This window comes from Crocodylus siamensis, chromosome 9 (genome assembly GCF_052110815.1).
Source record: "Crocodylus siamensis isolate JL-2025a chromosome 9, ASM5211081v1, whole genome shotgun sequence".
Lineage (NCBI taxonomy): Eukaryota > Metazoa > Chordata > Crocodylia > Crocodylidae > Crocodylus > Crocodylus siamensis.
In genome coordinates, this window is record NC_143403.1 from 20,383,564 (window position 1) to 20,527,742 (window position 144,179).

The following is a 144,179-nucleotide window of genomic DNA, read 5'->3' on the forward strand; positions in this document are numbered from 1 at the left end:
AAACCAGCTTTGTTAGCCAGAATCTTGAATGAAAAATATTAATTTTAACTCTATATGCCAGTTTACATTAATTATATCATATAATGTATATAGCTAAGACAAAAAAGAACATTTGGAAAAAACCAGTCACTACTTACTCTAAAAGAAAGAACAAACAAATAAATATACACTTACATTCATGGATGTGTACACATACCAACTTTCTAACAGCTAAGTTGACTTGACTTTTTAAGTTGACTTATCTGTCAGAGTGTACACTCTGATGTGGAGCAGAGTTGACTTAAGTGTGACACAAGACAAAACACTTTTAAGGTGTATTACCTGGTGTCACATTAGTTAAGTCGACTTAGCTCTCAAGATGGCTGTCACCAGGTCAAGGAGCTGTACATGTGTACTCTCTGACATGACTTAAGTCAACTTAGAATCATAAATCATAGAAAATTAGGGTTGGAAGGGACCTCAGGAGGTCATCTAGTTCAACCCCCTGCTCAAATCAGAACCATTCCCAATTAGATCGTGCCAGCCAAAGCTTTGTCTTGCCAGGCTTTGAAAACCTCCAAGGATGGAGATTCCACCACCTCTCTTGGTAACCTGTTCCAGTGTTTTACTACCCTCCTAGTGAGAAAATTCTTCCTAATATCTAACCTAAACCTCCCTTGCTGCAACTTGAGACCATGGCTCCTTGTTCTGTCTTCTGCCACCACTGAGAACAGTCCAGCTCCACCCCCTTTCAAACCCCCTTCAGGTAGTTGAATGCTGCTATTAAGTCTAAAGAAGTCTTTTGTGATATCCACAACCTACTTTGCTGCAACTGCAAGTCATTGGTCTGTGTCCCATTTTCTGCAGTGGCAGGGCATTGTGTGTGTCTGCCACTTCAAGGGCCTGGAGCTGGCAGCTGCCAGGTGCCTAATGGGGGCAGCCATTTTAGATTCAGGGCTGTCCATATAAACATGACAGTTCTGCTGCTGGAGGCCAGGCAACAGCATTGCCTGGCTGCAGGGCTGCTGATATCATCTGGAGGTAAGGGAGGAGCTGTAGGGGATGGTAAGGAGGCTCCTGATCCTGGGTATGACCTAAAACTGCACCCTACCAGGAGTGGGTGGCCTGGTGGGGCTCTCAGTGGCATGGATGCCCCCAGGAAATACTAGGCCAGTTACCACCCTGGTGAAAGGCGAGTCGGGACACCTTAACCCCTAGCCCCCAGAACTGGGTGGGTTACCCCTCGTTTTGGAGGGCCCAGAGAGTGGACCCTCAGAGAGAGGAAAGGGACATAGACAACACCTATCTAAACTTCCCTTGACTCGCCGTTGCTGGGGCCAGGGCCGGAAGGATTGAAGGGCTGGGGGCCCACCATGAGGAACGCCCAAGAGCTGGGGTCCTGATTGGTGTGGAGGTGGGCTGGGGCTAGAGAGCTGACTGTCCCAGTGGGGGGGACCACACCTGGAAGGGGAAGCAGGTCAGGGAGCTATGCTGCCCAATATGAAGGCAGATGAGACCGCCTGATGAGAGGATTACAGGTTGGGGTTCAATCAGGAGGATTCTGGGGCCCAGGGTAGGGACCGGTGATAGTGAGAACATAGTGATACCATCTGCGAGGCTTGGGCTGCGGTATAGGGGAGGAAAGGAGCTGCAGATAGTGCCCTTGGCATCGGGGCAGAAAATGGGCAGTGTCCTGCTTGATTAACATCTATTAACTAATTAATATCAAGGCATGGTGAGTGAGAATGCGGGCAGTTGGCCCAGGAACAGGTGGGCAGGCCACGGTTGGATCGGCCCCGAGCAGGCCCCCTGTTACATGCAGCAATGGAAGAAAGGTGTTTTTCCTCTTCCTTGTGGCAGCCCTTCAGATATTTGGAGCCTGTTATCATGTACCTTCTTAAGCACCTTTTCCACAAGCTGAGCATGCCTGTTCTTTCAATATTTCCTCATATGGCTCACCTTCAAAGCCTTTTATCATTTTTGTCACCAGTCTGTGGACCCTCTCTAACTTCTGCATGTCCTTTCTAAAAGTTGGAGCCCCAGTGGCTCTGCTGCAGTGCCCATACCACAGCCAGGCAGAGGTGTGGGCCCCTTCTGGGTCTGGCAGGTGCACAGCCATAGGAGCTTCCATGGACCTGGCCCAGCCTGATGGCACACAGGGCATGTGGAGGCATGACCCAGCCCAGCTGAGGGCATGTGGCTTCTGCATGCGGTATCAGAAACCCTGGGTGATAGCAGGAGCTGGTCCAGGTCTGCCCGAAGGCATGCAAGCAGGGCTGGGCCAGCACCACGTGCAGCTGCCAGTTTGAAGCAGTGTTGTGCCACTAGGGGTCTCTGCCAGAAGTGGCCATGAGTGCCCCGATGGCTGCTACTGCTGTTGCTGCTGCTGGGGCGGGGGGCAAGCCAGAGACCCACCCCTTTCATGCAGTCCCACCCCTCACAGTCCCTCCCACTCACACATCTTCCTCTTCCTCTCTTCAAGAGAGCAGCAGCTGTTCCCTTCCTTTCCCATCCCTCTTTCAGAATAAAAACCCGGCCAGGCTACAGTAAAAGGCAGGGTAGCAAAAGCAATATTTAAGCTTGGGGGTCTGTGGTGAGGCACTGTTTGTGCCTGCCACTTTAAGGACTCAGTCAAGCAGCCAGCAGGTGCTTGATTGTGGTGGCCATTTTAGATCTCTGGCTGCCCCTATAAACAGAGCAGTTTGCTCCTGGCAGGCCAGACAGTAATACTGCCTGGCTACAAGGCTGCTTGGAACATCTGGAGGTAAGGGAGGAGCTGTAGGGGATGGTTTGGAGACTCTTGGTCCTGGGCATGACCTAAAGTTGCACCCTGCTGGGAGTGGGTGACCTGGTGGGGCTCTCAGTGACATGGGAGCCCCCAGGAAATGCCAGGCCAGTTACCACCCTGGCAGGAAGGCAGGCATCTTAATAAACCCAGTTTCCACAACTGGGTGGGATACACCTAGTAGGGCCAGATGGCGGACCCAGGAGAGAGTGGGGCTATAGGCTCAGAGGCCTGACGTAGAGTACCCTTGACTGGTCAGTGCTGGGGCCAGGACCAGAACGGTCAAAAGGGCCAGCGGTCCACCACGGGGGATGCCCAGAGCTGAGGGCCTGGGGTTCCAACTGGCCTTGGAGGTGAGGCCAGGGCTTGTGTGGCCAAAGGTTCCTGGGGAACCGTGCTCGAGAGGAGAAATGGTGCAGGGAGTTAGGTAGCCCAGAATGAAGGTGGAGTAGGCTGCCTGAGTGGAGGGATCTAGTAGGGGTCTGGACTGGAGGATTCTGGGGCCCAGAGTGGGACCGGTGATGTTAACAACTAGTGGATGCCATCTGCAAGTCTTGGGGTGTGGTGTAGGGGAGGAATGGAGCCGCAGTTAGCGCCCCCCTGGCATCGGGGCAAGAAATGGGCAGCCTCCCACCTAATTAACAACTTCATTAATTAACAACAAGGCATGGCAGGAAAGAAGGCAGGTGGTTGGCCCAGAGACAGGTGGGTGGGCTATTGGTAAATTGGCCCTGAAAAGGCCACCTGTTACAGGGTCCCTATTCATTGCTTCCTTAGAGTCCATACCCTTTACTATCTCTCTAAAGGCCCCTTCCTGCCTCCTCCCCTGCTCCCCCCAAAATTCTCTCTGTCAATGCATATTCACCCTTCTAGTTTTTCCTTGTGTTCCTATTTTTTTCTCTCTCTCCAACCTTTAATCTTCTCCTTTATTCTTTCCTCCCTCACTTTCTGCTGACATCCTTCTATTTCTTCTTTTCTGCCAGATTCATTCTCTCTAAGTCTTTTGTCGTCTTACTTTTACTCCCAAACAACAGACTTCTTTTATTATAAACAGTCCCTCTGTAAGGAAGAGTGCTTCTCCATGTAATTCTCTCACTGGGCACATATGCCCAGTCATTGTAACAAGATCAGGAATTGCCATATAGATAGCGTACAGAGGAAAGTTATTTTTCATGTAGCTATATTGTTTCCCTGCTTGGCATCTGGGCTTTCTTATCTGCTATTAGGCCAGGTTTTGAAAAGCTTTAGCTGCCTCAATACAGAGTCATACTGGGGTGATTCCAGAGTTGGCTGGAGTGTTGGCGCAATGACACCCAAAGCATTAAGGACAAAAGCTATGAAATAAAGTGCCCAGTACTGCAATACTGGGTGTGTCACTGCACTCATTTCATCCTCTTGGAAGAGTTTTTGGGTTAGCAACAGCTGGTAATAAACTCTTTCTGCCTTTCTCAGAATATGCAGGGGTATAACTCTTGTTGAAATAAATGGGCATTAGGTCCTTATCTACCTTTTAAAGACAAGGACCTATGCCCCCCAATAATAAGTGTTTTACACAAGTGAGACAAGGGAGTTGGTATTTGGATTAAAGAGAGAGCAGTGGAGAAACACTCTTCATCACTACACCTAGTGCTGAGATTTTTCTAGGAGTCATTATACCTTCTATGTTGTTTCCTTGAAACTGCTTCCCAATTAACTACATTATACAGGATCCAATGAGCAAAAGCTTCCAGCCTGAGGTGTTTCTTACCCATTGATTTCAAGACCAGATGTGGACTGCCTGGTGATAGCAGGTCTCCATCATTCTCAGACCTTACAAGTATCTTGGGGAAAAGTGTGGAAGTGATGAGGGGATGGCTGATTAGCTGGCTTTAAAAAACACAGGAGGTGCATTTGGGTTCTTCTTCTTTTTTTTTTTTATAATACAGGTGCTGGCTATGCAGGTCTAAAAGCCTGCAGGTGTTCCACGTGTCAGAATGGTGGCAAAATGCATTTTTTTTAATGGATCAAATACTGAGCAATTTGGGAAGATTTGTTAATTAAATAAGCAGATACATGTTTCTCATTTTTTTTCTCTGTAATGAGGCTCCTCTTTCAAAGGCATCATTATCTGGCGAGACCTTTATCAGCTCCTGTTCGAAAAAATACAATTAGACTGTCAGAAATGAACAATTCGTTTTAATATAGCAAGTCAGCTTGATCTCTGTTTGGCTAAGAAATCTGAAAACACCTACAGAAGACATGTTCTGGGAGGTACATTTTACTGTGCAGTAAGTGCATGTATCTACATGTGCATATACTTAGTGCACAGTAAATGATGCTACTCGTGAGTAAATTTGCTACCTGCAAGTGCAAGTAGCAAATTTACTTGAAACTAGTTACTTTGCAGTAATGCACATGTAGACACCAACTGGGAGCATACTTGCTCACAGTTAGCTCTGCCACTAGGGGGCCAGTCTGAGACTAGCTCCAGGTCTCCAGGTCTGGGAGCCTCTTCTGCCCAAGGGCTGGGCTGCCTCCATGGCATCCCCAGCCTCAGGCCTTTAAAAGCCTGTAAGCATTTTGAGCCCTGGGGCACGTGTGCAGAAAGTCTTAGACTACTCCAGATCCTTGTGTCCCCCCTGGGCAAGCACCAGCCTGCCTGGACCCTGGTGCCACTGACTGGTACTGCAGTGCCACACAGCTGCTAGACCCATGCCATCCACGACTGCAGGGTGTTGCAGGCTCCTGCCAGGCCTGCCATCACAGGCCCAACCCCAGCCACAAGGCACAGGCAGCCATGTGACTGGTGACTGCCAGCAGCACCAGCACTTCCCTTTGGAGGGGACCCCTGGCCAGGCACCTGCACACCATGCCCTACCATCCAAGGACACTGCCAGGAGCCACACATCATTGTCACTAGACAGGACCAAGTGTACACCAGCCCCAGCCATGTGGTGTGCCCTGTACTGGGGAAAGGGCCCTCCCTGCCCCTGCCCTTACCGCAGCCCCTGCCCCATCCCCCTTTCCACCCTGCCTGGCTGAACTCCCCTGGCCCTGGGTTCCCTGCTCCTCTCCCCCCAACAGCACACAGGGAGGCAGGAGACAGTGCAAAAATTTATTGAGCAGCCCATGCCCCCGCAGCTAGATGGGCACAGGCCTCTCACACACCAAGGAATGCACTGATGCGGGTGGCAATGCCGTCCTTTGATGCAGAGCACAGAGACACAGTGGTGGAGGTTGTGTAGCAGCCCTGGCTTGCCCCCTATGCCATCAAAGCTCAAGGTCTCATGCCTGTTATGCAGAGGTACCCAGGGCACCATGGCAATCAGCAGCAGCAGAGCACAGTGAGTCAGGCACCCCTTGATTTGCACAAAAAAAACTTTTCATGCAGCACCCACGGCACACACAACAGGGGTATGCTTAGGGTGCAGCTGGCCCTGGGGGGTACCTTCCCTTTGCAAGAAGAGTGAGGGAGCTTCTTGTCTCAGCTGTCCAGGAGCCCTGTGCCCCCTAAGCCTGGGTGCCATGAGCTTGGTGGCAGCACAGGTGCAGCCAGAAACTTGGCTTGTCCCAGCCTGGGAATGGGGCAGGGGAGGCATATTACCTCTGACCAGCATCCAGTGGCTCACCTGACCCTGGGGAGTGAGCTGGCATGGAGGGCTTTGTTGGCAATTGTCTAGGCCCAGGTCTGCCCAGCTGACTTGCATGGTCCCTGGGCACCTGTACATGCCCGACTGCCAATCTGAGGCCGGGTAGTGCATGGCCTCTGGTAAAGAGCATCTTATCTCAGAAATGTTGCGAGCTCGGACAAACAGCTTCTTTCTCATGGTTCTGTAGGTCCTGCAGCTGTATGCGGGGGAGAGGCTGCAGTTGGAAGCTAGGATGTGGGCTCAGGGTTGCCACAGCCCACAGCTTGGGCCCTGCAGATGCGCCAGCTCTGCTGCAAGAGGAGCCAGGACTACACTGTCCTCCTGGACTGGCAGGTTATGGTGTAGAGAACTGTCTGGTGGATGATTGAGCCTGGTGGACACAGGATGTTACCTGCGAGGAGGTGCGGGACCAGCACGAGGAGGCACAGGGCCAGTCAAATGGGAGTTCTGGGCACAGCTCATGGCCCTGGAGCAGGAGCAGGTAGAGACCCTGCAGGGGCAGACTGCAGTCCTGGGCAGGGCAGTACAGACCATGGATGATGACTGCCAGAGAGGGACCGTGAGGTGGGGGCACCCGCTGGACACCATCCTGGCTCTGGTGGTTGCCTTTATGTTGCCTGCTGCCTGGCCACCTACCCTAGCCCCACCTGCCCCCTGGCAGTCACCCACCACCCAGCAGCAGGCCCCCACATTGGCCTGGGTGGAGGTCCACCACCACCTCCACTCTCCAGAAGCCCCTGCCCTATACCCTTCACTTGGGCCCAGGCCTACCACTCACCCCAGCTCCTTGTGGGCATGGAGCTACCTGCAGTGGAGAAAGGACTGCATGCCAACCCTGCTGGTCTTGGACATTGGCTGCTGGTGGGGGAGCTGCCCCCACCAGGGGATCACTGGCTGCTGTTGCCCCTGGGTGAGCTCTCCATCTGCCGGGCTCACTCTGGCGTGCACACCCACAGGAGAATGACCAGATGCTGGAGTGTTGGCGACCTGTCCCTGGGCTCTGCTCCCTAGGTGCCTCCACCTCATGGCCCCCCACCCCAGGACAGCACACAAACCACATTGTAAATAGTTTGTACAAGGAAGAGGGTGTTTTATTATTGGTGGGTGGAGTGAGTAGTGATGGGGATCTGTTGTTGAGGGGGAAGCAGGGAGGTGGGTTATGTTTGATGTGAGTGGAATAAAAACTTGTTCTTCTGCGATGTGTCTGCAGTGACCGTCGAGCTGGGAGTGAAGGTGTCCGTGTGTGGCGGTCCAGGTGGGTTAGAGTGGGGAGTACTAGAGGAGGTGGTTGGCCAGAATCTCCCATACCTGGTACCTTGGCCCCTGCTGGTGGGTATGTAGCTCTCCTGGGGCATCAGTGGTCCTGCTGCTGTCACTGCTGCTGCAGGTGGTGCTCGCACTGCCAGGTGTCCTCCACCTGATGTGCTTCCTCCACTCAAGCCTTGTGAAATAGCTCCCCCAAGGTCTCACAGAGGCCTGCAGGCTGCAATGATGAACTGGGGAGGTTGTCCTTGACAAACTTGAGGCAGGTGGTGAGGGTGCATCAGCATCCCTTGAGGTGGCTGAAGGCACACTCCACCTGGGTACAGGTCTGGCCCAGGCACCAGTTAAAGCGGACCTGGTGGAGGTCCAGGAAGGACTGCATGAGCCAGGGCAGGAGCAGGTAGGTGGGGTCCCTCATGAGGAAGGGTAGGACCACCACAGTGCCCAATTGAAGGTCCAGCGCCCCCAGCATGAAGTGGCTTCTCTACACCAGAGTTGGCAGGGCAGAGCTGCAAAACATGGGCATCATGGGCACTGCCCACCTAGCTTGCACTCACATTGTGAAGGTATCATGTTGGTTGATTACAGCATGGAGCACAATGGAGTGAAAGCCCCTCTGGCTGTAGTAGGGCTGGTCGCGATGGGATGGCCAAGTGATGAAGATGTGAGTCCTGTCCAAGGTCCCAGTGCACTGGAGGCATCCCAGAGCAAAGAACCCTACCGCCACTGCCAGGGGTCATCCACCCAGAGCACCGCGTGCCCCCAGTTGTTCTGGAGGGTGCCGCACACTCTAGGACAGACTCTCCAGCATTGGCCTTGCCCACCCTAAAGAGATGGGCCACATAGTGGAGGTTCATGGGCACAGTCAGCTTGAGCAGGATGAGGGCCACCCAGGTGTCTGTGGAGAGAGAGCAGCTGCATGGTGGCATCCTGTTGCTCCAGGTGTGGCCAGAGCTGCTTCGGGAGGTCCTGGAAAGTGGCCGTTGTCATCTGAAATGCCTCCAGCCACTGCTTATCGTTCCAGGTGTGCTGGACAATGTACAGCTACCAGTCCTGCCTGGCGTGGCAGACCCAGAGGTGGTGGGGCTGGAGGCCCAGGAGGGTGAGGGTGACCCTGGTAGTGGGATCCAGCAGTCCATCATTGGCATCCCTGCCAGGGTCCAGCCAGCTGGACGGGATCCAGACAGCAGCTGCACAGCGGTGGCAGCCTTGGGATAGCACAGTGCAGCCAGGCCAGCAGTCACTGTGTGGGGGGGGAGCCAGGAGGGCCCAGACGTCTGTAGTCCAGCCAGTTGTTTGTGTGGGAGGACAGCAGGGCTAGCATGGTGGCCAGCAGGAGCCCGGGGCATTGATCATTGCTGCCAGGCCAGGGACTGGAGCGGCCACGGCATGGGGAGGCAGAGGCGATGAGGAGAGAGCTGCCATATGCTGCCCCTGCATCTGTGTGCTGCTCCTGGCCAGGGAAGTGGCTTGCCAGGGAGCAGAGAGCATGGCTGCCTTTTCAATATGGCTGCCAGCTGCCGCCAGTTGCAGCCAGAGCCTCAAGCTCCCCTTGGTGGCAGCAGGGGCCCATTGCACGTCTGCAGAAAGTGGCACCTGTTCGCTGCTAAGAGCAGCAAATCTACTGCCATGTCCCTACATGTGTAGATGCCTGCCCGTTTACTTGTGTGTAGTTTACTTGCAAGTAAATTGATCTTGGATCAAATGCATGTGTTGATGTGTCCACAAGTTGCAACACTCAGACCCAGAGGGAGACCTCAAAGGGAGGCAGGATCTCAGACTTATGCCTTACAGAGTAAATGCTGAGACCCAGGAAAAGCATACAAGGTGACTACCATTTTAAATTAGTAAAAATCTCAAGGTTAAAAGCCTCAAGCTTTGTAGCCTAACAATCTCCTCTTTACATAAAAACATGGATCAGGTTGACCTTGCTGGTACTGTATCCATTCTCACTCCACTATAATAGACCTTGCCTTTCTAATGGTTTATCCAATCAATTTAGCTGATCATGTGAGACAGCACTGACTCTGGTTAAATAGCCTGGTAAATCCCTTTTGCTATTAATAAACAAACCTGATTTAGTCATGCTTCATATCAAGGGTATATTTATAGAGTATTAAGGGTTAATCCATGATTAATAGATGTTTTTTGCAGTTTAAAAAAAAATGGATGAGTCCAACAAGTTAATAGGCTGCTGTAAAACCTCTGAGATGTGCATAAGGCTAGTCATAGCTGCATAACACTTTAACATTTATTAGTTATCTAATCAAATTAAAAAAACCCTATAGAGTTTAACCTTTTTCAAAAGGATTCTTAATGGCACAAAGTGTGATATAAAACTTCAAGAGGTGTCCAGGTAGATGCCACTCCCTGAAATGGAGGTGAGTTAATTGTCCATGCATGGGAGGATTCTTTCTGCACTGAGGCTTTTATGAGGAAACTGTGTATGTAGGAGAAGAGACTCAGAGGCTCTGAAAATCTTGATGCCTGAACAGAGATAGACTTAATTCCCGTTGCGGTCCAAGTCTGCAGATGCTCCAGCACTTTATCAGACGTGCATAGCTACTGACATGTAACTGATTAAAGGCAGATACCATCCGTGTCTTAATGAACTAAAAATTGTTGATTGAGGTCAATTGTAGCTTCTCACTTTTTAAGTTAAAAAAATCCCCCCAAAACACAAAGCTGTTTGGGGATCAATGCCATTGTAAATACATTTACCCCCCCCCCCAATATCCTTGCTTGTTAAAAACAGTATTTCTTCCACCTCCTCAGCAAAGAGCTGATAAAATATCAAGGGATTCAGGTGTCTAAGAAGATCAAAAGTAATAAGTGCAGATGCAGCTCTGGAGTAAGTTAGCTTGTCAGGTTGTTAATTAAATGAACCTTAGTCTGAGGAAATGCTGGAAGCTGATAGATGTAGATGAAGATGGCAGTTCAGTTGTTTCAGCAATATATGTTAATTTTTTCATGAGGTTAATATATAAATGTTGTAATGAAACAGAGAGAGGAACCCTTTTAGCCTGCCCAGGATTCCTCAGGAAGCAGTGACTTCTAAGCTCTTTATACTTAGTAAAATAAAATATTTTTAGCTTCTGTAACTGTGCATGTATATCTGTGTGCACGTGTGTCTTAAAATAGTTCATTTGAAAGGATCTTGCAGAGTTAACCAATTGCTACCTTATGATTCATTTTGAAGCATGTTTGCAAGCAGCTGCTAAGGCACCCTGTTGATTTTTTCCCAGGTAAACGCTGGTCAACAGGTAGCTTTAGCCTGATTCTCTACTGTTGCCCCAGATTAATAGGAGAGTTTCAGTAGCTTTAAATTAGAAACACTGCAGTGGTGGATCACACCTACAATAATGAGAAAGAAAGCAGTAATATGGGACAGCTGGAAGATTAAAGATCTTTTAGTGAATGTCTTTATTCCAACCAGCTGTTTGTAAACTGTAACAACTGACATTTAAGTGCTAATTATAGGAATATAATTTTTTGTGTTAAACAGTCTCTCATGGGGTCTGGTTGGTGCTTATATTTTGATACCCTGACTGGTTTAGTGATTTGCTATCAGTTTAGACACTGAGTTATCCCACTTTTAGTTTGCAGTTATTACATCCTGGACAAGAATTTATTATGGGCACATTTGGCTGTCGAATTGGAGCCATCATTTTTTTAAATGTATGTCTAGACTTCTGAATTCATGGCTATTCACCTTAATAGGGAGCTTGATTTTCAACAATGCAAAACACACAGCTGTGTGCACTGAATTCAAAGGATGGACAATCAGCTCGTTTGGAACTTAGACCCCTCAGACTAAATGTGGATTAAGGAACCTGAATGTATACTTCAAATAAAAAACATTGACTGATATACTATACCAGAGCAGGCTTTTTCTTAGAGTGCCACTGAACTGTAAAAACATCAGTGTTCTGGCATAATAAAAAATCAGCTGCTGCTTTATTTTTTCTACCTTTGAGATGAAGTACTCACTTGTCCTTCAACTTGATTACAGCCCATTTTCAAGCACTTCTTTTTGAATTTCTGACCTAGATTTGCTACAGCCATAGCAAAGAGTGGTTATTTTTTAGTGCCTGGAGCAGTCAGTCCAAGAATAAAATTTATTTAATAAAACAATTAGTTCCAGCTGAATTCACATTGTGGAATTACAGGTCCATTTGAAGCAAAATAGAAGTGGTGGCAGGTTAAGGTCAAGAAAGAAGATAATGATGCTCATTTCAAAGTGCATCCAACAAAATGTCTTAAAATGTAGTATTTCTGTAAGACAAAGAAACTAGACCTCTTAGTTCCAAAATGATACCTTTTATTAGACCAACTGGAAAATGGCAAGAAAATTGACAATTTTCTTGCCATTTTCCAGTTGGTCTAATAAAAGGTATCATTTTGGAACCAAGAGGTCTAGTTTTTTGTATGTCTTTTTGTCTCAGACCAACACGGCTACCAAGTATACCCCTGAATATTTCTGTAAGGGCACTTTCCTTTCCTTAGTATTGTCTCTCCACGCACAGAAGAATAAAGCCAAAACAATGGATACTAGTCTATAGCATGAAAACTAAACTGGAGGCTTGTTTGGGCATAATATATGTGTACATTCAAAGTAGACGCTAATGGTTGTCCTAAAAGGTAAATTGGTTTCAGAATGATGAAAGCTAGTCTTTCAGTGGACAGGAGATGATTTATTTTTCTGTCTCCCATTTATAGCAATTTGCAGCATAAATCCCTATTGCGCTGTTGGACAAAGAGACGCTCAAGCTTTTGCTGTACTGCTCCCATCTAGGCTGCCCCTCACCCCATGATCTGCTCTGCAGGATCAGATCCTCAGTCTATAGAAAAATTTTTAGCTTGTAGCTACTCTATAAGATGTAAGACTTAGGCTAACCAGTGTTGCTATCTTTCTCTGATAAATACACCTAAAATACTTTGTTATTCTAAAACTGCATGAAGAGAGACTGTTCTTTCCTTCCCTTTCCAACAACCACAGTGGTTGTATTAGCTGCATTTGTTCCAAATCCAAATGACGTTCACCGTAACGGAGGTGGAGACATGGTAGGAATAACTCTTGAGAACATTTTGCAAGTCTTGCATGTATAGTTTCTGTGGGTTTGGGAGCAAGGGTGGCAGGAGGCATGGAGAAACAGCAGTTGATTGTAAAAATAAAACAATTCCCCTATTGGATGATTGCAGGAGACGAGGGGAGTAGGCAGGAGAAAGTTCCAGTGTTAGGAGGGGTCTCTCTGTCTCTGACTGGTAGGGATGCTCATGCTACCATGGTACTGGCCTCCCTACTGGGTAAAGGCCTGCTCTAAGGTCTGATATATGTTTAAGGAAACACTCCCACTAAGTTCAATAAATTTGGGATCATGCCCTTAATGCATCATCCCGGCACTCTTAAATCTAACTGGGCTGAAAAGCAAGAGGACTTGACCCTGGGTTTCATTTACGGCTTTCAAGTGCTTGCATAACTAGAATGATATAAAGTTTCTAAGGGTGCCTTATCTTTCGTGTGAAGGGACACGAATTCCCATTTTCCCTGGAACTAATGAGCTGTCCCATTGTTTTGTGTAGCAATGTTATGAAATGCTTGGTACTGCTGACAAGGGTTAATCCCATCCCATAGATCAGAGTTCCCAATCTGCTCAGGTGCTAGGGTGTTACATAAGCACAGCTGTATTGGAATGTTTTTCAGAAACATATTAAACAGTGCCATGGGTTAAACCCAAAAACAGTATCTCAGTGCTTCCTGGAACACACTCAACCTTGTCCTAAAAATATTCCCTACACACTACACTGCCTGTCAAATTCTACTCCAGTTATATCAATGCAAAACTGGAGTAACTTCACCGATAGCAAGGGAGTTGCTTCAGATTTGCAGTGGTCTAACAAAGATCAGAATCTGACCCTCTATTTTCCAACAAGACCCTAACCAGGAGCAAAAGTTTTGACATAATATTATATGTCCCGACTTTCATACACTATTGCCATGTGGGGAGGGCAATTGGGGTCTGGTCCCAGGTCTGGTTGGTGCCAGCATGTGAGTTTAAGACTGAGCTTCCCACATTGCAACATGATTTACTAAACCACAGCAATATTGGGCCAACCTGATAAATCATTGTAATTGTTTCACTAAATAGACTATGGCAATAGATCAATAGAAATGATGGCATTTACTCTCACCATACTGTGCATTAATTATGGGAAAGATATTATATTAACTGATTTAGGAGCTAATAATAACAATTTAATGGAATCTTTCCAATATTGCCATTTGCTTTGCTACAAAAGACAGGTTTCAGCTGTGTGATGCCTGTCTTTTTCAATTCTCATTCAAATTTCCATGCCAATTTTTGATCTTAAAAGAAAATGACAACTAAAGCAGATACTTGTTAGTTGAAAACTTTCAGCATTCCACATATTAAATTAGAAAAAGAAAAAAGCTTCAAACTAACAATGACCTTAAATCAATTCAAGGCTATGTCATCAAGATCTTACAGCAAACTAGCTAATATAGGTTGAATGGAGTCATCTTCATATAGATATTTTCATTTTAATCATTACATACATATTAGTTAGTATGAGACCAAGTAAAAAAAATTGAAAAGTACACTCCTTATTTGTGATTGCAATATTGGAGATTTAAATGAACATTTGTGGCAAGAGGGAAATTGTCTAATGGCTTGATTTGCATATGTAAAGTCCATTTTCATGAGTAGATTTTGGGATTTATGCTGGCAAATTTCAAGGGTTTCTAAAACCCATTGCAAATATGGGCCTTTTGTCTCAAATCAGGTAATGAGGGGGACAAACTGGGAGGAATCAGTGCATGTTAAAAAAGATGGAGAAATAAAGCCTTGCATTGCTTAGGGTGATGTAAATCTCAGGTGGTATCACTGAATACTTGGGAGATGTAGGAGTCTTGAGAAGGTAATGACCTCACTTGGACCAGAGAAAAATTTGACTCAAAGAAGCCTAACTTTTTTTGCCGTTGCATTGTAGTCACCCATATTATCTCAACATATTTTGCCCTGAGCAAAATCATATATTTAATCGGACATTTGGCTGACTGGTGTGGGTTGCACAATTGTAACTGTGGGCAGAATTTTACTGGCAATAGTAAACCAGTCTAAGTTGTATTCTCCTTTCAAAATGGGAAATCCTACTGATAAGCAGTTGTCACACAAGCAATCTTCATTCTGTGTTTTTCAGGAAAAGTTAAATGTCTCTTTAAGCCTGCAAGCTCTGTAGCATTTGATAGCATTTGAATTACGCACTTCATTGCACCCCAATTAGGTGAGATGCACAGTGAAAATGGTTATCAGTGGGATTCAGTCATGAAAACACCTATTTTTATATTTAGCACCTAGGAAGAATATATTAATATTTGTCACAAGTTTTATAATTGAAAGGAATTTGTTTCACAGTAGTTTTGGATGTTGGGGCTCCTCAAACCTGCCAGTCCTGTTTGTTCCGCTGTTGCCTTGATCTGCTCTTAGATTCTCTGGAAATGACTGCATTGCTCGTATTAAAATGAATGGCTTCAACATAATCATATAACTGACTGAACAAATTCCAAATGCAGAATTACAAATATGGAGATAATTGATACCTTCTAGTTTTATAAAAACAGCAGGTAGCAAATTTTGCACCGTAGCCAGGTAAACAGTGTCTTGCAGATGCCCTGCCTCCATTTCCATCATTTAATTGCACTTTCAGTATAGACAACAAATCAGACTGATGTTTTTCTCAAACTCTGTAAATGCCAGCAGCAACAGATGAACACTGAATCAAGTAAAATGTGCGGTGTGAAACACATGGCGTTTTCATGGCAATGCACATGATCAGTGCTTTTTCTGGCACTGCTCTGCTAGAAAAAACTGGAGCGGTGAGGTTTAAATTACCCTTGGGTAATGATCCTAAACTTAGTTGATTTTTTCATGTACTTTTATGACCATGTTGACAAATATTTTCTGTAACTAGAAAAACTATAGCTATTTTCTTTAGAGATGTTTTACTGTAGCCCATGTTTATTATAAGACAACGCATAATACAACACTGTTTTTGGCTGCATGACATCACTGATAAAATGCAAGTCCCCATGCTTGTCATTGGTAATCACTTGGAATTTTACACAATTACTTGATATCATTTGGCACGATAGAATAGGATGAGATTTTAAGCTTGCTGCTCACTCATTATGTATGTTAAAATTACTATTCATTCAGACCTAATATGTTAGAAAGCACAGAGCACCCACAATTTCTGAAACAAAACAAACCTCATATTTTACCCCCAGTCCCTCTTTCTTGAGAATTATGACAGGACAAAACTAATGGGACTGAAAACTAGCACGGACTTAGTTTATTGCATTATTGTGTACCTGTGTTTTCTTTTCCTGGCTTGTGTTTCTCCTGCCTGTTAGGCTGTTTTGTTATTAATGTTGATAGAAACCACGTAAGAGATTCAGCTCAATGGGAAGTTTTGCCACTGCCTTCAGTGGGACGAGGATCTGGTTCACTGTAACCAGAGCTGTAGTTAACACCTTTAGTTAACACATTTAATCAGCTTAAGACTTTCATTTCACTGCACTTTAAAAGCTGAAATATATCAAAGTTCATTATTAATGGATTAATTTATTATCTGCCGCATTATTTGTAATACTTGTGATAATGACTTACCACATTTTTCTCTATTACGTTGAATAGGCATAAATGAATTATAAAATGCAAGCATTTAGTAAAGATCAAAGAGTAATTTGTATTTCCTTAATCAAAATACAAGTTTTCAGTACCTTATTTGATTTTGTCTTTAACTTGTCCACATATTTTTGGAGTGCAGCATTTCCATCAGGGTGATCGATATCACTGACAGGCATAGCTCGAGATGGATCATCACTCAATACAGTTATTCCTATGCCTGACTCAGATTTAGACCTGCACACTATGTCACCATCCTTGTCCAATGATTTATCAGCATTCCCTGGTGACCACAACTCTCTGACACCTACATTGGCTCAGATCCTTTGACAAAACATTTCCAGCTTCCCAGACCTTGGAGCAATATATGTTTGTGGGCCATAAACATAAGAATCATTTGGAAAGTTTCCATTTAATGTTCATAATGGACAAAGCCCTAATTCTTATCTGAGATACACGATTACTTGGAATGTAGCAGGAAAATGGTAGTTTAAACTGAGGCACTTACAGAGTTCTTCAAGATAGCAGGGAGGACAGCTTTTCTTTGAGCTCCCCAGACACCGTCCTACTGTCCTGCATCACTGTAGTCACTGATCGTTTTGACCAGATTTCCTGGCTGAGTTCATAAATCTACCTGTGTGTATATAATTATGGAAGATTCGACTGTCTTCTTTCTACCCTGTCACCAGGAGATCTTTCGGTGCATTTACATGCCCTTCTAAAGGTCAGCCTAAGCCCCTTGCAGTGCGGTGAGCAATAACTAATAGGATTTACCCAGTGAGTTGGAGGTCTGCAACAGCTAGCTTTTCACATTGGTTTTGATGCAGCAGGACCATAGAAATCAGTGAAAGCCAAAAAACAAAACAAAACAAACCCTCCCAGCCAAACTAGTCATTCGTTTTATTAATTCCTTGGGGGCCACTGGGGACCCTGTGTATTTTCTGATGCTATGCAGTCTGTCATAGTGGAAGTGATGCAACTCCCAACAATTTCTACCCGAAGGGTGGGCACCCATAGGGAGGCTACCTGACAGCCTGACTAATGTACCACGCAGCTGGACAAGATTCCTTTAATAGACAGCATTCACTTTTTCTTTTTTTGATATATTTGATATATTTCATTCTTTTTTTCACAACCTTTCACCACATTCTTCTCTCTCAGGCCAAGCTGATTACCCATGGGCTTGGTTTGGACATTCAGACCAGCCCTGGAAAATGGGTGGTACCTTATGGAAGCCAGCCTAGGACGTGTTCTCTCCCAGGACACACCTCCGACTCACAGCGCTTCTCCTGTGCTTCCTTCTTGTTTGGAGGTACAGCAATTTGCTCTGGGCCTGTGTCAGGTAGAGGCATCACTGCAGTGCAGACTCCCCCAGGATGCCTCCTTTTGCATTGCTTGTATTAAAAAGAATGGCTTCAACATAATCATATAACTGACTGAACAAATTCCAAATGCAGAATTACAAATATGGAGATAATTGATACCTTCTAGTTTTATAAAAACAGCAGGTAGCAAATTTTGCACCATAGCCAGGTAAACAGTGTCTTGCAGATGCCCTGCCTCCATGAATGCCTCCAAAGCCGTTCATTTTCATATGAGCAATGCAGTCATGTGCCCACCCTTTGTTACATTACTGGTGCCATGTACAAATTACAAAGCCCCTTGGGCTGACAAATGTGTAACAAGGCAGGCTAATAGTCTAGCCCCCTGCTCAAAGCAGGATGCTCCCTGCCAAGCCTCCCTGCCAAGTGTCTAACCTGCCTGGATGGAGAGTCCAGAGTTTCTCTAGGTAGCCTGTTCCAAAGCCTAACCACCCTCCGAGTGAGAAAGTTTTTCTTAATCTCCAAACTAAATTCAGTATTTCTAGAAAGACATAGATGAGTACATAGAAATAAGGACAACCCTTGATCCAGGGTTTGCCAAAGTAACCATGGACACACAATTTATTTACACACCCATTTATTGTACTGCATGTGTGTCCCCTGAAAACCCAGAAGTGAAAATTAATGAATTTGATTCAGAACCCTTAGGAAATTTAATAGGGAGGAAAAAAACTTATCACAGTTATTTTATGTAAAGCTATCTTACAGAATTTCATAGAAAATGACAGCTCCATAGTGGTTTGTTCCAGAAAGGATTATATTCTGTATTCCTTTCCTCTCACCTCCTGCCCAGCCCAGTGCAGCCCATAATATTCCACACATTGATACCTGCATCAGATTCATTAATATGCAGTTAAACTAATGGATTTTTGAGAAAAATATCTGGCTATACAACATAAAATATTAATTTTAAAAAGCCATGTAAGGAAGGGTGTGATTATCTACCAAATATTATAAATTGTTATTTGTGTACAGACATTTGGAGAAGTTAGATCAAGTTAAAAGTGGCCACCTAATCTAAATTAAGTCAGGATGGGGGGGCAACTAGGCTCCAGGGTGGAGGCAGGCAGGATCTGTGCGGGGGAGGGGGGGCAAGTGGTGTCCACAGGGAGGGATCAGGGGAATCAGGGTGGCTAGCAGGGACTGCAGGAGCATTTCATGGGATCAGAGGGATTTATGAGGTTTCTTCCTCACCTCCCAGGACCAGGTGCTATTTTTAGCCCCCCAACCTCCAGATAACCTTCCCCCTGCCATGAACCAACCTCTTCCCCTGCCATCCTGCCCATCTTCCCCCTGCCTTGATTTACTTGCTTGGTTCCTGGCACCGGTGAACACTAGTAAAAGTGGCACCAGGAGCAGCTTGCAGGCTGGGTGTTTTGGAGGGCTCAGAGGTGGAGTGAGGGGAAGGAAACCTGTAGCCCTGGGGTTTGGGCCGGAAGCTGGACTTTTCTAGCTATGGAGCTAGGCTGGGAACTACACAAAAGTTTGTGATAGTTAGATTGGTCAGAAAATGGCCGACAGAGTCTAAATTGAGTGTACCTTGGAGGTGGGATTGATTTAGATTGGGTCGGCCATTTTTAGATCAATCTAACTGTCCTGAATGTCTGTACAGTTTGCACCTACCTAGTGCAAGGTTCGCACCTGGGCAAACTAAGTTAGATTGGGTGGCCACTTTTAACCTGCTCTAACCTCCCTGTGACCTCCTGGAATGTCTGTACGCAGCCTTACAACGATTTCTATACACCTCCATTCTTTCATTTCTATTCCATTTTAGAGGCTTTCTAAAGCAGGAGTGGGAAAACGATTTAAGAACAATAAAGAGATAAATCTAGAGTCTTATTTAAACAAAGACATCTGTTAACTGAATCTGCTGCATATGTCTTTTCAATACTAATATCAATACATTGCTTAAAACACTAATGAAATGCTGTCATTTAAGGGCTGGACGTCAATGGAGTTGATGTAAGATTTCCACCATTTAAAAATCATTGGATGTATCTTTTTTATAGCACAATCTTTTCAATATAATATTTTCAATTCCTTTTAATCCACCTGGATAGAAGTGTTCATTTTTTTCAGTCCTAGTTATGTTCAAATTGGTCTCATTAATCTCAAGTGTTCATCTGGAAAACCCCTCGGACTGCACAGCCTACGCTCAGGCACTATCCATGCCACTGTTTCTGCTGGAGGGCCAGCCCAGAGCCTGAACTCTTTAAAGATACATTTTTCATGTCAAGTTGATGTTTGTTGTTCCTGGGACTTCCTGGAATTTATATATTTGCACAGCTTGGATTTCTTTAGAAATGTGGAAAAGTACAAATTGAAAAGGATGCTATACTGAGTATATGGGAAACTTGAGAATTCTGTGGTGATATCAGACTTCTTTTGGGCCCTGTGAATATTTGTAATGTAACACAGCACATTAAAGGAGGAAGTAAAAATTGGCCTATAGGAGAACTTAATTGCCCAATTTATATATATTCATTTGTCAGTGTAATGGAGGAAGCTAAGCATTTGTAAAATAAAACCAACTTGCAGTTTGCCTTTTCAACTTAAAAGAAGTATTGAAAATACTCTTACATGCAAACACTGATTCTGCAACAGGCAGTTTTTAATTACTTCAAATGACTTAGTGAATTTGTTATATGCCTGTGACTGCCCTCCAGTATATAGCAGGGGTGTTCAAATGTGGGCCAAATGAAGCCTGTGGAGCCATCTCATCTGGTGGCAGGGCTCCCGGCAGGTCAGGAAACCTTGCAGCAAGGGAACAATGGCCATTCAATAAGGCCACCCTCCCCCCAAGCAAATTCCTAAACTCCAAGCTCTGCACAGCTGGCTGTAGTTGGGCCACCTCCCTCCCCACATCTGGATTGGGGCTGGGTTGGGGCTAAGCCATGCCTCATTCCCCATTCCTCCACAGGGCCAGACTGGGGCTGGACCACATCCCTTTCTGCACTCCTTCCCCTGTGGGTTTGGGGCACACCCCTTTCCCCCCACAGGGCCAAGCCATACACTCCTTTTCCATGCAGTGGCTGGGTTGGGGCCAGGCTGCCTGCCACGCTCCTCTCTGCAGCTGGATGATGCTTCCTGCCCCCATCCTGGTGCCAGATCTGGACCTCTGGCCAGCAAATGGCACGCTGCCCAACTGGCTCACAGGGAAAAAGGTTGAGCAACACTGGTATATAGCATGGAAAAATTAAATAAATTGATTTTACTAAATAAATGCAAAGTGACAACTGCGGAGTAGCATCTCATGTAGATGCACCTGACTTATCCTGTTCACCTGGATAGTTCTACTCACCTTACCAGGACAACTCACATGTATAAACGTGGCCTTACCTTGTTGATGATGATTCACCTCCTGAGCAAAAGTTTAGAGATGCATATTACGAAACTACTGGGGTGGGGTGGGGGAGGAAACAACCTTCTGTCTTCTCCCTGCTATAACTGAATCTTACCATCTAAATGCTCTCGATATTGATCTGAATAAATTTGTGTACATTTAGTCATTTAGTAGAGTTGTGCTCTGCCAGGATTTGTAATACTAACCACATAACATTGCTGAAATGTTTTTTTCCTGATATACAGAGGGTCTCTGAGGCAGTTGGTGTCCGGGGATAATAAATCAACTGAAATAGGCCAAACCTTGCAGTCCTCATTCAGGCAAAGCTGTATCTGTAGCAGCAGCTCCTACACTGCTTTGCACTGAGAAGTTTCTGCTGAAAACTGACATTTCACTTCTTGCAGATTACTATTCTCCAAGAGCAGTCCTCCAATCAGTCTTTGCTAAAAGCATTAATTAAGAATTTAACATTTTTGATCCCATCAATTTTCTGTTCTTTCTGATTAAATAGAAGTGCTGAGGGACTGTGAATAAGAACTGCCCGAAGTTTGGGGATAATGAATAAATGAACTTGGCCAGCCTCTGGCTACATATGAAATTCATTGTGTTGTAAAAGATGCAGTAGGGGCAGCATTTGCATTAACCAATCTGTTCTTGACACATGAATTCACAGCACTTCTTGCTTATTGATTGATTTAAAATGAAATCAGGTGCTAAAATTTTTCCTATGTAAGAATAAATTAAATAAGAAAAATAAAGCTATTTGCAGCATCCTTTTGCACTCTTCCATCTGCTGTCCAGCTTTCCTTACACTGAATGGAAAGCCGGTCCTATTGAAGGCAATGGCAGTTTCATCATTGACTGTAGTTGGGGCAGGATTTCACTTGCCATCTTTTTTATGAGTTTTATCTGGATAAGGAATACATTATCACAACCAGGAAAATATTAAAGAGAAGTGAAGCAAATCACACAGAAAATCAATCACTTTGTACTAACTGTTTGTGGTCTGTATTTGTTAGATTTTTTAAAAGCACATAGGTGTTGCAGAAGCTACATCATCCTGTGCATTTTCATACATGTAAGGCCAGAATCTGATTTCCATTACAATCATGCAAATCCAGGATCAACTTAATTAATTGCAGGGGATGTATACAATTGTAACTGCAATCGGGCTTGGCTGATGGAAGCATTACAATGAAAGTTCCATTGATTTTTCAGTGAAACCTGTTGTTGCACTATCATTATATCACTGATGACTATCAGCCTTTGTCTATAATAATCACTACTTATTCTTCTCAGCTGACTGAAACAGCTCAGGGGTTATTATGCATGCTGTCCTTCAGGATTAGGAGCAAAATACAAAAAACTTGTGCTTTGATTTGATGCATCATGGCAAATATTCAACTCAGTATTGGGGTCTGAAGGACCTTCTGACTTGTTGAGATAGGCAACTGGAGGAAACACAAAGCCCTTCAAAAGCTGTAGTACACAGTACTTATTCCTAATAGACTCCAATAGTGTACATCATAAGGATTACCGAATTTATCAGAGCAATATTTGCCACTAGCGTCAGTCCATGAAAAGTAAAGCAGAAATGTATTTGCCCTTTGTTAATATAATCAGAAGAAGTAAAGCAGTTGCCCTTTACCGAGGATGTAGCGCTCTCAAAGGAAAGAGATGTTTTAGCAAAAATAGCCAACTCATTCAGAAGCAGGATAGCTGTAAATCCTCCTCCTAATGTGCCCACATTTCATATTAGTCAGGATTTTCACTGTCAGATTCTATCTGTATATTTCTTATTCCTTTGAGTTTTGTTAAGACTAAACTCCATAATGTTAGCAGCAGCTGCCTATCTGCTTTTTAGACAACTAGTTTTCTTGCACTGCTCTCAAGTACTGGGCCAAATACAGGTGGCCTCTTCTCAGTACATATGTAGACTACTTCACTGCAAGTTTTCAAGAACAGGTTAGATAAACATTAGTTCAGGATGATTTAGGAGTAGCATTTCTGCAGAAAGTTGGACCAGCTGATGCTCTTCACCCTTGTGACTGAATGATTTAAGAAGACAGTTGGGTCAAATGGGCTGTAGCAGAGTCCATAACTGGGATCGTTCTCTCTGCCGGCCCTTCAAAGACAGAACCAAAATGAGCACCAGGCCTGGGGCATTTCAGCAGCCGCCGCCTCATTGCAATGAACTACACATAGGTAGTTCCTTGTCAGGCCCTGGGGCAGAATACAAGCACTTGTCAGAGACGCAGTGGAACGCAGTCATTTCCCGCAAATTTTTCACCAGATCCTCTGGTTACTAAGTAATGGTCTGTTTTCAGTCTGAGCTCAGAGATTTGGATTTCATACAGCACTGTATTAATTCCCATCTTGGTAGCAATAAATGTTCTTTTTTCCACCTGTAATGTGAGTAGTCTGAATCACTTACTTTTTTCCAGCTCACTGTACCTTTTAATTGCTGTCAAGCTCCCATGGAGGTAGGGCAGTTTATAATATAAAGGCAAGGACAAATTCTGTGAGATGTAGTCTACTCCCAGTCTCTTGTCAATCGTGTTATGTGCTCAGATATTATGCCGATGGGTGTAACACAGAACCTAAACAAGCAAAAAAATCAAGTTACCTACCTTACCTTACCTGGCATGTTACCTACTCAGCCTGGTGCTGTAGTGTGCCCGGGTACAAGGCAGAATAATAGTACAGTTAGTCCTAGGTGAACAATTCAGTTCCAATGCTTTAAGCACTTGCTTTTGTTCCTGATCCTTTCTGCTGCTTCCTCCTGAGGGCTGATTTCTGCTGTCATCAGGGAGAAGGTGAGTCACTAAGAAACTGCCCCTGAAAAATGCAGCTTGCCCAAAGCTCATCTAGGAAAACCAGTTATTTCTCACTTACATGGCCAGCCATTTCTCAGCTGCTTACAGAGATCTAGCTTAACCTCAGACACTACTCAGTACTGTCATATGGGAGAATTTCTTTGGACGGACAGTTTTCAGGTCATGAATTAAGCTTGTGTATTAATTCAGTATATATCAGGTGTTGTCTTCTCTTTTCCCCCTTCCCCACCACCCCAGGTTAGAAGCTCCTATACTCCTCTGCTGTCTGCAAACAGATGATCCCCTCTGTGTTTTAGGACAGGGATGAAATACAAAAGCTTTCCAGACTCTAGAATCATAAACAGCTGGTTTTCCCCCCCATGCTCTTGCCAACTGCTTTTGGTGGGAATGATTAGAGACTCCCCTCAGATCCACTGAATGCCTACTGAATAAGGCAGGCTCAGTGTGACTGTCACTGCAAGTTATCACAGTGTGGTGGTGCGTCTGAAATAAAATATAATAAATAGTAGGTGTTCCAAGTCCAACATCTAAGTGAGAAGCCACCATTCTTCCTCCCTCAGAAGAGGATACAGTAGGAGGATGCTTGCATGTTTACTGCCTTCACTGTGCTGTGTTTGTTGACAGCGAGAAGCTGGCTGTTTCCACAGTGGCTAATTTAGCACCATAAGCAGTCATTTATTTTTCTTTTTAAAAATAAAACAGCTATGAAAGCACGCAATGAAGCCATAACAAGCCATCAGGAGCACACCAAAGCACTTTGCTGGATTGAACCAAGTAAGGGCATGCTTACTTATGAACTATTTGAAAATCTGCACCTTGGTACAGCATACGTGCAGTAAAAAGACTTTGACTGGACTCTTGCATTAAAAGATGAACCACCCAAAATTAAAGCATTAAACATTAAAAATGAAGCAAACGATACATTTACCTTTTTTCTTTAATGTGTTTTAAAGCAATGAAGTTATGCAACAAATCATAGGGTGATTTTAATGTTTTTTTATGCCAAATCAACTGTTTTAGCTTTGACAAGTATAAACAGCAGTAGCCAGTCAGGACAAGAGAAGTTTGGAGGCTTCTAGGGGTATACCAGTATAGACTTGATGCTGGAAGATTTGCATCTATAGTGGCATAGGATAGTAAAGACTCAAGTTTTCCCTATAACGATAAAAGCTGTTAAGTTGGACGTGACAGAGACCTTCATTTCTGGAATCAAACATCTTAAGCTCCATCCCTAAAGCTGTATGTCCTTGTTTGTGTGAGGACCTTGGTGTCTATGTAGGCTGCTCTAGACATTTAAATGACTCACTGTTTTCTGCACTTGAGGAACTAATCTGAAAACACTCAGCTCCTACCCAAGTCATTGAACCTACCAGTAGTTTTGCTAGCTTCCACCTGGATCTTTCTTTCCTGTGAGTCAATTTGTAGATACTACCATCTTCTTTATGTGAAAGATATATGTCACGCTGAGTTTTTCAGCAACTTTCACTGTAGCTTTCTCTGGCACTTCAAACATTTGTTGGAAAGGCATCTTTTGAAATATTAACTTGATTTCTCTCTTGCAGGCAGCAGACAGTCCAATAATCAAACTCTCGCTAAAAAATGAGATCTTGATAGAATGTAATCGTCACCTTTCTTGGTCACACAAGTAACTCAGAACCATAAACCACACACTGAAAAATGATTTATTAATTGTTTCAGTTCTTCCCCTTCAACAAGTGCACTCTTCAACAAACAGTAGCACAAGAATTCCTAGAGTGGCACAAATATGAACTTAAGATCTGATCTCGCACTATTACACTCAACATAAGCTTTGTCACAAATTTTAATGGTCATAGGATTGTGCCTTTGGTCACTGAAAAGAAAATATGAGAAATTCAGTTTAATTATCACCATATTCATAAAATCTTCACATAAATAATAAATAATATCAACAAACAATGTTGTATTCTGTGCCAGAATATACAGTTTCTGTGTGGATTGGAAACCCTACCACCTCTCTAAAGTTTTTTCTGTTAGCATCTTAATAAGCTCTATACATCGACTGACAGCTCAGCTTTCCTTGAGACAATATTCTGCAATGGCAATGGCTAACTTTTGAATCTGCAGTGCTGTACTGAATGATCTATTTAAAAATGTATCCTTCAGGACAAATTAACTTTATCTTGAAAAACCAAGATTACATTTACAGCTGGATTTATTATTGTTCAAGGTGAATTAATTCTAAAACAGCACAATGCATCAAGAAACTGAACCCATTGCACTGGAATCCAGCAGGCTGTGCACTGGTTTTCTTTGCACTGGAGAATGTATCTTATTTTTTAAAATTAAGAATCAAATAAAACATCCAAACAGTCCATTTATCTCTACAGGGTGGTCACACTAGGACTTTAGAATAAATTAATAATTGTTCAGATATACAAAGATTAACTTGCATTTTTTCCTAATATCGACCATGACTGATAACCTGTTAAATATATCTTTTAAAATTGTTCAGAATTTCAGAGATTAAAATGAAAAATATATAACATTGTACTTTTAAAGTAAAAACAATGAAATAAAGAACCTGATTTGCACGCTTGTGGGTATTTTTGTCCTCACCTATCTCTACTGATCTCAATCGTTCCACTGGTGAAAATCTTCTGTGTAGTTTCTCTTCACAATTATGTATTTGCCTACTTACCTGCCATGTACTTACTTACCTGCAGAGCAATGACTAATTTATGTTTCAAACCAAATTCCCTGGACTAGGAAGACTGAAAATTCAAAGTAAGTTCTCACCTAAAAATCAAGACTGATTTTGCCTCCTAGTATTTTACATTGACACTGCCCCACCAACACACAAAGACCTAAAAGCACTTTTTAGTAAATGAAACATTTCAATTACAGTTTTGGTTACTTTTTCAGAAAGAGGTGACATTTTTATTCATAGTGAATCATTTCTATAAAGGAAATCTCTTGTGAAAAAAATGACTTTGAAGACAGAATTTTCATTCACAATATCACCCCGGCCTATTCAATATTGTAAACAGAACTAAGGACCAGACTCAATGACTGTTACAATCAGCAGACTGATTATATATTATTGTATATTATTATGCAGCATAGTTTATTAAGTTGTTATTGCAATTTTTTAGTGCAATTACCTGCTTCTATTCCCCTGTTGTAAAAGCTAGGACAACCTACCTGGAAAATTCCATATTATTTAATAATTCTTTTCACCATATTTCATGTACAATTATCCTCCATAGTGAAGCTATCCGCACAGTAAAAAAATCCCTCTCCTTGTGACCAGGTATTAACACATCCTTGGTGCTTTGATCTTTTCTGATAATGGGCAGATATATACAGAGATTCAGAGATGTAGTTGCATGAATACATACTGTACCTGCCCTCTATCCTGCTTGTTGCAAATGGGCAGAAAATCAAAACAAGCTAAATTCTTGCTCTCCGAGTAGTCAGACAGAAGGGAAACAGCTAGGAAAATGGCTAGACCAATTCATAAATATGTAAAAAGGTTCAACATTCACATAGCTGTAGAAATATTATTTCAAAATCTTTTTATTCAACTGTTATTCAGCAATATACAATACAGTTTATAAACAAATGTCTTACCTTGTTCCAATCTTTATTTAAAAATAAATATTATTGACAGTGAATATTAATTATGGTAGGATGTGCCTTTTTAATTAAAATGTCTCAAAAAGAAATAATTTACTTTAATTAAAAAACAGAAAAAAGGAAATCCAAAAATCTAAACACAAGAATCTACTAAAAATATCTCCCTTCTTTAGAAGGATTTTGACCCAACATCTTTACATAGTGTCATAAAGATAACTGCTCAACAGTTCGTGCAAAATGAATAGTCAGAGGGAAGGTTTAGAAAAGAAAATAATATTACATTAAAATAGAGAACTCATAGGTGCCATGCGCAGAGCAGGGCTTCACACAAGATAATCTGGAAACTAGATGCATTATTTTAGGTGGTTTACTTTGCTCAATGTCCCCAAAAATATGCTTTTACCCCCCGTGTAGAGTTTGCCATGCTTCTTTTTCAGTCTCTTTCTGTCCATCTTTAAAACTGTAGTTTTTATCAAGGATCTGTTTTCTTTTTAAATAGGTTCCTTTTTGTTTGGCTGAGGAATATTGGATAAAGTAGTCCATCAGTGGTTTACTAATAAGTGTATAAGCTTATGCAGTATTAACAGGAACATGTATAGGAGTGGGTCTGTAGCATAAATAGGTCCTGTACCTAGAAATAAGAGAGAGAAAAAGAGAGAAGGTTTATCTTTTATTGTAAACCACCACCTCTATTCCAGTTATACATATTAGTTTTTAACACAGATGAGAGATAAGGAAGGATTTATTTTTTTCATTTCAGAACTAGCAGTCAGAAACAATGGTAGTAGTAAGGCAGCATCTTCAAGCTATCCAGCTTAATGTGCTTTTTCCCTCAAAAGCCAAACTCTACTTAGGTCATTTCGTTATGCATTACTAATGGTAAAACTTAGCTTCTGGTAGATCAGCAACTGAGAAGGCTATAAATGCATCTTAATCTGGTATACAGTTTCCTGACAGATGACAGGTATCAGCCACCCATTACTTTAAAGGAAAATGACAAATGCTGTAGCTGGGCTCCGCAACATCACTTGATTAACAGGATATACACCCATTTTGTTTGGAATCAGGACAGCAAGACCTTGACGTTATTTTTTTTTTTTTTACCTTCCATAGAAAACAAGCAATATTCAAAGTAGGAGGAAGATATACACCCCCCCCAACTACACTACACTAGGAGTAATAAAAAATGGGAATCAGACATGAAAGAATTCCATTGAAGTCTTTTTTGTCCAAGCTCTGCCAAGGGCAAGATTATTTTATTGAGTATGGTCTCAAAGGTTTTATCCAAGTCAGTTTTAAGTGTCATAAGTGATAATACTGGTCAGTTTTTCTTGGGAAATTTCTACGTGTCTGTTAGACCTCATAATTAATTGTTTCCTTGGTTTCAGAAACTTCTCTTAACAGTCACTTTAAAATGTCATGCTTCTATTATCTTGTATTACCTAAATCATTCTTTTCCTCTATCTTGTTTAGACCCTTGGGGCATGTTCCCACAAGTGCACATGTGCAGTTTGCAGCACCACAAACTGCATGTGGCACACATACAGACATTAGGCATGCTGCTAATTTGCAGTGTGGTGGGTTGTTTTTTTACACTGGGAGACCTGGAGTAAAAAATAACCGCTGCAAAAAAATCACCGCCAGAACGGGAGTCTGGCCAGCCAGAGCCAGGCTCTGACCCTGACTGCAGCCACTGCTGCCCTAGGAGTCCCTCAGGATCCCAAATATGTGCTGCTGCTATTTGTCCTGCAAGAAACACATGTCTCTGGCATAGGCGCTGACTCCATGGGTGCTCCAGCACCCACCAAAAAATATTGGTGGGTGCTCAGCACGCACAGAGCTGCTTGCAGACATTAAAAAAAAACAAACCACACACTTTACCAGAAGAAGCAGCGCATGACTTTAGCCTGGATCAGCAGTATCTGTATAGCATTTCAGCAGGACTTTTTGGCACTTTTATTTAAGTTGATTCAATCAGCTATTAAAGTGCCCAAAAAAGCCTACTAATGTGCCCAATCTATAAAGATGCTTTTGAGCAGCATTCAGGCTTCCCAAGTTTCTCTACAAACTAAATATTAGATACAGGAAACTTGTTATTTGCGGGCTCAGCCTTTGTGGTTTCAAATATTCATGAATGCCAAACCTGTATCTTAAATACACTTAAAGGAGCTCTTTGGGAGCTCCACGCTTGCCACCGGGCTCCGGTCACTGCCGGAGCAGCCCTGCCCCCGCCCAGCCGCCAGGGGCACTGAGTTCATGAATGCAGAGCCCTATTCCCCGAGGATACAAGAAAGTATCCCCCACGAATGGCGAGGGTTACCTGTACAATATCATGTACAAAACTTTAACTAGATGAAGGCCCATTTTAAAACTATGATTTGTTTTGCAAATAATTTTCTGCATATGCAATTCCTTCCCATAAACTGTGACAGTAAAATAAACTACTTTTATTTCTTGAAACATGATAAAAATACCTTGTAAGATTCTAGTCATTAGCAACCTCCATTACACAGTAGTTATTCGGTAACTTAGGTTGTGGTCTCATACCCCAGTCCATTATGAAAGTGTGGTGTCAACATGCTTTATGTTTGGAGGAAGCTCCAAGAACCATGTGGAAGACTACATGTGTTGCCATGTCCTTTCAGTTCTGCTTTAAAAAGGCATCTTCTTCCACAAGAAATCTGCTTTTTATGTATTTAGAATCATACTAAACAATATTTTATTGGTGCTTTTTACTTCCAGAAGTTTTGTAAGACCAATACAACTAAGACTCTATAACCTGTATTAGGACCCATCATCTATTGATTGGTATTTAGCATATGAAAAGAACTTGAGCCTCAGCTATCAGATGAAGTTTGCAGGTCCAGTAGAAGAAACATCCTTTCACTTGAAAACTGAGCTCACTAGTTGTTGTCAAGAAACAAAACCCACAGGAGCTATCCACTTCTACTGGCACAGGCCTTTTCAGAAAGGGTATCTTCAAAAGAGAGTGGTAGGCACCCTGTTTGGGAAGCATTTGTCTTGGTTTGTTATGCAGAACTGAATGAAGCGCGAGTCTCTGAAAGTGTGTCCTGTGACTCAGGCAAAGGGAATGCTTGAATGTTTGGTACACAAGGCACCAGTCTTCCTTATATTCACCCTTGCAATTACTTCATGATCCACATTTGCTGTGCCAGCAAAAATGCATTATATAGCTCAATACCAAAACAGTTATTCAGTCTCAAAATTGCAGTCTTGTAATTAAGAATTAACTTCCTCACTATCTAATTTCCAGACTCCAATGAGCATATGAGAAACCACCTTGCACAAATGTTGTCTGCCTTCACCAGTTATTGGCTTCTTAATTAAAGTCCTTCAGAGCACTTTTGCGTAAGGGAGTAGCTACTAAGCACTACCTAAGCAGTAAAAGGAACTTGGGTGCTATTTCTTTTTACAGAAAATCATTCACACATGCAATTAACTACAGTAACAAGAGAAGCAATTAATCAGATTGTTTGTAAAAGACATTTAAACGTGTCTAGAAGGAGGGAAGAAAAAGCATGGCTTAGACATTTTGACTGAGGATCCAGGAGTACTTTCTGGTTCATTTGCAGTCCTAAAACATTATGTTGTTGCAAGGGAGGCAGAAAGTACAGATGAGCAAAACAAAAGGTAAGAGGGAAAATTCAGTTTTACACACCTTTCTGCAGTGGTGTACACTTAGTTCTATTTAGGAAACATCAGCTTGACATGGGCAAGGGCCTTTGGCATTTAAGATGTACTGTAATTCAGAAACAAGAGTTCTTGTCCCTCCTTACTGCCACAATTAGCACATATAGCAGCCTGAAGGGAGCGTAGGCAGATGTCATCTAGACTTTACAGCAGCTTGCCAGGGAAGAGGATCAGCCAGTTCCACACCTGCACAGCACTGAAGTGAGAGTTTGACTCTCTATTTAGCACATACAAATCTAAATTTGGGGGAAGCTGCAGGATCACTCCCAGTGATCTTTAGCTAAACAGGACTCCTGTTTGTAGGACTGCTGTCGTTAAATTCAGAGAAGAGAAAAGGATGCTTCTATAAACAGGAAAATTGCCCATGGAAATAGCATCTAGGAGTTGATCCTGTAGAAACTCTTTTAACTGCAGTGTTCTTACAACAGGTCTCTTGAAGTGGTGCCAGCAGTACCCAGATAGGATTACTTTCATTGCTATGGTAATGATGATTATATGCCACTACATTCAGCAACTTCAGATCAGCCTGCTTCAGAAGATCATCTTTGGCCAAATTTAAATTCTAAGTAATCCTAATCTGATTTCAAGCTTTGTTAAAGTCCTGAATTAAAACAATAATTAGCACATTTTTCTGTGAAAACCCTGTAATCTCCATTTTCAGTTACTCCCCACCTCTAAATTCTGCAGCAGGATTCAAGACCACAAGGACTGCTTATTCTACAATGGAATTGAAGGTAGTGTAAAAGTGATGCTGTAGCTGTGATGGTCCTTTTTTTCCCCATTAGGATGATACCTTTTATTGGACCAACTATATGTAGCTGGGATCAAGTTAGACAAGCTTTTGAATGCAAGCTATTTTTCCTCAGTTCTCTGATCACAGGGAGCCAGGCACAGCATAGTGAAAAACACCAGAAGGGAGAGGGGTGAGAGACACTCTCAGGAGCAGCAGACACAAAATTAGCAGAAGAAAGGCAGCTAACTACTGGGAGATCAAGGCCTATCAAAAGAGAGGAGGGTCATTCTTACTTTTCCCCTGTGGAAAAATTCAAGAGTAGGAGTAAAATATAATGTATCATAAAACCAATGTCAATATTTAGTCCTTGGTTTTTAGTGTCCCGTCAGGTTATGAATTGTTGTAGCATTTTAAGTAAAATAAGCCATTTGGTTTCTTGTTTGCTTGTTTCTTCCTAAAGGCATTAGAGGCAAGGATTTCTTTTTTTGGTGCTACCTTTTACTGGACCAACAATGTAGTTGGGAGAGACAAGCTTTCAGACACAGAGGGAGTATTTACATGTTCATTTTACTGCTGAGTAGACTAATTAGCTCTGCAGTAAAGCGTCACCTTCTACACATGCACTAGTATTAGAGCACAGTAAACTCATTAACTCCACCATAAGATAGTACTGCTGGGGACAGTACTATCTTACAGCAGGATCTTTTATTGCACTGAAACACACGTGTAGATGGTGACCGGGTAGGGGCAAGATTCCTGCCTGTCACCTAGCGACATGGCTGTGCCAGATCAGCGCACTTGTGCCCCAGCCAGTCACTCTGCTGCTCTCTGCCACCACCAGGAGCCTGGGGCTGACCATTCCCTTCCTCCCTGGGGCTTGCTCCACTCCAGTTCACACTGGTGCTGCCCTGGGCATATGTGCAGACTGCACCTGGGAACAGTTTACTCCAGCTTGATCTGCTCCCAAGTTCATTGTGTCACCTTAATTTCACATGTAGATGCACCCAGAGTGACCTTCTTTATATCACTTACTGAAGGCAGTAATTCCTCTTTAAATACTTAGGACGACTTTCTTCTTTTGCATTAGGTCAATGACATGGTATTATTATAAAACTCTTCTGAGAGAAGAATCTGGTGCACAAGGATTTTGACATTATAGTTCAGTGGAAAAAGAGTTAGGCTATAACAACAAATCTGGAATGACTTGCTGAATAAATCAGGTGAAATCACACCTAACTTCAAGGGAGGAAAGAACTGCAGAAGGTAAGACCCCTATTTGAGGGTAGCAAATTACTAGTCTGAGGATCCTGCCTCTCTGAAGTTACTCCTGAAATACAGTTACTTGCAGTAGAATTTTATAGATTTTTCATAGATTTCATAGACATCAGGGCTGGAAGGGACCTCGGGAGATCATCGAGTCCAGCCCCCTGCCCAAAGGGCAGGAAGTCAGCTGGGGTCATAGGATCCCAGCAAGATAAGCATCCAATTTACTCTTGAAGGTGTTCAATGTAGGTGCCTGAACCACCTCCGCTGGCAGACTGTTCCAGACCTTGGGGGCTCGGACAGTAAAGAAATTCTTCCTTATGTCCAGCCTGAAACGGTCTTGCAGGAGTTTGTGACTGTTCGACCTCGTCATCCCTTGGGGCACTCTGGTGAACAAATGTTCCCCCAGATCCTGGTGGTCACCCCTGATAAACTTATAGGTGGCCATCAGATCACCCCTAAGCCTGCGCTTTTCCAGGCTAAAGAGTCCCATGGCTCTCAACCTGTCATTGTAAGATCTGTTTTCCTGAACTCTGATCATGCACGTGGCTCTCCTCTGGACTCTCTCAAGCTTCTCCACATCCTTTTTGAATTGTGGAGCCCAAAACTGGACGCAGTACTCCAGCTGCGGCCTCACCAAGGCCGAGTACAAGGGGAGAATGACGTCCCGGGATTTGCTCGAGAAGCATCTATGGATGCAAGCCAGCGTTTTGGTTGCTTTATTAGCCGCAGCATCGCATTGCAGGCTCATGTTCATCTTGTGGTCAATGATGACCCCCAAGTCTCTTTCTTCTGTAGTGCTAACCAACGTAGCACTGCCAAGCCTATAAGGGTGCTGCAGGTTTTTCCTCCCAAGGTGGAGAACCTTGCATTTTTCGGTGTTAAACACCATGAGGTTCTCGTCTGCCCATTTGCTGAGCTTGTCCAGGTCAGCCTGGATCACCTGCCTATCTTCTGGCGTGGATGCTTTGCCCCAAAGTTTGGTGTCATCGGCGAACTTGGCCACTCCACTCCTGACTTCAATGTCCACATCGTTAATGAAGATGTTGAACAGTATGGGTCCCAGGACAGAGCCTTGAGGGACCCCACTGGTCACAGGGCACCACGATGAGTGACTGCCATCAATCACAACCCTCTGGGTCCAACCACGGAGCCAATTTCCCAGCCAGTGGATTGTGGTGGAGCCAAGGCCACAACTGGGCAGTTTGGCCAAGAGGTGATCATGGGATACCAGATCAAAAGCTTTTTGAAGTCAAGATATATGACATCAACCTCTTCTGCCTTGTCCAGATGATAAGTCACCTGGTCATAGAAGGAAATGAGATTGGTCAAACAAGACCTACCCGCAACAAACCCGTGCTGGCTGTCCCTTAGGATGTTAGCCTGGGCCAGTCCCTCAAGGATGGCCTCCTTAATAAACTTTTCTAGGATCTTCCCCAGGATAGAAGTCAGGCTAATGGGCCTGTAGTTAGCCGGATCCACTCTCCTCCCTTTCTTGAAGATCGGCACCACATTGGCCTTCTTCCAGTCTTCAGGCAGTACACCAGAGCGCCAGGAGTTTTCAAAGATCTGCGCCAGGGGCTGGGGTATGACGCTCGCCAGCTCCTTGAGTACCCTGGGGTGCAGATTGTCAGGGCCAGCTGACTTGAAGGTATCCAGCTTCTCAAGGTGTTCCTTCACAAGGTCAGCATTTATGGAGGGTAGGGGATCCCCCTCACCCAGATTTCCCTGTCCCATAGCAAGCATGGGCATCCCATAGGACTGATGAAAGACTGACGCAAAGTACTTATTTAATAGGTTGGCTTTTCCTGGGCATCAGTTGTCAGTTGCCCCATCTGGTTTTGCAGGGGTCCAACATTGCCCTTGTTTTTCCTCTGGCTCCCCACATATCTGAAAAAGGACTTTTTGTTGTCCTTGATGCCTGAAGCTAGTTGGAGTTCAGTTGCAGCCTTGGCTTTCCTGGTTTGCTCCCTGCAGGACCGGACCAGCGCGGAGTAATCCTCCTTGGAGGTGAATCCCATCCTCCATCCTTTGTAGGCTTTCCTTTTAAGCCACAGGAGGTCTGCTAGGTCTCTGGAGAGCCAGGGGGGCTGCTGTGACTTCTTGCTGCCTTTCCTCCATGTTGGAATAGATTTAGCTTGTGCATTGAGGATCGCTTCCTTGAGGAGCAACCACTCTTCTTGAACTCCCATCTCCCTGGGGTCATGGTCCCTGAGGGCCTGACCGACAAGCCTCTTGAGCTTGTCAAAGTCGGCTTTTCTGAAGTCAAGGACTTCTGTGTTGCTGATTGACTTGCCAGCTTTACGGTGGATGGTGAAGGTGATCAGCTCGTGGTCGCTGTCACCCAGCTTCCCATCGATCACTAGGTCGCCGATTAGGTTGTCCCCCATAGCCAGTACCAGGTCGAGCAGCGCTTTGCCTCTCATTGGCCCATAGACTTCTTGAGTCAGGTAGAGGTCATCCACGCACGAGAGAAAGCTTTGCGACCACTCGGATTTTGCTGAGTGATCTTCCCATGAGATGTCCGGGTAATTGAAGTCACCCATGACAACCAAGGTCCTGGAGCAAGCGGCCTCAGTCAGTTCCCGGGCGAACTCCTGGTCAAGCTCAGGACTTTGAGTGGGAGGTCTGTAGTAGACTCCCACCGTTGTGTCCCCTGTGCCGTATTCCCCACGAATTTTTACCCAGAGGGTCTCTAGCTGTCCATGCCGGTCGCCAACATCAGCTTGCAGGGACATGTAGCTTTCCTTCACATAGAGAGCTACACCCCGCCCCTTTTGTCAACACGATTCCTCCTGTACAGGGTATAGCCCTCTATACCCGTGGTCCAGTCATGGGTGGAGTCCCACCAGGTCTCTGTTATCCCAAGGGCATCGTATTTCTTTGCACTGAGCAGGAGGACGAGCTTGTCCTGCTTGTTGCCCAGGCTCCTGGCATTAGTGTACAGGCAGGCAAGTGTCCCCTTGGGGGCTCTCGCCTCGCCCACAGATTGTGCCAGGGCTGAGGCAGGGGTGGGCTCCCTTAAGTGCCTTGGTCTGCTGGCTTTGCAAGTGTCGCTCAGCGGGCCAGCAGTGGCAGTAGTCCCCCCATCCCCCAGCGGGCTTAGTTTAAAGCCCGGTGGAGCAGGTCAGCCAGCCTGGCTGAGAAGAGCCTCCTCCCCAGGGGAGAGAGGTGGAGGCCATCTCTTCCCAGCAGCTCGCTGCCTCTCTCGCCAAAGAGCGGGCTGTGGTCATGGAAGCCAAAGCCTTCCCGATGACACCAGCGCCGCAGTCTTTGGTTCACCGCGTGGATCCTCCTCTCCCTCCTCAGCCCATAGCCCGAGACTGGGAGGGTCGACGAAAACACCACCTGAGCTCCCAGACCCCTAAGCCCTGCTCCCAACTCCCTGTAGTGCCTCATGACCTGGCTCGGGGTGCTCTGAGCCGTGTCATTGGTGCCCACGTGAATAAGGAGCATGGGGTAGTGGTCTGTGGGCCGGAGAAGCTGCAGGATCCTCTCCGCAATGTCTCGGATGCGGGCCCCCAGGAAGCAGCAGACTTCCCGGGCTAAGGGGTCAGGGCGGCAGATTGCCCCCTCAGTGCCCCGCAGGATGGAGTCTCCCACAACAAACACCTTTCGCTTTGTCTTGGGGAGAGCGGGGGCAGTAGCTGTGGTTGAGCCTGGGTTGCCTGCGGGAGCCGGCAACTGAGCAGTCTCTGCTGGGGCTGCAAGAGGTGCGAACCTGTTGCTAAGCCCCGACGAGGGAGGGGCCTTGGTGCGGTGGGCCTTAGGGCCCTTGACCACCTTGGTCTATGCCCCTGACTGGGCAGAGCAGGAGGTCCCAGAGTCCTCCTTAGTCGCGGAGGGAGACGGCGCTCTCCCCTGCGGCTCCCGGGGGAGAAGGGCCTGGCAGTAGGAGTCTATCTCCTGCTCGGAGTCCCTGATGGCACGCAGTCTGTGGACTGTGGCCTGGAGCTCCTCCAGCTGGCGTGCCAGAGACCCCAGGAGGGAGCAGACCCCGCAAGGGGAGGTGGCCATGCTCCCAGGCCCCAGAGCCTGAAGAAGGGACAGGCAGCCCCCGCAGCCAAGAGCCAGGGGCTCTGTCTGCGTGGAGCCCGGGACCATGGGCTCCGTCTGGGTGGCCGTCTCTGAGGTGCCCGATGGGGGGGCCGCACAGCCCGAGGGGACCCGAGGGGTGCGGCGCATGCCCATCCGTGTCATGGATGTTACATTATATTTGTTGATGTAAATTTTTTGTTATTTTGTTATTGCTATTATGGCAGCACATGCAACTAAATATAATCAGAAAACAACAAAATTGTGACTAAAGTATTATACATGATTTAAAGGGAAAGCATACTACAGCTAATACATGTAAGAAAATGGCAGCACCCATTCTTACAAGACCTTTGAGCCCTACTTTTTTTTCATTCTATGGCCATACTGTTTGCGCAGCACTCTACCATCTTGGGGCGTTTACATCATGAAATGCAACATTTTCACTGTAATTTTCTGTTGAATGCATTGTTTTACACAAGTTATTCAAAGCTTTTGACCTGTAACAGTTTATCCAATTAAAAACCAAACCAAACCACTTTTAACCAAAAACTGTGTGATAGATGAGAAACAGGGCAATTCTTTTAGTTGCCAATATTGGATCTACTACCAAGAAATTCATTCTCTCTGTTTCTCAAACTTCATCCTGGAAAAAAATGTTTGAGGGGAATCGTAGAAGTTCTTTGATTCTTCTTTGTGATGCAGGGTAATATAGGAGTCTCTCAAGGCTTTTGCCATAAAACACAAAGCGGCCAACATTCTCCTATCCAGCCACAAGAGTCAGGCTCGAAGCTGATAGTAATAAAGTGTTATTCTCTAGTGGCTCATCTCAAATGAGTCTGTTTCCCCTTGCACAAGCATCCAGTCACAAAACCCACTACTGGCCTCTATTGGCACTCTTCTTTTTAAAAATCAAGAACTGAAAGTCCCAATGAGACCATTTTCTTATCCCAAAAGCTTCAGGCTTTGACAGAAGCACGCTGCTGGGGAGTTTGCGTCTGTCACGCTTGGACTTTAGACAAGCATCGACTTTTGTTTTTCAGATCTGCCAGTCCCAGACCTTCACAATCACTACACTTACAGAGGAAACTAATATGCTTAAAGAGACACTATCAAGAAACTCAAGGTCACATGATCTTCCCTACCATCTTCCACTCTATTATGCACCCACTTGTTCAGTGGCAATCAAATGAGACACACCCTGCCCCAAAAGTTTATTATATTAGTAAAGAGAAAAAGACTTTTAGAAGCAATGAAGTCTGGAACTTGGCTAGAATCTGGAAAGGCTATTGTACTATGAATTAATTTCTAATAAGTCATCCATAACAATTTAAATCTATTATCCTTAAAATATTGGTAGGAAGATTTTTTTTCCTGATATTTTCTTGAAATGTCAAAAACCCAAAAATAGACACCAGCATCAGTAACAAACGAATCAGTAACAAACTAATCAGTTTCAAGCAGAATAAAAGCAAAATAAAATGAACAGCATCAAGAGGGAAGAGTAAACCAGTTGTGAACAATTATCTCTGTGTTTATATTTTAAGATATTATTAGTAAAGAGATGCTTTAAATATTGATTGGCTTGATTTTGTTCTCTCATTCTAATTTAAATTTGGGTTAACTACCAAAGTGAATGGAATTACTACAGCTTCAGACCAGGGTAAGGGAGAGAAAAATGAGGCCCATGAATTTTAACTTGGCAGTATCCTGTTACATAAATAATTACAGTACAGTGTATACTTATTTAATTAAGGGAATGATGGGTTACACTTCATTGGAATTACTTTGCAGTTTGGGATGTCATTCTGCAAGCTGAACACATTTTAATTCTATCCTTAAAGACATACATCAGTATAGCTCTGCTTTATTTTCATTGAATTCTCTGAAATGCTGAATGCTGCAGCTGCTATCCTAGCTTTACTACTAGTCACCAAGCACTTCATCTGCAGAGTGGGGCAGTGGGATTTATTCATACTCTTTAATGTTAATGGGACCTTTCAGCTAAATCCTGATATATATATATATTTGTAGTGATGCTGTGCTAGACAATTAGTTCCTGTGCCTGGTGCTGTGGCAGTTGATGCCTTGACTATCTGAACTCCATTTGTTTCCCGTAAAACAGTGACCTTCATGGTCTGACCTGTGTGGATGTAATCCCTGCATACCCCAGCACTGCCTTTGTGTAGAGCAGAATCAGTAACCCCATTCAGGTGATAGAAATATGTTGTTGGGCACCTTTCTAAGTCACTGAATGGGATGAATCCACATGGAACCATCTGAGATGAAACATGAAGTAACAATGCTGAATTTTCCACCCACTGAGTGCTTCCACTTACGATTAATGGAACTTTTTAATTCTCTTCTATGACTACTCTGTTCACTTAACACTGGATTTATGTTCATACACTGCTAACATTGTCTACTGCTCTCTTCTCTTCTAATGCCATGTTTTGCAAGGTTCCTTGCAGACCAGTATTTATAGCTAGGTAATAAAAAAATTGCCATTTCTTATTATGTGGCTATCTGATGGAGGCTTGCCTTTACTTCATCCCATATATCTGTCACTCAAACTCCTCAAGAAAACATAAGTTAGTTTTATTTGACAATGAACCCTTATTTTTCAAACCCTCCATCATCATCTTGAAGCTCTTCAGTCATGTCCAGTTCACCCCACATTCTGCTCAAACTCTCTTACTATCCCAGCATATCCTTATTGTACTCATCAGAAATCGTTTAAGTCCTTTCTCCCTTTAGTTAAAGTGGATGTGCAAAAATAGCCTTAAAAAGTATCACAAAGTTATTCTTAACCCAACTGGGCAAACTCAAAAGGTTTCAGATAAGGTTGAAGCAGCACATGAATTATTTAGTATGTACATGGAAAAAAAAATTCAAGATTCACCCGTCACTAGTGCTAATAAGGTCTGGTAATGGGCTGAAGAGAAATGTGAGAAGTAGCACTGATTAAAGGAGATGAAAAGGGTTTTGCAGAGATTGTGTATAGAACTATGCAAGGCATATTTCCAACACTGTTGGAAAAAATGTTTCTGTGAAAATTTAGACCTTGGCAGACAGTAGCTGCCTTTTATTTTGGGGGGTTTTTTATATCACCTCTAAAAGCCTCCTTTAGCAAATGGAACCTGATGGTGTCTTAGGTACATCTGCACCGGACAATGCAACATTGTGAGGAATAGCCAAGCAAGTTCTCAACCACCAAGTTCAGTTACTGAATAGTTAGTGCTGTGCTTCACCTAGGGTGACATATCTTGCTTCTCATAAAAAGATGAGCTAGATACTACAGTAAGAAGTGCAATTAAACCCTATGCTGTGAACTCCACTCAGTCACATATCAGTTATGTGCATAATTCACTTAACTGCATAACATGATTCTGGTGCCAATTTTTTGCCTACTACTTAAATTAAAACACTAGTTAACTCCTTACCTTTTAAGCACATACACTTCTTAACTGAACAGGAATTCTTGGCCCCACTGCCTACTTTGTAATGTAATTGTACACTGTCTAACTCAGTGGCTCTCAACCTTGTTAGACTCAGATCACCCCACAGAAAATGCCAGCTCTTGAATTTCATTCATTTTCTTGACTACAGGAAAAATATTAGAGCAATTCTCCTGGAAAAACCCAAAATACCACAACAGGTCAGGAAATGTTTACGGTCATCGATTCCTTCCTGAAATCTCTGGGCTTATCCTGTGAATCCTGCTAACACACTGCATGACCCCCTGCATCATCCTTGACAGGACCTCAGGGCACTCCAGGATGCTGTGGTACCCTGATTGAAAATCGCTGGTCTAACTGCATCTTTGGTGAAACAGACTGGGAACCAAAATTCCCCAGGTTTCTAAAGCAGCCCTGAAATGGCTAGGTCCATCAATTTTAAGGCTGTTATTAAAGATATAAGACATCATGAGACAAAATTAGGAGCCTTAATGAGGTGCAAAAAGCTACAGGTAGGCTATTCCTGTAGCTAATGAGCAATACACATTCACGATGACTGCGGCAAGTGCATTTTTTGGTTAAGTGCACATGGCCTTCTCCACTCTTGAGGCTGTGCACTCAGACAAAGTGTGCGGCAGCTAGACTAGAGGGAGGAGAATGCCCATGCGAGGAAGCAATGGGGAAGTGAGGGAGTAGGTACATATAGCCTTAGTAAGCTGCTCCTTCACAGTGCTAACATTTTCTGAACAATTCCAATTCTTTGCTGGCAGTCGATTTGTTTGAGTACCCTTGGGATAATACAGGCACAGGAACTGCTAAAAGAAACATAGTATAATGCATGTTTCTCGAGGCACTTTTAATGATCAAAAGTGGATTTCTGATCACATTAGAGGTCATTACAACTGAAATTCCATTAATGCCAAATAAAATAGTCACAAAATATTAGGACTGACAATCCTTTGCTAAAATACACCTGGAATATAGGTCAGTCAGTCGCTCAATTACTCTTTATGGAAGCTTTTACATTTTCCCTTGGCTGGTGCGGTATTTGGATCATCTGAGAAAAAGATTACAGGATCAGATGAATCATTGGTCCGATCCAGTGTGACACCTCCTACATAGCACACTGGTTTCCATTTTTACCTTTTGTAACAAACTCATCGACAAACAGAAAGAACAGACAAGTTAAACTCCTGGGCCATGTCCAGATGAACATGGAAGTACAGTATGTGGCACCACAGACCAATCTGCAGCAACACACACTGCACATTCAGGTGTTCCCTGTGCTGCTACCGTGCAGCATGGGGTTTTTTTTTTTTGGACCCCAGGATCTCCCAGGGTCAAAAAAACCTGTGCCTTAAAAAACAGGGGGGATCACATAGAAGCAGCACATGCTGCCCAAAACTGGAGCTTGGAAAAAGCGCCTGGCAGGAGCCCCAAAACCATGCAGGAGCCCCATGGCTGCAGCTCCCTGAGGCCCCCAAAACCCCAGGTAATGCTGCTGGAGCCAGCACAGTTGCTGGTCCTAGCCTCCTCTTCCCCACCTGGGGTAACCTGCCATACACCAGGGTGCATTCCTTGGGGACAAGAAGGACCAACACAAGGTGTGTCACTGCTTCTTGTCCCCAGGGAAACAAATGTTTGCACTTGTGTGGACGTGGCCCTGGGTTTTACACATTTGGCAGAATGCATGTAAGGAAGGGAATATGAAATCAAGACAGAATATCTCATCCAGCTACAAAGGATTAATATGTAAATCCTGTGTCGGTAAGCTTGGAAAAGCCAGCTACCACGGCAAGTCTCAAGGGGATTGTGAGTGTGTTTAAAGAAGTTAGTGCGCTCTTATTTCCAAATAGTCAATTGCCCTTTAGGGCAGGCAGGAAAGCAATGGCTTCACAGGACAGTCTTAAGAAAAGACTAACTCTGCTTTGCAGAAATACCAACATAAGACTTACAGAGTGCTGAATCAGGTACAACTGTTGCATCTAGGAAAGCCCCCAAAACAGCTGCTCAGCTGGTTAAGTGAGCACAGCTCAAGTAGTTGCACTCTCAAATGCATTCTGAACTGAAGACACGTCCACACCAGTCATTCAAATATTTCAAATATTAGGGACCTTAAGAAAAGCTTCCCCAAATCATCTGCAACTTAATTATAACAGATTCTAATACGAAATATTAGTAGAAGCAGTATCGGGAAAGAAGAGAAATATGGATCTTTAACACTTATGGCATAGCAATTCTTGTTACGTGGCTTGTGCAGCTCAGGTACTTTCATGAGAGACTGCATTTAAATAAGTCAATAACTTTCCTTTTCTGAGACCTCAAGTCAGGCTTTTCTTCTTGGCCAATTAATAGGTCAGATTCTTGCTCCACTATCTTGTGAATAAGTATTTTGGTGTGGAATGAAGACACCAAAATCAGATAAAAATATACTGCTATGGGTACGTTCCATTTACACAGTTTCCTACTGTGGTATAACTGTGTAACTGCCACTATAACAATACTAAATTTGTTCTGTATTTCAATGATGTGGGATTAAACACAGCTTCCCCCCCACCAGGGAAGACTACTGGTGAAAGATTGTTTGTTCTTCAACTGAAAGATGTAATAAGACAATAAATTACCCTACTGGTAGTACCAGAGGTGTTAATGTAACAGCCAGTATTACAAATCTTTTCGTACCTGGTGTGGTGGCTGCCTCTGAATGAACCCATTACTGTCACACCTGAGCCCATAAAAATCAGGAGCTAAAATCCCCAAATTATGTTATGGTCTTAAGGAGAGCTCAGAAAAACAAGTTTAAGATTCTCTGTCATTCGCCTTCTGGTTCATGAGTCTTTTGAGTGCATTGTCACATTTCCAAGCTGTCCTCTGCAAAGAAATAAAAGCTGAGACATATTTACATGATTCCAAGTTCTGAAGCGTTAGGAAAAACACCAGTTATTTTAAGACTTACACTCAAATCTTCTCACTCACTGACTCTGCTGTATTAAGTATTAAACCCAGTAGTATGATTAGGCCCAGCAGTTACAAACAATATTTTACAGTTCCTGGGCCTGATACTACTGTCCCTGGAATGACTTTGTCTTCAATAGAAGCAGGCCTTAGATGTAGCTGTAATTATAATTTCAATCCGAATAACTGAAGTCAGGCAAATCTTAAGGCAAATTTATTTAGGAATTTTCTGGAAGGTGATTTTCATACCTTAAAGCAGCAAGCAGTAGCTGCATTAGCAAAGTGCTTGAGGTGTGTCTGTGTGTGGGTATGTATATGTATGTATGTAGGTAGGTATACACACAGACTTATTTTCCACAGTTTGTGACAGGACACTATTTGTGACAATGAGGACTTCCACTGTGCCCAATGGCTTAGAAGAAAGGTGCCAGGATAACAGTTTTCCCTAAAGAATAGTAAATATTAACTTCATAGTACACTTGTTAGGGCAAACACATGGACAGAATATAACACTGCATGATATTTTTAACTTGAAAACTCAAAACATGGAGGCAAAACATACATGATGATTTAAATTATGAGCACCTGAAAGAGCTGATTTTTAGATCTAAAGCGAGTAGAATATTTGAATGTTTATTAATCTACACCTGAGTATTTTACCACTGACCAATATAATGACAGGTATCTAAAATGAAAGGCCGGGTAGGTTTGCATAGTACAGACTAACTAAATCAGAGGTGTATAGCATAAACTTTTGTAAACTGAGGGTTTACTTTATCAGATAGTCTGTAAAGTACAGATCTACCTTGTCTTCTGCCTGACTTTGGACTAATCCAGTTACCCACCTCTCTATAGGTATTAAAGATATCATCTTCCCAATCAGTGATAGATACCAAAGAACAACCTCAACACGTGTTAACTTCAAGGTTAGCGTATTCCTAAATAGCTGTTCTGCTTGACATATTATACTGATCTATGAAAATATCTGAGCTGGCCACAGGATGTCATTGTAACCACTTGACTTTGTAACCAAGCTTCTTTTCTCCAACCCTGGCACAATAATCTGTGCATTACAATCACACTGGCTTCTCCACAGAACACTGCTGTTGTTCTGCCAAACAGCTCTACTTTCCAGCTAATACAATTGCCTCCCAACTGATAACAGCCTAGCAATATAAAATACTTGGTTGTTAACTGCTGTTGTGACAAATAATACTATTTTGCTGACAACCCCATTTTTTCAATACAAAGTCACTTGAATTACTTATTATTGACACATGGAACTGGTTTGCTATTATCTAATTTTAAAAAACACATAGTAAATAGCAATTGTGAACCTGCCACAACACTCACAGCTTTAGCAGAGCTAAATTAAAACCTATAATGAAGCTATCTTATTACTAGTACAATCCTGTCAGACCCCGGAAAGTAAAAGACAAACTACCTTCTTTACAGGACTATTATAAGACCCATTTTGGAGCAGATCTACAATACTTTTGCCTTTCAACTACAAACCCCACTACAGTAATACTGTTTATAACTCATACAGCTTAATACACTGCTTATATTTCTTTATTGCATCAGCATGAGGAGTATTAAATTTATGGAAATGATTTAATATTAAAATACAATCCATCCTCAGTAAGTTGGTTAATATGCTAATAACTCTGTAGCAATAAAGTGGATGCTTTGACTATGTATATTACCCATCTCTGTATACAAAACACTGATTGTAAGCAAGAAAGTGCTACACATTAAAGGTCAATTTGCAAAATAGCTACTAAAACTGTTCTTGAAAAAACTGCAAATGTATTTGTTTGCCTGCACAAAAATCTGCTTATGTCCATGCAAATATATAGTTGGATACATAGACATTTGTGCCAACAGTTTTCCACGTACTAATACCTGTCTTTCACTCACAAATGAATGCATGGGCAAGTACTATGGATACAATTTAGAAGTCTGTTAAAAAAAACTAACCCCAAAATTGTATGGCTCTCACTTCAGCTAAAAAGAAATAGGGACCTAGTTTCTATTACTTTTTAAATACTTTTTCTTATACAGTTTCCTACTTAAACACATTAGATAGATAGATAGATAATTTGCCATAGGTCACTACAGACCAGCACAGTTTTGCCTATATGGAGCTCTAGGGAACACAGGCACTGCATGTGAATAAATCACGTTTTGTAATAAGAAAACAGCATACATAGTCTAATGCGTTTCTACTGCAGACCTTGAGAGACACTGCAGCAGAGCCCTTGCTTTTGTCCAGTCTATGAACTAATCAATATTACAGCACAAAAAACAAGCATTTGACCTCACTTATCCCTACTGGAAACCAAGGGAGTCCTTAATTTTCCAAGCCTTTAAAAATGCTAGGGATGTGTTTTTAATGAGAAATTCCTTTTGCATGTTTATTACCCAATGACATTTAGAAGCTGTCTTCTTTCAGTTATGCCAGTGTATTCTGCTATTGTATTCAATGCAGAGGAAAAGCTGATGTGATCTGTGTCCTATTTACACTGTGCAATGGCAATGGTCAGTTTCCTGGGACGGCTGTGCTGTCTTATTAAAAGCATTAAGGTGGGTAAAATCAATGTGGACACTGGAGAGCTGGAAGGATGGGAGATGCAGGCTGAAGAATAAGCTACATGGACTCTCCTTTCCTTTATGAAAAGCTAATGGATGGAGGTAAGTTAGCTACATGGGCAGCCTCTCTGACTGGCAAAAGCCAGCAGAGTTAAAGACCCAAAGTGTGGTCCTGAACCATGATGGTAAATAAATCCTAAACTGAACCTAAAGGCAATCTGAACAGAGGGCTTCCAACAACCGCAGCTCCCAGCTCACAACAAATCAAAGTGCTTTTATTCTCCAGCTTCTTTGTCCAGACAACCTATCTTCCACTCCTCAGCCCCTATAGCAGGCCCTAACATTTGCTTATGAACAGTCCTCACTTTCCCGCTGTGGATCGTTTCAACCAGATTCTGTGGCTCCAGGCTCTGAGGCAAGGCAAGGCAAAGCATGCTAGTGCATATGCACTTCTGACTGGTGTCACCAAGAGCTCTGCATGCAAAACGACTGCAGAATTGAGCCTTAAAGTTGGCCACATCATCTCATAATAAATGTTCCAATAGATAAGGGGGGAGTAGATATATATATATATATATACACACAAATATACGTATCTTCAACAATAGATATGTTGGAAGATAGGGTGAGCAGAGTGACTTAGACACACTGGAGGATGTGTCTCATGAGGTTTGCAAGGACAAGTGCAAAATCCTGCACTTAGGATGGGACAATCCCATGTGCCGGCACAGGCTGGGGGCTGACTCACTGGGCAGCAGCTCTGCAGAAAAGGACCTGGTGGGGTACAGTGGACAATAAGCTCAGTAAGAATCAAGAGCGTGCCCTTCCTGGGCTACACAAGTAGGAGTGTTGCCAGCAGGTCAAGGGAAGTGATTATTCCCCTCTATGCACTGGTGAGGCCACATCTGGAGTACTGTGTTCAGTTTTGGGCCCCCCACTATAGAAATGTTGTTGACAAATTGGAGAGAGTCCAGTGGAGGGTGACAAAATGGTGAGGGGGCTGGGGCACAGGACTTATGAGGAGAGGCTGAGAGAGCTGGGCTTATTTAGTCTAGAGAAGAGGAGGCTGAGAGGGGATTTAATAGCAACCTTCAACTACCTGAAGGGGGTTCAAAAGAAGATGGAGCTAGACTGGTCTCAGTGGTGGCAGATGATAAAACAAGGAGCAATGGTCTCAAGTTGCAGCAAGGGAAATTTAGGTTAGATATTAGGAAGAATTTTCTAACTGGGAGGGTAGTAAAACAACTGGAACAGGTTACCCAGAGATGTTGTGGACTCTCCATTCTTGGAGGTTTTTAAGACCCAACTAGACAAAGCCTTGGCTGCAATGATCTAGTTAGAGATGATCCTGCTTTGAGCAGTGAGTGACTGGATGACCTTTTGAGGTCCCTTCCAACCCTAATTTTCTACGATTCTATAAGGCACAAAAAGGATTTCTTGAGCATCCAGCCACCAAAAATTTTCTGCAGTCATTTTATTCCTTATTAAGGAACATGTCATCTCTGCATTGAGTTTGCATCAAATATGCTTGAAGTGCTGCAAGAAGAAGTACATTTTCCTGCTCTGTATTCTTGTCTTTATTTTATTTAAAGGTTTTTACTTCAGAGCTTTGGGGACAGAGATCAAACAACTAAACTGGAATTCTGAAGCTGAAGTTTGTTATCTGCATTCCAAGCATAAGTTTTCTTAAAATTTCCCTCAAAGCCAGCATCCAGAAGTTATTTGGTGCACATTTTAGATATTAATTGGTGGAATATGGTGCAGAAAAATCTGTCTTTGAGAGGAACACATGGATCTATCACTTAGACAGACAATAGAATTAATCTTATAGTTATGGCACTAAATTGAGATTTAGGAGACTAGAGTTCAGTTTCCAGATTTGCCATACCCTGGCTAATTACTTAATCCTCTCTCACAACATTTGTACATGTTGTTAATCTAGACTGAATACTGTTTAGGGATGGGCTGTGCAGTCTAGTGTACTGGGGCCCTGATGTTAGCAGGGGACAGATACAGTATTTAACCCTGTATTTAAGATGACCCCCCCCCAATAATTAGGTTTCTAGACATGGAAAATGTATCTACGTTATAATTATCCATGTACAGAATCTAATTATTGAAGAATTAGATTTGGGAGAACTGGCACAGTGGGGAGACTGGGCACGGGTAGGGCCTGCGGCTGCAGGGGAGGATCAGCAGGGGGTGCAGAGGCAGGGGAGGGCAGGCAGCAGCTGTGGTTCTGACTCTAACCCACGGCTGGGGCTAAAGCTGGAGCTGAAGCAGCTGTCTGCCCCACACTGCCTCATACTCAACTCTGTCATGGGGGACTTTCCTCCCCATGTTAAAAGGGGAAAAGGACTCATCTTCACAAGACGTTTAGTATGGAGTAGAATAATTAGCTCTGCAGTGGAACATCTTGGTCTACACATGAGGAGCTATTAGGCTGACATAAACTAATTAACTCCTCCATAGGTTAGTATGGCCAGAAACAAGTACTACCCTATGGCGGAGTTATTTACTCCATTGCAACGCACATGTAGATGCTGACTGGGGCATGAAGATGCTACAGTGTGGGGCTGCCTACTGGCTAGTCCTGCACTGTAACACCCTCAAGCCCCAGCCAGTCCTTCTGCAGCACTGAGATGGGCTGGCAGGCTAACTCCTGCAGTCAGGACGCTGCCTCCCTGGCTCAATGTGCTGTGGTCCTGGGCGCAGGTGTAAACACTGCACCCAGGAGCAATAAGCTCCAGCACAAACTATGCCAGAGTTTATTGCGCTGCACTAATATTCACATGTAGACATGTTCACTGAGCAAGAAACAGACATGCTTTCAAGATTTGTAATGCTCCATATGATGTTGTGCCTCAGCCTCCTTTTTTTTTTTTTTTTTACAATTTTAAAATTTAACTTTTAAGCATTCAATTTTTTTAAATATATTTTTGGAGCTGCAGCTATTATAAAACTGCTATTATAGGGGTCAGCAATGTTTTCGGGCAGAGTGACAAAAGCACCTCGAAACCTTGACTTGTAAGATGTTGGCATGCTGGGGCAGATGGCGGGGGATCTCCAAGGGGACAGATTCTCGTCGTGGCAGCGCAAGCCTGGCCTCTTTCCCACTGTCCACCCTGAGGCATGCATGCCAAGCAAAATGCCTTTGCATGCACTGTGGCACCTGCGCCAGGGGTTGCCTTTCCTTGTGCTATTATAAATAATGACACTGGCTATATATCTTTGTCTTTCTTACAACCCACATAGCAAGTTTACGATTTTTACATTGATTTAATCCACCTTACTAGTAGACAAGCAATAATCTCTCCCTTATATCACATCTTTGGTGTCTGTATATATTAATTTAAATATTACTGAATAATCTTCCATTAGTGCAGCTAATATCTCTAACATGGTACAACACCTTTGTTATGTTAAATTTGCTCTCTTCCATATTGAAACAAGTTGATCTGAATTTTATACCAAGTCTGTGTCTGACAACCTGTTCCACAGTAGATTCTCTATATAGACCTAGCTTCCTAAGTGAAACTATGTGCCCCATAGAACAACTGTAACACAGTTTCATTTGTTCTAATAAATGCATTTTAAATAAAATTAGAAGATGTAAAGATCTGCCTTTTTGCCTTGGGATGCATGACTGGGGCTCCAATTAAAGTCAACAGGAGCCCTGCAAGCACATCTGAGGGCAGCCTTTTATCTCTAATCAGAGTTGTTGAAAAACAATACATATGAAGCCCTATCTACTGCACTAAAGCTACTAGGAAGCCTTCTACACAAAGGGATAATAGGACTGGGAACCAAGTAATCAAACATAAATTAGCCCATACCATATGCTCAGCTTTTAGACAGAACTCCTTAGTGAACAAAATGAGAAATCTACTTCAAAAGGGATGCCCAGTGTAAAAACTGATGGAGCTGGCCCATTTTTGCTTTATTCAGTAACAAAATCTCCATGTAATTTAAGAAAAATAGGATTAGTTCTTTTATAAGGACAAAAAAATTATTTGTACGAAAACATTCAATTACATAATTTGTGCACATACATTTTTTTGCACAAAATTTCTGTACATGCCTAATTTATATTGTATTTGTTTTTGAAACTCAGAAGGAGATAAGTAGGTATATGTGCTCTGCTAAATTGAATGGGTTGTGGCACAGACATTATTTTATTGTCTAGCCACTGCTACAATAGGAAACTTAACATACCATACAACTGACACCCTATGCATTTTGTTTAAGGGCAGTATTTCCACTGAGCACTGTGAGAACATCAATCTTTTTGTTTAAAAATATTTACAGAATATAACCCAAAGTATTTACAATATATTGTTATGGACTTCTTTCCACCAAAATCCAATCTGTGTGTTAGGTTGGTAATATTTTATTATAAAACAGCATGTATTGATAAGTCAATGAAACACTGCTTTATAGGATAGCATTATGGGCAGTTGCATTGAAGGACACAGTTCCACATGTACAATAGGAACTGCAAGGCAGCGTTCTATGCTATCAGCTTTAGCTGGTATCATATTAATGAGTTCGTATTTACCCTTATTTTCTCCCTGCTTTCCTTATGTATGTGTGACATCCAAAACACTTTTCCTGATACTTAACTTCTGCCCCTTACTGACCTTTCCTAATCCATTCCCTTGAAAATTTACCATTAAGGACTCCCATCCTTCATGAATCTGATACAATGTTTATTACTGTACTAAGAAAATACCCAAGAGCACACTGTATACTAGACGGAGGAAAGGAGCTGTACTTTTGGATGTTAATGGCATAGTGGTGCAGCAGGAAGCATGTACTGCATCATTTACTAGATCCAAACAGAGGTTTACAGAAATGGAGTAGCACAAGTTCATAGTGCAGTTTTTACATCCCTGATCTCACTCTGAATTTAGCTATTCATTCTGGGATTTAGCTCAGGCAGCAATGCCACTGCAAACCTCTCCAATTACCACTGTTCTCTTCCTGCCTTAGTTTTGCACCATTTGTAAATGTTTATTAGTCTGTGCTCCCAATGGTCTTCTATATACATAACACTCACTTTCCCGCTCCCTACTTTCTTTTGTGAGAATCCACCCTATGGGCACAGTATGCATAGTGATACTGAAGACCCTTACAAGAGTTCTCTTGAGCTTTTTACACAAGCTATTTAAAAAATCTTCTATTTCCACAGTTATTACTGTACTGCGTGTTCATAAGCCAGCACACATTTTGATCTTGCAGCCTCATATGCTTCTGTGTGTGTAAAGTTTTGACTCATTGCAGAAGCAACAAAGATGCTGCCATGAATGAGTAAACTCAATAGAGGGCTTCTTGTCTGAGAAAGAGGGAGAGAGAAAGAAAAAGAAGCCATTCTTTAGCACTCCCTCCCTCCCTCCCCCTTCCCCACATAACCAGCTCATGCAAAATCTCTGCTACCAAACATTTATTAAAGAATAGATTAGAAGCTCTGTAATTCCAGAGTGACATTTCTTCAGAAATGTTTTAGAACAAGAAGTTAGTGTTTGTCCAAGATGTTGGTAGCGTTAGTGAGAGCCCTCAAGAGCAAAATCTTCTATTTCTCCACAAAAGCAAGCAAAACACATGCAGGAGTACTGTCAACTTGCACATCAGTATTATACCTATGAGCCTTAGTTTGTGCAGCAGGGACCACTTCTAGGATGGATACAAGTCATTCTGCATCTCCATTCAAATCTCTCCTACTCAGCACTAGTGTTTTTTAGTCTGCAGACACCAGTTAAGCAAATTTGCAAATGGCTACTGAGTTATTTCACAGGGCTGGCTGGACCTGATGATCTCACGAGGTCCCTTTCAGCCCTAAACTTCTGACAATCTGTGAACACTCATCACCGATTAATATTTTTAATCGCTACCAACCCAGCATATATTTAAAACAATAAACTAGAGATCTGAGTCTGTAGGTTACTATCTCCTGAGCCATGCTAAGGGTCTCCTTCCAGCACTTTCAGAATCATTTTAGGGAGACTGGAGTTGTGCAACGCTGACAAAACTATAACAGATCAAAACAGAAATTTTTGTTGGGTAAATCAAGTGGAAGAAAGGTATGGTATCTTTCCAAAAGACACCAACATAGAATACAACACTTGACATCTCTGCCTGTAAACAAAAACAGTCGCTGTAATGCTTATTATAGCAGGAGGCATGCAGCAGTCACTAAAAACTACCCAAGCTCTCTACCACCACCTCACCTTTGGGCCTGAAAGGTATCTGGCTTGTTCACCACGAGGTGGCAATGTTCACTGATGCTAGTGCATGCAAAGAGGATGCCACAGCAGGAACCTTGGCTTAGCCTACTTTGTAGAAGCCTCCAGATGGAGACACTCCCAAACAAGGGCTACAAGACACCTTTCAGCTTTCCACCACCTCTTCCACTTAAATCAGTCCATTAGCTCCATATCTGGTTGCAAAGCTTACTTATATTTTATTTTCTGGAAATTAACCTAGCCTCAAAATGAGACAGCAGTGACATATCACCTAACCAAAAGTATGCAAAAAAAATAATAAATCAGGATACATTTCACTTTTAGATGATCTGGGCAGGGGATCCTGCCCTAACAAACACATCTGACATGCTCTCTTGGCTGCACATGCTCATGTCCATCTGTTAGGGTGGAACTGTGCCCGTTTCAGTTCATATGCACTATGCAAACAGTCTGCATAAGACTATGTAGCATAAATATCACCTCTTAAATAACAAGAGCTGTCCTTTTGTCAGCACTGAAAAAATCAGCAACAAAAGGCTTCTTGCTCTTCTATGGATCTGCTAAGCTTAGGTCAACAGTGGAAAGAGAAAGATTTGAAAATAACAGGGCTATCTGTGGCTTCTGAAAAGACAATGCATACGTTTAATCAAAAGAACAGCTTGTCACCACTCTGTAGTTCAGTTTAATTCCTTAGGGTCATCATCTGCTACACAACTGTCTACAACCAGGGGCAAATACAGCTCCTTTTAAGGAACGTCTTCATTTCTCTTCAGATGTCACCAACAGTCAAATGGAAATGTCACCCTGAATAGCCCAAGTGGCTGGCCAACAAAATGATACCTAATATTCCTTCCCATGATACAAAGCGACTCTATAGTTTTCTCATTGCCTCTCCATAAGAAATCCACTTGGCTCTCTGAAGTCATGGCGGTAAAAGTCATGGAAATCAGACTGCTACTAAACTACAGCTAGATCCTGCAGTGATAACTGACACGGCCCGTTTCAATCATTGTGAGCCAAAACCTGTAAATGTTTGTTATCCAGCAAACAGACACAAACAAATCTGCATAAATCTGTCCTTCTAGGGCAGTAAATATTTCAGGTGTCCTCAGTGCTTTCCCTGAGACGGCTCAACTGTCAGTAGCACAACTTCAGTGTGCAGCATCTTCCGTACTTACGTCCCTTGCTTTACATTATTAATTAACAGAACGTGCACAAGACATGAACTAGTGCTAGACCAAGCACACCGTACTGAATATTTCTGACAGCCTGCACAATGTCAAACGTTACGGCTTTGAACCCAAACGGGGAGAGCCTACTGCCAGTAGTGTAAATGAAGGGATATAACTGACTTCATTAGCAACAGAATTGGACAGTAGTACAGTAATATTAAAGGTAAAAGAAGGTTTTTATGTCATTTAGGGCTTTAGTGTTTGATTAACATTTACATTTGCAATCTAAGGTGTAATAATGTAATGATTTCAACAGCTGAAACGTAGACTGGGTTACATAACAGCTGATGTTTTAAGATTTCTCCATCTCAATCTTGCGAATTGCCCTCAGTGGGGCCTGGGGTTAGCCCCCACAGCTCAGCTTGTACACTGGGGCTTCATTTAATAAGCAGCTGTCGATGGAGTTGTTCTAAAGAAAGGTCCTTTTGCTGCTCCATTTGGTTACCACTGTTAAAAAATGTAAGGACAAGGCCAAGGGTAGAAAAATTACTTTGCAACTATGACATCATCTACTTCCATACTTACATAAAACACTGGTCCTAATCCTACACCCAGTGAAGTCTTCCACAAAACTGACTCCAAAACAGGGCAGGTGAGACCCTTTAAACATCGATCTGCATCACACTCCACGATGCAAGTCAACCTCTTCACCTGCTTCCCTATTTGCAGAATTTGGCCCACAATACTACCTTACTGAAATTCCTTTCCATGGGAAATCAAGCAGTCTCCTGTCCATTTTAAACAGAATCCCTTAAGATTATTTAGAATTACTACCATAATAACCCCCCCGAACTTTTCTGTGGTTGGTTTTGCAGATGCAACATTCACAACCGCCTGCCCTTTCGGTCAGACACTACTGCCGCCCGATTTTAATCCCGTTATTTGAAACGCAAGCCATGTCCATCTCGATCTTTGGAAAGGTACCTCCGCTGCAAGCCTCTGCAAGGGACCGGGCAACCAATCCGATACAGGGGAGGTGTTTATTAGCTGTGGCACCCTAGGCCACCTCTCCATCACAGCACAAGAGGGAAGCGAGCGTGCCAGCCGTGGCACACCCATGGGGGGGGGGGCAGGTAGGAAACCGATCTAGTTCTCAAGCAACGCCCAATCCCTGCTCGCCCAGCCCCGCCCTCGAGGTGTGGGCGCTGACCCCCCGTGCTTCCGGCTCCCGCCGCCCCGCCAGACCCGGCCCCGCGCTGCCGCCGCGGCTCGCTGGGTGCCGCTGCGCCTCCGCCGCCTACCTGAGCCGTGCTGCTGCCGGAGGATGGCCGCCTTGCCGGGCGGCGGCGAGGCCGACGAGGCCGCCGCGGTGGTGGCGGTGCCGGGGGCGGCGGCCGGAGCGGAGGCGGCGGCGGCCCCCGGGCCCTGGGGCGGGGGCAGGCGCTTGTCGGGGCCCGGCTCGGCGGTGGCGCGGCCGGCGGGGCTGTGGCGGCGCGGCCCGCTGCTCTGGATGTGCGACACGGCCTCGGCCGCCTGCATGTCGGGGGGCGCGAAGCGCGACAGGACGCGCAGCAGCGCCTGGGCCTTGTGCTCCTGCGTCTCGTCGTCGCTGTAGTCCGACACGCGGCACTCGTACGCGCCCTCGTCCTGCCGCCGCACGTGCGACAGCCGCAGCCGGTGCGAGATGTCGTTGCCCTGCACCCGCACCGTCTGCAACACAGCGCGCTCAGCGGCGGCCCCGCGCCCCCCGACCCGGCCGCTGCTGCCCTCGGGGCCGCCCGCGGCCTCCGCCCCGCCCCGCCCCCCCGCGGCCGGGATGGGCCCCCGGCGCGCGGCCGGGGCGGGGTCCGCAGCCACGCGCCGTGCTGGGGGGGGGGGGCGCACGTGTGTGTGTGCACGTGTGTGCGGGGGGGGGGGGCGCACGTGTGTGTGTGCACGTGTGTGCGGGGGGGGGGCGCACGTGTGTGTGTGTGCGGGGGGGGGGGGGCCCGGCCGCCCCTCCCGGGCAGCGCAGCAGATGGCTGGGACCGCGCGCGGAGCCTCCCTCCCCCCTCAAAGGTGACAGCAGCAGCAGGAGACGGGGGTGCCCCCAAGGGGGGAGGGGGGTGATGCACTTACGCTGATTTTAGTTGCGTCCTTATTTGTTACCTGGAGGGACAAAGCAGAGGGGAAGACGGTTACCCGCAGGCACAGCCGGCGGCGGGGCCCTGCCTGGCTCCGGGGGCGCACACGGACGGAGCCCCCCAGCCGCAGACCCTGCCTCGGGGGTGGGGGGGGGTGGGGGGAGGGTAGCGACCTGCCCAGCCCCTGCCGCGCGTCCCCTTGCTCATGGCCTGGGCTGGGGAGGAGCCGGGGGCTTGGCTGGGAGAGGACACGCGGGGTTTTCCGGCTCTAGCCCACGCGGATCGCTTCATTCCCGGCTCCAATCAATCATCCACGTGCAGGACGGGCCTGCAGGGTCTCCCGGGCTGGACGCACAGCCACCCCCAGCCAAGCTGCAGGATCCCCTGGGCTGCACAGACAGACACCCCCACATCCACGGGCCTGCAGGGTCTCCCGGGCTGGGCACACGCACACCCACCCGCATCATCCGCTGCCCCGCAGGATCTCCCGGGCGGGCGCGGACACCCTCCCTCCTCCCAGCGCAGGTCTCTAGCTGGTTTTTGCCCCGCGCAGCACCGGCCGCCGCCGCGCCGGGACCCGGGCACCCCGGGGCCGCGGTGGGCCGGGCTCTCCCGCCAGCCCCGGGGCGCCCTTCCCCGGCGGGGCTCGGAGCAGGGCCGTGCCCGCCCGTTACCTTGCTCCGGCTGCCAGGGGCGCTGATGGCCAGCTCGTGCGCCAGCTCCCTGGCTGGCTCCTTAAGGTACCACCACTGGATTTCCAAGGAGTAAGAGGTGGATCCGCTGGCCCGAAAAGCGCAGGGCATCTCAATATCGTCTCCCTCCCTAACAGTCACATCTTTGGGAACTTCGGTGAATGTCGCTGGGAGGAGGAGGCACAATGACAAGGGCTGGTTAGGGGGGATCAAGCCCTGACCGTGCGGTCCGAGCCGCCGCCGCCGCCGCTCCGCGCGCGGGTCCTGGCGCGCCGGCGCCCAGCCATCCATCGCCTCGCAGCATCCGGCCGCCCCGGGACCGGGACTCCCTGGAGGCTCCCAGGTCCCGGCGGTGTCCTGCGTCCGAGCGACGCCCCCGCTCCTTGCAGGGCAGCAGCGTGAAATCCCGCAGCCCCGGCTCGGTTTCCTCCGGCTGCGAGGGCTTTGCGCCCCCGAGCCCGGCATCTCCTTTCCATCCGTCCAGGGACCAGGCGCTGCCCAGGTCGCCTGCTCCCTCCTCTCGGGGCCGGGGCTGGAGCTCCTGACCCAGCCCTTCCCCTGCCCGCTGCCCGCGCTCCCAGTCCTTCCCGGGGGGCTCCTGCCTGCCTGCCGGAGGAGGGAGGGAAAGTCGGCTACTTACCATCGGCAACGAAGAGCAGCGGTGCATTGAACATCAGGTAACAAAGGGCGCCGAGGAGCCCCCGATTTCCCATTTCATATATGTCGGCTTCAGAGTGGAGGGCGAGGAGAGAAGTCGGCGCGGCGCGGCGCGGTGCGGTCAGCGCCCGCCTAGGAGATCTCCACTCCCATGGCCGGGGGGAGACGCGGGGCCGGGGCCAGGCTCCTTCCCGGCCCCCGAGCTACCCTCTGGCGCCTGCCGGGGCCGCGGGCGCCTGGCAGCCGAGGTCCCATCCACGCCGCGCGCTGCCGGCAGGTGCAATCCCGGCCCTGGCCGCGCTCGTCCCCCGGCCCGGATTCAACTGCCCTGCGCCGAGCCGGGCGCGGGGCTGGCCAGGGGCAGGGGCAGGATCCTGGGCTCCGCTCCGAGCCCCATCACAGCGGCGCGCCCGGTCCCGGTCCCGGTCCCGGCCCTGGTCCCGGCCGGGGCAGCCGCCGCCTCCTCCCGCCGCACCCGGGGCGGCTCCGCCCGCTCGGCTGCCGTCGGGGGCCGCGGCGCCGCCGCCTCCTGCCGCCCGCGGGCTGCGCAGTCCGGCCGGGCACGGCACCAAAGGGCTTTTTCTCCGGCGGCTCCAGCCCCCGCGCCGCTCCGCCTATGAGAGGGGATTTCGCGAGCTGACGTCCCCGCGCAAGGCACCGTCCCGGCCACACGCCGAGGGGACCGCGAGCCCCGCCGCCCAGCCCAGCCCTGCCCAGCCCCCGGGGCCGAGCTGCCACCGCGCAAACAAGTCGTCAAAACAAGTCCCCTCCCTCCCTCCGGCCGCCTCCTCCCCCCGCGCCGTCGGGCGGGCGGGCGCGCGCGGCCCGGGGCTCGCCTCGGAGCTCGGCTGCGGCGCGGGCGCGGGCAGCGGGGGAGGACGCGCAGGCACGGCTGAGCTGCTCCGGGGCACGGCAGATTTCCGGTCCGAGCGGGGTTTCCTGCCCCCCGCCCGGGGAAGGGCCGCCCCTCGGCTCGGCCCGGGCGCGCCGCGGCCCCCGGCTGCCCCGCGCCCGCGCCCGCGCCCGCCCCCGCCCCCGCCGCGGGCTCCCGGGGGCGGCGCCTGCCCCCGGCGGCGGGGCGCGAAGCCGGCCCGGGAGGAGCCGGAGGGCAGCCCGCGGGTCCCGGAGGCGTGGGCGCCTCTGCCTCCCTCCCCGCAGTCGCTGGGCTCGGAGGAGGCGCCCTGCCTGGAGGAAAGAAGAGGAGCTGCTGGAGAGGCTGCGGCTTCTCCTTCCCTGGAGGCTGTCCAGAAGAGGCTGGGTCCGCACGGGCCCCACGGGAGGTTGGACGAGGTGACTGGGAAGGTCCCTGCCAACTCCAGAGCTCGCATTTGCCCCCTCCCTCTCCCCTCTTTTGTCTACACCTTGTCTCCCTCGCCATAGGCTTACACCACACTGTTTACCGCAGGCTGCAGCTGGAAGACCTTGGGGAACTCACCATCCCAGTAGCACAGGGTCATCCAGCCTGGTGCTACTACAGTAACCAATGGTCTCATTAAAACTTCCAGGTAACTTTTCACTTGGCTTTCTCATTGGGTGCCAGCTGAGATGTGAAGGAGGTGGTGTTGGCAAAGCAATCCTGCTTCTTGAAATGAGCTGAAATCGGTTTAGTCCATGAGAGACGATGAGCCATCTTTGGAGATAATGGAAATGAGTTTACATGTTATTCCAGGTTTGCAGCTTCAGAAGACTTTCAGCACTGGTCCTACTCAAAAAGCTCCTACTTCCATGAATTGATGAAGATGATGTAGCAAGTGGCAGAAAGCCTGCTAAAGTTAACTTCACAATAACCAAGTCTTTGGCTAAAAAGCACCTTGGACCTGGAGTTTATGACTTGAGAAGACAGTTGTTACTGAATTAAAGGAGACATTCCCGTGCTGTCAACAGACTTACATTTCTGCTGAAATATTTTCCAGAGAAAATAGTTTCCTTCTTTGACTTGGATAAATAAAAAGAAGTTGAGGTGGTTAGGGTTGCTAATGACAGCGTGTTGTGGTAGCCAAACACTGGGAGAAATTATGAAGGGGGTATAGTACAAAGTATGGTTAGTTATGCATTAGAAACTGTCATGCATCTTTGCACGCTCTAGTCCTGTTGCTTTTAAATGCAGCATACTCTGCCTACCCAGCTGCTGTGATCTCACCTGATTTCAGGAGCTCAGGTAGATGAGGGTGTTTCAGGCTAGAAATGCAAAAAGCTGCACTGGGAGTTTGGCAGATAGTCCTCCACCTTAGTGATTAGCCAGTACCCTAGCATGGTGGTTTGGCATGCTGTGTTGTGCAAGGGTGCTGCTTTTCAGAAGAGAAGTGAACTGGAAGACCTGGACTCCTTTGGCTAACAGAATTGCCAGAGCATTATTTCCTAAGCGCAGTGCTTTATCCCATGACCGACTCAAATGCTGCAGGTAATTGTATTCGGTCTCTCCAGGTTTGCTCTGCATTTCCAGTAGGACAGAAAAATCTGACACGTGTATTAAAGGACCGTAAAAGGAATAGATAAAATTGGCTGCTTCTTTTAATAAAGGTGGAACAGGCACTGTCAGGATCTTTGAAGGGACAAATTCTTCTGACAACAGTGGTGGCATGGGCTTTGGCTATATAAAGCTTTTTTTGGAAATCTTCCACCTATTGATACAGCTGGTCCATTTTCACCACTGGTGGCAACAGAGGGAAAGGCCACTTAAACACAGTACTGACAACTGATAGGGGTTGAACCATATCTAGATGAGAAACCATTGCTTCCTTGCTGGTGCAATGTTGGTGACAATCACGGTGATCTTTTGACGTGGAAATCCAATACAGAGACTGCTGCCTCCAGGCCTCACAGCATTCATTATCATCTCCTATTCTTTACAGGTGTGCGCTAGAGCAAAGGTGCCTGTTTTTCAGCAACAGGTAATGTGTCCCTTTTGTGACCTTTTCTCAGGGTGGGTAGTGAGAGGTTTATTAGGCATTAAGTGAGGTAAGGTATGTGACCATCATCTTGAGCTCGCTTGGTTTCATGATATGGAAGCACCATGTTCATTTTACTAAGCCTCGTATACTTCACAAGAGGCTGAGCAAGACACCAAATTATTAATTTAACTGATCTTTCCCAGAAAATCAGAAGCCTGACTTCATAGCTTAGTACATTTACAGTCCTGCAAATTGTATTAATTGAATCCTTTTTTTGTTTGGCTGGGGAAAATTGATTATGCAGGTAACGTCAATATTTTTCATGCAACTCAGTCTCCTTGGCACTCTTTAAATATTACTACTGCTTTTTAAAGATTTTAGTCAGTGACTAAAAGTAATTGTAAAATGACTGCAGTAAAACAGCAATAAATTAACCTTTCCCTATTAGCTCATTGTTCAATGTCGAGGCCCTTTCTTGGGGTGCTTGCTCCGGGCTTGGAGTTGATTTTTCAGTCCTTGCCAGCCTTTCCAAATTCAATATATTTGTCCCTTGTTTATAACACTATTTTCAGTCAGTGTATTCTCATTTAAAATTCAGTTCATTTGTGCCATAGAGAGAAGCTTGTGGAACTGGGCTCCGACAACCTTCGCACTGGAAAAAATACGTTTTCATGAGAAGGGTTTCCAGGATTGGGATGACTTCTTAGCAAGCCAGCCAGGCAGGTGTAGAGACAGTTTGCTCCAGGAGACTGGGAGCCCAGGTAGTTGTGCAGCCCACCTGTCTGCCCGTCAGCTGGTTAGACAGTAGGAAATGCTGCTAGCCTTGTTTCTGTCAAAAATTTCAGTGGGATTAACATTCCTGCAGAACCTTTCATTTCTTCTGTATCTGTATTTTTGGATGGTAGGCTCTGCTAATCGCCATGTAAATATAGATGCAAAATCGGTAAAACTTCTCTCATGGCCGGGCCCTCAAGAGTGAATCAGGGCTCTATGGAGTTATCTGGAGCTTAAGCCCAGCATGCAGCACTGTCAAGTCAGACTAGCAGGTCATACTAGTCTTTTTTAAAATAGCAACTAGTAATCATCATATGCCCCAATAATACATTAAGATTATTGTAAAATAATAATCTATTGCCTTTCATCTGTAGATCTTTGAGCACTATATTCCCAGCATGAATGACTGGTGCCTCCTGGGTCTGGGGGGCACCTGCAGAAGCCACCGACCAGCAACCCTGTCCGGGGGGGCACTAGCCCTGCTGACAGCATCAGTGTCGGCCATCAGAGGACCATGTGCACCCCTTACCAGTCGCCCATGATCCCCATTTGAGGTAAGCATGGGGTCTAGAAACCTGGTTTCCATATCTAGAGAAGGTCTTGAACCAACAGGGTGTTATACTAAAGATGGCAGTGGCAGCATCACCTTCCTCTGGCCATGTTTTAAGAAAAGCAAGCACGTCCTTCCTTTGAAAGATCATTTGTGGGCACCCACCCTCAGGAGGAAGTTGTGGGATCCTGGGTGTACCTCTTTTGCTGCCCAGACATGGATGGTTGTACTCCAGCAAGGCACAGGTGTTCCAGATCACCCTTATGCTTAATGTTTTCTGTTGGCTGGGTCTGGGCATCTCCTCACTCTATCTGAGTTTTAGCTTGTGCTTCTGAGGCACCAAACTCTTCTCAGATTGTGTATGGAGCCTGGCATGCCTAACTTTGTGTTCTGGATTCCCTTTGCGAGTCAGACCTCTAAAATCTAGGTGCTGCAGTACCTAACATGGAGGCACCTAGGTCTGTTTTTGGACCTGTTGCTAAATTTGTAAAATAAATCTAAGTCTTTGAAATGGGTTAAGTTGGATTAAATATTGTCCGGTTATAAATTCCTTTATCAGTTACCAATGAGCAGTGACTAGCAAACATCATGTTAATACAATGTCAGGTCAGATTAGAATGGAGATTAACATAAATATCCAAAACACTGGCGTTAGTCACATACTTGAGTTCTTTATGGAAATGAGAAAGATGCAGCAGCTAGTAGCTGGTAGCCTTGACTTTAGAATCACTTGCTTACCCTCTGGACTTAGCATAAGAAGGTCTAGTGGCACATGGATCCAGATTGTCTTCAAACCTGTCTGTATGTTTAGATACTACACTGCCCAGAGCTTCCATGAAAAAGTGGAAAACATTTAACGTTTTAAAAGATGTTATCAAATATTACCAAAAGGTGTGTGTTATTATATAGATATGAAACATTCTTAAATATTTATAGTTAAAACACTGCATATTTGTGCAGATGGATAAGAACCAGGAAATTACATTTACTACAAACAAGCCATATTCACTGATTTTTTTCATTCCTTAGATGTACAGAAATAAGCAATAAGTAGAAACAAATGAAATGCAAGGTAGATTTTAAAAAACTCCCTGAATTTTAATAAATCTGTGTGTATAATTAATGGAAACAATTTGAAAGCAAGTTTTAATCTTGGTGGCTTCTCTTTAATTAAACTAATTTCTTCTATACCATCATGTTTATGTTGTACTTAGTCTGATTGTTCTGTGTAACAATGGAACACACTAGTGATGCTATCTTTGCAGTTAAAATTGGGACACATTAATACAAATATATACAAGTTCAAATTATTCATAATCTAATATAAGGACAAATCTCCTTTTTCTACATGTTGATCTAATGTTAAAGATAACCATAACTTTATAGGCTGATCTGGGTAGCAGACATTCTATACATGTCACTAAGCTCCTGAAGTGGTGGCAAGGAGTTAGTCATTTACTGCGTTTGACTCAGCTAATAAATAGGGTTCCCAGAGCATGGAAAGCATTACTTACCTACCTCCATGTCTACAGTAAGCAGGACTGAGAGCTTTTGATGCAAGTCAAGAAAGCCACAAAGATAAGCTATGCCCCAAGCCCTGACCCTACAGAGAGCACCATACAAGCAATCCCCAGTGAAATCAGTGGAAGTACTGAAGCACAGAAAATGAAGCATGCATCCAGGAACTTTGCTGGATCGGAACCATGTCCTACCCTTCATGCACAGAACAATTTTGTAACCGTCAATTAAATGTCACAGCCCCCTTGTGTGGTAGGTATATATTACTGTAAACATTTTACAGCTGAGTAAACAGCTATGATCTGCTTTTATAGAAAAGGACTATAATATTTAAAGGTTTTTTCCTGAATCTACCATTTTAATAGGTAATCATATCTTTGTTACACAGTTCTAAAGAGTGGATAAAAACAATAATTGGATTAACAATTAGAACAATAATCCTTATTATATTCTATTATTTTATTATACTAATCCTTAGCATATTCTTTATTATAGTGTTATATTCACTGAGCTTTTTCTAAAGGAAAAATGGTAGAATAACATTCAGGAGTCTGACTTTTATGTTTTAATTACTAGATATGATTTGCTTCCAGGCAGGGGCAAAAAAAAATTGGGAGAAGATAATTTAATCAAATCTATAGAATTTCTTTTAATGGAAAGGCTTAGTTTTGTTTTCTATTCTACTTAACCCCTGTTCTGCAAACTCAGCCAAATCTTCAATGAAGTGTCCTCTACTTACCCCTGTTCAGCAAACCCAGACTTCAGCCAAATTCTCAATGAAGGCTAAATGAAGTAGTTTCACTGAGTTTAGGGGAGCTGTGTTGCTTAATGCTGGCCAGGCCCTTTAAGGAACCATACTGATCTTCAACATAATGAAATGTGAATGAATTGCCTTTGTTGTTGCTGGACAATGCTTTATAGAAATGCACAAAATCTCATAAGTGAGTCCAGTGCCCTTTAGGTGATAACATTTCAGAACATTGCCCCTGTAATTTTTAAATAACTGTTATTTGAATAACCAAAATACTTTCTAAGAGCTAGCTCTGAAGCCATTTGGTTTAACACAGCTGTTTGGGGTTAGCCCACAAAAAAAATTCTAGATCACCTTCAGACAGATCAAACTGCAAAACGATTCTATTATGACACACACAACATAGGCCACTTATTTTGTTTTCATGTAAAATCCCAACTCAGTTTTTGGGCATACAATTGTATTGCAGCATGCCCAGTGTTGGAGCAGCAAAGTCACCCCTACGGGCTGCTGCCTGTCCCTCACCTTGTTACCTGCTCTCTGGCCCCTTCAGGGTCCCACGCTGTTATCTTGCCTGCTGCACCTTGAGGTTGTTTTTTGACAGGGAAGCAGCCCCTAGAGGGCAAAGCGGGGTTTGGGCCAGTTGGTCCTTGTCTGGGCTGAGGCCCTCTGGCCTTGGCCCACTTTACTCTGGCTGGTTTGCTTTGCTCAGGGTCCACACTACTTGGACCTGAGGCTTCTAGTCCCCAGCTCCAATTTCACCCCTTATGGGCTGTGGGTCCCTTGGTGACTGTCCTTTCCCCAACCCAAGCTCTGGGCTCCTTGGCCCCTTGGTTTTGCCCTTGCAGGGCTCTGGACTTGTGCCTCAATCCTTGTTGTCCAGTATCACAGTCCTCCAGAAAAACAGTAGTACTCCTAAGGTGTCGGGCTTCTGCTCCCCATATGGCCTACCAGGTCCCAGACTCTGGGACACTCTGTGGAGTGCCCCTGCAGCATCCTGTGGCTCCTTGTCTGGCTCTTACAGCTATGTCTGGTCCGTTGGTTCAAATGCAAATGAAAAGCATGACCGTCCACTCCCAAGAACAAAAAGGCTCCCTTCTTGGGGTTAATTGCACACTGTGGTTGTACTACTACACCAGTGTAAAGCACTTATCCATTGATGCTTGGTGGTACAGGCCACTCAGCTCACCTGCAGCCTGGAGTCCTTCATCTGAGTAGCTTAGCCTGGCTCCACCCTGGAACTCTGCCTCCCACACTCCCTATAGCCAGGCTGCCCTCTCTGGCTCAGGCCTTGAGCTTATATGCCTTTCTCTGAGTCACCTGCCCCTCTATTTCCATCCCAGCAATACAAATATCCTGTCAATCCCTGTCTGCACCTGGGACAAGAAGCATTTTGTCCATGGGGCCTTTGAAATTATCTCTAATCTGTTCAGAAGGCTGGGGCTAGCCTGCTGACCCAGTAATGGGGTAGGAGTCCTATTGCATTATCCTTTACTGTAAGATCTGTAAGATCTACCAGTGCTTATCACTCCCACAAATACAGTTTCCTTTGGCAGGTATAGGTCCTGTTCCTTGGAGTCCTTCCTTTTTTTCAGAGCTTTTTTTAGTGCAAGCCTTTTCCTATTAGAGACTGAAGTTTTTTGCATGGCTGCAGGGGTCTCTTTTGCCATTGCTAGAAAGGTTAGTTTTGTAAGTGACTCCAATCAATGCTCAGGGCAGCTCTGTTCCTATATCCTCCCCCTGCCAATGGGAGAAAGGGTCTTGCGAGCCTAGCAGCTCTGTAGCAAAGACATTCTTCATACAAAACTTTAGTGCTTGATGCTTGTCCCCAGGAAAATGAACACTGACAGTCTGCAGAAATCAGTCAGAATGTAGTATAATCTTTAGAAAATAGGTGAGGGGCAAAAATGAATATTGGATACGAGCCAAAAGAAGAAAAAGGTAATGCTAAAATGTTCACATCTCTGCTTCCAGCACACTGACCTTCACTGTGGAGTTTCTGCTTCAGTGTAGCCCATAACAATAGACTGGCAACTGCCAGCTTGGTTCTTTTTAAAATGTCAGTGGTTTAACATCAATTCAAGAGGTTTTATTGCATTTTTTCCTTTTTTCCCCCCATGGGATTTCAATTCCAATCAAGACAAAACCAAAATGACAGGATATTTGTATTCCCATAAGAAGTTTGTAAAAGGTCATAAATGCAGCAAGTTCAAAGGTTCTCCGTTGTTTTCAATATACATGATTACTTTCTTATTTCCCATTTGCAAACAACGTGCCACATTGTCTCCAAGCAATTCCAAGGTTTAGATGGCCGACAGAAGTCTAACAAATTCTTCAAGCTATAGTTGATTGGTCCTATTTTGGTCTGAGATGGTAAAGACTTCTAGAAAACCCTGCTTCTTTTGAATTTGTTTGTGAAGCATCTTCAAACAAATTTAGTCTTCACTGGTAACTTATTTTACTTCCAATCACACTGATTAAGGGTAGAGCTTTCCTGCATTTTGGATAGATACATTTTTGTTTTATGCCACAAGCCTATTTTGTTTATTGCCTTTCATTTCTGTCTCTTTGAGCTTTCTTCTCTGATCATCTCTGTTAATAAAAGATCTAATAGAGTAAAAGATAAACCTATTCAGAACACTGGAAAAAGAAGACAACATGTGCTTATCATGTGGCAAGAGCCATATGCACCGTGACTGTAACAGGCTTAGGAAAACAGCAAGAATGCCAGATGACTCCCCATAATATATTTACTTGAAAATTAACGCTTATAGTTTTGTTTATATAAGACAGAGGACTTGGCTGTTGAGTTTTTCTTCTCAGAGCATGGGAGAGGTGGTGACATGGTATCACTTACTTTTTTGTGGCCTCTCTTTTCCTGGGGCTATCAGTGGTTGGCTAGACACACACACATGCAATTCCATTATCTTTATTGGGCAAGGGTTGAATAATCTAGACATAGGGATAGATTAAGATGAGAAAGATGAGATCAACACCTATGCTAAATTGGCAGAAGATGCCATGTTTCAGTTGTCGTCTTCTTTTTGTGTCCTTGTCATAAACTAGATGTTTTTCCAGGATCGTGCGCAAGCGATGGCTCTTTCTCTTGCTGCAGCCAGGTCCTCCTTTCTGTACGTCTCGCCAAGGAACTGGCAAATGAGCAGTTGCTCCATAGTCTGCACTTTACTACACTTGCATATATTCATGTCATTAGCGTAGTCCCATTTGATCATGTTTGTTTTTGATCTTCCAGTTTGTGTGCACGGGTGATTCAGGCATAACCATGTTGGCCAGTCTAGATTAGCCCCTCTGGGAAGGTCCTGGGGTTCCAGGTCCATTTCAGAGCATCTGATTGCATATAATTTTTCCTTCCTAATTTTTCCTTCCATAACGTCAGCCATTTGATCCAGTGGCACGACACCGCTCACAAAACTTCTGCACTCTAAGTTGTTTAGTTATGTCTGTGTGACTGTAGAATGGATGCCTGAGGTCTTCCATCTGCTGTGATCTTTTCTCTTTTGGCTCACTACCTTTCTTCTGGTATCAGGTGGTGCGATGCCAGCCAGCCAGTAAGTACAGGCTATCCTGTAATGTTGGCTTTCGACATCTTGTTATTTCACCACAGCTGTTGTTTACAACTGGATATAGTTTCTTGGCATAAACTGACTATTCCCATACTGGGCACGCATACTCTGCAGTGGAGTAACACAAGGCAATAGCAGTAGTTCGTAATGTAGCTGGGTTCACTCCCTACTTTGAGATGACTGACTTTGAAAGTATGTAGTTGCAGGCACTGACTTTCACTTTTTTTCTTCTCTACATATGCCTTGAAGGTAAGTGTTCAGTCCAATATAAACCCCAAGTAGACAGGGTTTTGGTACTTATATCAGTGGGATTCCATGTTTAATTTCTGCTTGGCTAGTCTATGGCCTAGGTGAAAAGCTGTGACCTGCACCTTGCTTGGGTTGGCACAAAGCTGGTTCTCACTCTAGTAATTTGAGAGGTTGCTCAGTGACACATTAGTGTCAACAGCGGTAAAGTCTTTCCCTTACAATGTGATGCATGGATCATCAGCATATATGAAGCTTCTTATATTCTCTCTATGGGTTGGTCATTAGCATATACGTTAAAAACGATGGGCGTTAGCATGCAGCTCTGTGGGAGGCTGTTTTGTTGTCATCTCCAGGGGCTCCATTTCTTGCACAGTTCTACTTAAAAATATCTGTTCTCTAAGAGATGAGATGATTTGCACTGGGCATTAATCATGCATCATATTGTAGACTTTGGCAAACAGGTTTTGGTGGTTTGGTGTTGTGCACTGCTTATAGGTCTAGAAACACAGCACCTGTTATCATCCCTTTCTTGAATCCATCTTTTATACGCTGAGTGATGTTTAGCATTTGACAAGTGTAGGACTTGCCTGGTTTAAATCTGGCCTGTTCTGATATTAGATGTTGTTCAATAGGGGGTGATGTTTCAGTGATACTGCTGAAAGCATTGGCTCCAAGGGGACCCATCCTTGTATGATGCAAACGAAAGGTCAATATTATTTGTCACTGATCCAATGAAGCATCTAACCTACTCATCATGTCTCCTAGGTGTGAAGGGGTATTATGTTCATGTCATTTCTAATATAGATGTTAATGTTCAGTATTTCTTATTTACTTCAGGAGGTAACTTCCGCTAGTTTCTGTCATACCTGCAATTATAACTTTCTAAAAATCTCTTGTAAGGATAAAACTTGCCTTCTCTTACAAGAAATCATCTCTTAAATGACATAAATGGGCCAGCAAACACTAACTAGATTCTCCTTGTTCGTGCTCAGATCTTAAAAAGCCACTAAAATTGTTAGTGGTGTAACATAGCGGAGAATTGGACACAAATGTGATGAAGGAAAACATCTTAGAAAGGAAACTAACTTCAAGTAGGAACACCACTGACTTAAGAAAGGTCAAGTGGTCCCTGCTGGGCACAAAATAGTTAACTAATGGCTACAGCATAGGGAATTGCTGTATATTTGATCTCAAAATAGTCTATAACAACTTATCTGTTGCTTGTACAAATCCATGAGGACCCTACAGATCAGATAAGATGTGCTGCATTCTATTAAAATGTTATGCCTCAATCCTGCAGCACTGTTATGGATACGCTTACATTTAAGTGCATGAATAGCCTTGCTGGGTGCATCTACACGTTCATTAATGCACTTTTGCTACTGCACATTACATTTAGTACCTCTAATGTGAGGTACTAAATAAATGTGCATTAGACTGCCCTAATGCACAGTAGTGAAAGTGCATGCTTTTTTAGTGACACTTAATGTGCAGTACCCTATTTTTACTGTGCATTAGCATATTAGCATGGTTTTTGACATGACACTTTAATGCACAGTAAAATAGGCTACCGAGCATTAAAGTGAACATGTGAACAAGCATTAAAGTGAACAAGATGCACCTGCTGAAAACCAAACTGCACAAACTGCAGAGACTCAGGAGATTGCACAGTATTTTAAGGAAAACAAATTTGTTTTGTTCCCTTCTGTGTTTTTGATGATACACAACAAGCTTCAAAGCTTGTTTAATTTTTTAAAAAACTAATTTTTTTTGTTTGCTCAGTTATTTGTATTACCATGGTCCTATTGTGTTAAGTACTGTACAGACAAAGAACAAAAAACTGTCTGCTCTAAATGAATTGGAAATATAGGTCACACCAACCTTGTTTTTCTTGTGAGACCCCATGAACAACTAGAAAATTATTATAATTACTGCAACAGTACAACTACCAAATGAATAAAACCTGATTAATTGGAAGCAGTTTTATTTATTTAAAATGCATTGATATCTTTTGTTAACACTACAAGCCTGATAAACTCATGAAAGAAAAGATGTTGCTGTTAAAACTCATCACCTGTGTCCCAGTTTCAAGAACCTACAGTCAAGGTGGCTGGAAAAATTCTGATACTGTAACGTTTCATTAGAATTTGACTGATTTGGTTGCTCCATACACAGTGCAAATGAGCACCTGGAACAGGAAGAATTTTGCTCCTATAGAAAGCAGTCATAAAAAGCAAGCTGAAGTATGCTGAGATAGCACTACATAGCATCATTTCCTGTAGCAGGAGGATTTCTCACTTCCTGGCTACACCTGATTATCCGGGTATGCACCACAATCCTTGCTAATTTGGAATGTGGTCTTATTACCAGGACCTGTACACCTCTCTTGGTTTCTCCAACAGTGTTTTTGTTTAGAGTTTTAAGAGTTAATGCTGAAGAGCCCTTTGTCATGGTATAGATTTTGCTCATTGTTTTTTAAATGTTTTGTTAAATTTGGAATTTTAAATACTTCAATAAATGCAGTTTGCGCTAGCCAAAGGAGAAGATATTAATGATGTGAATGAGTACAGCTTGTTATAACTGCTGGTTACGCTGGGATTTGGGTAAGTAGCAGACCCTGAGCTGAGCGTTTGGATCACAATGTGTTAATTAGTGACACTGCTCATGTAAGTAACACCACCTCAACAAAGTGAGTCACATTGCAGGAGAGAAAAGAGGAAAATGACAGCTGGAGCCAATCTGATAAGATGACAACGCTCAACTCAAAGCTGGCCTTGGTAGATGAGTACAGTTAGAATGTATTCAGTCCTCCCCTTTAACCAGTTAGTATTAATACTGGAGAAGAACAGAAGAGAGCATGAACAGCTTGTGTTAGTCACACCACACAGGGACTGGCCCACAGCTAACATCTTCAGTATTTATTTCATTTAAAGGCGGGGGCAATGGCCCCAGGCACTGCCCCTTTTGGGCAGGGGGGCTAAATAGCAGTCATTGCCAAAGGGGTGGGTGATTATGCTGCTGTAGTCAGTGCGACAGAAGCTGGTCCTGCCCCAGTGCCAAGTGGCTGCATTAGACATGGAACTGCACGTCTGATGACCATTAAAACTATTATTCAGTTCAAGCTGAATCACCTGTTGCTGCTTCCTTGCTAGTCACAGAAATAAAGAAGTTATAAGGTTACACACAGAGAAGAAGAAATACTTATTGGGAAAGCCTGTAGCCTGTAAATAATTCATGTTTTATAACATAGGGAGGTGGGATTTTTTAAAAGAAATAGTCCATCAAACTACACTGAATTACTTGTCTCCAAGAACAGTGGAGAGACTGAACAGATACTGGCGGAATAACCCATGGAATATGATGCTCAAGACTGAGGCACAAAGACCTACAAAACAGTGTGGATACAGGAGAGGGTTCATTCTTTCTAGACTGTGACTGGAAATGTTGCAGAAGTTAGAACTTGCCCTTTGAACATGTAATGTCTCTTCCTGTCTGTAACTGTGCTGAGCGTGCCTTGTTTTCAGACAAATCATCAGAAGCAGCACACATTTTCTGTGTTTTAAATCCATTTCTTGTGTTTTCAGTAAATCTTGTGGTCAGGAATTCTTCTGTTGTGCAGGTTTCAAGCAACAGGAAAAAAGAACCTTGGAACCTCAAAGGAAATATGTCAAAAGATGAAGCATTTAGAGAACCAAGACCACTTGCTCACACAGTCAAAAGGCATCAGCAGAAATGTTCTGTGACATGAACACCAGGGGGACACTAACAGGACTGAGGAAGGGATGGCACTTAAATGGTAGTGGGTCAAAATCATACATTCCCATTTTGGGAACTCCTGCTTCTTTCTGTCAGCTATAATATGAAAACAAGATGGAGAAAGTGACTCGGAGTGGTTTAACTTTTTGGAGATATTTTCTGATGCAGCTTTTTGGTGAGCTGAAAATAGGAAACGCCTACAATTTCCAATGTGCAGATCAGAAGTTTTGTGCTACAAAGTGGGATCTCATAGTCAGTATTTATCAGGAGGGCACTTTCAAACAAAATAGACTGCTGCAGTTAAAGCTGGACAATCTAATCAAGCCTATGTAACTCATGGTGTATATGGGGAAAAATTGGGGGGGAAAAAATCAGAAGCCGCCTTGGCTATTGTTCAAGGTTTTTGTATTTGCAAAATAAAACACTGACAATATAAAATATTGGCTTTATTCCCTGTAGCATTAGTGAAGTTTAGCAGTTGATCCATGAAGCTGTGGCAGAAAAGATGCTCAAAGAAAGGATTTTTACTGTCTGACTCATTAGAGGGGAGCTAGCAATTCACACTAAGCCATTTCTTAGACAAATTACACCAACTCCTTGTTTGTGGATTTTGAACAAACAGATTGCCAAATTTGTTCCAAATTATTCACAGAGGAAAATTCACCAGTGAGCAGAGGTCCAGCACAGTGCCTTGGTACAATGTGCCTCACTTATACTCACTGCACAGAGGGGACTGTCACCCATAACAACTAACGCTTGACCCACAGATTATTTATGATGAATTCTTTATGTACATTCAAAGAGATTTCAAGTGCAAGGATATAAATGAATCAAATCATTAGCTTCACACAATTCAAGACATTAGTTTGTGTTTTCACAAATCAAATCCCAGGAACAATATTTATCAGGCAGTTTAATTGTTGGGAAAGATATCATTGACTGTAGGAATTTATAGCATTGTACTATTTTGATCCCATTTCAGGCCTATCAGAAAGTATTTCACTGAGTCTTGAATTGTATAAAATAGTGTGCAAGTGGTATCATTGTGAGACATGTTGGTCTAGGGGCATAGGCAGACAAACCTCTTGGGTATACTCGGTATCTTTTATTTTGTAAAAAAGCTGCTTTGTAAGTATGCAAATTAGGCTCAAACACAGGCTGGAGACAGCTGTTTACTTCAAGGGGACCAATGGCAGGCAGGATGCTGGATTTTAGTTCTTTCTTCTTTTGTTGCGAAGTTTTCATTTCAAAATGGCTAATTACGATATCTTCCATGTTTCAGGGATATTTGCTGTAGCCTTGTCAGTCTAGAGGCATAGGCAGACAAAACTCTTGGGGCAGAGGCAATATAAAAGATATCACCTCTACTTCAAGAATTTTGTCTGTTCAGGTGGTATCAACACCTATGTTCATACATATCACAACCAACAAGCAAAGCATAAAACAGTTCAGATATCAGATTAGTCATAGTATTAATTGTAGCAATAAGCAGGGAAGCGCAGGAAACAAACTGCCTAGCTTAACAACCTAAGGAAGAAAAATGTCATTTAAATAATCATAAATATTAAGGGAAATACCTTTTACATGCTAGATTAATAATCTACTTTGGGATTAATTGACCCTGTAAATAAAGAGACTTAATCTGAGATTAGTGACTTCTACTTGGTTATAAGTAGTGTAACTGAGCAGGGGCAACATGCCTGCTTGAAGACCAAGATTTTCCCTATCCAAAAACAGTCAGTTTAATTTTGATTTGTTTTTGGATATAAGGCTTATAATCCTGTGTAAAAGTCTACTGTAATATATTTCACCCTTTGAGCACTTTGCACATAGTAATGATACTGCTAATATACTGCAATGGTTCCTGTAGCTGCAGGATCTTGGTCTTCAGGGGTCAGCTGAAGAGAAGAAAACCAGAAGGCAGTGATGAAGACATTGACAGCTGTGATGACCAGAATTAGTCCTGTCACAATATTATTCTTCAGGTGAACTCTACAAGGAGAAATCAAAATAGAACATTGATTAAAGTTCCCTGACTGAAATGAGTATTTTTGTTATAGCCATGAATGCACTCTGGTTCTGTACCCAGAGCTATTAACTTCTACCCTTTTGTGTGAAAACACAATATATTATGCCTTTGATTGTTACCATTTGTGAGAAAGCCTATATAACACTTATCTGCCTAACTATCTTATGGCATAAATGGTGATAAGGTCCTTTCAAGGAGTGTTTTACATGTTGGAGCAAGTTGAGGGTTACACAGTGACTGATAAATGGGAAGAAATGTTGCAAGGGTCATTATACATTGGTCATGCAACAGTCCTGCTAGTTCTCACGCTTCCAAAGAAAGTTGATGCTCTTGGTAGCATGCACAGGGCAGGGTGTTACATGGCCCTGCTTTTTTCAGAAGTGAATGCTGGAATTAGTAAGGATGCTACATATCCAGCAAAAATAACTGCACCTGAGGCCACTCCATCCTGAGCCCCATGAAGCAGCCTGCTTGACTCTGCCCTCTAAGCCTCACACCTCACACTGTCCTCTGTAAAAAACATAGAGCTCCAAGTGCATTTTCTTTCTGACTTGCACTCTGTCATTTCCATTAAGTCTATGATGGAGGTGTTTAAAACCACACAGTCTCCATTCATTTTAAGGAGGCTAAACCTCTAGTTGGCTACAACATCACAGTCTGGACATGCTGTCTTATACTATAGCATTTCAATTATTTTTAAGTCTAAAAAATGGAGGGCATCTGTGGGAAGCATGGTAGGATCTGTGGGAATCATCCATATTTTTGCATGTATGGAAAAAGGAGCAGCTATGAATGAGAGGAAGACCCTTGGGAGATGTCAAAGAGCTTGCTAATCAATCTCAAAAAGAGAACTGACATTTCAATCCTGTTCTCAATTTGCAGGACTTGAACTCACCTATTTTTTCCACAAATTGAAAACACTATTGACATTTTTTATCTATCACCATCCAGTGTTTGGCAGACGGCAGAATCACAAAAGGCTTCTTTAATAAATAAGATCATTTTGATTAAAATTTGTGGGGGGGGAAAAAACTGCACAAAAAGGATGAAAAAAATGGTTTAACCCCTCAGCCCCCCCATTTTAGCCAAAAAAGTGTCTGGAAAAATTCAAGTCAGCACATGTCTGCAGTCTCACTCTGGCTATGTTTGTCCTGCTTTTCTTCTGAGGTTAGGATTGCTATTGAGAAACAAGTCCTGCCCACTCCTGCTTCATATGTGCCCAAGTATGACAACTGAATTGGGAGGAGGGCAGGAGGAGTGGTAGACATAACCCCAGGGACTCACAGGAAGAACAGTGTCCCATGGAGCATGAGCACACCAGGCATTCACATCCTGGTAGCATCAACAGGTAGAAAACAGCCATCCTAAAAGGAGGCAGGGTGTGTGTGATGGTGCATGTTAACAAAGCTAACATTAACCACCCACAAAGTCTGTGGTTTAGTATGGCCAGGTTTTGCGGTGTAAGCTTTATGGACTTACCCTTTACCTTTCTGAATGTAGTTGTGCACTGTAAAATCATTTCAGGAAATATTTTAGCTTAAAAAAAATTCTCCTTTATCGTTCCTCCAAGCTCTGTTTGGTTTGGGCTGTACTTGGATCAGCCTCTATATCCAACAACAAGGAATACAGGCTTTTTGGGCAGCTTATTCTTGACCTTTTCTTAAGCAATAGCTGATGATTTACCAGACTTCTTGTCTAATGGCAGAGGTCAAGCTGAGACTAAAATGTTCACCTGATTGAGCTTGAACTGGTGGTTTCAGTGAGTAAAAAAAAAGAGGTGTGCTTTTGACACTGAGCTGCTTATAGAAACATTGAACAAATGGTTTAACTTTAATTGGATATGATTTGGAGATGTACTGTGAACAAAGTTTTTCCTCGGTGTTCCTCACAGACAGAAAATTGCCTTTAGTATTAATATTTCATCAACCATCTAACAAATTTATGTAAATACATAATTAAAAATGATAGCCTGAGAAAAAAAAATCACTCTTAATTATAAAATTAGATTTGTTAAATTAAAATTGCAACTAATTACTTTTACTTCACTCTTAAAACATGTAAGATCTCTGTGGTTTTAATGAATACTACGATGTAACTGATAGATTTTAGTATATTACTAAGAATATGCAAAAGATTATTACACAAGTGATTTTTTTTAATATAATGACTCCACTGTTAATTATAGAAAGGCCTTCTTACACATCCAGGAGACCATCTGTCCTATAGCTATCTTCTAAATAGTCTTATGCCTGCATTCTGTCCATCTGTACTTTGCCAGTACTATAAACATAAATAAAAAGAATACTACAGTAGCAGTTAATACATGGAAAATTACTAAAACTGTCTAAGCACATTATTCTCTCTCTTCATTGAGAATCGGAAGTTCAACTTATTTTTCTTCATCTGCACTTACATGCGTATACTCAGTCAAAGCCTGTACATTTCTTGTCAGTGTGATTACAGATTTTAATGGTTGGTTGGATTTGTCAGGCTTTTGTAAATACAATAAAATACCTGTGAAAGTAAACCAGAGGCAGAGTTGTTTGTAGTCATGAATTATTGTTATTTCATCATTGGACTTGTTCTGGTGTTGGGAGACAGTGGAAAAGGTGTCTGCCCTGACAGTGAACTACATGGGACTCCTTTTTCTTCTTCTGCCTTCTCCACTCTTCCACTATGGCCCCACTGGCAACTACACATTTTAATCCATCTGACTGCTGCTTCTTCTTTGAACCCAAACCCAACTTGGTGCGTGCCAGGACCATTTCTTGCCTTGACTATTGTAACGTTTTCCTCTATGGCTTCTTGCTTCTTCCCTTCTCCATAATATGCAATACATTGCTGCTAGAACAATCTTATGCTATCTAGGGTGTGAACAAGCATTCACGGGACCTGGTTTAGGTTTAGGCAGTTTACTTTAAGCCACCTATACCTAAACCAGAAGAGGCACATGAAGGCAATTCACACTGCTGGGCGTGGTACCAGGAAACCGAGATAAGTAACTGGGGGTGGAGAGGGGCTGGCAGGTCTGCAGGGATGGGGGACAGGTTACTCAGTCCTGGGGGCAGGAGTTGGAAGTGGGTGGTCAGGGTTGGAAATAACCTGGTCAGGGTTGGGGGCATAGGAATAGCACAGGGTTGTGCTGTGAACATGTACTGGCATTCACTAGACCAGGTTAACCCATTTTAGATTAAGTTAACCCAGGTTGATCTAAATTTAACTTACCTCTAAGGTAAATTAACTTTAGATCAGGGTCACCATTTTTTTGGGCAATTTAAGTACTGTGAATGCCTATACTTCTGGGCATTTAGATCAACCTAAATGGTTAGGTTGATCTAAATGTAATTCTTGTACATATGAAGCAAACATATATATTCTCATCTCCTCCTAGGTCATTTCATTATGGTGTCCTTTTCCATCTTCTCTCCTTATACTGGTCTTTTCATTTCTTTGCCTTCGTTGGCTTCATATAGTCATTGCATCGGGTCTCTCCACCTCCTCGAAATGCACCCCTCAGATCTCTCTGTTTCAAAAACCCTTGTTACCTTGTACCCATTCCTTTGAACTGCTGTTTCATGTCTAATCTTTATGTATGATTGTAAATCCTTTGGTACAGGCTCTGTGTCTTAGTCTACATGACAAAATGCCATGCAAATCTACCACTCTTCATAGACTATTAAAATAACTGCTGCTAGAAGCAACTTAAGTCAGGTTGGCTATTTAAGCCTTTATACAGAGGAAGAAATTCTGCATTATGAGCAGCATGAAGAGCAACAAATATTATCTGGATTTTTTGGACAACTGAAAGGAATGCTAGAACAGTGGTGTCCAACCTTTTTGCCCCATGGGCCAGATGGATGGTGCCAGATCCAGCTGCAGGGGTTGTGCAGCCTGACCATGATCCATCCACCTAGTTCAGGGGTGGGGTGGAGCAACCCCAATCTGGACGTGCGGGGGAAGGAGGGGAAAGCAGCTTGGTCCTGGTCCCAGTCTGGATGCATGGGGTGGGTTGGGGCAGGGCAGTGCCAGTCCTAATGCATGGGGGGCAACTGGAGAAGCTCTGATCCAAATGTGGGGGAATTGGTGGGGAAGGAAGTAGCTCAGTCCCAGTCCTAGCGTGGATGCATGGGGGATGGCATGGCTCTGATCCCACTGTGTGGGCAATGACCTAGGCAATGATCTGGACACGTGGAGCTTCCACCACTCCCTGCTGCCAACTTCCTGACCTGTAGGTGAGCCCCCTGGGCTGGATTTGGTCTGTGTGATGGAGGTTGAGCACCTCTGTGCTAGAATGTTCTTTTAAAACTGATTTGGTCTTGCTTTCACTCTTTTTTAACACTTTCTGAAACTCTGACGATTCTTCTAACGCTGATTTTTTTAAAACCTTTATGATGATTAGGTAAATGATTAAGGCAAATGACAGCATGATGTTTCTCAGCTACTTAACGTCACAGAAACAGGTGTTTGGAGCCCAGTATTGTCCTCACTTAATTCCATAGGAATGTTGTTACTGATGGAGGCAAATTGGGAAACAAGCACGGGTAGTAATAAGGAACCCTGGGGCCACATGGTTGTGTCAAAGTAGCAAGGTTACCATGTGTAGCATACCTGACTGGCTTTCCTGATGTCTGGGAAGAGTGGGCTGGAGACACTCACAGAGCTGAAGACTTTTGCTCATTGTTTCTAAATAGAGCAATCAAAATTTTTAAAGCAGATGTACAGAATATACAGAATAAACTACATTAGAGAATAATCCCAATTTGTACAGATGGGGAACTGATGTACAGAGAGAACAAGAGACTTGTCCAGTGTTACATAAGATGCCCAGCTCTGTGATGGAGCAGAACATTGAACTCTGGCCCTCCACGATGCAGGGTCAACTGTAAGAATCCCTTCATTTCATTCCCAACCTTTTCTACGAAGCACATGAGGAACTCCCAGCATTGCGTATGTGGATCAAGGACACTCTTAGAAGCCCTTGACTGTTGCTCACCTGTCACTAAGTCTGCACTCAGGATCATCATTTTCTATGTTCTTTGACCCCTTGTAGATCAATAAAGCTGCCACAATTAGCTGGAGGATGATTGAAATGCACTGGAATGTTAAAGTAATAGTGTTATAAACACACCGTGAACTCATATATTGTGCTATAATCATATGCTTGTTTTTGTTTTCTATGGCCATCAGCTGAGTGCATTTTTATTCCCAATTGAAATGCATAAAAATACACTGTCTAATTTCACAAAACTTCTAAGTAATTATAAAGTACTTTTTGCAATTTTCTATGTAATACCCTTTCAAAGTTATCCTGTTTTCTTTCTTTCTGAATGCATATTCAGAGCATACAGATTTGTAGGCACACAATAAGGAGCTGATTTTGAAAAGAGGTAAATAAATTGCACTGGCTGGAAAAGGGCTTCTTGCTGCCCTTTTATTATGATGTGCACATAACTTGCTACAAATTCTTTACTTTGCATTTCTATCACAAAGATAAATGAAATTGTCAATCCTGTTCACTTTTCCTTTCGACAGTTATATAAAAGGAATAGTTCAGGGTGCCCAAAAAGCAGCTTTCATTAATTCTTCTATTTATTAAGGTGAAAGGAGGAGGACTGTTTTGCAAACAAAGAGGGATAAACAGACCGTGAGTAAAATGTTTGCTCACTTCCAAAGAATATGTCCCGTGCATGTTCTCTAACTTAAGGATGCCTCCCAGTAGCAGCTAAGAAGGATGACAACCCCTAGATTGCTGACATCTGCAATTTACTCCATTTTAGAACTAGACCAAAAGGGAACAGAGTAGGTGAGGCTGTAGGGAGTCATGTTGGAGCATAAGCTGTTAAGTCTGTGCTACACAAAAGATGAGAGAGAGAAAAAGAATAAGTGTGATGGTTACACTGATGATGTGGGAGTGGCACAACCTCTCAGCTTGGCTTATTGCTGATACGACCAGATAAGGGAATTATTTCTTCAGTACTGTTGAGTAGGGCAGAGGTGCTCCTTCTGTAAATAGCTCATAACTGGGAGTTGTTTGGAGCTGGCCAGACCATACGTACAGGTGAGTGCCTGACAAGCAATCTACTGAGGACTGCTTTTCCTCAGGTCTCCACGGATATCTCTACCCTGCCCCCTTAGCAACTTTGGGCATACCTCTAGAAAATACATACTGCCTACTCATACCACTTTGTTTGCACCCGGCTCACAGATTTGTGGAGTAGATTGTTTGATGCGGCCCTTACTGTGTTCCCAGCACCAGCCTCAGGCTTTGATTTATTTTTCAGCAGCATGCCTGATCTTACTAAGGAGGTGGTATATATATACCATATAGTACCAAAATGAAACGAGTTACGACCAAGAGAGGCACAAGAACGTACTACTAACAGACCTGGGAGTCTGAATGGGAGATGGCTGTCTGCCACCACTGCTACTTCCATGACAGAACTGTGAAGAGATTTCTTGTGGGCTCAGTAGCTGATAGACGAATACTTGGGAATCTCATGATTGAATCTGTATGCTCCATGCAAAGTCAGGATAGTGTTGAGGCCTGGGTTGTATTGCTTCCAGGTGGTATGCACTTGGGCAGAGTTCTCCTTTTGGGTTTTTTATAGAGAGGTAGTTACCAGCAGCAGCTTCAAGTTAGCTCTTTTCAAATGCACCAGGTGGAGAGGAAGAAGGATGAACCACTTTGGGGAAGAATGAAGTGAGAACATTAGGTGGGGAGCACCATGAACTCCTCAACAGAGCTGATGAAGAGACATCCCAGGGAGAAGATGAAAGGGAGGGAGCTTGGGACAGGGGTAGAAACAAAGAGACATATTTGCTCATGAAGGAGTGAGCAGGCCAAATAACTGACACTGGATGGGGCAGCCAGCCTTTTGGTTTACCTTCCAAAAATGGGAGTCAGAACACTCAAGAGAGATGCAGTTTCAAGTGGGAGAAGTCAACATGTGTTTCTTGTTCCAACATGTGTTGGAAGCTTCTTATCTTCTTTAGCTTTGGACAATGATTAATGTTTTAGGAGTTTTATCCTGACTTCAAAACTTTGGGCTTTCCTCATCACCTAGTTTTGCTTAATGTTTTGTTAAATTGATGGAAGGCTTTGTTTTCCTAAAGTATCTTTACAACACTGCCTCACTGTGATGGAAATATTGCATGGGGATACAAAATAAAGGGCAACTCAGTGAACATAGGATTTAGTAGATTTAGGGCCATGTAGACCTGAAAATTATGTGGGTGATTTGGAGGCTCTAAATATAATTATAAAAATAAGTAATTATATTTACATATTTTAATATATACAAATCTCAACTTCCTCAATGTGCAACAGAATGAGAAGTGGCTCTGATGGCCGTCTGAACTTTAGCTTATTTGAAAAAAATTTCCTATCAGTAATCTTCTAATGTTTGTAACTATGTGTGCGGGGAGGAAATCTGGTCCATTGGCTTGCAGGTGGGTGTGCCGGTTGCTCTGAGGGGTCAGGCCAATGCTCAGGATCTCAATATTGCGCTGTTAGACAGGAGGGTATGGTGTACAACTGCACATGCACACATAAAAATCATGCACACAATGCCATGTATATACACACACACACACGCTCTCACACTAGCAACTCAGATACACACATGTTCAAAATAACTAGTCTGGGTTCACACACACTACACACACCAAATTTACACAGAATCAGTTACCAGTTACCAACACCTGCACATTCAATACGCATATGTGGATTACTAATTTATATACCACACACACACACACACACACACAATATCTATATCTATAAATGTATATGTGTGTATTCACTAATTTACACACATATCACCCATCTACACATACACACACAAGTGAGTTCCCAAATTGGGTATTGTGATATGTATGTATTTATGTGCTTGGGGTACTTGGGATACCTGGAGAAAGGTTAAGGTAAGAAAGTAGAAGTGTAGGGGGTTAAAGTTACCAGGACCAGGATTAGAATCGGTAGACTACAGGGGCCTGGGCTGAAGAACTGAGGCTCAGGGGTGGCTTTAGGTTAATTGATCTTAATTGATTAAAAGACAACACCCAAAGCCTTCAGAACAGGGAAGCATGCTGGCACAGAGTCTGGGACTGGAGCCAGAGCTACGGGGTAGCTGAAAAGGTGTAGATGGGGAGAGGAGGGAAAAATAGGATTAAAGGAAAGTGTGGAAGTTAAAGAGGGGCTCTAGGTATGGGGAGCCAGAGGATGGCTCCAGGGCAGCTAGAGAAGTTGCAGAGAGCGGCAGTAGGTGCTGGAAGCTGGAGACAACTGCAGGACAGCTAATAGGAGCTGGGAAGCTGAGGGGGGGGGGTGGGGAGGGAAGCCTGAAAACAGAGAGAGTGTAGCAGAAAATCACAGGAAAAGTAGCAGGGACAGCAGGAAGGCAAGGAGATGCTGAGTGGTGGCAGAAAAGGGGAGATGGAATTTGGAAGGGATGGGAAAACTAGCAGAGAGGGTAGGAACTGGAGCTGAGAGAGAGAGAGAGAGAATGAGGCTGGAATTCAAGATAGGGAAGGGACTGGGATTCAGTAAAACATGACCCAACTTGGGGGTGCAAGTGACAGTGGTTTTATTGAAAGAGGAGATGGTGACACAATGCCAAATTGGTTCCCTGGCACCTACACACACACCCACACATACAATGGCAGCAGAGGTTAGAAAGGCTTGGTGCAGGGGCTGAAGTCCACTGAAGTCCAGGAGGGGAGAGAGAGGGAGAGAGAGAGAGAGAGGGAGAGAGAGAGAGAGAGAGAGAGTCCAAATTGTAGGAGGAGGTATGCAGGTAATATCTACCTATCCAGCCTGGAAGGGGTCCTTGTCCAGTAGATGTTGTCCAGGGGGGGTCGCTGGGGGGGCCTCTGGGGTGGATAGGTGACGTGAAGCTGGTCTGGTCCAGATGGAAATGGCGTTCCCACTGGGTCTATCTTCACTGCCCCTTTTTATAGGGGCAGACCGTGTGTGACCCTAGTGACAGGAGGCATGCCCAGGCAAGGGTCAGCCCCTGGCGTACTGAGCATGTATGCTCCATGCAGGGATGTGCAGTTTTGGGTGTCTGTAATGGTGGGGTACAATGATAGAGTTGTTGGTTCTGCAGGGTCTTTTGTTTTTCAAATGCTGGTCTTGTCTCTGTTCCTGGGTGAGGTCCGTAGTTCCTGGATGAATCAATGTGAGGTGATGGCCCAGTCATTACAGGCCATTCAGTAGAGGCCTGCTACCATTGTATCTCAATCATACCCAATTATTCTCATTCATCTGGGAACCAGTTTACATGGGAGGGGTACAGTGAATCATATTGTTGCAACATGGGATGCCCAGGCAGAGGACAGAAGCTGGAGGCTTGACATATAAAATGGAAACTTGACATTACTTTGGTTCACTTACAAACACAGGGCTAAACCATAGAATATCCATGTGAAGCAACAAAAATCAATACAAAAATTACAACAATACAATATAGAACAGTAAAAATTAATACAAACCTAATAATTATAAAACAATGGATATCCAAAACCAAAACTTGCCACCAAAAATAAAAATGCTTAAAGCTTATCCTAATTTTGAGCTTTTTTATACTTATCTATAGGGAATAGAGGGGGAGAGAAAAGTCAGAAATGGTTGGGGAAGGGGAGGGAATGCATTTTAAAATAAATAATAAAAAAAGAAACACTGTTGACTTGGTTTTGCCCTTGTAGAAGCCATTGGACAATTTTTTCTTGAACTTTATGAGAATAGGATCAAGGTTAAGGTACAAGACTGAGGTATTTCTTATGTGTCCTCATCCTGGATTACAGGAAATCTTAAGACAGTTAGGCTAGGGACAGATATTACACATAAACTGGTTTAAGTGATCAGAAACTGGTTTAAACCTGTAACAGAATAGATGTTCTGTGCACATAAACTAGTTTGAAAATGGCTGAAACTGGTTTGAGATAAACCTGGCTGAATGTAGTATCAGACTTTGTTGATTTGGGTCAAACCAGTTTATGCAATGTCTATTCCAGACCCCTTGCTGGTTTAAGTTAAACCAGAGTTCCCTAGCATCCTGGCTTGTTCTCTGAGCTGTGCGGGGCTCTCTGCTCCACAGCAGGGCTGGTCCCTCCCCGCTGCTCCCTGGCTGCAGCTCTGGCAGAGACTGCAGGCATCTGCCTGGCTTCCCCATGCTCCCCCCCTCCACTCACCAATCCCTCCTAAGCGGGGATTCCCCAGTCCGCTCTGCACAGACACCTCTCCTCATTAGCTAGCAGACTACATGCTATGGCAGACAGGACATAGGCAGAATCAGCAGGTAGCTGGTAATGTCCTTCCTTGGAAAAGCTGTTTAAGAGCTTGAACTAATGGAGGGAATCTATTATTTTCTTAATGAGCTGATAAACACTATGTTGGCAACTGCCTGCTGGGCTGGTCAGGAGGCAGGGAGGAACCCTTCCCTAATCAAAGTATCCTGCTGGGGCCTGACCATGCCCACCTCAGCTCAGCACTATGGAAGTGAAGGGAGGGCTTGCTTTAGCACCCCATAGCTTCTAGCCAGAGCCACTGCTGGCATGTGCTGGTTTCCCCTAGCTACGGCCCCTCCTCTCTCCCAGACTATCCCTGTCTCAGAATGGGTGTGGGGAAAGGGAGCCGAGGGAGTTCATTCTAGGGGGTTCCTCAGCCGGCGGTGGATGCTCTTAAGGGGGGGGGGCACCAATACACCCACCCTACCCTCCAGCAGGGTCTGAAACCCCCCAGACAGAACTCCCTCCTCTCCTTTTGCTCCCTCCCATTCTGAAAACAGCTCAAGGCCAACAGGCAGCACAGAAGGATACTTTGTTTCAAAACACCTTCATGGTCAGATTTTCACCCCATCAACTATTTTTGAAGCTGTCTGCAGCCATGTGCGTGCCTGGTCACAGCTATAAACTACTTTGTGCGGCCAGATTGGGTGAAAATTGCCACTTCTGTCTGCACCCTTAGTTCTATGCCTTTCATTGCTTCACGGTGGAGCTTAAAACATTTAGTCTTTCATAAAATCTACTTAGTTGGGTACCCATTGTTCAGGTGACAAGTAAAAATGAAGGAATGAAAAAATAATGGTTTGTGGCTGGCAGAATAACAATATGGATTTGTTTCATTTTCCTAGCTAGGCTGGGCCAACACTGTCTTGATTTCCATTTCTTCTTGTGTTTAAAATCTTAATCTAAAAATACCTCCTTCTTCTATTTTTAAAAATCTTCAGAGTCATTTTTACAGCAGCTCTTATTAGCCCAAAATAAACAAGCCATTTTCTAAAGGGCTGAGCTTCCAGAGGACAGATTTCCTTTGTCAGTTTAGATTTGGCTTAGACTCATTTAAACATGGTCCACAAGTCAAAAACCTGAATCTACCACTGGTGCAGTGGTATTATTCACAGCCAAAGTCCCAAGACTTTTTTTGCTGTCTTTTAGAGGAATCATTTTCTTTATCGATGAAGAAAGCAAGCTACTTGCCTGCAAGGACACCTGGAAACTTCCCCCTATCCACTGCAATTTAAACATCAGAGATGGGAGACAAAAATGCAGCATCTCTTGATACAATTAATATTATAATAGCCCATTTTAACATCTCTGGATGTGAACAGAAATTGAAGAAAAAAAGTAAAGCTCTGATTTACAAAACCTTGAACACCAGCAATACACTACTGGCAAAATGAGTGTGTTTTTATCATCAACACATAAAGGATTTAGGAGTCAGGAGTGAAAGATGTTTTTAAAAACATTTTTTTTATCAAGCTATACACTACTTCTGATTCTTTATGAAATCCAGATCTAATTCCAGACAAAGGTTTCAGGAAGCATGCCAGGAAAGAAAGCTTATGTTTTTGTTTGAAAAGAAGAGATATTTGAAAGTGCAGCTTTCCTTAATGATACCACTAAACAAATACCAAGATTTGCTTGAACTGGGAAAAAAATCAACCTCAGAACTAGGAAGTATCTAAGTCAAAGGCAGCAATCTGTGAGGTAAAAACTAATTTGTCTGCACTTGGCACTGTGAGTTTTGATGCATCTTTTAGCTGCAGTGGACAATGGACCAACTTAGTTCTGTGTTTAAACTGAGATACCCATCGTCCCACTATTGACATTCAATGAAGTTGTAAGATGCGTTAAAAATGCATTTGTCAGTGCAGGGTTGGACTCATGGCCCAATGAAACTGTAAATCTTTGAGGGAGAGACCATTTTGCTAGTCTGTGTTGATCATCCCTTAGCATGAGGAGATCCAGGTGCGGCCACAAAATGAATAATAATTGATGGGAAGAGAAAGGCCATCGTTAATGCATCTCTGAAGATGCTGTTAAGCCAGCCGACTAGAGGGGTCGGGGTGCTTCTGTAATGCTTTCAGTGGGAGCCCACGCTGCAGAACACAACACTGCTATCTTATCAGATTCACATTTTGGTAGCAGATTCTCTTAGAAAATTTCTGTATGGGGGAATTAACCCTAAGGCAGCCAAAAAGCGGGGGAAATATTTTGATCTTTTTTTTTTTTTTTGCATTTTAAGATGATTTCCCCTTTTATTAAGCTGTTTAGAAAGCTGCATTTAAAATGGATGCTACACACAGGATTTCCCCCTCCACTTAATAACACTGTGAAACAGCGAATGGTGTCTGCTTTTAAAAATGGTTCGAGAGGCTGCTTGCCAGCTACTTTTCTGAATGTTCTTTGCTATTCAAAATCTGTGTAATATTTTCAGGAGTTCCTTATAGTGTCAGCTTTCAGGGTATGATAAGGTATCTCAGCTGTTGCATATTGCATTGAGTGAAAATCCAGCATACAAATGACTGTCTTAGATAGGAATATTTTACACAAAATTATTTAAATTTGTTAAGCTGTCTCTGTTGCAGCAGGGGAAGGTGGAGTGGATTCTTTTGGCTTTAGAGGCATGTTAAAGGAAGGGTTTTCTTTTTTGGTAGAGACATCACTTTAAGCAAGGATGTTTTACATTTAAGATCTACTTTATTTGTCCTGAGTGATGCCCTCCCAAGAGAATGGTATGTCTCAACGGTGGTGGCAGAGTGCTAAGTCATTCTGCTGCTGAAATGAGCTCTATCCACTGGCTCTCGCTCTGTGCATGGCAACCCCAAGAACAAAGTGTTGAGGACACCCTGGGGTTAACTCAAGCTGCTGCTCTTGAGCATGACAGAAACTGGGGTCATGAACATGATGTTGCAGGCACCTCACAGGACGTCCTTATTACTTCATTCCTGAGATAAGGCTAACCGCAGCTTATCTCCTCAGCAGCATAACTGAGGGCTCTGCTGCTGCAGGGGAGGCCCCTTACATACCTGCTACAAAATCCAGATGTGTTGGGTACTATAGCTCTATCCAGACCAAATCAACATGTCACCATCTTTTATTAGACTAACATCCTTCTGTTTGCAGAGTGGCCATGTACTAGCTGTTCAGTTATTGCCTTAATGGGAAGGATTAACATCAAGGCACTGATATATTATATGCAATAGTGTGTGAAAAATATGCCCACCTGCTTGGTGACTACTGTGTGGTTACTATGATTATGCTTGCATAAATCGTCAGTAAAAAACAAAACTGGCAATTTGTATATCTAAATGCCTGACTGGCACTCATGTATTAGGCATGCGATTGTGCACATCCATTTAAAATCATATGGCCTTACAGGTCTATCGTGCGTACATACACAAAGGAAATATATACATACATATACACACACACACACACACACACGTACATATACATATATATATATATATATATATATATATATACACACACATACATGTACGTATGTGTTTATATATTATATATGTATAGTGTTTGTGTGTGTGTAGGAAATTTAAGAGTTCCTGATGGTGTAGAAGTGTATGAAAAAGACTTAGGAACAGTGATCAGATGTCAAACACTGTGTGAAATGCAGTATGCTGGCATGAATGGTCAGTGAAGGATGATGGAAGATTTGCCATGTTGTCATTTCTAGACCTCTCCCACCAAATCTGGCAGCCATCCCTAACTTTAATAATCTTCAGGATCAAGTCCAGGAACAGCTCACAGGTAATTCTGAGTATTGCTTTTGCACTGAAAGTTTGTGCTTAAGTTTTTGCATCCAAAATTTAACCAATCTGGGCTTCCAGAAAACTTTGTATTTCCTTAAAACAGTTTAAAAGCATGGAGCAAATCCTGTAGGTGTTTCTCAGCTGTAACTCCCCTTGTGCCTCAGCAGGAGGAAGGTGCTCTGTGTGGTTTGTTTTTGTTACAATGTACTACATCAAAGAATTACAAAAGAAATTTGCTCTCTTTTTAGGAACAGAATCAGTGTTTTATGTTCACTCCTCTGTCTCTGCAGCAGCTGCTGTAAACAACCAACCAAAGAAACTTTAATCCTGCAGTGTGCTGACATTGTTGAAGACATCATTAGCTATTGCTGAGGGATACTCTACTATACTTTGACAGGGTAAAGCAATATATGCAATGAATATTTGTTAAAGAAATCCTGATTCTTTCATAACCTTTTAAAAGGCGAGAAGACAGGGAGTACTTATGCAATGGGCCCTAACCCACAGTACTATAACTCTTGGGTGTTATTATAGCATAAATGATTAGTGACAGCATGCAAAAGAAGGTGATTTACATAAGAAAAAACAAAGGTGTAAGCTTCTAAATGGGTATTATAAGCATTGGGCCAAATCCTCCTACTCTTACTCAAGCAAATCTTCAGGTTTTAGCTTATCTGAGAATCATCCTGCTCTATAGCAGGAGCAAGTGGACCTGGGGCCAATCTTGGCTTGTGTCAGCTTGCTCTGTCTCATTTAAGGATTGATACTGATGCAGCTACACTGATGGCTAAAGTCCTCAGTGTAGAAAAGGTCTGAGCATTAAACAACGTGTATTTTGTCCCACAGGAAGCTATAAAAGCTCCCCTCTTGTATGTTTTGCTCATTTCTCATTTGCTCATTCATGTTGCTTTGCTTTTATTTTGTAATGTTCTCATGACTGACTTTAAAATGTGCTTGGATTTTTGTTTTTCTGATAAAGAGTACAGGAATATACATGATTGTTTCCTAAAGAGAAAACTATCTGACTGATTCATAATGATAGAAGCTCTATTGCTAGATATGCAGGGATACTTAGTCACATTCCAGTTTCCATTGGGTCGGTGTCTGCACTTGGTGAACTAAGAGACGTTGCCGCTGGATAGATCAGCTGTGGAGATGGTCTGTGGGGCCAGGTTCTGCAAACAAACCTGAGGAGAGAGCCTCAGACAGAGAGACTGAACCCAGAGGAGATGGGTATGCATATCTGACAGGCTGCGAGGAAGGGGGTTTATTACTATCTATCTATCTATCTATCTATCTATCTATCTATCTAACTTTGTGTATGGTTTGGTTTAACCATTGAGTTTTGTCTGCTTTTTAGGCCACTTAATACTAATGGCTGTGGAGGCTATTAGCAGCATTAATAATAGTAGATATGGCTTAAAATTAAAATGGGGCATTTCTGTGCTTTTTTCTTTTGATTGCAATTTTAAACCCATTACAATTCAGCTCATTAAAATAATACTGGAAAGGGAAAGCTTTGGCTTTTTTCGGTTTTGCTTTTTTCTTTGGTTTTCTAAAAACAATTCTTTTTTGTAATGTGCTCTTTTAAAAAAATTGTGCTAATTATTTTTATACTGACAAGAGGAGTATTTGACTTAATTTAATATGCTAGATTAAGTTCTTACGGGAAAAAGCACTACTATATACAAAACTGAAAAGAGAAGTTTTATTTATTTATGCTGCTACTACTTCAGGAGAAGTTCTCCTTCTACACAAGATCTACTCTGAGGTGAGGAGCACATTTTAATTAGGATCTGGTCCTCAATATTATTCTTAAAGTATGTATGTGGGAAAGTACCATTTCTCCATCTTCTTACTGGAGGAATACGGCAGGGAACATGGTCCTCTGGCACTCATATTTGTTTAACTGAAAGTCATGATATTTCTCCATATGCCACACACTCATTGGAAGGAGAAGAAGAACAGCAATTGGAAAGTGATGTAGGCAGGATGTCTTAACGGCAGGATGAGTGCATGGAAATGGAAAATGCATCCAAAGAAAGAGGAATACTTAAAGAGCTTAATGTGATCAAATAAGGTGGACAAGATGAAAGAACTGGCAATCTGCAATCTAAATGCAAGGAACTGTAATAAAGCTATCAGGTTGTGGGTCATACTGCATGACTGGGACTAGCACATACAGCATGTATATGAAGAAAGAAGGGGAGGAAAGTGTTCTAGGCAGCTGTCACTGTGACCTCAATAGTTCGCAAGGCTTCAGAACAAATTTTGAAGGAAATAGTAATTAAAGACAGGGGTAAGTGGAAAATGGGATAAAATGCACTAACCCAGTAACCTCGTGTTTATAAGAAGACTCTTTTTCTGGGCAAGATAAATGCAGTAGACCTAATGCATCCAGACCTCAGTTAAGCATTTGATTTGTTGCCACATAGATCTGTTGCTTACTAATCAAGCTGGAGAAGAGGGAATTAGGACAAAAACTATAAGTAACTGATTATAAGGGAGACAACAGAAGGTCATATTGAAGGGGGAACTATTTACTGGAGGTTAAAGTTATTTGTGGAGTTCCTGGAGGATGAGTCTTGGGATCAAAATTATTGAATATTTTCATTAATAACTTGGCACAAAAGTAGGACTGTACTTAAGGAATTGGCTGATGACAATGTCCTGAGGCAGTGTCAATATAGAAATGATCAGAATAGAGTCCACAAAGAACTGGAATTAAATTTACTAAGAACTGGAATTTGCAGACTGGAATTACAGACATGGGATAAAATTTAATAGCAGAAGGGGCAACATCATCCACTCAGGGGCTAACAACTAGCCCATGTGCTCAACAATTGGAAATGACAGAGGAGGAGGAGGAGAAGAGGAATGACTAGGGTGCATTAGTTTGATCACAGGATGACTATGAGCCACACATGTGATGCAGCTATGAAAAAGGTAAATGCAGTCTTAGAAGTTAACAGACAGGGCATTTCCAATAGACATAAGGTGGTATTAATGTCAGTATGAAAGAACATGTCTTGGCTGAGCACACTAAGTAAGTCTTTTTTTCTGTGTGTGTGGGAAACAAATGGAATGAAGAAAGAACAAGTTACTGGTCTGCCAGGCTGCAGTACTGTAAAAAGGACCCAGGGGATACAGTGGACTACAAGATGAATATGAATCAACAGTATAATATTGCTGAAAAAAAAAAGTAGCATACTGGGCTGTTTAAATAAGAGTATTGTATGCAAGCCATTGAAAATAATTCTTTCATGCTACTCAGCACTGGAGAGGGCTTATTTTTAGGTACTACACTTTAAGAAAGAAGTAGATATACTGGACAGAGAAGAGAAAGACAGGAGGTCTAGAAAACATGGTTTATAATGAAAGGTTGGAAAAATTGGGATTATTTAGTCTGGAAAAGAGAATACTGGGGGGATTTGTTAACAGTCTTCAAATACATAAAAGTTTGTTACAGAATGGTGATCAATTGTTCTCTATGAGCATGTCTACATGTGAAATTAACATGAAGCAATAAACTCCATCAGTTACTCTGCCAGAGTTTATTGCTCCCAGGCGCCGCATCTTCACATATGCCCAGGTCTGGCCTAATGTAGCACCTTGTGCCAGGCTGGAGCAGCCCTGGTTGGCAGGGGGGTCCTGGGGGTCAGTCTGGCAGTCCAGGGCTTCTCCAGCCTGGCTCAGGGTGTTGTATAGGGACTGACTGGGGTATGAGGGTGCTCTAGCATGGGGCTAGCTGGCAGGCAGCCCCCACACTGAAGCACCCTTGTGCCCCAGCCAGCCCCATTAGCATCTCCACTTGTGTTGCTGCGCACTACAGAACACTGCCGCAGGATAATACTTGTATTTACAAGTACTAACCTGCGGTGGAGTTAATAGTTTCCTGTGGCCTAATAGGGCCACACGTGTAAATGTTGAGACTTTACTGTGGAGCTAATTAGGCAGTTCTCCAGTAAACATCTCATGCAGATGTGCCCTATGTCTACAACAGATAGAACAAGAAACAATGGGATTAAATTGCAACAAAGGAGATTTAAGTTAGCTTGCAGGAAGACTTTTCTGTCTATGAAGGTGGTGAAGCGCCAGAAGACAGAGAGGTTGTGGAATTTTTACCAGTGGAATTTATTAAGTGGAGATTAGACTAATATTTGCCTGGGATGATATAGATAGGGATGATCCTGCCTTGAAGAGGGGGTTGGACAAGATGACTTCCTAAGCCCTCCTAGCCCTACTTTTCCTAGCCCTCCTAGCCCTGGTAACTATAATTTCTATGATACCACCACAGACAATGTTTTCAAAAGCACTTCTTACTTACACCAGGGGTTGTGGTCAACAAATGTATGGGCCTGCTCCCCTTTGCAGCTAAGAGGTTGATCAGTATTCAAAAATGTTTTACACATGAGAACATTATTTACAAAAAAAAAAAAAAGTTAAACTACAACCCCTGGAAAATTGTTAAGTTGTATTCCTCCCACCCCACCAATAAAATGATGAACCTTTGACTTGTGAGTAAGAAGGATTTGGTCTTCTAAATGGGACTGCATCTAAATAAGAGCCTTTTCCAACATCCTGCCTGCACACAGTCCAAATGGGAGGCAAAGTTCAACTTGTCCCTTTACAGGGCTTAAATAACAAAGAAAAACAGTAAAGATCACCACAGCTCTTTTTCTAGGCTCTTAGAACTGTGCCCTTATGACTACTCAGCCATCATGCTCTTCTCCCAGAAATATATTCCCACTTCCTTTGGACACAGGTCTAACACCTTTCCTAATTTTTTCACTGAAATTCCCTTCCATCATTCCAAAAAGCAGCAAAGGTCTTAGCAGCTGAAGGGCTCTATAACAGATTGAAAGTATGCCTTGTTTTCAGAAACAGTCAGTGTTAAACATAACTTACCAGAAGGACAAAAAGAAAGTAATAAAACTGTGCATCAGTTCCTTGTTGCAGAAGGTGTTTCATTTGTGAGGCATTAGCAGTGAAGAGTGCCATATCCAGAAAGCCCTGAGCAAGAGTCTTTGTTCTGGCATACGTGTTAATGTTCCTTATTATCTGTGGCAGAATGGAGAGCAGTGTTAGACCTTTCTGATATTGCCTCCACACTACAGGGTGTCAACCCTCCGATTGGAAGGATAAGGCATTAATTCTTTTCTTGCATGCATCCTTTAATATGTTTAGAAATGTCTTGATTTACTGCTTTGTATCAGCAAGGTTTTCAAAATGTTCCAAATTGAGTTTAGCTATAAATGGAGATAAATTAAGTCTATCAGGGTGGTCCCAGTCCTGCAGTGCTTGTGCATTGATAAATGATTCAGCTCATAAAGTAGCCTTTTATAGGTTTTAAGGCCAGAAGAACAATTATGATCATTGAAGTCTAACCTCCTGCATAATACAGACTATTGAACCTCATCCAGTAACTCCTGCATCAAGCCCTCAATTGCTGCCTGAGCTCTAAAATACTACTATTACTATTACTACTACTACTAATAATAACAACAATAAAGCTAGTCCAATTTATGCCAGCTGAGAATTTGGCCTACTACATTTTCCTTTGGCTAATTTTTTGAAGCCCAGTGGTATGAGCCTTGCTTTCTTGAAAACTTTCTTCTCCAATCTTTGGTATTTCTCTTTCTTTCCCCACTGACCCTCCTGTTCTGTGCTTTTCTTGGGCAAAGTCTCCTTCCTCCCTGGATAAGTTGCCCAGACACTGGTTCTTATCTTCCACACATCAGCGTTTTGTTCCTGGGTGTGATGGAGCAACTTCAGTGCTCTGTCACTTCAATGGCTGGAGCAGGGTGCCAGCAGGTGGTTGATGGTGGCCATTTTAGAGCCCAGTCGTTGGGGTAGAGGGAGCAGTTTGTGGGTGGCAGCCACGGAAGCAACATTGGGCTGAGCCACTGCCCCAGGAACATCTTGGAGGTAAGGATGGGGCTATGAGGAAGGAGGAGGCCCCATTGTCCTGGGCATGACCTGGTACTGCACCCTGCTGGGGAAGGGTGGTCTGGTGGGACTCCTTGTGGTGAGGGAGTCCCCAAGAAATGCCAGGCCAGATACCTCCCCAGTGAAAGGCAGGTAGTGGTGCCTTAACCCCAGCCTCCACCATTCGGTGAGTTCATTAGCAGAGGGGTAGCCAGGTATGCCGAGGGCGGGCACCTGAGCCTGCAGGGGTGGTTGACCCCAGGCCCTAGGAAGAGGGCAGAGTGTTTATTTCAGTGTGGAGACTGGGTCCAGAGTATGGTTGCAGGCGGCAACTTGAAGGGCTGCACAAGAGTGAATATGCTGGTGAGAACCCTAGCAAGGGCAGTATATCAGGGCCCAAGTGAAAGGTAGCCCCAGTGAGGGGGCATATGTGGGGTAACAGCCGAAGACAGAATCAAGCTTTGAGTGAGGGCATGTGTTGTGCAACTAAGGATACCGAAGGCAGAGTTGAGCCTTCATGGGAGGGCATGTGGTGCGCGACTAAAGATACTGCAGGGAGAGCCAAGCCTTCATAGGAAGCAGTGCACTGCATGCTAAGGATACTGGGGCAAGCAGAGTTATCTTGGGAGGTCATGTGGTGCGCACCTGAGGATACCAGGGCGAGTAGGGCCTTCGTGGGAGGTCGTGTACTACAAAGCTGAGGATACTGGCATGTGTAGAGTAAGAAGCTGATTAAGACGCCATCTATGAGGCGTGTAAGGGGAGGTCAGAGCATGTATGTACTGCCCATGTTATAGCTGGGCACTTGAAGGGCAGCCTCCCACCTATTAACACTAGGATTAATTAACAACAAGGTGTGGCAGAAGAATGAAGCGGGTGGTTTGCCCATGGACAAGGGGATGAGCCGGTATAAAGACTGGGCTTGAGATGTGTCCCCTTGACAATGGGGACCTGTAGAAGCAGCTGAAAACAAAGATGAGGGTCAGCACCATGTCACCAGCCAGCTTTTCATGTGGTCAATGGACCACAGTTTGAGAATCACCAATTTAGAATAATGAATAATCTGCCATTTGTGGGTGATTCATGAACAGATAAAGAGGCTGCACAAGTTAAATAAATTATTCACTAGCAATTACTCAGACGGACCTATATTTAGTATTATGAACTGCCTAAGTCAATATTCAGGCTGTATGGGCACTTGCTACACTACCGTCCTTAAGAATCTATGCCTAATTCTTAGTCTTTTTGTCTATATGCACAAAAGAAATTGTGTAAATATTTGTTCTCTTCTAATTCTTGAATGCAATACATTATGAGGCTTTCAAAATCAGAAACAGCACTACAAGGAAAAAGTAATCTACACTATTTTGAGTTCATATTGGGAGAAGAACGTTTGTTGTATTAGATTCATAATTCATTTACAAATACCCTTACTAACAGTAAATCCAAATATTCCTTTGGTAATTATTCTGTAATAAAATTAATGCCAAATAATGAGCAGGCAGGCCTTTATGAGTACGACTACAACATTTACTCCTCTTTGGGAACTGCTGGAACTGTCTGTATAAATAATATCATCTCATTATCATTAAAGCAGTACATTCATTTTGTAATGAAGTCTTGCAGAGAGAAATTCCATTTAGACACTGAAGTTTTCAGTGTCTCTTAATCATCCATCACACGTTACAAGGAGAGATCTCCCAGACTTTAGCTCTTTATTCCTTAACATAAAGTTATAATAGTTGTTAAGCATATTAGAATTCCTCATATCCAACCTAAAAGAGAAAAATTACTCTCCCTTAGTCACTCAAATGATCCTAGGTTAGTAGTAGAAAGCAAAGCTTCAGATGTTTAACTTCCTCTGTGTTTGAAACTCAGGTAAATGTACTGTACCATGCTTCAGTGCCTTTTGTGAACTGTCAGATATTCATCTGCTCCAAAATCCTGGCTTTTCTTAAACTTTTGCAACTGTATTCCTACAGCTATAGAAGTGCAAACTATGTTCTCCTAATTACGTGTAACCTTTCTACTGGGACATTGGCACTTCCATAGTGATTTGCTGACTGCCTGGGGCAGTCTCCATAGTGCTGTTTGTCCCTCCCTACAGGTCTGTGCTGGGAAGTTAGGCCAGCAACTGTAAGTCTCTGCACCAATAATTCTTATCTCAGGCCATAAAAGACCATTCCAGCTACATATTTGTTCTAGATCTGATATCCAAAAAAAGAATATGTGGGGAAAAATGCTTAGGGTGGTTCACCACTCTTCCTTAGCATATGATTCATTAGGCAGTACAGAAGCATGAAACGAATGCTGGTGCCTTGGTGAATGAATTTGACAAATTACAACGTAGTATTATTTACTGTTTGCAATTAATTCTAAATCAACAACTTCATGTTTTCTTCTATAGCTAATGAGATAAACATCAAGAACCAAAGTATATTAGTAAAAGTATGAGAAGTAAAGGTCTGAGCCACAAACAAACCAACAACTTACAATTCTTGAGCCATTTAATTCTATAATTTGGCACTAGAAAGCCACAAATACAAGAAAAATGGCAGTTTTGCTGCAGGTTGCTACTAAACAGACATTATACTGTTAATGAAAATCTTTAAAAGGAAACGTAAGGCGCACTCAAATCAGAGGCCTTACTGTCAATTACACTAGACCTTTTCTTACTCACTTGGCTGAGCTGCTACTAAAGTGATCTTTTATGGAGTGGAGACACAAGTGCTGCATTCCATTACAGCTTTTAACTTCAACTCTTCCAATGATACCCAGATGTACAGTTCATACAAAGCAAAATGTAATGTGATAAATTATGAAACAAGGACTCTTAAGACTCAGGTTACATTCTGAGATTTATATTGCTAGGCCCCTGCTCCCAGACAAAGACAAGTCAACGATTTTAGGAGGCATTACTTACATTTATTCTGTTTTCACCATTAGGTCTGTGTTGGAAAAGAGGTTCCTCTTCAGTTGAAATATCACTGTCTTCATTTGGCATATTTCTGTGCATATTTCTTTGAAATACTGAGCCCATCTCTTGTTTGCAAAGAAAACTTCATGATTTAGAAGCTGATCATTTATCAAATGAAGACTTTAGAAAAATCAAACCAAACCTTGGTATGAAGATATGATGCGTTGTTGAGATAGAACAGTTTAGTTCACTCTAGAAACTATTGTTTGCGTGTAACTTTTCCTAGCTAAGCATGGGACCCATGTACAGACTAGTCACTGGGAGTGACTTTGCATGTCTGCTCCTGATGGATCGCTTTGACTGGACATTTCGCTTCTAGTGTTGTCTATATTTTGAGCGTTTTGTGAACACTGTATTCAGAGTAGAGGCGGCTGGAGTGCTGACTCACAATGAACAATGCAGTGTTTTCAGCTGAGTGGTGCTTTTTTGCCTTTCCAGCTTTACCATGAAGTTTTTCTCAGGCACCAGGGCTAATAGCCGCAGAGCCCTTAATCTGCATGAGCAAGGTTTTTTAAAAAGAGTAGTTAAATGGAAAATATTGTAAAAATGAGTAAACTACACGTATGGTTGTAGCACCCAGCTGTTATACCTCATTTCACAGGGCAAATGAATGGCCTTTGTGTGAAAAGCCTGAAACCCAAAGAACTTTAAATTTGGATCAGCATTTCATGGCCTGGATCCTCTGTAATGATATTCTCAAATCATCCCTAACCACCAGGTCAATGACCTCATTATATAACTGCAAGAAGTATAATTAATCTATGCAGATGCACAAATATCATTGAAATTCTGCTCCTGTTTATACCTGTGTAACCCCAAAGACTTCAGTGCAGTGACATGATGCAGTAGGAAACAGCACTTGATTTAATTTTTCTGCAATAACTTAGGTGATTCGTTCTCTAGCCTCTTATCCCTCAAAGAAATGAATCGTTTTTGTCTTGAGAATTGTAGAAATGCTAGGAATGGGGCTGGCATTCACTTCCATTGACACGTGAGAAAGGACTGGTTAAAAAACCTTGATGGAAACTGTTTCTCTGTGGCAAATTGGGCTTTCAAAGTAGATGTTCAGGTTTTTCCCTCAAAAGCAGTCTGCTTTCCCCATTACCTTTTAACTTTTATTTGACAAAAATGAATAGGGATAATCAGAGAAGCAGCTCCACAGAGAAGGGTGGGCCATGAGGCAATCACAACTACCACTTCCAGGTGACCCTGAATTGACATGTTCAGGTTTCAGTTGGATAATTTTTAGTAATACTTTTATTTTCTTGCCAAACCCCTCAAATGTTCTGTGGGGAGGAAAGAACCAATTTGGTGGCTAGTCTTATTAAAAATGAATGCAATTGTCTGATCGTTATTTACTGCACCCTTTAAATATTGCTCTGAATAATTAAAGAGCTATTAATTCAATGGAAACCTGCAAAGCATATTCAGCATGCCATATGCGGCTCTTTAAACATGCCATTAAACTTGGGCAAACTGATCATCAGGGCAAAATCCCCCTCCATCTCAGACATGGATGCCTGTAAATGCCCCCGTGGATTCTCTGTGTATGGTGGCACAGTGGTCATTGCTCTCTTCATGACAGTGCAAAGAGCGCGTGTCAGACATCAGTATGAAAAGGGCTGGTTGGGAAAAAAAGCCGGGTGCTAGAGGGCTCTCGCTACCTGGTGATATTGTTAGCCCCATAATTCTGAGCTCTGTGTGTGTTTACCCACGTTTCACACTCATCGTTTTTCTCTCTCTCATAAATCTGCTTTTCCTTGGGAGATAAGCACTGGGAGTGGGGTGGAATAGAGGGAGAGGAAAGGAAGGCATTTCCTGTTAAAAAAAAAAATGCCAACACTTACCTTTCACTGAGAAAGAGCAAAGCGAGGGGCCTTTTGAGCCTTCTGAGAAGGCAGGGGAACTGCAGAAACTGTTTTCTGGCCTGCTGGCTGGGGTCAAGGTGAGTTTTCAAGACGGACAAAATATGGTTGTAGTAACTGAAATTGGACAAGAAGGCCATTGTATGCAAACTACAAAACATACCCAGAGGGAACTTCCCTGCTCAAAATGTTGCCTGTGAGAAATACGGAGTCTCTCTGAGCACTGAGGGAAAGCAAACAGGAGCTCAGTAAAAGGCAAGGTACAACACAACATTTTGTTATTGCAACTAAAACAAATAAACTCAAAATCCAATAGGAAATAGTTGGCGCTACTCTGTAAAGCCTGAAGGAAATGGACAATGACTGCACAGACTCAATCCAATTAGGAAAAAAGATTTAATTTAATTATGTCCCACAGATCTCAGCTTGCTAGAACCAGTCAAACGCAGAGATAAAAAAGATAAAGGGGTGCTGTAGGCAAGAACATTTTCAGCAAAAGGCAACAAAAGAAATGATACAATTGAACAATATGGGAAAATCCATGCGCGGGCAGATGCATTTCTCCTGCACATTTACTTACTCTTAGAATATTCTGCCAACTTTTCTCCATTAGTTTCCTCAGTGAAAGAACCCTGGAAATGCAAAGCTTTATATAGACATATGAATAAATTGACTTGGACAGGTGAGGTTTAGAGCTAGTTAAAAGGTCATGCAATTTAAACTGACAGGCATCACAAAAGACAGCCTGACTAGTCTAATACTTTTTCCCCTGTGAGAGAAATTGGCTTGCAGAGAACTGATCATTGCGGAGCCTGTTATCGAAATCCAGCCTGTTGTAGTGCTTTGTGGAACTCCTTACGTGCTATGGTTCTGGGCACTCATTTCTGCTCCGCTGATCTTTCATTTATAGCAGTTTGTCTGGATATGGATATAGTGTTCGCTGGCTGCAGCGTAATTATGCCGCTTCACATCAGGATCAGGCCCAGCGTATTCCCTTATGCTATTCCTCCCCTGGCAACAGGAACTAGAAGCAGAATCAAACTCCCAATGCTGTTCTGTTCTAAAAGGTACGTAGACTAATTTCAAAAGAAGGTTCAATCTCCTAGTGGGAATGAAATGAGGAACCAGTGAAGATAAAGTTTAAAGGGGCTTTTGAAATATTTAAATACAAATCTGGAATCAATTGTGCCAGCCTTATGTTGGCTAGGCAGAGCTCAACTCCTCTGTATCTTAAACAGTCCCACTCAGTAAATAATACAGTAGTAAAGGTGGAAGCACTGGGCCTTCTGAAGTTTCATAAAAAGGCTGCACGTTCGGTGAAACCTCAGCTCGTATAACAGATGGTGTTGTCTAGGGTTACAGTGTCATCACTGCTGTTGTCCTCCCTGGGTGTTATTGATGCGTTGTCAGTGCCGACGTCTCAGGAACTGCAGTGTTGACAAGTTGCAGCCAGGAGAATCCAACACCAATCTCGTCTTGAAGAATGACTGCAGGCCTGGCTCGGTAGCAAAGATTCACCCAGGTTTCTTGTTTACAAGCTCAGCCCTAGCACATTCTAGCCTACCAAGCACATCAGGCCAGGAGTGAAGGCATTTGTACCTGTGACAAGGTAGTTGGCATGCCACCATGCAGGCTTCTGCAGGCCACTACAAAATTTCCCTGCTTTTCAATTCATTTTTTATACAATGATCCAAACAAATTATGTATTGCATTCCACCTGTATCTTGAACATCTCAAGTTGTCTTCTACTATGAGCTTGTTTCACATTCTGACCCGGGTGTTCTCACTCCAGCCAGATCCTCCTACTGGACTAACCTACCTTGTACCATCATCTCTCCCTCCCATCTCTTGGTAGGAACGCGCATCTGGCTCACATGCCAACTTTTGTTTATGTGAGGTGGTCATGCAGTGGTCAGGTTTGCTGGTGAGGCCTACTCTGGCCAGTGATTTAGCAAAGCTTTTGAGTGAACAGCATACATTAATCAGTGCCCCATCAAGACCTACAGATGGAGGCACTTCTTTGTCATCTTCATTCAGAAGGAGCGACTGAAGAGTTATGGAGCATGGCTTTTAAATTTGGCTAACAGTGTTTCAGTGCCTGTAGTCCCTTTACAAAGGGATCAAGGGAGAGAGGAGGGGGACTTTATTGGTTGGGGATTCCATGATGAATTATGGTGTAGGATTCAAGAGGGGAGCTGTAACAGGTCGCCCTCCCCAGCGCTATCTTCCCTGCTATCCATGCCCTAAGTGGAGTTCCCTTTAAGGTTTCTTGTGTCCCACTATCTCAGCTGCCACGTCTTGATGGAAATTTTATACTGATGTTTTTGTAAGCGGGAGACTGTCTATTGTTTTTGTATACTGGGATCCTCTGCCACCACTGGCCTTGACCACTGGCCTTGACCCCAGTCTTTCTCTAGCTATGCCTTCCTGTCTAAACCCACCAGAAAGAGTTTGACTCTGAGGCTCTAGCTCTTTAGTCTTGGGGCTCGTGGCCCTCCTTTTTCCTCCAATCTGGAGCACAGCCTCCCTGGCCCAGAGCCCATCCACTGGCCCCACAGCCAGGGCGTCACAAGCTTGAAGCCGGGCAGTGGCCCCTGACCTCCACCGTTCCAGTACAGAAAACCCCAAACTACACCGCTGCACCCCAGGTGCACCAGGCCACCCTGGCCTTTTTGGCTTACCCTCTCAGGTGCCAGGCCTGTGCCCCCAAGTACTGCACCCTCTTTGTGCACCCTGAACACTGCGTCTACGCAGGCGCTGGAGTTCCCATGCTATAGTGGGGCTCCAATGAGGCCTCCTCCTTCCCTAATAGCCTCATCTAAACCACCAGTGTTATTCAATAACAAAAAATTATAAACAGACCTGTCCAATGGCAATAACTGCCACCAAGAGAAATGTGATTAAAGAAGGCAGCACACCAGCTTCCATTTATGCAGGGGTTTGTGCTTCTGCTCTTCACTGTCGGCTACAGTCCTTCTTCTGGGGTTGCTGCCACTTCTCCGGGGTCCTCCATATAGTTCCCCTCCTCCAGCCTTTGGACCACTCACCCAGCTTCTGTGTGGACTCTGGGACACACTCCTTTGGGGCCCAGCCCAGGGTTTTTATAGTCCTGGCCTTCCCTCTTCTGGTCACCTGACTAGCTGGCCAGGCTCAGCTTTTAACCCCCACCTTACCAGCACGCTGTGCCCAGAAAGTTCTGGTCTTGAAGGGGACAACCTGTCTTCTGGTAACAGGGCTAGTGTTCCCTGTTACAGGAGCAAACAGGTACATCAGAGACTTTCAGAAAGTTGTGTGTACTCTCCCTATAAGTCTGTACTCAGAAGTGAGGCTAGCAACTATAGGTCTCTGCACCAATAATTCTTATCTCAAGCCATAAAAGACCATTCCAGTTACAGATTTCTTCTAGATCTGATACCCCAAAAAAGAACATGTGGGGAAAAATGCGTGGGGTGGTTCAAAGGGGTGTAGGTTGTAGCCGTGTTGGTCTAAGGACGCAGGCAGACAAGGTTTTTCGGGTGAATTTGGTATCTTTCAATAGACCAACTTAAATAGTTGGAAAAGAAATTTAAGCAAGCTTTTGGGTTTAAAAACCCTTCATCAGGCTGAGGAAGTTTCTGCAGTTGGCATGTGCTCTTCCTAGATGGAAAGTAAAGAAGACAGCAGCTGGGCTGGTTTGCATGCAAGACAGGCAGTCAGTAAAGATGTAAATTGAGGAGTCAGTGGGTGAGAGACAGGCTGGGGAGGGGAGAAGGGGGATGATTGTAGTAGTTAAATAGTGGAGAGGTACCTGGGGAGTCAGATGTCAGGCAGTGGTTCACCACTTTTCCTCTTGCACCAGTCTTATAGCGCTGATGAAGAGGTAGGATAGGTACTGGATAGGGGCTGTATTGTCTGGAAACATGACTTCAGAGAAAAAAACTCTTTTTTTTATTCAGGTAGACTGCAATTTTCATTAATAATTTTTTACTTTTATATCTCCATAAACATGTATTTACAAATACAAATAGAGTATATTTATTTATATAAAAATAAAACATATTCCCACTCAGAACCCCAAAGAAGCAAACTAAATGTGCTTTCAAAGATGAGTCAGACTAAACTCTGTGTAGTGCTAAATTGCAGAGGGATTTTCACAACATGCTTTGGTTCTAACAATATGAAAGGTCAGTACACACATATCTTTAGGTGTGAACATGAGATGAGGAAATGCTTAAGCTTTTATCTTGTTTCAGAATGCTTTGGGGTTAAGCCTTTCAGCAGCTGAGAGCTTTCCTGGCATACATCTGCTGAATGATTTTGTTAAATTATGATCCGCTTGAACATCATTCCCCCACTTGTAATGAAAAAAGAAAGCAAGGAAGTACTAGGACTGGAAAAAGAGTGACCCATTGATTTCTATGCCCACTTGATGAGATACAACAGTTTCCCAGCACGTGTTTACAAATGTGCTTCTGTCATTTTTGGTAGCAGACTGACAGGAGTCATAATATGAGCAGAGACAAAAGGTGAAAAAAACAGCACCAGAAAGTTAAAGGAGGCATTAAATGCTGCTGAGAGGGCAAACAAAGGAAGTAATGCTAGTGCTGTTGGAAAATGAGAAATTTTATCTTCTAGATCTCTTGTTCAGGAAAGATGGGAGATGAAAACACACCTATGAAAATAGCTTGCTTTTGTTGGTACTTGTTCAATGTTGCTGTGCAGTTCAGCTTGCTTTGATGAACTTAGTCAACATTCATGTTAATGGGTGGGCACATGGATATCTGTTGCAGAAGTAACAAGGGGTTGTGACTATGCGTTGCACAGGAAGAAATAACTGAGGCCAGTGGGGCAGTCCTATATCATCCAGCTGCCACATGATATGAAATCAGTCACCATGTTTCTTGATGTCCAGAGGTGGAACAAAGCTTTTAAGTTTATAATTTATTGCGTCACTGCTGCTTCAGGTCTCAACCCAAATCAGGTAGTGCAGAGGCAAAAGTTCAAAGCCACAGAGGAAAAAGTAAGCTGAACTTTTTTTAACAAGTTCAGTATGTGAAGGAGATCACAGGACTTGCTATTCTCTCTCTCATTTTCTGTTGCTGTTCTCTTAGGCGGTAGCTTCCAGAGTATGGGTATTGCCCCATTGATTGTGTTTCCTTTCAGAGGTTATGCTCACTTTTGTGCGATTGGTGGTGCTGGCTTTCTTTTGGTGTCTCTTTATATTTCTGTTTCAAGTTACACAACTAAGCTATTGATAATCCAGTCCATTTTTTTCTCACAAACAAGCAAGCGACCAAAGCCCCCAAACACGTTTTATATGCATAGCTGTGTTGGCAGCCTGGAGGTCCAGCGACATTTTAAATTTAACCTTGAAAATTGATATTTAGAGCCTGGTCCCAGTCTTGCTTGCACCAGTTTTATACAATATTACACCATGACCTCGGTGAAGTTATTCCTTCGGGATGCCAGCCTGAGATGTAGCTGCCACTAGCTTATTAAAAGCTGGTGAAGTATTAATGCTCTTTGTATTATGTAGCACAAGTAATTTCATTCTTGAGACACAGGGAAACAGGTGCTGAGAAACCATTTGCTGTGTGTCTGAGGTGAGCTGCAAGCAGCAAGCGCCCATACTCACTGATTCCATGACAAGTAGCAACACAGACAGCTTGTCAAGATCAAATTGTGCACTTCAAGTTTTCCACAGACTGATGGGAAATTAGGGCCCAGGATCAAATCTGCCTCACAACCTCAAAATGCAAATCAACCCTTGAATCTTTCTAACCCCATCCCCTTCATATTGGCACCAGTTAATTAAAACACCATCTATTCAAATGTTCCAGTTTGTTTTCTGTCATTGGACAACTTTGGAAAATAAGGGTTTGTTAATTGTTCTTCACTATGAGGCAGCAGGCCTCCTCCTGTCCTCACTTACAATAGTTTTATGCTGGTACAGTGCCCAGGACTTCAGCTGAATTAGGACCATTTCCACAAGTGTAAGTGACAGGTGAATTGAGGCTCCTTTTGCCCTGTGATCAAAGCCTCTGTTGACATCCATACACAGCACAAACACTGTGTGCCTTCTTGGTGGGTACCCATAGGCAAAGAGCTATGGTATATGGGATCCCCACTCTCGCCCTCTCTTCCTTTCCTTGCTGCAGCATCAGAGTCCAGTTGCAGTGTTTGACCTCTGGTGGACCCAGGGACTGCTCTCTTGTGCTTCTTCTGGGACATAAGACATCTCAAAGGAAGCACAGAGGTCATACATGGTTTCTCCTCTGCTCCCTGGCTTTGGGGCAGTGAGGATTTGTTGCAGTCCCTGAAGAGGTATAACAGTGGGCATGCGTACCCCTGTGTGCCACAGAACTGAATGAGAGTTCTTCCTGGGTCCTGTCCATGGAAGTAGACTCTGATTGTCACAAGGAGGATTTTTTTCCAAGCTAAAAATACATCCTAGGAACAATTCCGTGGCGCACTTGTACAGCAAGAGCATTAAGCTTCAGTGAGCACAATACCTACTGCAAATATTTCCAAACACAGCACTTGAGCAGCTGCCAGGCCGCACAGCTAACACACAATTAAGAGTCTCTACATCTCCCATTGACTGCTTCATGTAATCCATTTAGGTATTTGGCAAAAGCACTGCAGCAAGGGGTAAGAATATGCATATTTTTGGGAACTGACTGCCCAGGACAACAGGGTATGGTGGCTGTGTTACAGAAAGTCTCTCTTGGCCCAGATCATGACTCAGTAAACACAGTTCACCTTCTATACTTTTTTGAAGAAGGAACAATGAGATCTAACATGTAATTTATACAGGAAAGCTCTACTGACAAATGATTTAAGTCCTATTCACTGTTAATATTAAGGAGCTTGGGTCCAAGTCTTCTGACTTACATCAGTGTTAGTCGGGGCAATTCTAATAAAAGGAAAAATAAGGGCTAACGGGTGTTAGAGTGGTGAACTCTAACTGACACAGATTTCTACATGCTCAGCTGATAGAATCAATTTTGGTTTGTTATCAATTGCAGTTTAAGAATGGGGTGAGATATTTAATACCATGGCATAATTTGATTGTAAGCCAGTTTTCTCACTGGAGGCGGCTGACGATCATCAAAAAATCAAGCTCACGGCTGCCCATTCAAAAACATCACTCTTTACAATTACTAGAATTAAAAAAGTTCCAAATAATTTAAGGACAGATCCAATTGAGTTCTTTTTATAAAAAGTCAATATGAGACTTGAAGAGGTACTGTCCCACCTTCAGTAAATGTGTAGCTATTCATGTGCTGCGGGGATGAATACAGGATAAATAGCTATACAGATACAGGAACAGACAAAAGAGCTGCTTGAAAACAATATATCATTGTCATGGATTTTTAAATGCTTTACTGACATATTTCATCCATTTATTGGCATAAAACTCTAGCTTTTCATTGCAAGATGCTGTTGGAGGGGTTTTTTGTTTTTGCAAGTGTTTGTTAGATCTGAGAACACCCATCACACTTTGGGGTGGTAAATGAATGTACTGATTACCCACAGGTGTTTTAGAGGAACCCAATATGCAGAAGTAAATGTTCATCTTTACCAAACAAATATATTTGAAATCCCGACTAATACATTTCAAATGGTGTTTCATTTGATTTATGTCTACTAAATGAGGGACTACAACACAAATGTGCACAAATGCGATTCATATGCAGACCAACAGAGTTGCCATGCAAACCATTGTATTCTACACATAAAAGATGACAACAAACTTCACCTTTCATCAGCAAATCAGTTTATAAAAGAGACAAACCATTCTCTTTTGCATGTGAATAAATGTGTCAAAAAAGGAGAAACAGTGTATGAAAACTAAAGAGATGTTTTAAGGTTTTTCTGTACATCTATTAGATTGCCTCCATTACTCCATTTTCATATGCATGTACTGAATAACAAATTTTACAAGTAAAGGAACAGTTAATTAAAATGAAGAGAGATAGCTCTGCAATATGCAAATACAGTTTACATTGCATTCTGGTGACAGTAACATTACTGTAACTCCAGAAAAAGGATAGAGGTGGAATTACAAGAGCAATTATTAATACAAAAGGAGAAGGGAAGGGAATAAGCCACATTTCACACTACAAAAAATAATGTAGGCAGTATGACTGATACTGGGCATGTCAACATGTGTGCTTTAATGCGCAGTGGCCTACTTTAAAAACAACAGTGCTATTATGCTATATTATACTGTTAATGCACAGTAAAATAGTAGGGCTGTGTGAAGCTTCAGTCCCTGATTTGATTCGGCAGAGATTCGGCTCAGTTTGGTGCATCTGAATCGAATCAGGAGACCCTTTAATCTGAATTGAATTGGAACCCTTTGAATCGATTCGGAGAGAGTTGGAAAGATTCAAAGATTCAGACATAGGCACAGCTTTACATGTTTTTTCTACATACCTCAAGGTACCAGGCGGCTCGTGAATACTGTGATGCTCAGACAGATGGACTGTCCCACAGAAGCACAGGGGGCTCCCCAGTGCACTCAGCAGCAGACCCGTAAGTGGACCAGAAACACTTCCAGTCCATTTCCGGGCCCGTTGGGGAGCGCACAGGGACCCCCCTGTGCCCCCCGGCTTGGCAACTGGTGCCTCCTGGGTCTGGGGGGGGGCACTTGGGGTCCCCCCCACAGCTGATCACTGAGCTGGGGAGTGCAGGGGGGGAGGGCCCTGACCATTCAGCGGTGGACCCAGAAGTGGACTGAAGTATTTCCAGTCCACTTCCGGGTTCATCATCAAGCATGCAGGGGTGGGGGGCCCTCACGCTCCTGTGGGACACTCCATCTGCCCCAGCATCACAGCTTTCACAAGCTGTCCCTGGTATCTCAAGGTATGTAGAAAAAACTAAAAAAAGCTGTGTCTATGGCCAAATCTCTGATTCTTCAAATCAGCATCAAATCGTCAGATTTGGATTTGGCCGAATCAAATCAGGGACAGTGATCCAAATCAACAAATCAAATCACTGTCCCTGATTCAGGCCGAATCTGAATCTGACGATTTGATGCTGATTTGAAGAATCAGAGATAACATAGGCTACTGAATATTAAGTGTCACCTAAAAAGTGCATGATTGTGCTACTGCACCTTAGGGCAGCCTAATGCACATTAATTTGGTATCTCATATACTAAATTGGAGGGTGCCTATACATGAGTGTGGAAGCTGCTCCAACATGCTGGAATTCTGATTAACTGCATCTGCCAGAGCATGGCAGTTGCTGCACTCCAGCAGCCTCCTGCATCTCGTGTATCAGTGTCCCTGTGCTTAAAAATGGTAATGGGGGTGCTTGATCTAAAACTCATTGAATGAGCTTTAGCTCAAGTGCCACCACCACCCTTTTTAAGTGTGGTGATGCTGATACATGAGACGCAGCAGTGCTTTAATTAGAGTGGCTTTCCCTGCTCCTGGAGCACGTGCAAAAGTGCCCAGAGGTACTAAATTTAATGCGCATTGGGAAAAGCACATTAATGTATGTGTAGGGGCACAGGTACAAAGGTTTCATCTCATTGTCTTGCGCACACATGCCTTTTGGACCCTTTGGACCTCTCCAGTTTCTCTGATGACACACTCCAAAGTGTATGAAGAGAATGTTAGGGAGACACTACCTCCGAGCTACCCCACATGGAGATTTGATTCCTCCCTATCCCAGTGGACTGCCATTTAAACTGACAGAAAATAGAAGGTAGGAGAGAATCGGGTCCAAAGATTTTTAAGTGATTTACTGTATTGCTCTTTTGTTAATTGATTAGCAAATATTAACTTTAAAAACAGCAGACTCCATAATTCACCCACTAGGGAAAAAAAGACAGTAAAACTCCAGTAATTTAGAACTATTTCCTACAACTGATTTATGCCCAAGAAAAAAGAATGGGGGTCAGAAGGAACAAAATGATTTGCATAAATTCTGAGGATGAGTGACTGTGTAGGCACGTAGCAGCTCCTCTGCATCATTTTTGCATCCTGGAGCTAAATACTTCATCTAGATTTCCAAGACTGGCTATTCTTGCGTAGCTATCCCAGCTCATATATTATGAGCTATGGTCGTTGTTTAAAAAGACCAATCTGTATTTAAAATGTACTTCAATGATCTGGCCAAAAAAAGTGTCTACGGAAACACCATTCCTTCAGTGTACAGGCATTAATCCAGTTAAGCATAATTAAAGCATTTGCACAAGGTCTGAACTCATTTCTGTGTTTACAGAGCAGATTGAATAAATATCCCTGTGAGAGGCAAAAAATTCATTACAACAACAGTTTAGGCCCCTGTATTTCTAAGCTGTCTTGATATGGGGAAATTACTTTGGTATCCTAACACAAATCTATCCATTCAGGAGGCTCTTAATGTAAAAGCACTGTAGAAATAATGTCAACAACCTCATGATGACTAATAAACAGACTCATTTACATCCAGCTGCATATAACAAGCCTTTAGAGGTCCTAATGCCATCATAAACCACACAAACAGGTATCGTGAGGTGCCCTGAGATTAGAATTCAGGTTTTACACATGCATACAACATTTAATTAGTATTTGCTTTTTTACCCACCATTGTCTGCTACTCCGTTCATCTACTCTCCTCAGTGACTCAATAATATCAGTACCAGTATGGCTTTTGGTACCCCTTCTCCACTAGTGAACTGCTCCTCAGTATGCATTTTTTCCTTGCAACAAAATCCATAGTTTTCAGGAAGTTGCAAAAATCTATTTTTATATATTAAAATGAATGTTGAAGTTCATTATATTTGTGGAAGTGCAAGGTCAGAAGCAATGAGAAGCAAAAGTCCTACACTAAATAAGAGGCTAGGAAGGAAGGATGGCCCATTGGTTAGGGCACTAGTCAGTTGGCAACCTGGGTTCAAGTCTCTGTGTTACTACAAATTTCCTGTACAACTCTGGGCAAATCATTTGCAATTTGTCACCACTAACTGTAAGCTACCTTCTAGGCTTCTGTCAAAAATAAGCCCTGCTCACCCACCCCTGATCTGCATGTAGCAACGAGAATGTTCTGGGGTGCCTTCGTCAGCCCCTCTTCCGCTCTGTTTTTGGTGTGCTTGAAAGCTACAGTGCAAAGCATCCTTACCACCACACTTCTGGGTGTGGAGCAGGCATTGCTGGGAAGGGCTTAACGTTTAATGGCAGCCTCAAGAGCTTAGACAAGGACTTAGGTTCTCTCAGTTACCCATCTCTGTGTTGGGGATCACGGCACTTCCCTACTACACAGGAGATTTAGGAGGATATGTACAGTGAAGACAGGGTGGTATTCAGGCACTGTAATGGGAGCCACCTTTGATGGAAGACAGATTAGAAATGGCCAAGCAAGTTTCACTTGACACCTCTACCAGCATGCTTCAGACAGTCCTTGGGAGTGAATCCTTTACTGCCTGACACGGCAAATAATTGCATTATGTCTACTAATAGGTCACCAAACAATTGTCAAAAGGAAATCCTACCTGCTTGATTCAAGCCACTCGTTCAGACCTGTGTTTACTTGACAAATGCAATGATTCCAAAGATGCTACAGCCTTGCTTTAAACACAATGCTCATGTGTAGTGTACCCAGAGCTTTAGGGATGCTTTGTAATTAGACTGAAGCTTCTGCCCACTGAAGGCCTTAGTATGGTGACAAAATACAAGAGAGCAAATCCAACTTTTAATTGTGTGCTACTGGATTGGAACCAGATACCTAATATGGCTGCTGTGCCCTACAGGTGAAAGGCAGCATACCAATATGACTCCTCTGAGCCATCCAGTGTCCACCAACATAGCTGTTTTCTTTCTCTTTTTTTTTTAAACAAGTACAAGTTTAAATTCAGCACAGCTGTGGAGTAGGGAATTAAAAGAGGCAAATAGCTGTCACTTTCAATTTTTTAAATGACTGATATTTTTTCCTATAAACATCTGCTTGTAAATGGCTTTCATTATGGCACAGATTTATAGACCAGAGAATGATATGAAGTTCTTTTTCCTTTCCAAGATTCTGTTCGATATTAATAAATGTATGCAAATTTTGATCTTACAGGCAAAATGAGAGTCATCTCATCTAGTAACAATTCCTCCCTTCCTTCTCCCCTCTACTATTAGAGTTTAAGAAAAGCTCTAATAAACAAAAGCTACTTCAGCTGTTGATTATCAGCAAACCCTCTTTTTTCTTGTCATCCTTCTGCTAAAAGACTCAACAGGGCTGCTTTTTTCCCCTTAATGTTGAAAGTAAACTGTTCAGGCAGAATTGGCTTGCTCAACAGTCTATGTGCAAAGTCACACTGAAATCCATAATGTAACATTGACCTTGAAGCAAATCAACCCCTGATTTACTAATACATTATTTCAGTTTCATATTGATATAATTTCACTGAAAACAGTCAAGTCATAATATTATAAAACTAGAGTCATATCATGCTGAATCAAGACTAACAATTTCTATTCACCATTAAACATTATCCCAATTACCTGTCCTGATGGTGCATATGCCATGAAAAAGATGAAATCCCCGGTTCTGTTATTAATTTAGTTGGGAAGGGAGATGGTGTAAGTTATTTTGAGCTGTTTTCTCCAACTGATTTATGTCTAGTCGATGATAGCCCAGGAGTTAGGATACTAGTCTGTGACTTGAGAGATCTGAAGGAATGCTCCATTTTCCCCATGTGTTTAAAGCAAGTTTCTTAGAACCAGATTGGTAACAGTATTTCAGTATTGCTTTTCTTTCTTACCCAATCCAAAAAGTTTTTTAGGCATGTAAAACCTGTGATGTTTGTGGGATCTTACATGTGCTCTTGTGGGGAGTAGGGGTGGGGGGCAGAGGAGGGTGATGCTTTAGTTCAAGTGTCCTCACAGCCATTTTGAACCTCAGGGATGATGATACACAAGACACAGGAGGCTGCTGAAGTGTGGTAATTACCATGCTCCAGCAGACTCAATTACTCAAGTCTGCTCTGACTTGCTGTAATTACAGCATGTCGCATCAGCCTCTGCACTTGTGTACAGGTGCCCCATATCACTGAGGGCCCTAAATCTAACTGAAAATTCAGTGGGAGTTAGAGGCTTAAATCCTTTAGAGTAGGGCTATCCAACTGGACATGTGGGTGCTCCCAACTCCTCCCTGAACCAGCACATGGACACTTACTTGTCCACACTCCCTGCTGTACTAGGCATGTAGTATAGTAAAAAAGAAGGGTAGAGGTTTCACTCTGTAGGCAACTCATTGCCACAAGCGGTAACAATGTGTTTTAGGTGGAGGTGGTCTAACCATGTCATAAAAGTCATGTTGGCAATCTGGCCAGTAATGCATGTAGTTGCCATATTGGAATCTAAGATAGATGCCATGAATTCACATTTTGATCAATATTTCATCCAGCAGTTAGGTTAGAAAATTAATTTCAATGACAAAACCAACCTTGTATAAAACAAGGAGATTAATCATAACATTTCCATCATGGTAGCCATATTGGATTCTACGATGGCTGCTGCAAATTTATAGTTTTGTCTATTATTAGCTATCCAAAAGACCAGCAAAACTGACACACCAACTCTGTTCTGTTTCAAATTACTTCAACAGACTAGACATCAGGAAGCACTACTTCACAGTCAGGGTGACTAGGATCTGGATCCAACTTCCAAGAGAAGTGGTGCTCACTCCTACCCTGGGGGTCTTCAAAAGGAGGCTGGATAATCACTTAGCTGGGGTCGTTTGACCCCAGCATTCTTTCCTGCCCGTAGAAGGGGGTCGGACTTGATGATCTGCTAGGTCCCTTCCAACCCTACCAATTATGAAACTATGAAACTTGACAACCTCTGATGGAGATAACCAGTAAGAGACTTGCTCTTATCTCACTTAAGCAAATGTTACAGTGGAACCAGTAGAATCACTGAGTCCAGCAAAGCATGGGAGGTATGACTCAGAATCCATAATGTAACATTGACCTTGAAGCAAATCAACCCCTGAGAGTCCCATCATGGGGAGCAGTTTCCCTAAATTCAGCTGTGCAATCCTCAGCATTCAGTTTCAGCACCAAAGAAATGCAAATCTTCCATTCCTTGTCTTTCAAACTATCACAACTGGTAAAGCTGTACAAGCAGTTGTAACTTTGCATATAAATGATGAGGAAGCCATTGTCCTGCAGTTCAGAGAAGAGTTTTTGGACATGCAGAACTTGTACTGTACTGTTCTCATGATCAAAGCAGATTTGAAAGTTATAGCCTGGTTGAAGGGATACAGCAACTTGAATGAAGAGCAAGCCCAAAAATGTGGTGACATGGAGGGGGTGTACGGTGGTGCACATGCACCCCCTGAGAGTGCTGGTGCAGTCCCTCACAGCCAGCATTCCCGGCTTAGATGGTGGGTGGGTGGGGGGGAGGGAACATCGGTGATCCCCCTATGAGCGCTGGCCATGGAGTGGGGGTGCCAGGAGAAGTGCCGCTGGTTCTTCTGGGTGCCCTGCTCATGCTTCCTGATCAGCACGAATGGACATGGGGGGATCTCCCCCGATCGCTGACTGGATGCTGGGGGGGGGCACATGCCCCCAACACAGGAGGCATCAGTTGCCCATGTGTTTCTGATAGCCATTGCACATTGATCCACTTGATTTTGGAAGATGATGACTTAGATGTTGAAAGTCTTGGGGTTTTTTTTTTGTAAAAATCTCTCTCTCTCTCTCTTTCTCTCTCTATATATATATATAAAGTTATAAGGTTATATATACCTACACTCCTAGTATCACACCACAAAATTAAAAGAAAACCCTTCACCTGTTACAAAAGCTGCACTGGTGCACCCAGACAAAGGCCTGCTGGCCACCTGAACCTGTTATATCTGCATTGCGTGCAGCACACATAAAACAAACGAGCAAATCCTGGTCCCTCAGACCAGGCAACATTTCGCTTCCATCCCCGCCCTGCTTGTGGGATCACATACTCAGTTCAAATGTCCGTTCCGTCATTGTCACTCCAGCTCCCACTGGTGAACCTGCTGCTTCTGTCAGTGTCTCTATCCTCAGTTCCACTTGTCCCTTCCTCTTCTTTGCTGCCACTGTCCTCCTCTCTGCTCGGGGGACATTGGATGATCCTGTGCCACATATCTCTGTGCAAGATAAGAATCTAGACAGAGATATACTAAATTGGATTTGGTTTACCTGCAACCAAGGGGCAAAAAGCTAATGCTAAAACATGTCAGTTTAGGCTTGCTAATACTCTCTTGTCCTTCATCAGGGCTGAACGTGAAGGAAACTGGCATGAGCATTTATGTGCCTTTGAAAAAAATGCTCATGCTGATAGTTGTGCATGGTCATACCAATTACATGAGATGGGGTCTAGTATATTTTGAATGTATGAAGTATTTAGTGAACTTTGCTTCTACAGTATGTGTGTATGCTGAGTTTATGAAACGAGGATTCATAATCAAGACAACTATTCTCCCATTTGTAAACATTCAACCAGGCAATACAGCACATTAACAAGGTTTGCGACATTGCTGGTCGTAAAATAAACATAACACACAACAAATCAGATAGACGATGGTGGGAGCTGAACCAGGCACGGCTGGTGAACTCTGAGACAGGTGGGGTGGGTAGAGTGTCACACTGTATCATCCAGATTCAATTCTTTTTTAATTTAATTTTATTTATTCAAATTTAGTTTGTTTACAAAAGTTGCAAACCCCTGTGCAACCAGCCAGAGTGCCTGGCTGGTTGCAACCCCCCGGCTCCCTGGCTGCAAACCATCCCCCACTCCTTAGGTACAAATGCCCCCACTCCCCACTCTAAGTGCCCAGCCAGCTGCAAACCTCCCTGCTCCCCAGCTGCAAATGCCCCCACTCCTGGATGGAGTGCCCAGCCAGCTGCAAACCCCTGCTCCCTGGCTGCAATCTCCCTGCTCCCTGTCTGAATGCCTGGCTGGCTGTAAACCCCGCCACTCCTTGGCTGCAATCCCCCCCACTCCCTCAACCCTCAGCCAGCTTTCCCCCAGCCCTCCCCTGCAACTCCTCAGCCTCCTGCAAGCCCCACTTTCTGACCTTCCAGGCTCCAGAAGGAAAGTGAGCCTGACCCAAACTTTGGGATGAAAAGCCTCAGGCCCTGCCCTTCCCTTCTCCCTCCTCCTCCCACTCCTCCTGCCCCTCTGGGCAAGGTTGGAGCTTTCCTACCCTTTTTGCAATCAGCTCTTGCAGGCTAGAACTCAGCCAGCCTGCAAGAGCTCTTTGCAAAAGCGGGAAATCAGCAGGTTTCTCTGCTAAAAGGGAAAATCCACGTTTTCTCTGATAAAAACTGGAAATCTGGGGTTTTCCCTGTTTTCCTGTGGAAAATGGAAAACCCAGATCCCTGGTCATCCCTCTTGTGGTTTCCTAGGTAACAGCTCTTTACCCATGCTGGGTCATCAGTACAGGTGCCCCGCTACCCACTTAAACATGTCATTATTGCCATCCATTCAAACTGTTCATGTGTTTCTACAGCTCATGCACCACTTGAGTGGTAAGGAGATCACCCCAAGGTGCTTACTGTGCATACTCAACTTTTTGTTGTGCATGGGTAGTGGACAAGCATAATCATAGATTATGAGACTAGCAGACATAGGCAAGAAAAAAATATTATTACTTTTGTTTACACTGTTAATTCAACTGACACTGTTTTGGATACTTCCAATTAACAATACTATTATTTTTATTTATTTATTTAGCTGATGCAGTTTTTGTGTGTTGTTTTGAAACTGGTGGGGTGGCACCTGAGCTATTGACTGGGCACCACTGAGCTGGACTACTATGAAAGAGGTCACTTAACCAAGATGGTAAATCAAATGTGTAGAATCAATGCAACAACATCTTTCAATCATAATGAAAGACAAAGGACATGACTGAAATGAGATTACAATGATGTCAAGTTGCTACAAGAGAAGTTCAAAAGGTTCCACTTGTTGAAGGTTTCCAACAATGAGCTGTTATGTATTTCTGTGGAAGATGTTGTGCTGGGAGATATTGCATTAGACATTCTGAATTCACGTGACAAAGAAAGAGAAACTGTGAACACTGTTACCTCTCAGCTCCATGTTCTTGGGGAACCCTAGCACAGGATGCAGCCTGTCTGACTCACAAAGATTTCCACCCCTCGCCTCCTCTACCTAAACAAAAACTGATTAAGATGCATTGGGAGACACCTAAAACCCTCCAGATAAGGGTGACAAGAGTGAAACAACTGCCCTAGGTCTCATTTGCATCCAAGATGGAACCAGATGACCATTCATTTACATGAGAGATGGAGAACAGAATGCCCAAAGCAGAGACCGCAGTAAATTCTGGGATCAGAGAAGCAGGGAAGCACTGCATGATGGGGAACCTGTGCTCCAAATGCTAATCAACCCACATTTACACACACCCAGCCCAGCATTTACCAGACAAGTTCTAATTTGGATTTACAAAGGACTTGGGGGTGAGGACTTGCAGACGGGAGATATACAGCTCCGTATAGAAACACAAGTAACACAAGCAGCGCATTAATAGAATTACCAAGACCCTAGAAATGTATCCCTAATAAATGAGCACACCCCAAAGTGATGGGCAAATCTGGTAACAACACCATTATCCAGAAACATCTTACTGCAGATGCTACCAAGAGCTTCAATTCAAACATACCCAAATCAACATTGAAAACCTTCAAGGATGTGAAGTCAACTATGGGACAGCACAGCAAAATGAAACAGATGCAGAATGGAAAGGAAAGCCAACAGAGGCTACTCACAGCAGTTGCAGCGGGTAGAAGGTTTGATATGCACTCTCTCCTACAGCACAAAACCTCTGGATACTTTCTGTCAGTTTTTTGACCCAACAAATCACTCAATGTGGCTGACAAAGCAGCCTTGTCATGGATCATGATTGGAGATAAAGCAGTAACTGTTCTGCCAGATGCTACTTCTGAGAAATCAGTTGCTACTGATGGCATGGCTCTTGTATAGAGAATAGAAAAGCCGAAAACTGCACGAATATTTGGAGATTTGGCTGATTACTTGCAAAACAAATGTTTGCCAAATATTCCAACACGTATGATCTTGTCTATATTGTCTTCAGTTAATGCATATCATCATCCACAAAGGCAGGCACAAGAATATTAAGGATTTAAACTACTAGGCCGATCTACAGAATCATTAACAGCAGATCTCTTCCATTACTGTCACCGTGGAGTAGTTTCATATCCTTATCAGCAAACAATGAAAACCTAGTTAATTTTCCAAGTGAGAAGATTCTTAAGGAATTACGTCAATGTTTCTGAAGTGAGCAAGTGCTCATTGTTGGTGGTTCTGCTGATGGAAATGCAGAGCACTCCAGCTTATGTGCCATTTCACAACTGCATATGCAACAAGAAGAGATGGACACAAGAATGCTCTTTTATAGCATACATGCAGTCAGTCAGGGACACTCCTGTAGTATTCTCCTATGAGGACACAGATATACTGGTCTGTCTTCTATGGCATAACCTTGTACCTAAGGTTTGGATGAAGACAAGCAACCTAGTAAGATTAATTCCAGCCCATGATATTGTGTCAAAATTGCCTCAACCAGTCCGTGCATCTTTAATTGGACTGTTGTTACTCCACCATCCAATTCAGTGGTCACACTAAGAAAACTTCTTGAAAAGTATTCATTCAACATCCATATCTATTAACAGATCTGGGAAGTAGGCTTCATGTTGATAAGGATTTGTACAGTTGTGTAGAAAAGGTTATTGTGTTGCTGTATCAGCCATCAGCATCTTTGATGACCCTTCCGGATGTTAGGGTGAAATTATTCCATCAAAGAAAAGCCCTGGCTAAACTTCCACCTACATAGGACTCCCTTGTGCACCATGGACATAGAGCCAATTATCAAAGTCTCATTTGGGGACGTGCACTTGAACCTAATCAACATTGCCAACACTTGACCAGTGTGGTTAGCAAGCTGAAAATGACAGTTATGTTCCTATCATAAACATACGTGAACCATTACAAGCAGAATATGGTCAGATAATAAGTTCAGATAACAAGTGGTACGTGCTTGTGTAAACATGTTAATGTGCCATGCAGCAGCGGTGTGCGAAACAGGCTGTATTTGATCTGGATTCAGATTCGGCCTGAATCGGGGACAGTGATTTGATTAGTTGATTTGGATCACTGTCCTGATTTGATTTGGCCAATTTGATTTGAAGATTCGATGCTGATTCACAGAATCAGCAATTTGGCCATAGACACAGTTTTAAATGTTTTTTTCTATGTACTTTGAGGTACCAGGTACGGCTTATGAACGCTGCGATGGTGGGGCAGATGGAGCATCCCACAGGAGTGCGAGGGGCCCTGCTGCATGCTTGGCAGTGAACTCAGAAGTGGACCGGAAGTACTTGGTGGCGAACCCACAAGTGGACCCAGGAGGCACTGGTTGCTGAGCCAAGGGGGTCCTCTGTGAGCTCTCTGGTGGACCTGGAAGTGGACTGAAAGTGCTTCTGGTCTACTTCTGGGTTTGCTGCTGAGCACATGGAGGACCCCTCCCCCTGAAGCTCCCGTAGGATACTCCATCTGCCCCAGCATCTCAGCATGCATGAGTGGTGTGGTACCTTGAGGTATGTAGAAAAAAATATTTAAAGCTGTGTTTATGTCTGAATCCTCAAATGTCTCCGAATTGGAGGGTTCTCTTCGATTTGGAGGGATCAAAGGGTCTCCTGATTCAATCTGGATTTGGAGATTTGGCCACTGAATTGGGCTGAATCTCCACTGAATTGAATCAGTGACTGAAGCTTCACACAGTCCTGGCTGTGAGTGCTATGAAACAGCATGTTGCAATCTGTATAATAATTACAGGGATTCAGAAACGGATTCTAGTGATGAAGAGATCTGAAAAACTGCAATTACCTGTTGCATTAAAGTTATATATACCATTGTATTACCATTATATTACCCCTGGGTTAGACTGTTACATTTTCCTATTGCCTCGAGTGTGTTTCACAGCCATTGAGTTATGTATTATTAATATCTAACTTATCTGCATTCTGAAATAAAAAAAATTGTATTATTTAATAACTCAAACCAGTAGGCTAGCCTGAGTTAAACATTTTCAGTACTGTAGGCCTACTTTTTAATTTGTAGTAATAGAATCTGAGGTTTTAGTATTAGAGTATTGTTTACTAGGTGTTTAAATTACGTTGGGTCAATACATACATGCTACCATGACAGAAATATTATGGTTGATCTCCTCAGTTCACACACTGTTTGTTTTGTCATTGGAATGAATTTTCTAACCCTCCTGGGGTCTGAAATATTGACCAAAACATAAATTCATGGCAGCCGTCTTAGATTCCAGTACGGCAGCTACAGGCACTACTTGCCAGATTGGCAACATGACTTTTCTGACACAGGCAGACCACCTCTGCCTGAAACACAGTTACCACTTGTAGCAATTACTTGCTTACCATAACAAAATCTCAAAACCTTATTGGTCAATTTATAGCCTACTAATGTGGACACTTTGTCCTTCCCTGTGCTGCACTGTGCACGTGGACACATTGCTGTCACTGTTATATTGGGATGGAGCCATGGAACAGCTTCATGTCAGGTTAGTGCATCAGCCCTTCTTTCACTCAACTTCAGCAGATCCATAGTGCAGCGTTTTGCCCAAAAGGGCTCTTTCCAGCACTCTGCTTGCCTCTCTCTTACTTGCTGCTTCTGCAGTGGTTAAGTCATGCCTCACCTTGTAGCATATCCCTTCTCTTGTTTCTCAGATCTATCCTTTTCTCTTGATGTGGTAGCGTAAGGCCCCAAGTGATAAATGCTCTTGCTAGCAAGTTCACCCATGTTAAATGCTCTTTGTATGTTTTGATACATTGCTTCATATCCAGCAGGCCTGTTTAAGATGTAACCTAGGAAATATACAGTGTACAGCAAACTCCTAGTTATTAAGAATGCTTCTGTATTTCATGGGTGGGTACAGCTTGTGGATGTTGTACCATTTTTGTCATATTCAGAAATCACTTATTTCTTCAATTTGTATCTCACAAATGTGTTAATTAAAACACAAGTGGCAGAGAGCTTAGTAGTGGAGTAAAGAATACATCCCACAGTCCTTGTAGCCTAAAATGTCTCCTGCAAGGCTGTTGCATGACCTCTTTATTTATCTATTTAAATCCATATGTCAATTCACCCTAGGGATCCTGGAGAATTTAAAGCTGCTCTTGTTAATACATTAGAAGAGAGACCCTGGTCCCTTGTACTCATTAGGACTGTATAAGGCTACCCAGAGATAATTGGAGTGCTCAGTGAAGTATTTGCCATTCCCACATTGCAAATATTGCAGCTCCTCATTAGTTTACCTTGTGATTGCCCCGTGTCTGCCTAATCAGAGTTTTGCCTTCTAAAAGGACAGCAGATGAACTGCTAATAAAATGGGGCAAATGTATTGCTTTTTATTTTCCATGTGTTTTATTAGTACACTGTGCCAAGTTAAGCAAGTCTTCCTGCACTGTATTGTGTGTGCAGGGGACAAGGCATTGTGAGCCAGGAAACTGATGTAAAAAGTGATGTGACATGATAACATGTCAGCAAAGTAAAGCTGTTTAAAAAGGGTTTTGCAAACAGTAGGAGGAAAATCACCCAGCAGAGCTGCTCTATTTCCTATTTTCACATTTAATTATTTCAGTTGGAAAAGTGGTATGATGAGCCTGTTGTGCAATAGTTTGGCAGCAGGATTCTGTCATACACTGCACTGACACACTGCATAAGGCTCTTATGTATGGTAACACCTAAAAAAACATAAAAGAGTATGGCAGCAGTTGCTAGCAGGGGCATGAAACATACAGCTTGCATGTAGAGGGGCTGGAAATTTGGGGGCAGGGTCTGATACTGAATTTCCATGTTGCAGAGTCCAGGTGGGTACATGCGGTGGTGGCAAGGGGATAAGTGAAGGCAACATTAACCCCTGCACTGCCACTCACTGCACTGCTGCTTGACGATGCCATTGCTCACCTTGCCACCAACACAGGGTCCCGAGCAAACCTGAGAGGCTCCTTGCAGTCTGGATCCAACTCAGGAAAAGTCCTAAGGACCAGATCTGGCTGAGGATGCAAGTGAGTTTGACACCCCTCATCTGTAGTAGTAGCTCCAAGCACTGAAATGACGAACATAATTGCATGTTGTAATATGTGCTATAATGTGTCAACTACCACTATATAATGACATAATATAGTTTTTTATGTGTGGTAAGACTATCAAAAGTAAACCATCAAATTCCCTTCTCCATACCTCTTTTTTGGGCTGAAAACGCTGTCAATAAACATTCAAACAAGGAACTGGCATAAAAACAAATGAAATAGCAGAGCTGCCATAATGTCCACAAAAGAAAGCATCCCATGATCGGTGAAAACCAGTTTACTGATCCCCAGTCTGCTGACTGGTTTACCTTTGAATGTAATAAAGGGGAACAGATCTCCAGTTCATGTCAAACAGCTTCATTTCAATGACTTCCATGGGGAGAGTCCAGTTTATACCATCTGAGGACCTGACCTTGGATTTTGAGGGTTAAACACCTGCATCCCCTATGGATTGTAAATAACTGACTCTAAATCAGAGCAGATGTCTAAAGAAACAAAGTGATCTTTATTATCTACCATCAGCCTCATGCTTTTCTGACAAAAAGGAGAGTCCCTGTTTAACTGAACAGTTTTACAAATGGATCTGTGGCAATTGCTCTACAACAGAAATAACTTAAAAAAATATCCCTACAATACTTTTAAAAAAATACGTAGTTTCATGGCAAAATTTAGTTCTAAACGATTATATAATTACATTTGTGAATGTAATCCTGTGGGATATTATTCTAATTATAGACCACAATCCTTCTTAGCAGCTTTCAGAAAAATAATTTGCGTAATGAAATGAAGGTTTCCAGCTGTATGTAAAACAACAACAACAACATTCCTGTAAGTCTTACAGGAGCTCTTGAGCAGTACGCTCAGAATTTGGATTGCTTTGCTGACAGAAATTCACTGGGGGGTAGATCTTGGGGGTTCCCTAGAGTAGTCATAGGGACATATTGATTTTGTTGAGTCAAAGGAAAATTTCTCCAAAACCCAATGCTAAGATTTGACAGTGAATGAAGCTTTTAAAAGCAGGCAGAAACTGTAATAAGTCTAAATAAAGCAGCATCATGTCTTTCATGATACACACTTGACTAAAGTGTGATCTGTGGAGCCATGGGGGATCTGAAGGACTTCCACAATTCTTAATGCTCTCACTTCATGAGATCTCTACACTATGATGTCTTTGGCTAGGGACAGAAGTTACACATAAACCGGTTTAAGTGATCAGAAACTGGTTTAAACCTGTAACAGAATAGAAGTTCAGTGCACATAAACTGCTTTCAAAATGGCCAAAAACTGGTTTAAGATAAAGCTGGTTGAATGTAGTATCAGACTTAACTGACTTAGGTCAAACCGGTTTATGGAACTTCTGTCCCAGACCCCTTCCTGGTTTAAGTTAACTCACAGTCCTACAGCATTTCAGCATGCTTTGCAGCCCCGGGCTGGACTGTGCTGTCTGTTCCAGCAGAGAAGGGTTGTGGCGGGGGGGAGGAAGGGACTGCCCAGATGGGCTAGGGAGGGGTTTAACCCTCCTTCCCCCAAGTATATAGCTGCCCTGCTAAACTTACTCCTAGCTGCAACTGTTCGCTGCAAATCCTAGAGGCACCTGGAAGCAGGAAGAGGAACTGATGAGCAAACCTGAAGAGTCCTGCTGTTGTGATTTTGGATTCCAAATCCCAGGGACCTTGGGGACAGCAGGAAGAGGGAGCAAACACATGGTGCATGCTGGCTTCTGCCCTGAGCCACTGCAGGCGTGTAGCTGCATCTCCTGAATCAAAAGTAAATGTCTGTCCAGTTATTTCTCAGTTTAAACCCTGCATTTTAGACTATCTTGCAAAGACTAAATTGATTCAGCCTTGGGCGTTTTGATTGTCTGTAGGGTGTTTTACAGAAAGTACTCTCTGCAGGAAGGGAGCGGGGAGAAGGGAGGGGAACTGAGCTGTGGGCCAGGGTTTGCCCAGCCTGGGCATTTGTTCCTCAGCAGTTTAGGAGATTAAGGAAGGATCCTCCCATTCAGACCAGTTCATGGCCCCTAGTGTATAGTGTGGGGAGAAGCCACTTACATGCTGGCATCAGTTGTTTGCTGGCCTTCAGGTCAGCATGATCATCCTCCCCTGCCTCCTGCCCTTTACTGGCTGCCCTCTCTGGGACCTTCTTGGTCAGCTCCATAGAGTTTGCCTGTCACACACAAGCAGACACACCTGCTCAGCTGGGATCAGCTCCACAGCTGCAGGCAGCAGAGGAATGCACTTCCCTGTGCAAAATTTGGAGGAAGTTGGAGCCCTAGTGATGATTAGCTGGCCCCTCTGCTGCTGCTGCTGTTAATGAATGGGAGTGGGGGGGAGGGAAGAGGGGGGTCTCCCTTTCTCCCCCCCAGGTTCTCCTCTAGCCTGGCTCTTGCTGCCTGGAGCAGCTGTGCACCATGGGCTTACAGGTAAGTCAGCAGCTCCTCACCTGCCTGCACGAACTGGTTGGCCCTGTAGAGACTGGGCTTGTGGTATAGCCCCACCCTGCAGTGCGGAAGCTTAAGGAGGGAAAAAGCCCAAGGAGCAGGAGCATCCCACCCAGGTACAGCCCACATGAGGACACACACACACACCACTACCACCACACATGCTGGCCCAGGGACACACCCACTTCAGACACACACATACACACACCACTGCCACCACTACACATTGTTTCAGGGTTTGCCCAGCCTGAGCTTGAACGGGGTTGTGGGGGGGGCAGTGTGGAGGGACAGCCACAAGCCAGGGGGCCTCCAATCTACTCACCCCCTCCAGCTCAAGCCAGGCAAACCTCAGCCCCCTCTGCCCCCTCCCTTTCTGCAGACAGAACCAGGAGCAGGGCTGGGCTGCATCAGCCCAGCCCTAATTGCACAACATATTGACCCTAGGGAATAGAAATTCTCTAGGGTTTTCCAAAGTGGAGCACCTTCACTGATCCCTCATTTGGTGAGGATTAATTTATCATGCAACTGGCCACTTTTAAAACACACAGCGGCTATGCATTTATGTCACAGCATGGCTCTAAAGCACTTTCTGGGGGCCGAGTGTGAAACAAATCACTTCTGTTTGCATGCTGTAATAGCACCAATAGCATGTATTGTGGGCAGCTGGCTTGGGAGAATTGATAATATGTCCACTCCTTATTACACAGTAAATTTCCTGTGGAATAAAATCCAAGATAAGTTACTATTTTGCAACTGTGTCATACATTTGAACCCTTAGAATAGGAAGGAATACAGCAAGTAAAGGAAAGGATCACTGTGTCTAAGGTGTAAGATAATATATCATTTCTGGATCTTCACCCTCCAAGTTACTCTCATTAGATTTCTTTTATGATCACCTGCGCTTTCTAGCATCCTCCACTCAGTCTTTCTGAATTCAACATGATATAGTGATAAAGGCAGGCAGTGTCTAGCTTTATTCCTACTCTTTTATGTTTATGGTCACAGAAATAATCGCTTTTGCCACCTCTGGATCTGTAAGGTCGTTGTGACACCATGCTCTTTTCTTCAGCTACAGAAGACTCCAAGAAAAAAGCATGTTTAAAAAAGAATGTCCAGGGGGAAAAACTAACCCAGCACCAAAGATGAGAATATGCATCTCCAAACATGAGTGGCCTCAGCTGACTAGGCAAGAACACACTCGGGCACACAAGCACACTGAGTGTATGTGCAGTGTGGTGTGCATTATTTTCTCAGTCAGCACAATGTAGCATGTAATTTAGCTCACTATGTTGCACTGTTTTGCAGTAGCTGCAAGCTGTTGTCTCTACAGGAAGTGAAAGTAGAGCTACTGATACCTGAGTAGTGATGTTCCTATAAAGTCAAATGAGAATCGCTGAGGCGGGTACGTACAGTGTATTCATTTGAAGCACACTGGAAAGCAAACAGTGGGTCTGCCATTATTTGTATTTGGCCATCTGTGATTATGTTTGCTTGCAATAATATCCCACTTACAAATTGTTGCTGCCGTGATGGGCTGCAATCTGTTTTCAAGTGCCGTTAGATAACACAGGATTTTTTTTACAATGCATTAAAACTCATTTGAAAACAATATTTCCCATAACTTATGCATCTTGAAGTTTAGGAATAGTAGGAGACCAGGCAGAACATTCATTTAAACTCTTAGATGTAGACATATCAAAATAGTCTTGAATTAAACACATGCACACATACATACAAATTTTATTAGATGTTTAAAAATCCCAGAGTTCTCTCACTGTTTCAGTGCAGCTGTTCTTTTGAGCTGCCCTCACAGGTGCAAAGAAACTTGGCTAAGACGGATACACTGGCAGCATAATAGGGAGTGAGATTCGGAATAGACCCCAGCTGGTTAGAAGCACCATTTTTTACTCTTTTGGCTTCAGAGATAGTCTGCCCACTTATACCAAGGGTGCATAATGCTTTCAGTCAGTACAAAGTATATATCTTTCGTTTTACCTTTCATCATGACAAAATAAAAAAAAAATCAAAAGAAGACAAAAGAAATAGCATAAGCAGGTTTAGATTTTGTGTGTACATGTAAGACATGTAATCATATATTAGTGTCTAGGTATGCAAAGGGTCTCAAAACCTCTCTATGTAGCCTCAAGATTCTGGTCTGTTTTAATGTAAAACATCACACTATCCTCCTGAAGATCAGCTATGTTCCTGCAGTTGTGCTTATTGGTAGCACAAGTATTTTCTCATGTTATATGCGAGTTTGCCACATCCTCAGTACCAAAAGATTCTTGCTGAAACACCATTCTTCTAAAGCATGTAAATCCAGAAATGACATTTTATTGCCAGGGAAAATAATAGCTGACTGACTGTCATTACAGCAGTTTTTATCATATGCCACTTTGATGTAGACACATGGACATTTTGGCCTATGAAGAAAAAATAAAAAATGTCTTACCTAGTTACCTGTCTATCTCTGGAGGAATTATTTTCAAACTGAATTTAATACAAAGGCTGTTTACCCTAACTATAGGCAGATCAGAACAGGAATAGCAGGCTTTTGGATAGGCAACCTGCCCTGAACAAATGCATTTGCTTTTTTGGCTCGCTACATTGATGCACATGTTTGACAACAGGGTAACATTTTAGCTTCTCCTCATGTCAGCCAGATTGCTTTACTTGGAATATGGATTTTCCTGGGTGGCCAGCATAACAGTGTAGAGATTTATTTTAATTACATTTTCTTGGCTTATAGCATTTAGACCACATATTTGGTGTTAGCCAAATGTGTCCTTGATCAGGGAACTATACAGGCAGTCCTTGGACTTACAACACAATTGGTTCCCGAAAAATGCATCTTAAGTCGAAATGTTGTAATTTGGAACCAATTTTCCCATAGGAAACAATGTTATAAATGGGGTATTTGTTCCTAAACCAAGGCCCAATACTCTTGTTTACACCAAAAGTAACTTAGAATTTTCATAGATTTCATAGATTTCACAGACATCAGGGCTGGAAGGGACCTCGGGAGATCATCGAGTCCAGCCCCCTGCCCAAAGGGCAGGAAGTCAGCTGGGGTCATAGGATCCCAGCAAGATAAGCATCCAATTTACTCTTGAAGGTGTTCAATGTAGGCGCTTGAACCACCTCCGCTGGCAGACTGTTCCAGACCTTGTACTCAATCAATTAAAGATGCTACATTATATATACATTAACTTTTTGGATTTGGATTTTGGATCTTAAACTTCATTGGAGAACAACAAGAAAGATTTTTTACCTCCCAGCCTGCCATCTGACTCCGCCAGGGAAGGAATCTGACCTGATCTACACACCAAAGAGCAACGCAGCACAGCTCACAAAGACACTCTCATGGACCCAGAGGGACAGCCTTCCATCTTCAGCTCCCTCTGTGCAAAAATTAAGTTTATTTCCTACCTATGGGGACTTTTTACTATCTTGTACCATCTACACTTTTTCTAGAGCCTGACAAAGGGACTTTGATCCCGAAAGCTTGCAGAAAAGGACAATTTTCTGGCGATTTTGCCGTTGGTCTAATAAACGGTATCATTTTGGAACCGAGGGTTCTAGTTTTTTTGTGTAGCTACATTAATATACTTGTAGATAGCAATCATATTGATTTGGAAGGACTTCTTTGAGGTGACTTTGCTGAACTTTTTGAAGGGCTCTTGGTTGTACTTTTTGAAGTGTTCTTGGCTGGAGTCTTCTCAGGAGTCTTGGCTGCAGGTTTTTCTGGAGTCTTGTCTGCTTTCCTAAAGAAAGCGGCCAAGGAAGTTTGGACAGATGCTCTCCAGGGAGATGGGTGATGCAGAGAACTTGTTTGCTGGCATGCCGGTGCATCAGATCAAGCATTGTAAAGTTGAAACTGATGTCAGAAAGTTGAGACAGGGTGTCAATTTATAAACTTTGTAAGTGCAAAACACTGTGACTCAAAATGTTGTAAGTCAAGGACTGCCTGTATGCTACACAGGAAGGTAGACCTGATGACCCAAGTGAGCTCAGGGTCACAAAAGGTTATGATTTAGTTAGTTTTTATGGTGCAAATCTACCGTGCCTGCTGCCTAATTAGTTTTTCCCATTTCTAGCTATTTAGTCCTGTTTCTTTGGCAGGATATGTTAGCATGTAAGCATTAATATTGTACAGTATGTCTCTTGGGAAAACAGGTTCCTCAGAAACATTACCCAAACAGCAGTGGAATGGAAGACAGAGTTTGTGAAAACCACTAGCTGACAGAGAACATTGTTTATATTGTAGCAGGCATGCAATTATCCAAAAGGACAGCTTTTCAACCAGCATGTAACAGGAAGGTCATACTATAGGGGTGTTCTCTGTGGTGGCAAGTTACTGGCTGACAACGGATATAGTAGGCAAAAGCAGTACACCCAAAGGCTAAGATCAGACATTCAAAAAGCCCAAGCCTGAATCAATTCAACCATTGCAGGTTAGTCTAACCTGTGTTGATTGAACTGATAAGCAAGTGAACAGGCATTCACCTTTGATTCAGAAATGCAGCCACAGGACTGCAGTGACTCAGGTTAGAAGCTGCGGGGAGGGTGCTAGAGCAAGCCCTCTCTTCCCTTCTGCAGTGGCAGGAAGGCTGGGGGGAAGCTGAGCTATGGGTGTGGTGGGGAAGCATGGCAGACTGAGGATGATTGGGCTGGGGTGTGCCTGGAGGGGGAGGGGGACAGCAGCCTTTGCCAGGCTTCCCCAGTTCCCCCACCCCTGCTTGCTGCAGGAGTTCTCAATGTTCCCCCTTCCCTGGGTGGGCGCTATTGACTTCACTTGGACAGAGAGACTTTATTGTGCACAGCACTTGGAAATTTTTTTGAACACTGGAAATTGGAGGCTGCTTGAAATCAGAGCTGTTGAGGACTGCAAAATCTGTTCCAGGCTTTGGAGGCACAGTCATTTAAATTTGCCAAAATGTTTTTGCAAGGGAGGGAGCACAGATTAAGTTGGAATTAAGGAGATTTCCCCCTTATTGGACTGAGTTGAAATGGTAGGCTTGGTGAGAAAAGAGATATTGGAACTAGAAAAGTGGATGATAAGAAAAACAGCTCCAGCTGTTTTGAACTAAGGATATATTCTGTGGATCAGATGCATTTGTACAATTTTGTGACCACTGGTACTCTCAGATAGTCTCTGGGCATAAACCCTGGGGGAATAAAAAGACAAAGAAGCAAATTGCTCTGGAAAGGACACTATTGACATGCAAAGTTTTAACTAAAGAGATACAACAAAAGGAACAGCTATATCTTCTTGTTAAAGACAGTGAAAGAAAAATCCAAGAAGCTGCAGCACCACACTCCCTGCCCCCACCCCTGACTCCTGCCACTCGAGCAGTGACCCAGGATTGTGGGGCTGGGGATGCCTGGCTGCCCCCCTGCCAGGCAGACCCCAGCTAGAGTCCCATGACAAGGGGAGAGGGGATGAAGGGGGGGATTAATTTCTCCCCTTCCCCTCAGGCTACCAGCATTCGAGAGCAAGGTTTCTCTCCCCCTCCCTCTTTCTCAGCCAATTGGATCAGTGATAGTGCTCTGGCTAGGGAGGAGAGGGCTGGGGCCAACTCTGCTCTGCTACATTCAGCCAGGTTTATCTTAAACCAGTTTCAGCCATTTTGAAACTGGTTTATGTGCACTAGACTTCCATTCTGTTACAGGTTTAAACCCATTTTGGATCACTTAAACTGGTTTATGTGTAATTTCTGTCCCTAGCCCATATGAGTTAGAGCAGGGCCCACAGTATCTGGCTACTAGGTGGCAAAGGCACCCATTTTCACTGAAAGAAAGGCTATCCAAGAATGAAATAGGGAAAAAGTACCCATTTTTTCAAGGGGTACTTTCACTCTGGATTCAAATGATGTATTCATGGTAGGGCCATGTATTGTGTGTATGCTACCTTTACTACGTAGTTAAGTCAATTTACTAAGGAGGAAATATGTTATGTGTCTGCATCTTTTAGATTACCTCTAATTTTGGCTCAATATCACTATATAGTCAACTTAGGTGCATATTCAGTGTTTATGACTATATGTGCTTTATAGTAAAGCTAGAGAATAAGGAAATAAGGAAATCCATACTGAAGTAGGTATAAAATGCCTGTATACATATAGATCTAGATGAAGGCACATACTACACAAGAACATTTGAGGCAGCGTCTGGTGGTTCTTTTAGGACCTGTAGTCAATCAGGGAAAGAGAACAGACATGTCTGTTTTACGTTGTTTCTCTTTTACAATCATAATGCTCTTAGAATCCATAGTCAGTTGAATTGTGTTCTGTACATCGTATTATATATGCAAATTAATTCCTATTAATCTTTATAATGTTAAGCTACTGCTAAAAATGTTCATTTAAGAACTGCTTTTGTTCTTCTGTCTCCCTAATTTCAATTCCCTTCAGTCTCCTCTCTCTGTATATTAAAGTACTTTATTAATTTTGTCACATTAATCTGATCAACTCTAAACACGCTAACATTTCAAAAGACCTAAACTGTGAAGCTCAGCTATAGTGACATGGCAAACAAAGGGCCCAATGTGCAACAGGAAAGGCAGTCCTCATTGTGCCTGGTCTGCTATATGGTGAAGGGTCTTGCTCTAGTTTTAGCATGAGGCTGTAGAACCTGTACTCTGTGCTGAGAAGAAATTCAAGTGAAATGATGATCCACTGGCTTATATACCAGTGGAAAATGGGATGCACACACATAAAACCTCATTAAAATAATAAAGGCATTTGGTATGACAGCTCAGAGAGGCAACCCTCCCCCATCAACCAAAAGTCTCTCTACCATTCAGAGTATTAGTGAATATCAGGTCTGAAGCAAAGAGGATTATCTCTGAATGTTGATTACTCAGACACTGTATATCAGAAGATAGTACCTAGGTCTATGTGGGAATCAGGATTAATTTTGAAATAGATAGTATTAAAACAGAGGAATAACTAAGGAACGGAAATGTCATTCCATTTTCTAGGGGGACACAGTTTAGAATTCTGAGGTTGTATTTTGAGGTCATAGATCAAGATAACTTGCTGCAGGGAAAGTAATATGAACATTCACACAGCTGTATTTATTTTTAGAAAGAAACCTATTTTAGGATCTATTTTCTTCTGGCAGATTTAATGCTCAACACTCTTTCTTATTTAGACACTTTAATCCTTAATTAAAGGGATTACTATTTGTTTTCCTCTTGCAATTATATTTGCTATCTCTTGGCAATATTTTTAACAAATCCCACTTTTAAGGTTGCTAATACCTAAGAAAATCATAGTGGGTTCAAGTATTCAGGAAATGCAGACAAGTCCTATGCTATAAAACTTGTCACAAATTCAAGATAGAATGAACTGCAGACACAAACATATCTCTCTGACTATTTCTTCTTCTCCTGATGTGACAAGTGGAATATAAGTGCTAGATCTGATTGAAATCTTGGAAAAAAATCAAAATTTTCATGAAAATAGGATTGTTTCCATTCCCTTCTTTTCAACCATTTTCATATTCGCAGACTCAAAAAAGCCTTTAAATAGGATCAACTGATATGCTTGAATGCACATATCCACTTACTTAATCCATTCCTGACTTGTTGAACAAATTCAAAATCTGAATACTAAATTTCAACCCAGGGTATTTCATAAATAATCCATAGTTTGTCTGTTGTTTGCTTATGAAACTCATTAAAGAATTTTCAACGCAGAATAGATTTGAAAATAATGTAAGTGTTTCACAAATACTTCATTGACCAGTTGAACAAGTCTAAAAATATCTGCTAAGAGCCAGGTGACTATGAAGATGATCAATATCAGTAAATAAGCAGTTTAGGGCAAAATCATTAACCTCTTTCTTATAGGACCAAATTCTGATCCCACATACTTGCTTGCAAATTCTATTAAATAACTGGAAGTTCCATGCTTATACCAGATGACAAATCTTGGCTCATGGTAAGCTTATTTACCTCACTGTATTTGAAAGCTTGTCTAAATCTATTCTGACCATGCAGTTTGTCCAATAAAAGATATCACCCATAAAAAATCATCGCCTCTCCCGAATTTCCTGGGCCATCACGGTTATTACATCACTCCAACACTATCAAATTTATTTTATTATTCTTTTTAGAATAAGCAGCAAAGGAGACTGAATTATGTGATTTAATGACAGAGGACTTTAGCACAAAGAGGTGAAAACTGAAAATACAAAAAATGGACCAAATCAGTCTATTTATATAAAGTTGACAATTCCATAAATATCATGATAAGCTATCTGATATCTTTGGGGATTCTCTTCTAATTACAGTCTGATCTAGCATGAGCATAAAAAACACATGGAAGAATCTATATCCATTCAGCTGACTCTAAGAGCACTGGAACATACAGTTTAAGTCTAATTTAGATTCATTTTCTTCTTCTGGAACCTTACTGACCATCAAAACTTAACAAGAAAGAAAACCAACACGTGATAAAGAATTTCTCTTATTTATCTTTAGATTTAAAAGCCTGTTTTCTGTGACAGTTTCAGGGTCAAATAGGACCAGGAAGACAACAAAATGTCCATCTCTAATACAATATTTAGTATAAAGTACTCAGCACAAAATTATATTGTCCTGAAATATGTGACTAATTGACTATCTTTCTTTCTGCAGGAGTGTTTTATAAACTTGTCTAAAAAGAACCCCCTTTGCTCCAAAAATTTTAGGCCCTTGGATATTCCAAGAAAGCAAAAAATCGGGTTGGATTAAGTCTGCAGCTATCCTTCTTTGCTGTGGCCATGCCCCCAGCAGTGTGCAAGCACATCTAGCTATAATGGTATGAAGATGATTTGTCCATTCTCTGAATAATTTGACTAAATTGACTGGTATAGTGAAGCTCAGTAACTTTAAATGTTAATGCAGAGCCATACCTTATTAGGTTGCTGTTTTTATTAATTAATTTAATAAATATGTATTAATATGTATTAATTATTAATACTGGACGGAGCAACAACAGGCACAGCAGTCCTGGGAGCAGGGGGGAGGTATGTGCACTCTCAGGAGGCCTCACATGTCTGTACACTAATGCACGAAGTATGGGGGTCAAGCAGGTAGAGCTTTGCCTTCTGATAGCAGGGAAGAATCCAGACCTAGTGGGGCTCACAGAAACCTGGTGGGATCCTACCCATGACTGGGTGGTGGGCATTCAGGGATACACACTATATAGAAGGGACAGGACTGGGAGGAAAGGCGGGGGAGGTGGGTCGCCCTCTATGTCAAAGAGCAACTCACATTGTCAGGAATTAGCTTTGGGGCAGAGGAAGGTCAGGCAGAGGCACTGTGGGTCAAACTTCAAGGGGACCAAGGTGAAAGGGATCTTACGGTGTGTGTCTACTATAGACCACCCTGCCAAGGGGTTGAGTTGGACCAGGATTTCTCAGTACAGCTTATGGAGGCAGTTAGGTCTAGGAATGTCATTTGTCATGGGGGACCTAAACTACCCAGATATCTTCTGGGAGGAGCAGTCAGCCAGGTCTGACCATTCACATAGGTTCCTAGCTGAAATACAGGACCTCCACCTTATCCAGCAGGTGCACAGCCACACTAGGGGTAAGAGTGCTCTGAAACCCCCATGGCTTATTAAAGGCATTCAAGAATGGCTGAGGGCCAAAAAAGGAGGGGATATCACCAAGGAGGAATACTCCTTCTTGGCCCGTGAGTGTAGAAGGGCTATTAGGAAGGCCAAGGCAGGGGTGGAGCTCAGGATAGCGACCAGGATTAAGGACAACAAAAAGTCCTTCTTCAAATACATTGGGAGTAAGAAGAGGGGACCAGGTAATGTAGGGCCCCTACTAGACTCAAATAGTAATCTTGTGGCTATGCCAAATGAGAAAGCCGAAATTTGTAACAAATTCTTTGCCTCTGTTGTCTCGGACACGGACCAGGACAACTCTCCCATCACAGGTAGGAGCAATTTTGGGGATAGCACTGCCAGGCCTCAGCTCTGTGCAGATGTAGTTAGGGATCTTCTGGAAGGGCTGGATGTTTTTAAATCTGTGGGCCCTGATGCCCTCCACCCACAGGTGTTGAGAGAGCTGGCAGGGGTCATTGTTATGCCCTTGGCCTAGCTGTATGAACGATTGTGGTCCACGGGCCAGGTGCCTGGAGATTGGAAACTAGCTAATGTGGTCCCCATTTATAAGAAAGGGAGAAAGGAGGACCCAGGAAACTATAGACCCATATGCCTCACATCAGTCTTGAGGAAAATCCTTGAAAAAATTATCAAAGATCACATCTGTGAGGGGCCAGCAGGGGAGATCATGCCCAGGGGAAATCAACATGGGTTCATCAAAGGCAGGTCCTGCCAAACCAACCTGATGGCCTTTTATGACCAGGTAACTAAATCCCTGGATGATGGTGTTGCTGTGGACATGGTCTTTCTGGACTTTAAGAAGGCCTTTGACACTGTCTCTCACCCCATTCTCATTAATAAATTGAGCGACTGTGACATTGATGCCTACAGTTGGACGGGTCAAAAATTGGCTGATGGGGCGCAGCCAGAGAGTGGTGGTGGACGGGTTGTACTCGACCTGGCGGGATGTGACCAATGGGGTCCCCCAGGGCTCAGTCCTGGGGCCTATACTGTTTAACATCTTCATCAGCAACTTGGACGAGGGGGTGGAAAACATGTTTTCCAAGTTTGCCGATGACACCAAGATGTGACACCAAGATGTGGGGAGAGGTAGGCACACTCAAAGGGAGAGAGAGGCTGCAATTAGATTTAGACAGACTACAGAAGTGGGCGGATGGCAACAGGATGGGATTCAATGTAGATAAATGCAGGGTGCTGCACCTGGGGAGAAGGAATCCACAGCATACATACAAGCTGGGGAGCTCCCCCCTTGTGACCACAGAGGTGGAAAGGGATCTTGGAGTCATTACTGACTCCAAGATGAACATAAGCTTCCAATGCCAGACTGCAGCCAGCAAAGCCAACCGCACCTTGTTGTGCATCCAAAGATGCATCTCAAGCTGGTCCAGAGTGGTGATACTCCCCCTCTATGTGACATTGGTCAGGCCACAGTTGGAGTACTGCGTCCAGTTCTGGGCACCACACTTTAAGAAGGATGTGGCCTGCCTGGAGAGAGTTCAGAGGGGGGCCACTTTGGGGGCAACAGGGCAGGCCCTATGAGGAGAGGCAGAGGAACCTGAACCTGAACCTGTTCAGTCTCAGCAGGTGGAGGCTGAGGGGGGATTTGGTGGCTGTCTACAAACTCATTAGGGGAGATCAGCAGCAAATAGGAAGGGCCCTATTCCACCTAGCAGCAGCTGGGGTGATGAGGAACAATGGCGAGAAGCTGCTGGAGAATAGGTTCAGGTTAGAGATTAGGGGGCACTATTTCACTGTTAGGGTGGCTAGGATCTGGAACCAACTTCTTAGGGAAGTGGTCCTCACTCCAACCTTGGGTAAATTCAGAAGGAGGTTGGACGAACACCTGTCTGGGGTCATGTAATCCCAGTGTGTGCTCTGGCCAGTGGCAGGGCGTTAGATTAGATGATCTATTCAGGTCCCTTCTGACCCCAAAGTATTATGAAACTATGAGATACGTGACTAGCATGGCGTTTCTTTACCATATTATGGAGACTGTAGATTTTCCCCTATGGGTCTGTCTGGGCATCAGAGGACAAGAAGGAAGAGGCACTGTCTAATAATAATGCCTAAGAGCATACATGTAACAGGCCCAAAGGCTATGTCTACATTGCAGCTGGAGGTTTGCTTGACATGCATAGACATATGCAAGCTGGCTTTTCTTTATGTAGCTAAGATACTAACAACGGTGAAGATACAGAGGCAAAGATTGATCTCCCTGGAAGCATGGGTATTAGGGCTGTATGAAGCTTTGGTAGCTGATTCGATTTGGAGGAGATTGAGCCTGGTTTGGGGACTGAATGTCCGAATCTGAATCAAATTGGGAGGTCAATTAAAAGTTCTGAATTGATTTGAAGCATTCAAATTAATTCAGAAAAGCTTTGGAAAAGATTTGGCCACTTCAGAGATTTGGCCATAGACTAAACATGCAGCTGACACAGCTGCCTCCAGCTGGTAAGTCTGTTGGGGTTGGGGAAGTGGGGAGGGAAGGGGTATGGGTGTGGGAGGGATTGGGGCTGGGACAAGCTGCCCAGTTGGGGGAGCATGTGACTTGAAGAAAGGGGGGGCGTGGGATGTGGGTGCAGCAGCGCTTAGAGCGGGGGCTCTGCCCTGCTGCTGCTTGCCCAGCAGGGACAGGGGTGGGGTGGGATACAGATGCGGCTCACTCTGGGCAGAAGCAGGGCAGAGCCCCTGCTCCCAGTGCTGCCGTTCCCACATACTGCCCCCTGCATCGACTAGCAAGCAAAAACAGGGCAGAGCCCCTGTTCCCAGTGCTGATATGGGTGCGGCAGCACTGGGAGTGGGGGCTATGTCCTGCTGCCACTCAGAGCAAGCTGTGCCTCTATCATGCACCCGTCCCATGCTGGCTGGGCAAGTGGCAGCATGGCAGAGGCAGGCACAGCCAGAGGAGCTGCGGAAGAAGCCCTCATGGCTGCCCTGCCTGGCCCCATCCCCTGCCTTGTGCAGCCTCCTGGCACTTAAATAAAAAAAAAAAAAGCCCCACACTCACCTGGCTCTGGCAGTGGTGATCAGGGTCTCTGAGGGCTCATGGCAGGGTCACCCTGTACAGCAAAGGGCAATGGGGATTGTCCCCCCCCGCTTGGCACCTGTGCAGCAGTTGTCCCATGGTGTGGGTACAGCACAGCTCAGCAGGGTGTCACACATTGTCTGGGAGCTGGGGTGGCTCCAGCAGTCAGGAGGAGCCTGGCACTGCTCAGTTGCAGTGGCCCTAGCTCCCAGACAGTGCAGCACCCTGCCAAGCCACGCTGCTGCCACAAGCCCTCAGAGGGGCTCACTGCTGCTGCAGCTGGTGAATGCAGAGCTGAAAAAAAAAAGCGTGGACGATGGGACAGGGGGCAATCCCCACCACCCTGCATTGAACAGGGGGGCTCTGGCACAAATGCCCAGAGGCCCCAACCACCACTGCTGCAGCTGGTGAGTGCAAGGATTTTTTTATTCTTTAAGTGCCGGGACTAGGCTGGCGCTAGGTGAGGGATGAGGCCAGGCAGGGCAGCCATGGCGGCTTCTCCCATGGCTCCCCAACCTGGGGATAGGCAGGCACAGTAGGAAGAGGTGTGGGAGAACCTGCAGCTGCCCAGCTGTGCCTGCCTCTCCCCGGCTGATCTGAATCAGTGAATGTCTCTGAGTCAGTGCTGAATCTTCCAAAGCTGATTCAGCCAAATTGATTCAGGACAGTGATCCAGATCTCTGAATTGAATCACTGCCCTCTGAATCGGACAAATCCAAATCCAAATCCAAATCAAATTCTACCCTATTTGCACAGGCCTAATGGCTGTATTGCCATTACATTTCTGAGTCTAAAATGACAACAGTCTTAACAATCCTAGTTTGTCCTCCTCCAAGACAGTCACCACCCAAGACAGGAGCAGAGAGAAACAATGATTTAGTTTCTTTCTCTTACAATATAGAGATGCAAATTCCACAAACAACGGTCCCTCCTTTTTCCCCTGCTCAAAAAAGAAATGAAGAATATAACATTGATTTGTAGTATGTGAAACTCCACAAAGTAGCACCTTGACCATGGTAGACTATCAAAGCACATCTGAGGTTTCCTCCAGCTGTACAATATCTAGGAACACACCAGAAGCCAACTTTGTGTCAAGCTGCTCAAAATTAGCAGACAAGCCTCTTTGCCTTCTCCTGGTGATAGCACATCTCTCAACTTTGAAGATATGCCCCTTAATCTTCAAAAGGCACCCTTTAGGTATTGTCCTTCACCTGCTCAGACAATAATAAAATCTTTCCTTGCTGTTGGATAGGGGCCCAGCACATTGCTTCGAGCCAGGGATGCAAAGCGTAGGCTGGGTCCTTGAGACTTGCACTGAACTATGAATGGGAGGCAGGAAGAAACATCCTTGTTGGCAGCTTGTCAAAAAGGCTTGTATTCCTAAAGATACATATATCACAGACTTTCCTAAGCATTCATGTCAGGGGAAAGCTTGTGATGACTCACCAACATTTACATAACTGCAGGAAAGCACTCTTTTTTGGTTTGTTTACTCAGGAGGAAGATGAGGAGGGTGGCAGAATAAGAATGTGTCTCCCCCAGTATCCTGAATGTTGTTCAGAGCCACAGTACCATGGAGGAGGTCACACCTGCTGGCCTTGAACAGCTGGATTATGGTTACTCAAACCATAGACTTCCCAATACTAAAATCTTTCCCACTGACCAACACCAATCTGAAGTTGCAGGTTTGCATAGTGCAGTCATCATCCATTGTTAGGAGGCTTTCATTTTGTTTTCTTTGTGTGACATGGCTGGAATGAGCATGGTACAGGATTGAGGCTTTTTCACCTGAAATTTCTGCAGCCACTTCTGGCGGTTCCAGGTTTGTATGATGAGATGGATGCACCACTTGGTGCTCATTTGAAAGGCCTGGAAGTCTTGGTCCATCATATGCAGCCAGTTCCTACAGCTGCTGTTCCAATTTACTTCAATATTTGTATCATGCATGCCTCCTTGGTATCTTTATTACCTTTGATGTATGGCTGCTGCCTGCTGCAGATACTATGTTTCTGTAAATAACAAATAATTAATTGCTTTTGCCTTAGAAAAGGCAAGAGAAAGGTATTGGTACACATAGTATCTATGGTTGCACGAACACATTCAAGTGATCTGGGGGAATTCTTCTGAGTTTGTTCTCCTGGTAGAAAAAATATACCTGGAGAGCCCTAAACAGACATTTGGATGCTGAGCCCCAAAAAGCAGAGACCTTGCAGTACTAACACTGCACAGCCAGGTCACCCCTGTTTACACATCTCAGCATGCTCTACAGACTCCCTCAGTCTGCCTGGACACAGAATGGTCCACAGTGCACAGTGGTGCACAGGACAATCCTGATTGGTTGATTCAGACTGCTCAGGGTCAGCCTGTGTCTCCCTGTGGCACAACGAGGGAATTATAAAAGGGGCATGGCTGGAGCAGTAGAGTCCTGTGAGTCTCATACTGCTTCCCTGGAGGGGGAAGGGATAAAAGCATGTCAGGATGCTGGAGAACTGTGCTGTGGCTTCTTTCAGAAAAGAATATGTACAGACATTCACTCTCCCAGGAGAAATTCTTCTGGGAGTATTTTAACCCTGGCTGTTTCCAGGTTTTTCTTATGGAATGGCCATTTTTGCTCTAGGAGAAAAATCCTGAATATCTGTATGCTCAAGGTTTTTCCTGGGAGAGCAGTGATTCTCCCAGGAGAAACAGGATGATTCTATATGGCCCGTGTCTTTGGCAGCAATATGATGAAGAAACTAAAAAATGAAAACAAGGTGAAGATTAGGATGGGGTGCAAAGAAAATTGTAGGAATTTGACTAAAAACTCCCATAGTTCCCTCTTAGAGAAGTCATAATTCCCTGAATTTTTTTCCATTAGGCAGCAGGCCAGATGGTGGCATGGGACAGTCTGGAATACCTACTCTCGGTACCACCTGTGTTTTAATTATCTACCCTGTGGCTATGAGGACAAATTGAACTGGCAAACAGCACCAAATGTGACACACAGCTGGAAGAGCTATGTTGGTAGCAGTGTGCTGGCAGAACTTTTGCCGATCAAACTTTCTAACATAAACCAGCCTTCAGAGAATGGGAGTTGGCTTTGTTCCATTTCTATAATTTAAGAGGAAAGCCTATCTAATTTAGCTTGTAGTGAAGCGTAAGATTGGATGAGACTAAATATGCATGTAGACTGCTTGTTATTTTAAAATTCTTGTCCTCTGAGGCTTTGTTCCAATTGCTAAATAAAAATACTTTGTTTTAAGAGGCTGTTGGTCAACATCACTGGTCATAGGCTCTCCAAAGGAGGGAAGTGAAGATGGCTTATTTAAAGCCTGAACTGATCTAGTTTATTTTGCAGGGTCTAGAATACATATGAACCCTCTAACAACCAAGCAAAGCTTCTTTAGAGTGGAAATTGTGCCACTGGTGAACATGGCAACAGAACATGATGGGAAGGGATATTCCCTTTCTGATCCTGCAATGCTTATTAATAAAAACCAATCTAGATAAATAAACAAGAACATCAAGCATCTAATACAAAACTTGCTCATGTGCAAACTTTAGCTTTCTCACTCTGTCTCTGCAGCATATGGAATGTGCAAGACTATTAACAGTTCTAAAATTCCTTCCACTACCTGGGCTGAGGATGAAGTCGAGAAGGGAGTGACAGCTTAACATTACTGAACTGTTTTTCAAAGGTACTGATAATCAGCACATCCAATTGACTTCAGGAGTACTCAGTTCCTCTGAAAAATAGGCTATAGATTTCCTGGGTTTTGTCAATTTAAGTCCTCTCCATGACACCATTTTATTGCAGTGTTTGCTGGTTAGTGAAGACCAGTATGTTCCGTAAGTTTTACAGTTGTTGTAGTTTTGATAAGCTTAAAATAATTTCATTGGGCCCAGTTATTCTAGATTTATAACTATGCAAACATATGCTCAGATTCTGCATTAGTTAGTGATAAGATGATGCTAATAATGAGGATTAATTTATCTTCAGTCATCCAGTGGAGAAGCTGTAATCAAGTCATATTGGCCAGCAAGATTAAGACAGCTCTTGGATATGACTACAACTTCTTCACAATCAATTCTAATAATCTAAATGACTGATTGGCACAGAAATGCATGAGAAGTACCTTCCTTATTCTACAAACAAAGTTGCTTGAGATTCTGTCCAACTACTTACATATTTAATTGTTTTGCTTGTTTCCTGGGAGCCCTTCATTTCAGATGGTATTCTAGCTTCTTTATCTTTTTTGTGCACATTTTAACTTGTTTACTGATTTACTAAGCAACTTTGTATTAGTTCCCACCCAAAGGACCACTAAAACTGTTCTAAGCATTTACTTTCAATCAGACAGCATTTTTCTTTCATTTGTTTTCCTGACATTATCTGTACCTTCACAAGAAAACAGCAGTTACCTGCAGTGCTCTCCTCTCACAGCAACTACACATTTTAATCAGAAGGGAGGGAGGGGAAAAAAAAGAATTCTGGAAAAGTTAATGTTAATCAAGTACTTGGACTTTTTAACTTTCTATAACTTTCTTGCAGCTCTGTCAAGAAAACTAAAATTCACACAATATGAACATGTAATGCATGGTGCAGGTCTGGAGAACTAGTCCTTTTCTGGCTGTTCTTTCAGTCAGGGATCATTTGATTCATTTATAGATGTCTTTAGAAAATATCTTGAGCTCCATATGCATGCCACCTGAAACAGGGGTGTTAAGCTCACTTCTGGTGATGGCCAAACTCCATGTATAATTGTGAACTACAAAGTGCCCGCTCCCCCAGATCCACCACACATTTACCACAGATGATAAAGGGAAGTCTGCACACAGCACAGAGTGGGCCTTGGAGGTGGGCATGGCTTTTGTAGTGATTGACAGAAACAGTTTCACTATGTGGAAAATGAAGTTCACCTTTATGAATGTTGCTATTTCTCCCATTTGATTAATTGTCTCCCTCTACTCTTTCTTCACATATTCCCCAACTCTATGCCTCTCCTCTTTTCTCTTTTTCTTTCCTTCAGTATATCTTAAATCCCACATTGGTTGTATGCTTTACCCATCTTTTTCCTCATCATTTACTCAAATGATTGACACTTAAATAGTTTTAATGATCTTATATAAGGAATCATCACTAGGTTTTAAGTTAATATGCAAAGGTGATGCATGGGGTAGGGGGGTTTGAATTTCTTAAAAGCACATTTTGGGTATTTCTTTTGGCTCAGAAAGAATATATGGTATTAATTACATGTGCCTTGCATTTGGTAATTTCCCTCTACAATCCTCAAAACTCTCCTAAAGAAGAATAACTTAGAATCTGCATGATCCAAATATGCCAAGTATGCCACAGGATACCTTACACAGGTGGGAGTGGCTTTGTATTGCACTAACCAAATTATGAGCTAAAACCATAAAAAGGAAAGAGAGCACCTGCTATTTTTGTTTTTTATACCTGACAAAATATTTTGATGGACTGTGCTTGTGGTAAGTGTTTTGCCATGGCTTTACAACTCCTTTCTTGACACACTATAAGAGGTTAAACAAAGTGATGGCTACTGGAGAGGTATCATGCAGAGTCCTGAAATATATGGCAGGATGTTTACTGGGGAGGAGTGTTTGATAGACCTTTATCATTGGTCTCCCCACTTGGATCCACTGTACACATTCCTGCAGCCTTGTGAGTGAATTTTCATCTCTCTACCTGAAAAATCATACAGGTACAAAAGACAAACATAAGCCTAAAGTCAGTACCAAGGAAATGGTCGTGGACTCTGCAGCAACATTCACTAAGTTTGGAAAAGCTGCAATGGGCAATCTGTTGAACGGCATAAACAGGCAGATCAAATAGTCTGGGTCAAAGCCTAGGCTCACTGAATTCAGTGGCAATACTCTCATTGCTTACAGTGGAGCCAGAATTGTAGCCCTAGTATCTGGCTTTAGTGCTCCATTTGGTTGTCACCATTAGTGATGGCTTCTAATTCAAAACACCACCAGAAAACTGAAACAAAGCTCAGCAGCTGTACAACGTTGGCTCCTTCTACCATAAAAATCAAAACATTTTCCATGTTTTAGAATTTTTGTAGCTAACTCACTGGTGACATTTTTCATTGTGACAGTGTAGTCAGGAAACGTGACAAAATTGGGCAACAAACTTGTACTGACAAATGTTACTGTGAACTTTTTCTAGTTAGGCTGCAAAGAATTTGCTAAACAAAAAAAAAAAGGAAAAAAAAACACAAAAGAAAAAAAAATGAGAAAAAAACCCAAGAAGGTTTTTCCTCCGCTCTGCTTCCATTTAATTTGATACATGATGTTTCAACTACTTTTAAAAAATGGACCATCCACAAGTTTTGTATTAGTTTTTAAAGCTCAGGCCATCTTTCAAGGAACTTTGCAATTTTTCATCCCCAGATGTGAAAGCAAGCTCTCGTAATCCTGAACTACTACTCTTCTTTTTCCGTAGAACCGAATTTCCAAACTGGCTTCTCAAGTTGTTCTGGCAAGTCAGTGTGTACAGTCATTTACCCCTGCAATGACAGGAGGCATGTGCAAATATGATGACAGGCCTGCAGGCACAAATTGGATGAAATCATGGCCTTATCTGAAGTCATTGGGATTTCTGGGGCTAGGATTTCATTTATTCTGCTGGCATAAATGATTGTGCAGGTCAAGTATCATTGAGCTTGTTCATTAAGTTACTCTGCTACCTTACTTTATCTCTCTACAGGCTTTTCAATTAGGATTCAATCATCAGAAAGACTATTATGTCTCTAATAGATACTGTGTCCTGTCACAGAACATGGAAATACAGACTTTGACAAACTGTGAAAGAACTGCAGTGAATGATGCTTTAGAAATATCTATTGATAGATAGATCTGCTAGAATTGGACAGAATAAATGCAGACTAGGCTAAATGAACAAGGGAAGTGGTTCTTTTTATCTATTCAGGGAGGCCTCATCTGCAGTACTGTGCCCAGTTTTGGGCCACTTCAAGAAGGATGTGGAGCATTTGGAAAGAGTCTAGCACAGAGCAACAAAAATGATGAGGGGCCTTGAGTTAAGATCTAGGAGGAAAGGCTGAAAGAGCTGCAGGTTACTTAGCCTGGAGAAGGTAAGACTGAGGGTGGATTTGATAACAGTCCTCAAATACCTGAAGGTCAATTACAGGGAAGATGGAGATGGGCTTTTCTCTGTGGCCACAGGGAGCAGGACTAGAAGCAATGGCCTCAAGCTTCAGGAAGGGAAATTTAGGCTGGAGATTAGGAAGAACTTTCTGACTATGGGGGTAGTCAAACATTGCAACAGGCTACCTAGAGAAACCGTGGAACCTCTATCCTTAGAAGTGTTCAAGAGCAGTTTAGACAGACACTTGGCTGGGCTGGTTTAGTCAGGGATGATCCTGCCTTGGGTAAGGGCGTGGAGTAGATGAACGTGTAAGGTCCCTTCGAGCCTTACTTTCCTATGATCCTAAAAGAAGATAAAGGCTTGTGTTTTTGTATTGTAGCTAGGTGAAGACAGATGGTATGCCTCACTTTCAACTTTGTTGCATGAGTAGAGCCCTACTGAATTCATGGTGGGAGTGGGCTGCGCTGCAGCTCCTTTAATTTTGTAGGTTCCCCCATGCGCCTCCCACCACTGATTGGAAGGGCCCCACTTGCAGCTTGCTCCTTATCCAAGGAAACCACAGTTTTAACCATGGTGCCATTTTTGCCTCTCACTGCTGATTGGCTGAGGGACCCTGGCAGCCCTGCTGCTTGCTGCTGTCCAGCAGGGATGCAAAAATAATGTCATGTTTAAAACCATGGGTTTTGCTTCCCTGCCAACTAGGAACAAGCTGCAAGTGAGGCCCCTCCAGTCAGTGGTGGGTGGGGAGGCATGCAGGGGAACCTGCCAGATTAAAGGAGCTGCAGCACAGCCCACTTCCACAGTGAATTCAGTAGGGCCCTAAGCATGAATTTCAGGAGGTTATTAGTATTAGTCAATTGTGCTCTTAGTTCTTGTGTTCTAATGAATCTTTTAAGCCTCTCTTGCTGGCTGAATAATTCCTGAGTTTTTGCTACACCAAACTACTAAGTTGGCATAATTCAGTTTTTGTGAAATTTGGATCCAGGTTTGTTTTCTGATATGTGTGTGTGTTCTGCAGACACGTACACATGCAGGACTTAACCAGAATTCCAAATCTGATATTCCTGAATTGGGATGGGAATGGAAGGGAGATGGAAGCGGGGAGGGAAGGTTTGCATCAAGACTCCCGTGGCTCAATGTCACTGCCAACTATGGCTGTAGTTCAAATATTTTTCCTGTGTGACATTGTCTATGTCTAGTTTATGGACAATTTACTGCCAATTATCAAAACCAACAGGCTTTCACTTTCTATTAGCAGTTCAGCCTTTCACCTGTACTATAAACATTTGAGATCAATAGCAAAACACTACCCTAAAACTCCTTTTACTACATACTCTGTATATAAGCCATAGTTTTATAATCCTGATTGTGACAGGAAATCATCACATACGAAGCCCTAGAGCAGGGGCAGATCCAGATAGGGTGCAGTGGCTTTCAGATGATGCCATGGGAGCAGCAGCTGGGGACATTTTAAAGTCCTTGAATCAGGAAATAATTTTCACCCACCCTGTACCCCTCCATGCTCAGTGTCATACCTCCTCCCTACCTCACTTCTCCTTCTTTCTACTGCACTATCCCCACTGTCTTCAGCTGCCCCTGGGGCAAGGGGAGGTCTAAAGCTGCTCCAGCTCCATTCCAGCTGGGCTGCACAGGGAGCTGGGTTCAAGCAGTGACAGGGGCAGTGGCAGCAGCAGACGGGTTCTCTCTTCCTGCCCCGTCCCCCTGGATATTCTGCACAGCCAGCTAAGGGAAGGGGAAACCTGCCCACTACTGCA

The 144,179-nt window shown here is 43.5% G+C and overlaps 3 protein-coding genes and 1 long non-coding RNA gene across 7 annotated transcripts; 1 reads left to right on the forward strand and 3 right to left on the reverse strand.

The window, feature by feature from the left end:
* Positions 1 to 27,424: 27,424 nt before the first annotated feature.
* VSTM2B (V-set and transmembrane domain containing 2B) lies at positions 27,425 to 57,364 on the reverse strand. Its single transcript, XM_090062610.1, has 5 exons — positions 57,161 to 57,364; positions 56,503 to 56,687; positions 55,824 to 55,853; positions 55,007 to 55,415; positions 27,425 to 28,175 (listed from the first exon to the last, which is right to left on the reverse strand). The coding sequence occupies exons 1-5, from the start codon at positions 57,231 to 57,233 to the stop codon at positions 28,087 to 28,089; spliced, it is 786 nt and encodes a 261-aa protein (XP_089918736.1). The 5' UTR covers positions 57,234 to 57,364; the 3' UTR covers positions 27,425 to 28,086.
* A 2-nt stretch (positions 57,365 to 57,366) lies between these two features.
* Positions 57,367 to 58,673, reverse strand: LOC149857196 (uncharacterized). Its single transcript, XM_090062609.1, has 2 exons — positions 58,014 to 58,673; positions 57,367 to 57,791 (listed from the first exon to the last, which is right to left on the reverse strand). Exons 1-2 carry the CDS (start codon positions 58,503 to 58,505, stop codon positions 57,381 to 57,383), a joined length of 903 nt encoding a protein of 300 aa, XP_089918735.1. The 5' UTR covers positions 58,506 to 58,673; the 3' UTR covers positions 57,367 to 57,380.
* LOC149857197 (uncharacterized) lies at positions 58,337 to 75,788 on the forward strand. 4 transcript variants are annotated; one of them, XR_016444148.1, is made up of 6 exons: positions 58,337 to 58,467; positions 58,583 to 58,682; positions 60,030 to 60,068; positions 61,217 to 61,396; positions 62,925 to 63,162; positions 73,121 to 75,788. It is a non-coding gene; the product is annotated as an uncharacterized LOC149857197 (long non-coding RNA). The 4 variants fall into 4 exon arrangements; XR_016444147.1 differs by lacking the exon at positions 73,121 to 75,788 and adding an exon at positions 58,847 to 59,578 and having other exon boundaries at positions 62,925 to 73,102; XR_016444146.1 differs by lacking the exon at positions 73,121 to 75,788 and having other exon boundaries at positions 58,847 to 60,068; positions 62,925 to 73,102.
* Positions 73,154 to 96,469, reverse strand: LOC149857198 (ninjurin-1-like). Its single transcript, XM_090062611.1, has 3 exons — positions 96,185 to 96,469; positions 92,242 to 92,394; positions 73,154 to 73,242 (listed from the first exon to the last, which is right to left on the reverse strand). The coding sequence occupies exons 1-3, from the start codon at positions 96,299 to 96,301 to the stop codon at positions 73,225 to 73,227; spliced, it is 288 nt and encodes a 95-aa protein (XP_089918737.1). The 5' UTR covers positions 96,302 to 96,469; the 3' UTR covers positions 73,154 to 73,224.
* Positions 96,470 to 144,179: the final 47,710 nt, after the last annotated feature.

Coding starts and splice junctions, on each gene's coding strand:
- VSTM2B (XM_090062610.1), bottom strand. CDS start 57,233: ATGGGAAATCGGGGGCTCCTCGGCGCCCTTTGTTACCTGATGTTCAAT. Junction 56,688..57,160: donor GCTGCTCTTCGTTGCCGATG/GTAAGTAGCCGA, acceptor TCCTCCTCCCAG/CGACATTCACCGAAGTTCCC. Junction 28,176..55,006: donor CCGGCAGCAGCACGGCTCAG/GTAGGCGGCGGA, acceptor TCTTATTTCTAG/GTACAGGACCTATTTATGCT.
- LOC149857198 (XM_090062611.1), bottom strand. CDS start 96,301: ATGGGCTCAGTATTTCAAAGAAATATGCACAGAAATATGCCAAATGAA. Junction 92,395..96,184: donor ATGGTGAAAACAGAATAAAT/GTAAGTAATGCC, acceptor ATTCTGCCACAG/ATAATAAGGAACATTAACAC.
- LOC149857196 (XM_090062609.1), bottom strand. CDS start 58,505: ATGCGAGCTCTGGAGTTGGCAGGGACCTTCCCAGTCACCTCGTCCAAC. Junction 57,792..58,013: donor CGCCGCAGCCGAGCTCCGAG/GCGAGCCCCGGG, acceptor CCCCTCTCATAG/GCGGAGCGGCGCGGGGGCTG.